Raw genomic sequence first — 121,896 nt, forward strand, 5'->3', positions numbered from 1 at the left:
CCATAGATGTCGTGCTACTGGAGAGCAGGCGAATTCGATTGCTGGTTTTGCCATTGCTTTTTTTTTTTTTTTAGACATTGTCTTAGTAGTTCTTGTAAATTTGGAGATTTTCCTAAAAAGCAAGCCGGGAAGAATATTTAGTTTAGTTAGGAAGCTGAAAATAATGATTTAGTACCCCTTTGTCACTAAAATAGATACTGTGTGCCGCTGTTAGTGTCAAGCCGAGATCCACGCTTTTTTGGCATTTTGCTCAGAGTGGTACCCATTCTTATTCGTTAGCCTCTTGGTGTGCCAACTAAACTCTTTGTATACAGACACCTGCCCTCTGCTGGTACACTCTACCCTCATGTTCAGCGAGTGTATGAACCGGAGTTGTATCCACAGTCGACACTCGCTGAGCACGAGGGTAGGAAAATCTTTCCATTGCAGCAGAGCCATATATGGGGAGAGTCTGGCAGTCTATGATTTCGCTGCCGTAACGTCTCCCTTCCGAGTGAGCTGATCAGCCCGCGGCACAGAGCAAGAGGCGTGAGCGCATGCGCGTGAACTCTAGGCTGCTCCCAGCTGAGCGGGGAGGGCCGCCATTTTCATTCATTCGCCCGGCATGGGATCGATATTCAAATTTCGGTTCTTTCCTTTTATTTGGCAGGCTCTGGCAATAAAATGATATAGTGTTATTCCTCGGTGGCTTAAAAACCTAAAGAAAGAAGTTCCTCCATGTTTGAACGCACTTTTATTTAGGCAAAAAAAATAAATAAGCCCGTAGCAGACGACACGTAGCCTCAACAGTGCTCCGTGCAGACAGCTTTGCGTCAAAATGGTGGTCATCTCCTCTTTGTTTCTCTGCTGCCTTCTCTCTCCCTCCTTCGGCGTTCTCCTCCCTTTCCTCCTCTCCGGCGCCTTCGTTGCCACACCCGCTGGCTAAACTCTCCCACTATACGGCTTTGCATTGCAGTCATCATCATCATCATCATCATAATGCCTTTATTTGTGCCAATTAACAACCAACAAAGGTCTACAATGTGGCACAGTGAAAAAAAAAACAAATTGCACAACTGTAAAACATGCTCAACTGATAAAACTAGCATGCAACAAAACACGACAGTACATTTTTAGCGACGGAAAATAATCTCATCTAATTGTCTACTGAGATTTACGTAGCTATCAAAAATATCAAACTTTTCATGCCCAAGATTGTTTACACTTGTCTGCATACTACAAATAAAACTACAGTAGTAGTTTTATTTGTAGTCTTTACAGTTGAATGTGAAGATTTGACAGAAGTCTCAGGTTGGGGCGAAAGGGGGTTAAATGAATGCATTTGATCATTCACCTAAACTCGGTACCCATCATTTTAACGCCTACGTAGCTTTGTCCTGGGGGGTGACTATGACTAAAATAAGAGGATCTATGTGCTGATCACGAAAGAATATGCTAGCCATTCTAATGTAGCTCTGCCAAGTACTTGATTGTGATTTGTTTTTATTTTCAGCTACTTGGGTGCCTCAAGATCTGGAGATCCTAGTGGCCACAGGCTTGGACTCAATCTTTTTCTGTGGTCTGGGCAGGACCATGGGGGAGGTAATCCCAGCAACAAGAGCATCGCAGTATCTCCCTGGCTGTGACTTTCGGTCTGCGTCACGACAGGGGAGTCCTCGTGCCACCAGGTGTTAGGTATGCCACTTGAAATAAGCATTTTTCTTACCTATTAATAGAACAGCAAAAGCACTACTAAGCCTAAAATGAAAAAAAACATATTCAAATCTTGGGTTGGATGAAATTCCAATTACAAAAAGGAGTCTGCAGACATGATTAACATGTGAACTTAAAGCCCGCGGAGGTAGGTTCGACGGTGTCACAGAAATAACTTCCCGCAGATCTCCTTGCTCGTGCTATACCCAAACAAATTCTTAAAATAATCATTGTGTTTCGTTGGTGTCATCAATCTTATGTCCCTACCACACTCACCAGTCGGGACATGTGAAATATAAAAAAACAGGAACTTGCACATTGTCAGCTCTGCAAAGATTTATATAGTAAACAGAGCATAGCACGTTCAGCTTAAGAAAAAAAATTCAGTGCAGGCCTATATTCATGGTTCACATATGTGTAATTGCTCTTTATAATGAAGTGAAAACTGCTTAAGTTGTGGCCCACTACAGGCTTTCTATTAGTGTTAAAAAGTGCGGTAGAAAATATGATTGCGCTTGGAAGACGGGGACATAGGAAGGACAGACACAACAGAGCGCTAACTTTCAATTGATTTAATTCAAGAACCTCAGCGTAGAAACGGACTGTGTCACCGCACCACATCTCAACCAATCCGTGGCCCTGCCACGGACCGCAAGTATGCCAAATCCTTATCCGCCAAGTCAATTGACGCCACACTGACACAACTTGTGCCGGAACTATTTATAGTGTCAGCCTCCATAATCTCGCTAACAGTCCTATCTTTGTGCCTCTCAAGAACAATAGACGAAACAAATATTGGTTTGCACCCGCAGTCATGACAGTGACACGACAGATCATGACTGCGAGTGCAAACCATTATTTGCTCAGTCTACTGTTCTTGCTAGGCACAAAGATATGACTGTTAGAGAGATTATGGAGGCTGATGCTATAAATAGTTCCGGCACGTGTTGTGTCAGTGTGGCGTCAATTGACTTGGCGGATAAGGAGTTGGCGTACTTGCGGTCCGTGGCAGGGCCACGGATTGGTTGAGATGTGGTGCGGTGACGCAGTGTGTTTCTACGCCGAGGTTCTTGAATTAAATCAGTTGAAAGTTAGCACTCTGTGGTGTCTGTCCTTCCTATGTCCCCGTCTTCAAAGCACAATCATGTTTTCTAACGTACCGTACCAACTTGCCCAACAATCAGCACTTGCTAAAAAGTGCTATTGTGTTTTAAGCAGCTCGCACCAAATATTTTCTTGAAATACATAGGTTCATGGAAATTATTATGTAGATGTTGGCAGACAGTCATGGTGAGGCCAATCTTTAATGCCAAGTGGTCCACTTATTCAGAGTTAATTGAGTTTGTAAATATTGTAGGTCGCAAATTAAATTTTTATGGTACGCAATGGACACAGTCATCCGTAATGACTAGCTCTACCTAGGGGAACTTCATACGTTTACTACGGCAAGATGGTTTCGAAAAACAAAGTATTTAGTTTATTCAACTCCTGCACTAACCTTGTCTTTAGAAACTTTTTATATTCTTTGCGGTGCTGAGATAAGATTCTGGAAATAGTTTTTCTAGAACTACTCTAGATATTTCCAGTTCATCATTTTTCTCGCAAAGCATTCGAGAGAGCCAAACCCTGTAATGTACGGAGGGAACTCACAGAATGATGCGACTGACAGTTTGGAACATTCGGCACTGTAACAGTAATAATGACATGTCACTTATGTAATGTTCATTATCGCAGATCAAACTGCTTTTTCCGTCTACACTCATTTTCAGTAGACTCATTCAGCGAACTCCCACCTGAGACTGCAGCGCTGGGTTCTGCAAAGTAATTTGAATGAATATAGATGCAACAGGTTTCTTTGAGCATGCGTCTAACACATATTCTTCATATTGAATCTGCTAACTGTATTCATGTCCATGTCCATAATTCCACATTCCAGCTTATTTTTATTTTGACATTTGAGTTTTCTTCAGTACTTTTCTCAACATCTGTGCTTGCTGGGCCGTACTCAAGTCCATACATCTTGTCTTTCGCTATTACATTAATATATAAAACTGTTGATGCCGAGTGAGAATTCAAGGTACCGAATCTGTCGTGCGAGCTAAATAAGAACCAATAAAAAGCTCTACGAAGGAAATTTTGTTAAAGGATGCTTTATGGGCATTAGAATAGCACATGCCATGCTAAAAAAAAATACAAATTCTTGTTAGGTATGCGAGGATGACAGTGCTGTGCTGTTTCTGATGTGTCACAAAAAAAAAAAATCAGTGCCATACAGTGTTCCTTATGGAAGTACAAACTGTTGAATTCGAAGCCCAGAAGTTTTATTCAAAAATGTTCCTCAATACAAATGTATTTAGAGATCTGAGCCACTGACTCATACGTGACTATGTGGCAAACATTAATTTTCATGTGGATTATAGTTTACAAGGTCTAGTCTGCATTGATTTATTGCATTCATGCTGAAACTGGGAGGGGTTCTCTGGGTATGAATAAAGAGATAAACATTTCTTGAAATCAAAACATTTGAGAACGGACAAAAGGAAGGATCTGAGAACGGTATCTTAGATTCTCTTCTTTTTCTTACAGTATTTCTAATGTTCACTTTATTTCACCTGATGCATTTAGTTTTTAGCGCAGCTCTTAGCACCCGTTTCCGCGTTTCGCGGCGTCGCTGTCGGCGTAACCACCCAACTAAACTTGGCAGGAAATTGAATTAATGTTGTGGTCATGTGACGTTAATATTTCCGCTAAGTCTAGCTGAGAAACTGAATTTTTTTATGGCTGACGTGACACGGTCGTGCGACGTCATTTTCCCTGCTACTTTTAGCGGAAAAACTGCATTTGTGTTGAGGTCATGTGACATCAATTTCTGCGCTAAATTTAGTGGGAAACTTAACCAGCTAAATTTAGTGGGGAAATTTTCCCGCTAAATTCAGGGAAGTTTCCTGCTAAATGGGAGGGAGCAGAAGAGGAGGAGGGGAGGGGGAGGAGGGGCATACCTTCCCATCCTCCTCTTCAAGATCTGTGCTCTAATTTCACGTTACAGAGAATTGTAAACGTCTCATATTTCATCTCATGTTTATTCAACTTTTATATTGCAGGTGCGCTCGCAGCACAAATCTGGGTTGTGCTGATCCTCTACGCACAAGTTAGGAACTCCTGAGTGGCAAGAGTGGGAGTTTGGTCTGACAGCTCAAGGGACACCATTGTTCAGTATTGAATTTTTAATAATCTTCTTTTAAGCAAAGTTAAGCTTTGCTGCATGCAGTTCTTGTAAAAATAAATACCTGCAACCAAATTTACCAGGTCACGACATTTCGCCTCTGCTCTTAGTGGTCCTGGTGAGCCTCGGATAAGAGCTTACTGGTGTGCAAACACCATGCTTGTTTGAAACCACTCACTGATGTAGAGACTCGCTGACATCCAGCATTCCAATGAAACGCTGGATGTCCACAAGTCTTTCTTGAACAATGCAAGCGGGGAAGGAACCATACAATCGTATCGTATTGGGGGACATTCTACAGAGTTTTTTTTCTATGTTTTACAGATTTTTTAAAAAAAATCCGTAAAAGCTACATTTACGCGGTCTGTGCACGTGAGTTATATGGCCAGGGCGGCATAGTATAAAAGGCTAATTTGTAATGATCCGTCGGCTTATTACAGAGATGTGCCAGACTTCTTTCAGAAAACTAGATGGAGGTTCCTTCTAGCGTAGTTTTATCCCGCGAATCTGAATATCCCGTTCGTTTTCCTCAAAGATATAACTAAACGTGAGAAAACACAAAAAACATCCCACCAACAGTGACATCGTAAGAAGACCTTTCGGCCGCCAAGCGTGTGTCGCTTAAGGACCGCGCGTCCAATCGCAAGTTTTCTAGGTATATTCTCCGGCACTGGCACCAGTCGTGACACATTTTTCTGCCCTTTTAAAAAATAGCATGTGCGTGCATAGCTTTGATAGGCGCTGAAGATGCGTGAACAAAGATTTTGAAAGCTGCTGTTGTGATGTCGCTCTCTAGGGAGGTGCTTTCACAGCGCTTTAAAAATGACTATGCAGCCTTGATTAATTAAATTAGCAAATAATTTTGATATTTGAGATTCTGGAGGTCGAATGAAGGAGATTTAAAAGTGTTTTCTCAAATACAAAACTGCTTCAGCCTTTCTCTAAGTATAGTATGTTCGTGAAATTTTTAATCAGTGAAAATAGACCCATGGTTCCAATTAGAAACCTGCTAAGCATCATCAAAACACACTAAATCAATTTTCTTTGTAAAGATATAAGACGAGTAGCATTTTATGGCGTTATAAAAAAATGGTCAATTTGGACGCATTTCCAGACTTTGGTTTCTTACCAGAGCGCATCTTTGCACCTGCGGTCCAGCTGCCCGGTGACCGCAGTGCGAAGCCGCCCCCTCGCCTCCCTCGTAGGATGAAGGGAAGCAAGGCGCATGTGTGTTGCATGTCTATGCCCCTGGGGAACAGGACCGTGGGCGCAGAGATGAGCTCTGATAAGAAACTGAAACCTAGAAACTCGTCCAAATAAAGCTTTTGACAGAATGCATAAAACGCTACCCCTGAATTATATCCTTCTAAAAAAAACTTGATTTTGTGGTTTTCAATGACTCAGCAAGTTTCTAATTGAAACCATATTTTCATTTTCACTAATTAAAAAGTTGATTAACAAATTGTATTTAATTATCTGACTGATCGTTACGACTAGGTCCCTATACTACGTACGCCTGGCCGTATAACTCGCCTGCACAAACCGCATTAATATAGCTTTCACGACCTTTCTAAACATATATGTAAAGCTTAAAACTAAATCGCCCTGTACAACAGTGAAAAGGCGAAACCAACACGCTGGAGCCATATGGCTCCACCATGCTGGTATCGCCTTTTTGCTGGTATAGGATGTCCCATATTACGTTATGCATGTATGGTTCCGTCCACCTCCATGGTTCCGCTTATATCCACTACGCTGGTATAGGATGTCCCATAATACGACACGCTTGTATGGTTCCGCCCACCTGTATCGTTCCGCCTTATTCCACTGTACTGGAGCCGCCTTTTTCGCTTGTATAGGATGTCCCATATTACGGTTACGCTTGTATGAGCCTTTTCCGTCATCTTTCCATCATCGAGATTTTCCAACAGGGACACCATAGAGATAGGAAGCTTCTGCAGTCGACGTGGTGCCACCAGAGGTGGAGCCGGAAGTGGGGAGGAGCACGGCCCTAATAATGACCAAAACCACAGGTGCTTTGGTCCCTTTCGGGTTTGTGGCGTCATGTTACCTCAAGAAGCTTCCTACCTCCATGGCCCACAGTCTAAAAAAAACTCCAAGAAATCTGGAGCGTCTGCTCTTCCGCAAAGCACTTGGGAGAACCGATTGCTCAATCTGAGGGAATGCGGCGAATGACGAGGCTCACATTACGTTTAAACCTTTGAAAGAAACGGTGTGTGCTGTAGCACTAAGCTTCACTTTTCACAGTGCTCACTCCCACAGCGCAGACCGCTTTTTAGGGTCTAAGCATATTACGCAGCCCTGGCGTTCGCCGAGCGCCCTCCCTAGATTGCACATTTGGCTGTCCCTACGGCTTTGAAAAAGTGCAGAGGCTCTACGTGTTTTAGAGTGTATGGGTTATCTGTATAGGGAGAGAAGGAAGGTGGCATGTCAGAAGAGGAGCCTTCTTTTCTACTGCCGGATGTTTACTGGGAGCTAGTTCAAGACGACTCTTCTATGGGGTGGTCAGCGTGGTGCGATCCAGTGCTTGAACTCGGCGGGCTGCAGCGCATGGAGGGCCTCACACCTCACTGCCATAGCCCGCGTGAAGCAGCTGGAGTTCAGGAAGGGGAGAGCGCCTCCATGACTGGGGTAGTGTCGTTGTCCTGGTAGGGCGCGACGGCATCTTTCGATTTCGCGGATTCTGCCGCAAGGTGTGCGATGCCAGTGCCGTATACACCGGAGTGTCCCGGAATCCAACTTATACTCAACTTTATTTGCGCTTCACTGGGCGGACTTTGAAAAACCAGTTCCTGTAATGTCCCAATAACTGAGCTAACTGCGGGATTTCTAGTACAACTGATTGACAAATCAGCCTACCGAGATCACCAAGGGTGAAGCACGTGCTCCGTAAAGACAAGCAATATATTCATTTACTTTTGCTTGTGACCTACAGATCCTTCCGTTCAGTGTCACTTATAAAATTGGGCCCTAGTTGATACAAGAGAGGAGATTTGGGATTTCACTTTCCCCCACGGGGCATTTAGGTGTTATCAATTGCAATTCTTCTATAGATGCAATAAATACATAAATTAGTGGAGAAAAACAATAGACTTCAAAATGTATATTTTTAATGGCAGTCACACTGTAGTCATTTATTCTTTAATATTTATATTATTATTCATTACGGTTCAAAAGAGCAGCGGCGCTACAAAATGGCGAGTGGTCCATACCTTATTCTGTGAGCGTGACGCGCCGAATCTGAAATGGCCACTTTGCAATCTCCTTGGAAGAAACAGGAAGCGCCTAAATTTCTACTTTATAATTAGTCGGATTCGAAAAGTCCTTTTGTTTGAGTCTACGCCCCGTTTCCACAATCTTTCCCAAAACCAGTTTTCTGATGACATGACTACGTCATTTTCGTGTTTCTGTACTATCTCTGTTGCGTCTGATACGTCGCTAAGGGATGTCTCAAATAAGCATTATAACTAAGCACCTTGGAGACCAATACCGAAAACTCCCGCGGCGCGCGGGTGAAAACTAATCGCAGCGCCCCTGGTGAGCCTGGAGTTTCCACTAGCAGACGAACTCCTCAAAATGCATTGACCTTGCCTATCTCCGCACGAAGCAACCAACGAAAAAGCATCGCGCGGTTATATTTTGATTTGATTGTTAATAACTATTTAGCATTTAATCAATGAAGGATGTGTTATTTCAGTGAAAAAGTGTTTACCTTGACTTTTCGGCCACAATTATGTCTTCTTAGCCCAGAAAACATTGTGATGTTACAGCTTACGGAAGGCATGCGAAACACGAATCTATCTTCCCGCAGTTTCTTGGAATACTTGAATATCTAAAGCTCAAAACTTAGCTACGGCTAAACTCTATAGTGTTTGGCTCAATCATTACGTCTATCCTTTGCTGATCACATTACCGTTTTCATGAATATCTTGCTCATACTCATTTTTTTGAAAAAGACAATCTGGTTAATCCAGCCGACACCATCGCCAATATAAAAAAAAAAAAAAACACTAAAGGTAGCAGAAAACATATAACGATATATTCACTACCGCAATGACAATATGCAGCGTGGAGACTATTGTGCATATAAGATCTGAGATCATTACCGAAGTGAATGTACACGTAAACTTAATTCACAAAAATGGAGTTGTAAGGAATATCTGCCACCTCTCAGACATGCGACAAGAAGAGAGCGTTATAGCGAAAATTAAAACTCTTTTGCAATAATACATTGCTCGCGTTTAGTGCATGCTAACTTTGTTGACAAAAATACTGCAATGAAACAAAACAAAAAAAAAACATTTTAAAGCTAACTTCGGACACGTACTTTATTAAAAATAATTTTGCCACGAGAAAAAAAAAAGAAAAAAAACCTATGCGCAATGTTAGACGCAACTTAGGTGGAGGACATGGCCAGCTCACCGTTCACAAATCAGTAGCCCCGCCCATTACAACTGGACCGACTTGGCCGATCGACGAAACACGCTAACAAGCCTTGGGTCTCCCTCTCGCTACATCCGATGCGTCCAGTCTGGCGTCGGACGCCACCTACTTATCCCGCGAGCAGACGCGCGGCATCCTCCGGCATTGGCTGCTATTCGAGCACTCTCTATCCTCGTCTACAATGCCCAGGCGCGGACATAAAAGCTGCTAGTAGGCGTCCGTTTTCGGCTTCGTCCGTCTGCCATACCTCCCCCCCCCCCCTTCATCTAAAAACGTTTGCAACACTCACAAAACGCGCCCATGAAAGCGGCATTCTAGCCTTCCGTCATGCACAGCCACGGTCAAATACAAGTGTCTGTGAGCACCTGTGGGCCTAAAAAACAACAACAAAAAAAAAAAATACGCAGTTTATCCAGTGTTTCTGTCTTTTCTTTTTCGCATTGAATTCACGAGCAATATGGGTGAATGTCATGACGCACAATTAAAACGCGACGTAAAAAATTTCGCTATGGCATGCTCTGTCCACGTGCACTGCAAAACTTGAGAGCTACTCGCCTTTCGCAGCGAAATGACGGCAACATACCTAAACAAACCTGATGCGAGCCGAACACCCGATTTACTCCCGCCAAATGACTCGCAAATTGTTACATGTGTAAGTATGTTCTCGGTATTGAAACCATGGTCGCAATCATGACAGATGCACTATTCACAGAGCGACGGGACCGCTTTCCCGGAAACCAATATTTTTATTCAGCATGAACACGCGCAAAGAAAGAAATTAAGTCATATTGTCCCGAATGACAATTGATAAGGTGTTGATAACTGAAGAAAACTAAACATTTACTGGGGCGAACTTGTGCCCAAAATAAAGAGAACACAAAGAAGAAGAACAGAGCGTCGCGGGCGTCGAAGTCGGCGTGACAGCAGAGTCGAACGCTGAGGCGAAACTGACTCCGCTCGAATTGCGGAATCCCTTATGTTCCCTCGTAGGTTTCTGGATCGTTCGGCGTAGAAGGTTCGGCGCGTAGAACATTCTAACCTCGAATCAGCCCCCAAGACGGTTCTCGAATTTACCAGAATACTAGTATGCAGGAATAAACAAAAAGATACGCCGCTTCCAGGAATCGAACCCTAGCTTTCCGCGTGGGAGCCAGGTACGATAACCGCTAGGCCCCGCGCGAGCAGCCTACTTGGGCAGCTGTGCGCGCGGCATTACTCCCCCCTTTAAAAAGTGCATCGCCCCGATGCAACGGAAAACAAAACAAAATAAAAAAAGAACGATAAACTAAAGAGTCCTTTGGAGTACATAAAGTCCACAGTCCTACCGAGCGTAGTACGGCTTCAGGCGCACGACGTGAACGACCTCAGGTCGCGGTAAGCGGCGTGACGATGCTCGTGTTCCGTCGGGCATCACCTCGTAGTTCAGCTCGCCGAGGTGACGAAGTACCTTGTATGGTCCAAAGTACCGTTTCAACAGTTTCTCACTGAGGCCGCGGCGACGGATGGGCGTCCACACCCACACCCTGCCTCCGGGCTGGAAGCGAACGTTCCTGCGATGAAGGTTGTAGCGGCCCGCGTCGACGGGTTGCTGGTCTTGAATCCTGAGTCGGGCGAGCTGGCGGACCTCTTCGGCGCGTTGAGCAACCGCCTGGGCGTCGTCGCTCTCATTGTCAGATGGCTCATGGGGCAGCATTGCGTCCAGCATTGTTGTTACCTTCCGACCATGTACCAGTTGGAAAGGGGTAAATCCAGTCGCCTCCTGAACCGCCGTATTGTAGGCGAACGTGACATAGGGCAACGCCTCGTCCCACGTCTTGTGCTCTACGTCGACGCACATAGAGATCATATCGGCGATTGTCTTGTTGAGTCGCTCGGTCAGCCCGTTGGTTCATGCAGTGGTTCGATGATGGTCGATGCCACTGAGACGATGGATCTCTTGCGTCAGCTGGGCCATGAACGAAGATCCACGGTCTGTAATTAGGAGTTCAGTGGCGCCGTGCCGGAGGACAATGCACTCGATGAAAAACTTGGCGACTTCAACAACCGTGCCTGCTGGAAGGGCTTTCGTCTCGGCGTACCGTGTGAGATAATCGGTGGCGACGATAATTCATCAGTTTCCCGACGTTGACGGCTGGAAAGGACCAAGCAAATCCATTCCGATCTGCTGGAACGGCATAGACGGGGGAGAAATCGGATGCAGAAGTCCTGACGGCTTCGCCGGCGGTTCCTTGCGTCGCTGACACTCGTGGCATGATCGAATGTATAGGTGAACGGTCTTCGGTAGCCTCGGCCAGTAGTACTTTTCTCGAATATTGGCGAGCGTCCTGCTGTAGCCAAGGTGTCCAGCCGTTGGTCGTCATGGCATCCTTGGAATATTTCGTCTCGAAGGCGGGCAGGAACAACCAACAGCCATGCTGTGTTGTTGTTGACGAAGTTCTCCTTGTACAGCACCCCTTGCCGCATAGAGAATGTATGCAGGATTCTTAAGAAAGCACGGGGAACCGAACTCGCTTGTCCCACTAAGTGCTCGATGGGCGCTCGCAGTTCTCCGCGTACGTTCTCCAAAGCAGGAGAACGTACGCCGCGGCCCGTGCAACGTCTACTTCCCTGCACGGCATTTGATCCTGCTCCTCACGTAATTGGATCTCGGCGAATAGCGGCACTGCGGCACGTGGGAAATAGACGCGCAACTCTGGCTCCCGTAGGGAGCCTGACAGTAGCTCTAATATTTTTATATAAGTATACGTGTACGAGAAGATATGTGGTTTTCTTAATGCTCTTATGCTGTGCCCGTTGCATATGAACTTACAACCAGAGGTTTCTAAAGGGTGGAGTGAGTTTCGCAAACGCATTTAGAATTAAAGGACCTTTGACGTAAATTTAATGTTTATAAGTTCTGTGGTAGTATGCCACCATCTTCAACACAAATGACATTACATCTCAAACGCGTATTCACGCAATTGCAAAGGTACCTTTAACTAAGGAACCGTAGATAAAAGTACATTTTAATACCACAGGCGAATCAGTTCGCGATGCCCCGCCAGTGTCATGTGCTAACAATCCAAGAGCGCGGGCAGATTCATCTATTGCAAGGGAATTAAATTAAACGCACCTTCAAGGCCGGCTCACATATACGTCGCAGAGCTATATTAGCACCAGGGGGAGCGGTTATTCCGCGCTGTGTAATTGATGAACCAGAGCTACGGTCTTTCAGTTCAATATTACGGCCTCTGCGGCACCACCAACGATGGGCAGCGTTAACGACGCACTTAGTCTTTTGGAACGCAGATGGAGTTTTCCAGACACAATACTAGCATCGAATATTGTAGCAGGGATATTGTTTAACTGTCGGAGCTGCCTTTGTAACTATCCCAGTATGACGCAAGACTCAGTTGCAGAGTTACAGAATCGGTGTAGTGGCAAATCCGGCGCGCTCTCCGCAAGGCTCCCCGTGCCGGTATATGGCGATGACATAGTTACCCCAAACGGGGAGCGGCCAGACAAGATGGGGCGCCAACTGTGTGCTCGCAGTCCTCTCGCGTGAGGTTTTACAGCGACAGCTGTTAGTGAGAACCTCCTCAGGAACGTACATGGTCATCCTTTGCTAAAACTCCGAATGACGTCACGAATCACACGATTGCTGCCAGCCACCGCCACCGCTGGATTTAAAAGTAAACAAAACTGTCAGTCTTTCGACCCAGATTCGAACCGGCGACCTATAAATGACAGCAATCGTTCCTCTATAGCACAGTGTTCACATTCAATTTCTTTCTAACTTCGATTAAGGTTCGGCGCCTCGTGAGCCTCGAGCATGCACGCGACGGCAGAGCGCTGCACAAGGTAGAGCGCATGCTGGAAGCCGGACGTCCGAAAGAGACGCCCTGGCTTTTTCTGTTGGCTCTAGTCAACGTCCCGTTGTACCAGAGCATGCGCACGGTCATCTGAAAAACTAACTTGCACGCCGAGTGTCTAGACTAAAGAAAGTATGTAGCGAATCCGAAGGTTGCGAGTTTCATTTACGGCGCGCTGAAGAAGCTCGTTGCAGACCACTTACAGCTCTGTAGGCGGCCGGGCCGATCCGAAGGCCCGGGTCCGGCCCGGCCCGCGGACCGGGCTTGGGCCGGGTAGCGCGGATTGTTTTCAGGTCCGGGCCGGGACCGGGTTGGGTAGCACGGATTGTTTCCGGGATCGGGCCGGGCAAGGGTGTAGCACACTTTCTGAAACATTGAGAAGAAAGTACTAAGGCATTGTTCGTTTAGATTTGAAAGAAACGAAAGAGCCAAAGTGCGAACTCGCTACGACTCCACTGAAAGAAATATATTAGAAATGAAAAAAAGCTGTTTTGGACTAAGAAATCCACAAGAAGATACGGATAAATAAAAAAAAATGTGATGATCGCCAAAACCGACTTCAGCAATGTAATCTGTTATCTTTCGGCTGCACTCTTAGAAAAAAGAGCATCTATAGTCCTCCCCAAAGAACTATGGATACCCTTTTTTCTAAGAGTGTTCTTAAGAGAGAGAGAGAGAGAACATAAGGATACAAGACCGTTCCTCCCTCCCTAAAGGGAGAAACGGTCTTGTAACCTATGTTCCTACAAAAAGAGAGAAACTTTCGTCCCTAAAAAGCAGGGCAGCGAAAGTTCCTCCGTCGCCAACATCTCAATATGGCGGCCCCGAATCGAACAAATCGAGCTCAATAAGGCCTAACGAAGACACTACGTCTTTTGTACGGGACAAGAGGAGCAGCAAATAAGGGCGTAGAACGAGATTTCCGGGAACTGTGTTTATTTCCGAAGCCAGCTTCCCCCCGCAGGCAAAGATACTTCCGTTTCAAAAGCAGTTACTCAGTCTTCTCGTCGACAGCACCGCGATGTTAAACGGAGACAACCGATACCCAGCTACTTCGCGCACTTTACGTCTTACCTTTGCTATTCCTCGAGTCACAATTCCTTCGTCCACCGCACATTATGGAGGAATGGTAAATCGATTCCCGAAACCAAAAGCCGCTCTCAAAAGAACAAACTCAAATCCGCTGTTGCACGGTAACCAGAAATTATCGCGCCAAACTCGAAGCGGCTGTTGCACGGTAACCAGAAATTATCGCGTAGAGTGAAAGGAGGTTAAATAGCTTGCCACGAGATGGCAGAGTCAAGCAGAGTAATTGCAAGTAGCTAGGCAAGGTGGTGCTAGGTAACGCCCAATTCATGTTCTTCAAAAAATATTTTTATTGGCTTCCGCCACCATTGCGCTTCCGGATCTTCGGGAACGTTTATTATACACACATTTAGACAGAATACGCAAACTAAAGACCATTTTGTTAGACCGCAGCGCGCTCTCCAGACATCCGGGAAGGTCGGCAAGTTCAGCGGGTAAAACGAGAAAAAGGGCACTCGACCGACTCTGCTAGCAGACGACAAACCGGGGGGTTGCCGTTTTCCATCCTTGGGCTGCACCGGCGCTCTGTGACGAACATCAAACTCTTGCTCGTGGCTGTCGTTATGAAGTGGTTCCCGTTCTTAGAATATTTATGGCTACTCCAAAATCAGTCTTTGGCGCTTTGTTGTTTTATTTCAGTAGATGATCAACTAGCGTATCTTCGTTCCGTTACTTCAATAGCGGTGAAGTTAGCCCGCTCCTCAACCACTGCCTCTATTGCGTCAGGAGAATACGTTTTTATTTATTATTCCAGACTTCCACTCATTGTCGCTAAAGGCCTACACCATTACGAACTTCGTATAGTAAAGTGCTACAGCGACCGGATTTACTCTTCGCCGGAGCGACTGGCCACTCTGACACACGCAGGTAACATTGCAATTAGGCTCGGTTAGTCTTTTTATCGAGCATAGCATTACACGATAACTTGCATACCGAAATACGCGCATCTGCGCTTGAAATTTCTGAAATGACACGATTTTAAACCGAGTTTGAACGCCAGCCGGATGCAATGTACCGTCCACTCGGCGGAGGAGACGACACGCGGGGTGAGAGAGGGAGGGCATTTTTTCTCTCTCCGCTCTTCCTATTTGAACGGTCTAAAAGCATCAACTGAACGTATACATTGAGCTTGTACACATACATGGCACATACAAACATCAATGCAATAACACACGAACCCTATCAATACTTCCGCGCTCTGAGTTTCCGTCTTTTATGCAGATCGTTTTGAACGTACGGAATTTCTCGGTGACCGCCTAAGCAATGAAACATTCCCAGCATGTTGATTTTTCTCTATCAATGTCATACCCCTAAGACTATTTTGAACGGCTCAGGGAATGAATCTCTTAGTAAAAAGTAAATGCCAATGCCGCATTTATTTGAAGGCCAATAAATCAAGCCGCTCCAATGCTGTTCGAAGCCATTAGTTTGTTTCCCCGTACAGCACGTGGTAGCCTGCATTTCTATTGTAGCATTTGTTTTTCTATTTGGCTGCAATTTCCGTCTTGAATTAATCTCTGTAGAGCGGATATTCACTCAGCTGGAAGTGATGGTTCACGGGCAGAGAAATCGCTTCTCTATCAACTTGAATGCAGTCAAAGCCGCGACTTGCAGCAGGTGTTACGTGTACGGAGGTACGCCGTGGCGAGCTCGAAAACGTCTAGCACTCATCTCAACGCTCAACTTGGAGGCCAGTTTCTCCGGGAATCGTAGTATATTTAAACAACAAAATAAAAGATAGGTTTTTTTTTTTTTAAATTTGATCTACCATTTTTTTTTGTGCTACATTTCCAAACTGTAAATATAATACTTTCCGTCACATTTTCGTACTGTTCACTCCTTTTCCCAGAGCGCAATCGCCCTCGAGGAGGAGACAACCGACAGTCACATTGGCCACTGTACGATAGGAGCTACGGTTCAGACCAGCGTTCCAACATGACTATCCACACGTCGATCGATTGCACCTAATCCCTCAAGTGGTCTTAAACTCTTTATTGTCAAGGGGAAGTCAACCTGCGACACCCCGCCCCCTCAGATCACGGTCCGACCAGCGGTAGCAATGCCCGACAGTTTACGTCATCTCATTTTGTTGTTACACCACTGATACGCGAACACACAGTCACATTGGCGATAATTCCAGTATTCTGTTCACAACGCGCAATACTGGTATCGCCATGTTGCTGCTATATTGCTGACACGCAGAAATACAGAGCCACGTTGATTGCCGGTTGGCACTCGGCATCGGAAAACAGAACCGAACTCAGCACGGAAGGCACCTAGGCACCCGGCAGCAAAACCTGCCTGTCTTGGACGCAGATTCTGCGATTTTCATAACGTCGAAAACGTCGACACAGTTCCGCATGGTTCCGCGTGGGTCCCGCAATCCGGAGACGGCCATCTTGCCCTGTGTACGTAGTGCTGCTGGCACTTCTCCGGAACTTCGCTGTTTCTAGCGGCTTCGTTTGCTCGTTTGATGAAATTGGTGATAAAAACGTCAATGAAACCGATATGTTCTGCACGTTTGGACTAGGAGACGGAATTACAAATGGCCTTGGCTGCCGCTGAAGATCAATCAACTTAACAACATTTATTAAACAACGTGCGCAACGTGCTTGAAAAACGAAACCGAAAGAAGATGAGTCGGGAGGGCGTAAGCTTTCTCCCGTGCCGTCTTCCTGGAGAACATAGAGATCATACATACTAACTCTAGAGGAAAAGGTCCGCCATTTTCCCATACATTCTGGCTGCCGCAAGCGGCGGATCATGCAGGCAGACCCTCGGGGTCCCAAACACGGTTACATCATCAGAGCAGTTTCGTGAACTTCAACAATCCACGAACTTACCAGTGGAAAGATATTCGCGTTCCTTTGGAAGCTTTCTTTTTGCATAGCGCGCAGATGTACGGCCTCGCGTTAACGCTAAACTAAACCATATACCCGGCTTCGCCGGTGGGGCGCGGGTGGGCACGGTTGAGGAATACGAAACTGCGCAACCACCAGATTTCCGAGATTTCGACAGAAGGGAAGTTAATGCAGCGTAATGACTTTATTGCTTTTTATAAGCGTTAGAATAGTTCAGAATTTAGTTTACAACGTTAAAATATCACTGTTTATATTGCTGAAAGGTTGCACTCTTCGCGTTTACCATGGCAACGTTGCTTTCTTTCTCTCGTGTTCTGTCGCCCTCTTTCGCGATCTTTCACTCGGGACCCCGGGTGTCGGCGCACGGGATTTGCCACTTCTCCTCACCCACCTTTACCCCCCTGCTGGAGAAGGAGAAAAACGTCTCATTCCTCCCTTCACGTCGCTTCTCGTGTCCACTTGGGGGCGCGTCGGTAGAAGGAAGGAAAATTTGCCGTTGCTTCCTTTTTCCTCAATTTTTTCTTAGAGTGTGTCCTAAGGCTCTGACTGAAACTTGGAGCCCAATCAGAAAAAAAAAAAATCTACTTGCTTTCTGTTCAGAAATGTTAGGCATCCAGTTAGACCCCGCCTAGCATAAACTGTCACACCGCTTAGGTTAATTTCAGGAAGGCAATAACAGACCCATTATCGTCGAATTGTTTTCGCTCTGCAATGCATGGTGTATCACATATGATACAAACCAAAAATACGTTCACGTCGCCGGATCTGTTGTTGGACATGACACGAATGGATGGCGTACCAAATCTGATACAGACCGCGGGCTATCTAGTGCAGTTAGGCGCTCCTAGGTGCCGCCACTGGTCTGTTGTTCTGCCTAGGGAGGCTGTATTGAGGGTGGGCGCAACTCAAAACCTGGAGAGCGTTTGCAATTTAATGGCGGCGCCTGAGGGAGAGGATTCGAGAAAGGATATGCGCCAGTGTTGCCTGCACGAGAGCAGGCGCCCGCTCTGTTGCAACTCTGTTGCTCCATGCGCCTTTCCTCTTCTCGCCTCGCATTGCAAGCAACGAGCGCCTTGGCGCAGCCTCTCTCGCTTCCTTCTCGCTCCAAGAATTGCAAACGTCGAGCGGAGAAAGCAAAGTTGCCAGACAAGCAGCAAAGTCCAAGATGGCGGAATTTACCATTTTTCGCGTTAAAAAAAATACTTAACCTATCGCAACAAAACTGGTGGCTATGGAAAAGTAATCATTTATACCTTGTGTAAATTATTCAAGCACCTTAATGAGCTTTTATGACCCGAGTTAGGAAAGAAAACGACCCTTTACCCCATAGACTCCCAGCAAAATGTAGCAATTAAATGGCGTCCATGTCCCGTGATTGCCGATCTAGCAGTTGCACCCACCCTCACTTGAGCCTCCCTAGTTCTGCCGATACTCCAGTTCAGCGTTCGCGCCAATTTGCACGGGAAGTCGTCAACAACGAGAGCGTCTCGGCGCTGCATTCGGTAAGCTTGGCACCTCAAAAAATATATATTTGAGAAGCTTCACTTTTACTTTTCACCGGACAGATGTTTATTTCAGGTTTTGTCGTCAGCAGAGTGTTTTGTACGTGAAACTAGCTTTGTGCCAGATATGATACGTTATGCATTTAGGGAAAGTGTTTTGTACTTTTGCTTTACTGCCTGGCATGGCCCGTTTTATTTTATAACGATGATGTACGCAGCAGTAGCTTGTGCAGCGCTTTGTTTTCGACAGGAAAAACACTCCGGAATGTGGGAATATTTTGCGAGGCAATGAAAATACTCATTTTTGCCTATATCATCGTGGGCACATTGAAGGAGCCGCATGTGTCGCTTTCATAACAGATTCTACGTCGCACAGACCCAGTTGTTTGAACCCTTTGACAATTTCCTTTTCGAAGTCGGAGAAGTCGTCGGACACCGAAAGAGAGCTTCGTCCGATTCCCCGACTTTCCGACTCTCCCATCATCCTTAGTGGTATATGTGCCGAGCGCCGCCATCTTTTCTGAGGGAGGATAAAAAGCCAGGAGGCGGCGTCGCTTCCGAACTCCTATTTTCGGTATTCCAAAAAGAAGGGCCCGTAGTTCGTTCGCAATTGCGTGAAAAGAGATGTTTTGTTAATTGCGGTATTAAATATTATAAAAATGCCGCGTAAAAAGCTTCCAAATTTCAAAATCGACTAAGTCACAAATAAAAAAAAAAAGCGAGGTGGTGAGAGAGATAAACGCCAAAGATAAGAAGCTGCGCGCGCGCGTGGGGAAATTGTTTTTCGCGTTGTGGTATTTTTTGCGTGTATATATAAAACTACAACTCGCATCGTTTTAGAAAAAAAAAATACGACCTTTTGGGTTTCTGCTTCTTGAGGTCCACACACTTCTGAAGCTTCGAGGTAATGTGACCCATTAGGCAACGTCAAAAGGGCAAGTAACTGGGACATTTTTTGTCTATGATTGGTTCAGTGATGATAGAACAGATATAAGAACACGACAAACACCATGACGGCGCGCTTTTGACGATGCCTGATTGGTCCCATGAGCTCTTTGCAGTGGCATAGCCAGGAATGTTTTACGGGGGGAGGGAGAGGCCGAGGGTGGCTGTGATGTCCATGACTTGGGGTGCGGAGAGGGAGTAGGGGGGAGGGGGGTGCGGGGAAAAATAGCCAAGTATAACTCACCTCTCGACATTACTTCCACTCTGAGTTTTACGACCATTCAAGCCTCATCTTTTTTTAATTTCCTATGGTCATTAAACATTCGTCCCCAAAGAAGCTTATATTTCCAAAGAAGTATTTAACAAACGTTTGGCACTCTTGTACTCGTGTAGGAATATTAATTCACTTCTCGGACGATCTATCAAGGATTGAAGCGTTTAGACACAAGACTACTGTTTTATTTTCATTTTTTCTAATGTCTTATTATTTTTTCATAATCAGACATTTTAAAAACGCAAGAAATACGTGTATCCGTATTTTAAACAAAATTATTTGTGCTTTACTTTGTTTTAGGTTTGACATCACTTTGAAGCTTAATATCAGGGGGCAGTTATTGGCTTAGGTTAATATATCAGAACTCAACAAACGCCACCACCGGGAAGGATGTCGTGCATAAAATCTTTCTTCTTTGTGCAACAGTTTTGTCTAAGCTAAAAAGCTTCAATCTTTTAAGCTTTTTAGCTTCAAGGATCAAAGTTCAGAAGAAAGGCTGTCTTTTCAAGTACGAAATGCTACGGAGTTTCATCAGCCAAGATATATAATTTAAAAAACCTTATTTTGTTTAATTTCATTGCGTCGTATCCTTGCTGTCATAATCCGTGTTGTATATGTACAGTCGGGGCGGGATGGGGCGCGGGCGGCCGGTCGACGGCAGTTCTCGAGGCGCCGCCGGCGTTGCGCTGGGGCCTGGAGCCCGCCGGGTTGGGGTCCAACACATTCGAGTTGGATGTGTTCGGCCCTAGCTTGGCAGGTCCCAGGCTTCGGCGTAGCGCTGTTCCGTTCCGTTCCGACTGTGCATAGTGTTATTGTTATTAGTGTTTATTGTTTACCTACCCCCATCCTCCCCACACATTGTTTTTCGGGTGTTGCCAGCCATTTGGTATGGGCCTTCGGCCTATCTGCCGTATCCCCGTCTCTTCTGAGCCACAGTAGATGAAATTAAATAAAATTAAATGAAAGTGTCAAAAGGGATTTTGAATTTAGTTAAAATCGTGTCCTCTACACTGTACATAATAAACACTGAGGAATTTAGTGACTACTATAACATGTCTTAAAGTTTTACGCAATGCTGAGTTAGTCCTTAGTTTCACTGTCATCGCCATAGTAGGCGGCCAAGCATAACCCGTTTTGTTTATCTAAGTCAAGGTCGTTTTTGAGTTCAGTATTGAAACTTATATAAATTGAGTTCTGAATCAAAATGACAAATACAAGTCCTACCTTTTTTAGACACTGGTGTATAATATTTAACCAAACACTTATGCGTATTATTTCGTAGCACGGTTTGGCATCAGGGATTCAAACCGTAACGAGCTGTTCACATATATGCGACCGAGTAAGACCGAGAGAGACAGAACCGGTTTTTAAGCCTCCTGCGACGTCTTAGGATCGGATGCGCTTCAGCGGAGCTGGTTCTAAGACGTCGTATATAAGAGGATTAAAAACCAGTCTGGTCTCTGTTGGTCGTAATCGGTTGCAAGAGTGTGAACAAGCCTTTACCCTAACCTAACTTAACCTAACCTAACCTAACCTAACCTAACCTAACCTAACCTAACCTAACCTTACCTGACCAAATTCGAAAACCGTTTGGGGACGGTTTTTTTTTTTCAGTATCCATAACTGGAACAAAACCGTTATTTCAAAATTATGAAAAACGTAACCGCAACCGTGACAGCAAATTATTTACAGCTAACCTATATTCACCGATATTAAACGAAAAATGAGAATATTAGATTTTCTCAACAGTTACCTCGAGGAGAGAGCTTAAAATGTCCTGGCCATTTGACAGACTTACCGTTAGCGGGTGGTTCATCGGGTAATACATTTCCGTTCAATCTAAATCTAATGTCCGTAAAATGTAGCTCCAACCAGATATCGAAAGGAAACTCGACGTTTTAAAACCGGCATGGTTTCTTCAAGTGTGACTGAAGGCACGCGGAGCAGAAGCACCTTATTTCTAACCTCTTCGTCTTAAAAATATAATAATAAAAAGTGTAAAGGTTTAAAAATAATTTTCTTAGTTTTGGAGACGGTTGTACACAAAGCGCAAGGCACCCAGGAACCGGTTTAGGTTTCTTGGTGTATGGTGGATTTGCCACGGCTCCAAGGAAAGTATTTTTCGAATATTTGGCTTTTTGTCAACCACGTGCGCGTTCAGGAAGTAAATGGGATGGTCTAAGGTATCGCAATGTTTGGCGATGCCGCGCGCTTAGGATCACCACCTTTCTGCTAGCGAAATGCGGGACACACGGGACCGAGGGGGAGGGGGGGGGGGAGGGGAGGAATTTACGAACACACACCACACGAACCGAGGCTCTGTTGACACATTTATTATCTTGTGCTGTTTATGCACCCGCAAATCGCATTGCAATAATTCATCTAAAATGATTTTCACTCTTAGAGATATATCTTTATGTCATTAAATGTGTCTAAGTTGAAAGTATAAAAATCAACTGGAGCAGAACTCATTGCATCATATGAAATTAAGAAGCAGTAAATCTTTTTCGGGTATTCAGCATGGTCCTACGCACATTTTTAACATTATTTGCTTTTTCAACCGCTGTGAGTTGCAGCCTTTTCGCCTTCACTTAAAACACACACACACACACACATTTAGCAACACTTTTGTATTCACACAACGATATAAAAATAATTACCGCACTTCATATTTAAAATGTTGGCTAGAAATTTTTTCTCTCACAATAGTTTGCCACCAAGGGGAGAGGCACAACGGCGCATGCGCGTCGGTTGTCCTGCAAAAACGGCGGGCGCTTCCCGCTATGCTTGGATAGAAATCGGCGTACCATTGCGATTCATACGATTCCCAGTGACCCCCGCGCTTCCCCGTGCCCTGTTATTTGGGCAGCACAATGAGTTGCAGAGCGAATTTTACGACAGTGTGAAATGCGGGACATTTTGAAGATTTGGGAATTTCTCCCGGGACGCGGGACACGACCCCTCAATGCAGGACGGGTGGTCACCCTACGCGCGCTGCGCTTACTGTCCAACATTTGCACGTCGTTCTTGTGTTGGTGAGTTCGCTCGGGAAAGTTCTTCGTCTCACGGATGTATGTTGCGGTGCTCTCTGTGCCTGAAATGGTGTAAACAACGCCTTGAGCTTTTCCTTTTGATAGACGATTTTTGGGTCTTGGCATGAACCTTCCCTGCGTGGACGCGGGCTTGTGGGCCACCAGAATGTTTTTCCCTTTACTTTCCGCAGCGCTTCGCTGGTCCCCTTTACGTAGGAGCGCTGATTCGCGCGACTTGATGAAGCTGTCTTCCTTCTGCTGGCCTCCGGTTTTGTCTGCGGAGAGCTTTCAATGTGCTCAATCCGTTCAATGAAGCTACCAGAGTAGCCAATTTGTTTAAGGTCTGCAATGATGGTATCTCTCTTCTTCTTTTCATCGGTTTATCAACAACTTCTACGGAAACGGTAAAAAAACTAATTCCGAATACAGACACAGATACATACTGAATCACATTTTTTCCCTATTGGCAGAGGGTTGCAACGTGCAGATTGTGACGAATGCAAATGACAGGGATTGTATTCCTCCTCCTGTGTCAGTTTAGGCACTTGTTTCACCCCAGGCTCCTCTACTATTCGGAACCACCATTCCGAATGCCGCTAAAATTATGACCCCCCCTTACCCACAGAAGTAGTTGAGGCCAACGACTGCCTGCCATAATTCATAACAGGCGTCTGCCTAAAATAACCCTGCTTTGCTGCGAGGGGGCGTCTCAAACCTTCGTTTAAAGGCTTATTCACGCACTTGCGACCACTTACGACCAAGTGGCTTAAAACCTTTTGAGATCTCTTATGGCGAAAGAACACCCCTGCACCGTCTATCCGGTGGCCAGAGGACACTTGGCATCTGAAAATATTTCATTTTTTTAACGGAGTATTTTTTCTTTGTTGACTTAAAACTTTGGCAATGTTATAAACGACCTTGCCTTATAGACAGTTCATAGATTTGGTTTTGCAAATATTGCAAAACATTTGCTGTTGTGAAATGCAGTCCCAGGGACCCCTTATAGATGGCGCCGGCGTACCAGTGTGTTCTTTCGTCGTGCGAGGTCACATGAACCCGGTCGTAAGCAAGCGCAAGCATGTAAACTCACCTTATGTGCTTCTGAGCAACCCAGAGTGCATAGATCGAGGAAAAGAGTGAACCTGTCTGCACTAAGTCACCTTAGTCTGCACGGAACCTGTTCCAACATAAGATGAAAAAGAGCTGTCGCAAGTACGCCACTGTTCCTTACTGGTGGTTTTCTCCTCTCCACTTTAATTTTTTTTTGAATTTTATAAGCTAAAGTGAAAGTAGTGGAGGGCTTTGTGGAAATAACGTATTCTGCTATACTTGCAAGTAAAGATTCTTCGTAGGACTTTATTGTTGCATTTGTTGTTTACACTTAGACCTTCATCTATAGAGGTGAATATGCGACTGGTTTTTACTACAAAGTAGGGTTCTGTTTATTGTAAAAAAGGGACAGTTTTTATTCTATAGCAAACGTAACGAGATGCCTGAGCCTGGCAGAGTATTGCTATAGAATCAAAACATGGTAAATATATTTCATTACACACATAGACATATATTCTTCCAATGTAAATGATACAGATATTCCAACGTATCTCTAAGATACTATAGAATTAGTTTGTATCACGATAATCTCCAGTTCTGTTTCATAGACTGCTTATATAAAATAAACTAGATTTGTGACGCTGCATTCAGCCGGACCAACTTCTAATCCAAGCACGTATCTGCGTGCGCTAATAAATGCTTCGATTGTTTCTTATAAAAATGAAGTCCCGCTAGCAAATCATATTCAGCAATCACTTTCATTTACCATCCCGTCAGTGATAACTTTCTTTGCACAGGCAGCATAAAAATTAGAACAATGCTCGAGAACTCAGTCTTCCTTCTTCAAACTGAATATGCAGGCAAGCTAGTAAAGCACAGACGTTCAAGTCTAAAGAGTGATAACAGACAGGATAAACAAATATAAGAAACTCTAAACATATAAAAATTTTGTTTCTTAAACCACATCTTTGAAGAGGCGCACGTTCGGAACGAAGAACAGCCCGAAAGCTTTGAAAGAAAGCGTTTTCTTCGGTGATCAAGAAAACAGGGCTGAGCAGGAACCCTTCCAAACAAAGGCGCCTATAACTTCAAAGAGAGAAAGTCCAGGCCAGGGCGACAAGATAGCAAGGCGGGTTAACCTGAAAAATCAATAGGGGAGCAGTTTGAACCACAATTTTTTACGAAGCCAATAAGACAAAAACGAAACAAATTAACCGCTTTCAACAAACACCGTCCAGAACTATATATTTCTGGCCATTTGCTTTATATGTCATGCATTATTTAATAAATTCGCTTTTTTCTCACTTCCAGGGGTGTTGCCTGCGTTTTATTATATATGGCAACCTTTCGTACCAACGCTTTAATCCACGATTTTGATGGAGAGTGCAAAAGGTTTGGTCCTCGATTCGCTGCGTGGTCTCGGCCTAAACCAGGTCAGTATTCTCCATGGCGTTTTCGAGCGCTATTCAGATGTAAATAAATTCGTATAAATAGACCAATGAACGAAGTGTCTTGAAACTTCTGACAAATTTGTCTTTTTGTGGTGCAGTATCACACTCAAAGTTTATAGGTAGAACCATGTATCAGTACAAATTTTAAATCTATTTGCTTAAAAAGACCAATTTTAAATATTTTTTGTATTTTTTTTTTGTATGAAGAGCTGTACATTTGAAAATATGATATATTTTAAGTTCCACTTTAGGATGCAAAGCTAGGCCGTAGTCATTTGTTTCTGCCAGATTGTTAATCATTTGTTGGCATTTACTCAGTGTTCGTTTTATCATACACACGTCCAGATGGCTTATTTTGAGAAATTTAAGAAATCGCAAGTAAGAAAAAACATTTCCCTGAATTGAGTCAGGAAAATCAGCAATTTCTAGATATTACATCTAAAGTTTTATGTAGAAAAACTACAGCACTCGGCCCCCAAAAAAATTATTTCTGCTGGAACCTTGAGAGATTACTTCGAAAATTCGCCATTTTCCAACTGCCGCTTCGCCAGGCATAGGGTTACTATATAGAAGTTTGGCTCATTTAACCCTTTTTATCTTCGCTTTTCCTTCTCGAGAAAAAAAGAACAAAGAAAAGCTTGTATAGATCATGGGAAAGTATTGTGTTCCCCAAATCAACTGAGATGATCTGTCGTAGTTTTTGTGATATTGCTGGACCTGCCGCTCTGACTACGTGATGTCGTTTTATCCCCGATCACAACCTAGCATGGTGAATACATTCCACGTGCAGCGACTAATTTAGCTTGGAAAAGCTGGAAATGTATCAATTTTTTAGTAACCGAGTGGCGGCGCTAAGTTTGAAGAGCACTGTATATACATTTACATAAAATATCTGATAACGAAAGTTGACAAGAGCGCTTATTGTAATACCAAAGCGATTTTAAAACGGGTTGAAGGTTCACTATTAAGGCTTAGCAAATCATTTTAACATAAATTTAAGGACCATTATTATCTAGACAAATATTGCTTTAGGTTTGAGCGGGATTATTACGATAAAATTAGCTCAAGCAGTTACTCGTTTTACATTTTAATTTATTATTTCAATGACTTTTTATCGATATAGAATGCACTTTCATGTGGCGCCAACTTACCAGTTACAGTTGCTGGCAATACTAAATTGCGATAAAAGATAAATTTCGTATCCTGTTTAACTGCTTCATTCGGGATATATGGGCACGCAGCCTTTTATGCCCAAACTTCAATCATTAACTTCTTCCCTGCGTTCCCGTCTTTTTTGTTTTTGTTTCAGGATGGCTCTCTATGTTCAACCCTCTTCCTCCTGTCGGGCATAGTTACATCCTTAAATACGAATACCAAGAGATGTCGGCGAGACAGCCTGCCTGGGTGGAAGAATATTTTGACACAAAAAACCAGCGGGCAAAAATTATAGCTGTATCACTTGGTGTTGAGTTCGCAGACATTTACGACTACAAGTCACAAAGAGTAATGTCCTACAAAGCAAGGAAGCCATGTAAGTCTCAAGGTTATTTATTCAGAATTTGCTTGTTGTCAACAACGGAAAAAAAGTGGAAGTCGTTTACCACTCCCTGTAACGCCGAATTGGAGCGCAGCTCTTGAGGAGGAGGAGGGGAGGGTACTGAGGGCCACGTGTTCTCGGGGGGGGGGGGGTACGTGACCCCCCCCCCCCCCCCGAGGGCACGTGACCTTGGTGGGGTCACGTGGGGGCAAACACGTGCTCCCTCAGAAGTCACGTGGCCTCGGGAGGGGGTCACGTGACTCCCCAGGTCACGTGACCACAATGTTTCCGCTAGATTTAGCGGGGAAATTTTTTCTGCTAGATTTAGCGGGGAAAGATTTCCGCTAGATTTAGCGGGGAAATTTTTTCCGCTAGATTTAGCGGGGAAATTTTTTCCGCTATATTTAGCGGGGAAATTTTTCCGCTAGATTTAGCGGGGAAATTTTTTCCGCTAGATTTAGCGGGGAAAGTTTTTCACTAATTTAGCGGGGAAATTTTTTCCGCTAGATTTAGCGGGGAAATTTTTTCCGCTAGATTTAGCGGGGAAAGTTTTCCGCTAGATTTAGAGGGGAAATTTTTTCCGCTAGATTTAGCGGGGAAATGTTTTCCGCTAGATTTAGCGGGGACATTTTTTCCGCTAGATTTAGCGGGGAAATTTTTTCCGCTAGATTTAGCGGGGAAATTTTTCCGCTAGATTTAGCGGGGAAATTTTTTCCGCTAGATTTAGCGGGGAAAGTTCCGCTAGATTTAGCGGGGAAATTTTTTCCGCTAGATTTGACGGGGAAATTTTTTCCGCTAGATTTAGCGGGGAAATTTTTTCCGCTAGATTTAGCGGGGAAATTTACCCATAATGCACCGCGCGGTTACGCCGACGGCGACGGCGACGGCGACGGCGACGCCGCTCAAGCCGGAAACGGGCGCCTAAGAGCTGCGCTCTAAAAAAATATTCTACAAAACCATATTCAAAATAGCGTTTACCTTCTAATTGACCCGCTAATTTGTCAATGCAGCGTTAGTTGCATTGCCATGCAAGCGTTATGGATCGAGTTCCGTTCTTTGGGTTTTATAATTTGTAATTCAGTTGTTGTTGTAGTTGTTTTGCAACACTTGTTTGGAAGCTTTGTCGTGGGACAGATTAGTATTGTTAATGGCAAGGGCACTAACGCTAAATCCGGATGAAAAAAAACAACAAAAAACGAAAGCCGTTTACAATTCCCTGTAACGCCGGATTAGAACGCAGCTCTTGAGGAGGAGGATGGAAGCGTACTGAGGGATAGGTGACTCCTTGAGGTCACGTGACCTCAGGGGGGTCGTGTGACGTCAGGAGGGTCACGTGACCTTGGGGGGGGGGGGGTTACGTGGCCCCAAGGGGTCACGTGGCCTCAAGGGGTCACGTGACCTCAGGGGGGGTCACGCGACCTGGGGGAGGTCACGTGACCTGGGAAGGTCACGTGACCTGAGGGGGTTACGTGACCTTACGTTTACGCCGACGGCAACAGCGACGCCGCTCAAGCTGGAAACGGGCGCCAAAGAGCTGCGCTCTAAAAATATAAGTTATTACAAGGGCATTCTTTTGTATCTTGCAAACGTTCGCGCTCGAATATTACTTTAATTTTATATTTGAAAAACACGAAAGACTACAAAAGTAATCTGCGAAATGAAAAAAACTACCCCCCCCCCCCTCAAAAAAAAAGAAGAAACTGAGATAAATTTTGAATTTTTCGGCAATAAATAAGCTTCGAAGACACGGAACCTTTTATATACCATGTAATAAATCATTTTCGTCCGCCTACAACGACAATAGAAAAGTAATGTACTTGAGCACAAATAACCGGAGTTTAATAGAGAATGTGAAACGTACAATCAACATGCTTGCTTCAGAAATGAAAGGGTAATTTCTCGAAAACAGCATAAATAAAACCTAATTTTGCAAATGACGAGCATTTTTAACGAGGGTTTGTGAAAGGCTTTATTTTTTAGACTTGACAATATGCTACTGACAATTGAAAAGGTACGACAGACGTGTTATTCGAACTGATCCTGACCCAGAAGTCTGTAAGAATAAGTTGAACGAGTGCAACTGATACGAAACGTATTTACAGCGACGGCGGCACAGAAAAGTATAAGCTTATGCCAAGTGTAAACAGTGGGTTGAATGTAAAATCGCTTGTTGTCGAGGAACCAGTTACAGTGGAGCTGTCACTTCTTCCCTAAAAAGAAAACGAAAGTGGGTGGGAAATCAGCAGTGGATACGAACCATAATAAAGTTGCATCTTCGGCTTCTTAATTGCTAGCTGTACCCCCATGACATATACGATCCAACACAACGTCACTGTAGATGGGCGATATAACAATAATTATTTTAAAAATGTTCATGGCAGTTTGAATCTTCAGACCCATGCTCCCGGAAAAACAACCGGCCGCCGGATGACCAAAAGGCATGCTGTTTGAGCAATGCTCACCAAAATATTAGGCGATAGATAAAATAAGTGAACAGCGTTAAGTACTTGTTCTGTACTTTTTTTTATATGTATTATGCCCACTAAAAAGCAAGGCGAAAGAGTGTAAGCACGCACTAGATCCCGACACACCGCCGTGTCCTTGCGCCCCATATAATCAGCCTGTTTCGGTCACCATCGCAATGGCAACGAAGCATCTGCTGAGTGGACGTATAAGCGAACGCAGAGCCTGAAGCCAGCAACAAGCCCTTTTCTAAATATCGTCTTCTGAACTTTCACGAATAGCAGAGGATTCCAAACAGACCACGACGCGCAGAAACCTCTCGCTTTGCTTTGCCCTATGAAAATAGTTTATAAGGCTGAGGCTCGAGCTCGCGACAAGCCTCATCGGAACCGCCAAGGGTTCGGTTTCCATATCACGGGAAGGTGAAGACAGCACGCCAGAGGTTCGATTTATTACAATCCACCGGCATCAACACCATTTAGTCACTGTTGGCATCGACCGTCCTCACCGTCAGTAAGGAGTTTTCGTGGATCGTTTTCACTTTCCGATCCGTTCCAAGCCCGCCCAACTGTGCGAGCGCAGCCGGCTCCGCTTAAAGGGAATATGCAATGACATTTTCCTTTTGCCAGATAACTTTTACATTAAACCTTCAACGTTCACTGAATGCCGAACAGGCATCCGTTTTCGTCTCGGTTTATTAACTTCTACACAAAAAATTAATGCAATGTCAACTTTTTCTTTCTCTCCAACTGACCTCAAAACAAGCTGCGGCGTAATTTTGACGGTCGTGACGTGCTCTAGGACAGGGAACGGAAGTTCTCTCTGCGTTAGAAGAATTGGAGGGTTAGCGGCGGCCAGTTGGGGGTGCGCCGGTAGCTTTACTGCGCTGAAGGCACCGACGTATTTTTTGAATCGGCGCCTCTCATCGCCGCGATGCCATGGACACATTGCAGCTGAACGAAATTCCACAATATATGTTGCGCTACAGCGACAGCATGGGACTAGTCCCATACACCGGTATGCCTGTTGGAAAGTGCGGCGAGTCTTCCGGTGAAGACTCCAGAACTCAACCCAACTCTTATTGTTGGTAAAAGGCGGCCCGTGTCAGTCGTTTGCAAAGCGACGTAGATGGAATCGAATTGCCGCGGCGTTTTTCGCGGCCCCCGAGATGCAGGAGCAAGCCGGCGTTAAAAAAACATACGTTTGAACTACGACAGTGTCAGCAAGAGCCACGTAAATACCTGTTCACACTCGTAGCGGACGCGCGCGTTTGATGGAAGTGCTGTATTCGCGCTGTTGGTAAGCGTTTCGGGACCGATCTTCTACAATTGCAACTCGATCCTGACGTGACATTTGGCAAAGGAAGGTTGGACCGGCATTGCACGTAGCTCCCATGAACTAGTGACGTGCCGCCGTGTCAGAATCAAAATGGCATACTAATAACAGAGTGTACATACCGTGTTACGAAGGTAATCCATACGGCGTTTATTTGAGCTCTATATCACACAAAACAAGAAGATAGAATCGACGACAGTCCCTTTTCGACAACAGTGTTCGTCAACACTGCCTCGGAAAACAAGGAGATGATAAGGGGAAGAGATTGACCTCACCTGTTAATCTAAAATTGAGGTGAGCGATCAAACTATAATACGGGAAGGGTCCACAAGGATCGCGCGGGCATATTCCATTCAGCACGCCAGCCGGTCGTGGGCAGACTGTCTTGGCCGAGTACCGTCGAAGCAACGCTGCGCCGAGTCGGAGTGCCTGCTAGGCCTATATTCTGCGCAGCTCGCTTGGTCGGAGGATTCGTGACCGTCGTAGCTTTTCTCGGATGTTTGTGGATCCAGCGTACGTTCCTGCTTGTCGCGGTCTGTTTCAAGTGCTTTTTTCTTGCTGCTTGAAGTCGGGACGTGCGAGAAGAACACAAAGAAAAATAAACGTTCGTTGGTCGTCGCTCCTAAGCGACGCTGGCAGCCACTGATCTCTATTTTAGTAGGCTGGATCGCGGATTGGGAGCCCGTCGGTGTCGCCACCGGCGGCCATTGCTTGACACCAGGCAATACACGCAAGTCTATGGCAGAAACGCACAAAAGTAAGCATATTGCAGCATGTAGGCTGTGCTCGGAGGCGAGTATTTTATGATGCGCTGCGATCCTTATGTCGGGTGTTTGGAGATCGAATCGGTATTTGTCAAAACTCCGGTCGCCGAATAAAAAAATCAAACGTACTGGATCACCTACGGCTGAGCCTGGCTGAGCTGGCACGCTTGCTCTCGTAGTGGAGTAAACAAAGGAACTTGCCGTCAATGAGACTGTCCTCGGGGAAGGCCAGAAGTCGATAAATGACAAAGAAGTTCCATCTCGACAGAGGCTTTCCGGGACTGAGCGAATTCCGCGTAGGAAAGCCTTCGAGCTTGTCGTCTGCCAAACCCAACTCAACAAAACCGCCACTGACTCCACGGTAACTCTAGGTAACTCTCGCCTCATTGAGCTGCGCTACAGCGGAGTCACTCTCGACCACAAAATATTTATTTATAAGAACTGCGAGGGCTGTCAATTTTAATGTTTGTACGCAAGCTATTTGACAGACTTATCGAAAAGCATGCAAAAAGTTTCAGTGCCGACAACGGCTTAGAAACAGGGGAAAACGTCACTTTTTCTCGTTCTTCCCATAGAGTCCCATGCATTGGCTGGTGTCAATCAATGGCCGCCAGTAGCGACACTCGGCCCCAGCTGCCGAGGCCGCGGTCCGCGATCCAGCCTACTACAATAAAGATCAGTGCTGGCAGCCATGCTGATTTGATCGTAAAAAGTGCTGAAGACAACTCCGGAGCTGGCTCTCAGCTTCATTTACCACACGATAGATGGCGCTTGGCTCTCAAGCATTATCAAGTTTGGCAATTTTCGCCACGCATCTCTAATTATGCTACAAAATGTGGATCTGAATATTATTTAACAATTTTTTTAGGAAACATTTGCCGGCTATTTATTGTTTATGATCGCGGTGCTGGTGAGGTAGGCGCTTACCCAATAGGCGCCGTGGATCCGGCTGACGTACTGCAGTTCCGCGGATGAATAGCAGTGAATAGGCAGAGAGCTTTCGATGGAAAGAAGGCGCAAAAGAGTCCTGTTTTCTTTTAAAAGTTCTATAGCAGAGACATTTTTTTTGGCTCCCTATTTCTGTGTTTTTGTGTTTATTTTCACACCTTTTACGACGTGTGGTGGATGAAATTCGATTTCAAAATCGTTTCATGGTCCCTTTAAGCTCAGAGCGGCCGCGCATGCGCACTGGCAATTGAGCCGCTTCTTAGAGTTGAGGTGGCGCACGAAAGCGGTCTCCTAAAACTTGCTAATGTTGCGGCCCGTCCGGATTTGACTATCGTTAAGGCGTTGACTTTAGTAGACGTTATTCAAAAAAGCTTCGAGGTACACCTAAGCGCTTCTTATGAGTTTTGAATACGTAGGCATGCACGCCGCTCTTCCGCTCCCTTCTTTCGTCGACGTTCGAGCGCGAGCGCGCTGACCTTGCGCGTGGAACAGTGGAGCCGCTGCCTCGCGGACACGCAGCGCTATGGGGTGGTGGTCGTTGAAACTGACGCGCAGTGGCCAATAGGGATCTCGTCGACGCGCGCCAGCCAATGGGACTGATATCGAATTCCATCACCTTTATTCCGCTCCTTTGGGTTCGGGGAAACTAGGTGCCGTTTTCTAGGCTTTTCGCGTGGTTTGATAGCTGGGAGCTGGCTTCACTCGGAGAAAGGATTTCAGGTGCCGTTTGGCGTGGTTTCAAAGCTGATGACGTCGACTCGCTTTATGGGACAGGCTTTCGCATTAAAAGTCCGTCGGCTGCTGCTGGCATCAGAGTTTTATTTCGTCCATTCCGTATGTGCTTCGTTTCCATGGTGACGGTGATCATAGCAGACAAATTTTATCGTGCAGAAGCACATAGATGCGGCGAGATAACGTGCGTGCTTCAGCTTTTTGACCGTGCCTTTCAATGGGCGGAACGTGAGCAAGAAGTGATCGAAATGAGAACTTTCGGAGATGCCCGATTTCCTCGGCCCCTGATATTTTAACAAGCCTCCCTTAAAAAGCGTAATTTGAGGTCAGATTGAAATCTTGTTATTGTTTTCCGGTAACATGAGGATAAACTACCGTTGCATTCCTTTTATTCCTAGTCGGATACAACCTGTGATCCTTATTCGAAGTCCGATACATCCTGTAGTGATGTATCCTAGTCGGATACAACCTGTGATCCTTATTCGTAGTCGGATACATCCTGTAGTGATGTATCCTAGTCGGATACATCACAACCCGCAAGCAACGAAACGAGACCCGTGAAAACAACTGTTTTTGGGAAAGATCTGCTTAATCAAACGCATATCGCATGTAGCTCAGATGTGAACCCTGGATGCCTCTCCGGAAGACGGAAGCTGCTGGCCGCTGGGTTAACAACGAATCCTGATTCGATAGGTTTACGAGACTTTAGCCGATATTTAACACCGTGAATGCCTTTATAATCTAAGTATTACTTTTGTAAAGGCCCTATGCGTGACAAGTTTGGGGTTTTTTGTGTGGCTATATTTGGTCGACTGGAAGCCAAAAGAAACTTTAAAAACTTCAAGTTCCTATCAAGGAGGGTGAGGCTCGGATTTAGAAGTAATCTCAGAAATATGAACCGAGGTTTTTTGGCAAGAACGTCACTCGTATTGCACAAAGACGTACGGTTCTTGAACGGGCCAATGAATCCATAGGAGGACGCGGTCTTGAAATACGCACGCGCATTATGTCACCGGCAAGTGGATAGCATGTAGGATATCCAACTGTTTAACCTTGCCATTCTTTAGAGCGCTGTGTTCAGCTTTGCTGCTGATGACTGAATATTGGTAGCCGCTGATCTCGCAACCGGCCGACAATCGGATTAATTGGTTACTTTCGCCACTTGAATGACTTGCCCGCATAACCTAGTATGCACGCTACAATGACTTTGTGGCTTTGCCGACAACTATACAGTCTTCAACAATATGAAAACCCATATGACGGTGCAGTTTCAGAAGGCCGTGTAGAATTCGCACTGGACATGTCCGCGTTGCTTGGATCAATGTCTGCTTTCCGCCAATGGACCTTTTATATTGTTTCATATTACGCATCTTGATAACATTTTAGTAAGGTCAAAAATGTTCAATTATTCTCGCAACCGTTTTTGTGGAATTTTATAGACCTTTTTAAAGAAATTACTTTCCAAGCAAACAGACTACTTCAGGAAAAAGCTAATCCACGTTCTAAATTAGATTTTGTTCGATGGCTTTTACGGTGATCGTTTAGTGGTTAGCAATTACGTTCATGTAGTATATATCACAATCTCTATATGTAAGCTAATAAAACATGTGGCTAATTATATCCGAGAGTATAACTTTGTTAACGCCTTTTCGGTACAAAGTTTCAGAGGGGTTTCTTTACCACAATGCAAGCTGTAAAAATAGTTCATGACTCTGCAACCAATTTTGACAAAACCGGATAGGCAGATGTTATTTTCCTTGATTTTTTTAAAGCAATTGGCATGTCTTTATGCGGTAAGCTTGTTTTTTAACTAGGGCGTGTTGGGATTATTTGAGATGGTTAGCTTGACAGGGTCGTCCTTGTACGATCGAAGACAGTTTGCTTATAATTGTGGTCTTGCCACCGCTGCCCTGGGGTTTTCTTCTATTGTTCGCCAGGATGGTATTCTTGGTTCGTTTTTTAGCTTGTATAAATCATATCTAAGTTGTGAGCTCCAGTGTGAATATCCAAGTATTCGCAAACGATTGTACATTGTCTCTGTAGGTAAAAGGGTCAAATATTAGATTATACTTGTTTTTCCAGCATCGACAGCTAGGGAATACTGTGGGAAATGCAGCTAAATTCAGGGAAGACCGATCATTTCCGCCTGAGAAGAAAGTTTTTATTTTAAAGGTAACAATTTTCCACAAAAAAACAACCTGGGAGTGAGTTAAATAATTTGAAGCAACCAAAGTAGAAAGGGAAGTTTGCAGATGATTGTCATCTTGAAAGTTGGTCCGCAAAGACGTACTAGTTTCAAATAGAGCTGAGTTTTTTGGGGTTCTTTTTGTGTGCCTTTTGTGGGCATTTCTTGGTTTAGAATTGAGCACCCAATTTTTAACAAAGGGAGCAAATAGTGTTGATTTGAATCGTTTTAATTGTTTTTTGAGGATGACTGTTGGTTTAAAGAGGAAGACCAGGTCTTTTGTTGAGTGATAGGATGCTGGATTGGAAGAGTACATTTTATATGTGGCAGGTAGTTGGCGAGCTTGATTTTTATGAATTTTTGTGATTTAATTTAGATTGCGCAAAATTGTGTCATGATTTATGAAACTTTCAGCTAATATACATTATTGATGAACTTTTGGCTAGAACGAATTTGAAGACGTATTTTTCGAGTTTTTCATTTTGAAATCTCCTAAGACGGACTTTAAGACTTGAGCAATACTCGAAGGACGCAGAAATTTTGTGATTAATCAGGCTCAGATACATTTTGCATAACAAGGACACCACGTAGATAATGTCTCAAACTGTGTTATAAGAGCCAAAACACCTTCAAATGAGTCATACTGTACAAAGTACAATATCAAAGTGTCTGAATGGGGTTCAGCAGTTTTTTTTAATACTTACAGCTACCAGCGGCTCGGATGTTAAAACTCAGGTGGAGTGCGGCATTTATGACTTGAAGACGTTCAAATCAAAATACCTTCATTTGCGTTTTCCCTGTTCGACAAAATCCTCGACGTCATGCGACATGCCCACTGCCAATGAAGTTCTAAGATATGGCCCATCGCATTCTTACAAACTTAAAAGTGAACTTACTGCATCAGAAACCCGAAATATCAAACACAAACTCTATACTGCTTGTATCGAGGATCCATTTATAAATGGCACATACGAGTCCTACTATTACTGGGGTGAAGGTAAGCTCTTATACAATTTGTAGTCTATTATACTTGCACATATGCGTGTGAAATTTTACCAAACATAACAAACGTTATTTTATTCGGAAGTCCCAAGACTCAAAAAAGCTACTGGCTCGCCGTCACAATATTCATGATAAAAAAATATAACGGTATTTATTCAGAGTATCGGTTAGGAGGGGATACATGTGCACCCGCTACCTTTTCATAATATACATTTTGAGACGAAAGCTACTCCCCAAATTTTATGTACTGTTTAGTAATTTAATAAACTTTAACTATGTTCTTTGTCATTTTTAGAGTTCTCGCAAGATTAAATTTGATATTTTATTAACTTGTGATATACTGATGGATGCTTAAAGTGGTAACGTTTAAAATTTAAAAATAATATGTACGAATTACTCTAGGTTAGAATATAATATTCAAATAACCCAAGCAATATTTCTGTGCGTTTGCTTTCCTGCCGAACATTCTGATTACTGGGGAGCGAGGCAAATGACGGAGCCGAAAATCTTTTAACTAAAATTAAAGTCTACATTATCTCGGTAAGCATGGCGTGTGACATGCCTACTTCGTGCTCAATGCCACTTCGCATACATTAATTTAGAACTACAAATATGGTAAAGTAAGCGAACGAGATTTTTCAGAGTACCAATAAAGGTCTTTGCAAATATTAGTGAACTGTGTATCCATGATATACTCTTCTAGCTGCATTTGCAGGCCTCATTTATTAACATTTGCTCCTTTATTAATGCGCGATAGAAGAATAGCAGATAGTTAGCAATATACTGAAGTGTACCAGGTTACTTAAAAAAGACAATATCTGATAATATTGAGCAACAACTACACTAGTCGGTCCTATTATTACTATTATTATGCCTATTATTGAAATTGTAGACCTCGATCACGGACATCGCATCATATGAACCACTTACACATTTTTGTCGTAAACGTTGTAATTTAATACGACGCTTCAAATATTACTCAATGTATAGGGCATTACAAGGAGCTGCTTCCCATCAATTACCAATTGCTCATGAGTTTAAAATGCCGTCCGGAATTTCGAACTCATGAACAACTCACGAGTTTATAACGTGGAGGCGTTCAAACATAAACATGTTCAGTTTGGAGGTAGATCCCCAACATTCAAAACATTTTTCAGGACCTTTCGATGTTGCATTAGAAATTAACGGTTTATTCACACGCTTTTTCAATTTTTGTACTTTCTGTCCATCCAAAAATAAAAAAGTAACACCCTAAAACAATAATTCCAGATCTTTCTTTTAGATTTCCAAGTGGCGAAGAGAAAATGCCTGTTCATGTCGAGCAACAAGGAGAATACTATGAGAATAAAACAAAGCATGAACACCACATTTTAAAGAATATCCCTTGGTACCAAAAAAATCCGCCATTTTCAGACGATATGTTTCAGGTAAACTGACTGCGACAATACTTTTAAGTTACTTAGTAATATGTTTTTTTTTTTTTGTTCGCCAGCAAAATACTTCCCGACCTCGCGGAAATGAGGAATTTTCTTTAATAAATCTAGCTTCCCTGAAAACGCAATAATTCAATTCAATTTTGTCGTATAAATGTGCTGTAACATAATTTAGAAATATATAGAAGAAAGTGCGCTAGCTATTTGCGTCCGCTGAAATGTGAAACCGAAGTAATTCCGAGCAGCACACATGAATTAATGGCATATATAGTATAGTAGTCGTAAAAGTCATTCCCTTTCACTCACTCCACTAAACAGTGCACTCAAACCAAACTAGTGTTCTCTGCTATGGACAGATAACTTTTAAATGAATATCGTGCACGAAATAATTTTGGCGTAAATTCGGAGTTTATACATCGGTGCTGTAACAAAACATAAGCCAACAGGAAACGCTGCGGCAATCTGCCGCAGCGTTAACCACAGCATCTTAACGAGACTGAACTTCGAGAAACCGAATATTTAATAATTTATTTCTTTCATTGTGTTTTCCACACTTGGGCATGCACACCGGCCCGGGAGTGATAGAAATCATATTTTTCATAAAAGCCATATAGTTATGTCACGGTAAATGATCATAAACCCAACAAATATAGAACATAAAAAGCAAAAATTAAATATACCCTTTTTCACCTCAAGAAAAAAGCAAGTTTTGCGCATTGTTCATATGCCCCACAAAGTAGTTCTTACGCGATTTGGTTGCCGGAGGAGAAAGCGATGCTTTTGACGTTTGGAACGTGTGCGTCTTGATAATATAACATATATATATATATATATAATCTAAAATTCACCTACATATGTCTTAATTATCCTCAAGAAGTGGGAAATTAGTAATGCTCCGCGAGGAGCCGGACTTGATTTACTTCGGTTCTTGAGGTGAAAACAGGCATAGAAAATTATTTTAAGTTCCTAGTACGCTAGCAACGGCCATAAAGAACTAAACAGAAAAGAAGTAAAAATACACCAATAAAAATACGAAACTTATTTTAGAAGAGTATTAGTAAAACTTGACTGAGGTGTCTGAATAATCCGATCTTTGATAAATTTAACAAAAATAATTTTCAACACCAGAACATCATTGATCTTCAATTACATAAGCAATAAATAACTTCATATTCACAGAAGTCGCAATAAAAATTGCGAAGAGTAATCACCTAACTGCGGACAGTGGGATTACCTACGTACTGATGTAATCATTTGTTCTAGAAAAATATGTCTTAAGCCACCCATAAAGATCCGCTGATTGTAAGTCAACAGCAGTGATTCTCAATGTGTACTGAGTGTTAAAGCGAAATACAGTCATGTCTTCTTAATATGAACCCATTTATTATGGATATCCAGCTATATAGACACCATTTTCGAGGTCAAACTGGGAAAAATCATGCATTTTGTCTCGTTAATACGGACAACTCAGATTATGAACGACTTGTTCTTGAAAGTGTGTGTGTGTGTGTGGGGGGGGGGGGGGGGGGGGGCGGAGGTGTCTATGTTAACGAGACATCACTGTATAGGATAATTGGCTTGGTGATTGCCTCACTGTTTGAGGTTTGTACAGGTCTGTCACCTAATAATTTTCTCCATGAACGTTTAAAGCACTGTAGAAAAAAAGCCTAGGGAAATTGTTTTAACTTATAAACAAATAAATAGTTTTGTTGATAAAAGTATGGTGGGATTTACTTTTTATGTACCTAAAATTAAAGGGATACTGAAGCGAAACTTGAAATACACCTATTATGGTCAGAAATAGGTTCAATATGATCAATGATATTCATAAATCATAATCGCGCGTTTGTATTTTGAACGGATGGCTATATTTTTCACCCTGATGGGCCCGATTGGGCGCGCGCTCAAAAATCGGCCATCGGAGAGCGCGATGCGTCTTGGGATATTGGGCGCATTCGTGACGTCACTTGTGCCGGTCGGGAAAGGCTACGGCGTGAATGTTGTGGTTACGAGCGTTGCCACTTGGTGGCGCGTCGACGATTTACGACCTGTGACAACGTCGCCGTTTGAGATGCGCAAGGGCTGCACGCACGCTGCACCACGGCAAGTCGGCAACCACGGCAGCACTGACAAAACCAGCTCTGAGGCCGGATTCTCAAAGCGAATTCACGACGAAAAAAGTGCGTACGACAAATTTGAGAGAAAACCCGTGCTCTCGAAACGAAATTGTCGTAACCTTTGCGCAGGTTACGACAGAATCCTACGACAGCTCCGAAGCTGTCTTACGCACTTTTTACGATCAAATCAACAAGGCCGACAGCGTCGCTCAGTTACTTGGTATCGGCCACCAACGGACATTTATTTTTCTTCGTGCTCTTCTCGTGCGTCCCGACTTCAACCAGCAAGAAAAAAGGAAGGAGTACTTAAAACAGACCACGACGATCAAGAACGCAGGATCCACAAACACACGAGAAGAGCTACAACAGCCACGATTCTGCCGACCGAGCGAGCTCGGCAGAATATAGTAGGCCTAGCAGCAACATTGACTCGGCGCACCGTTGCTCCGGCGGTCCTTGGCCAAGACCGTCTGTCCATGACCGGCTGGCCTGCTGAATGGAATATGCCCGCGCGACCCTTGTGGACCCTTACCGGATGAGTAGTTTGATCCCTGAACTAAATTTCAGAGGTCAATATTTCCCCCTTGTCATCTCGATCTCCTTGTTTTCCGAGACAGCGGTGACGAACGCTGTCGTCGAAAAGGGACTCTCATTGATTCTATCTCCTTGTTTTGTGTGATATAGAACTCAAATAAACGCCATACGGATTACCTTGGCAACTCGGTATGTACACTCTGTTATTAGTATGCCATTTTTATTCTGACTCGACGCTACGTCAGTGTCGAGCTATAGCAGTTCGTGGGAGCTACGCGATGTCGGTCTAACCTTTCTTTGCCGAGTGTCATGTCAGTATCGAGTTGCAATCGTAAAAGATCGGTCCAGAAGCGCTTACCGAAACGCGGTCTAAGAGCGAATCCAGCACTTCGATCAAACGCGCGCGTCCGCTCCGAGTGTGAACAGGTATTTGGCATTTGCGTGGCTCTTGCTGACACCCTCGTAGTTCAAACATATCCTTTTTAACGTCGGCTTGCAGCTCGCGACTCGCAGCAACTAATACCGGCCGTGCCATTAGCATGCTCGGGCCGTTTCCTGCAAAGAGCCGCAACGAGAACGAGCTCACTGTGGCCAACTACGCTTTGGCTTCCTCCGCCAAGGCTTTGCAAACGCGTTCAGGCCTAGGCGAATTCTGCCGGCACGCCGTATTGCCGCAGAACGGCGCTGCTATTTTGGCACAAGTGATGTCACGAGAACTTCCCCCCATCCACCAGATGAGAATTTGAAATCGTTTAATTATGTTTAAAATTAGTTCTCCTGTGTTTTACAGCGCAATATTTATATTTCCGAGGTGGTGCCTGTCCCTAGCCCATATTTATGCAACAAGATCGGCGCTAAAATTTCGTTTCACTACCCCTTTAAAACCCCGTAAAATTGCTAAGCATAATTAGAAATGAGCCACATAAAAGCGACTAGTTTCTTTAAGCTCTATCTTCATTTTAGGTGCCTCAATCCATGTATTGCAAAAACCACACGAACCTTCATACTATTCCTGCCATGCCAAAATCGTTTAGTTTCAGTCAAGAGGAGCTTGCATTCACCTTGAATGCCTCAGGATTTCTGAAAGGAGGTTTCTCGCCGCTATCCTTCAAACAGGTTAGTTGAACAAATTATATTTTCTAAGGAACATCTTTCTTTTCGTGGCTAATTGCGGAATTCATTTTAATCAATTGACTTATAATAATTTGTTTTCTTTTTAGTTACAAAAACTGCATTGCCGCTAGGCATTATTCGAGGGGTGTTTTTAATGAGTTTAACAAACATATTTAATATACAAGAAAGTCGTTATTTGTAAAGACAACAAGTGTCACGTTTCACGACGAAGAAGAAGAGAGAAGCGCGAGCATCCAAGAACGGCAGGCGGCCATTCGGCAGAGGAATTGGATCTTGGCATCGCTCCGAGGCAAGTGCACCAGCGACTGGCGACACTCCATCCTGCCGCCCAGACTGCCGCCGGTGCCATCGCCGTTTGGAGTGCTAGTCCTAGGGATCAAGTTGAAAGAAGCAGACAAGAGGTGGGAGGAAAAAAGAATCATCTGAAGCAGCGGAGCCCAGATTTCGGCGACGACCCGAAGAGTGGCGCAGCTTCTTGATGGTGCCCCGAAGACACTGAAAGGAACCCGGCGACGACCCGGGGATGGCTCGGCGACCACTGAATAAGAGGAAAAGAGACATCGACATTGACGCTACGCTGGCGTGGACTCTCCGCAGCGACCCGAGCAACCACAAGGGTGCCAGTGAACCTACAACTGACAAATTCGATGGTGACCAAAACCAGTGGCAGCGAATCTCGGCAGTGACACGAACAGAGACCACCACCGGGTATTTCAAGAGGCAAACCGACCTGACCGATCTGGGCTGTACCATCAGCACCCCAAAACGAGCACCAGATTGTTGAGTGAATACGAATACGTGAGACTATTGATAACTTTTGTACATTTGTACATTAGGCTCTTAGTGCTCTTCCTTCGTCTTCCTTTGTGTAATATAGCTCCATTCCTTCCATCGTTGTGCACTCATTTTTTCTCCAACGGTTGGACCCTGAACCGTGACAACAAGAATGCTTAATTTTCTTCTTTTTTTTCTTCTTTAGTGCCAAAAACAGCTATGGAGCCTTTTATGTACTGCTTTATATTTCGTGTTTGTAGCAGTAAAGTTTAAAATGTACAGAAGTATGGGAGAAGACTCGAATACAAGTTTGTGAAGCACATACAACTCCTACGCCCTCAGAGAAAATACACTTTTTTAGTATTTTATTTAACAATAAGATAAAATACCTTTGCTAGGCCGGCTTTAATTTAACAAATTCAAGAAAAATATATAATTCGAAATCAAGAAAACGAGCCATTATCCCTAAAGAAACTGGAACGCAAACAGCATTTTGTGTCAATACGACTGGAAGACTGAAATAACTATTAAACAAAATCATGTTTAAGAACTATACCATGACACTTTTGCAAATCTGTCAATAACCCTTCCTTTCGCTGCCTATATTTCACTCATTGATAGTTCTCGGAGGGGGGGGGGGGGGGGGGGGCGACACAGCATAACACTTATATGAGTAGGGTAAAATTTTGTTTAGGGGATCCACTCTTCCTGGCATGTGAAATGGTGCCTATAATGTATCCCTATTCATGAACAGATTATTGTTATATATGTTATATGTAATTTGCATCTAAAATATTTTCTTAATTTTCTAAGTGATGTTCACGCACAATTAGTACTCTCTCCCAAATTGGTAAATATTTAATACTAACCTAACAATCTGGTGTTGAACTTCTTAAAGTTTATATAATAAATAATCATGGCGGGGGTCCCGGACAACCGAAGGCTATTTAATATATAAAAGCATAAATGTAAATTATAAAGTTTTATTTTTTTAGCTTGGCTTGAACCATGTCCAAAATTGCGACATATAAAGTAAAGTACGTGAATAACATTTAAAGCTATCATTTCAACGTGACTCTTCCACATTTTCACTGTATAGCTTAACACTATATCAAATAACTTATTACATTTGAGCTAACCTCACTTGTAGGAAGAAGGAACACTATTTTTTCTCAGTAGTATTCTTGTTTATTCACTTTAACTTTTAAAGGGGCACTGACACCCCAAAGGTTGTATTTTTTATTGTCTAAAAGGATGCCAGTTGCAGTCCGCAAAAGCAAAAAAACGCATCGCGAAAAAAAATTGCCCGCGCGCCCGCGCCTTTTTATTTTTGGCGTTTGATTCTCCCGCTTCTCGCCTTCTCGCTTCTTTTGAGTCGTGACGTCAAGAATCATGAAATTTAGAAGCTTTGTAGGTGACATTTCTGTAACATTTAATTACGGCAATCGTAAAACATGTTTTTTAACGCAATTGCGAGTGCACTACGGCTCTTCTTTTTGAAGTACCAAAAATCCGAGTCTGTTGTGGTGCCGCCTCCTGGATTTGTATCCTCCCACGGAAAACAGGCCACACCGCTCAAAACCGGTCCGCCGGCGCTCACTCCTTTCCTCCTCGTTTTGGGTGGCTATGGCAAGAGGAGGGAGTCGTGAAAGAAAGTGGACTCTTAGGGCTCCGCAATATTTGACGTCAACGCGCAGGCGCGGATCGCGCGGGAACTTCGAATTCGGCATTTGGAAATTGTTTTTTTACTTCAGAAATACTGAATTCCCAAATTTCGAATTTCGAGGGTCATGTCCCGGCATCGTTTTCATCGTTTCGGATAATAAAAAAAAAGAAATTGATGTGTCAGTGCCCCTTTAAGTTTTTGTCCAGTTGTCACGCCATCACGAGATGTTGTCTAGATCACTATGACAAAAGATGATATTGTTAACATCTTCAATGAATCTATAAATTGTGAAGTCATCTGCAGAAAGTCTCATATTCGTTATTATGCCATCAATATTATCGTTTTAGTAAATCAACACAATCAAAAGACCTCAAAACATAGCCCTGGGGAGCACAAAATAACTGTTACATGCATATTTAAGGCTTCTCTCTTTCTAATATAACAGATTGCTTTTGCTCGCTAAGGCAGTCGCTCAGCCATCCCAAAGTACATCAATAGTGACAGATGGGCCAGTTGGTACATGATCTCTTTTGGCAAAATGCGCCGCAAGACACGAACAAAATAAGGGAGACAACACGAAGCGCTACGCTTCGTGTTGTCTCCCTTACTTTATCTCTGTCTTGCGACGCATTTTGTCAAAATACTTTCTAATATGTTATTATCGAATGACAATGAGTCTAATTTAATTAATGTCATGGTTTACAAAGTCAACCTCCTTTATAAAAAAAGCAATTTTAACAGTTACCAGCATCAATTGCCCCAGCAAGAAACTAAGAAAAGTTGACAAATATAGTGCTACCGGATGCTCCAGAATGAAAACTGTGCTGATAACGAATAATTTATGATTGCTAACGAGGGCTTAAGGACGGTAGGGTAAAATTATTTACAGGACTGACTTGGAATGTTCGTAATACCTATATACGATACGACCTTTATATTTCCCCAGAAATATAAGTGAATCGGAGGTCGAAAAAACCCCGGAGAAGTGCACTTTGATGAGGCTCCGGGCCCCCCATTCAACAGCTGCGACAGAGCACATAGTATAGTGTGGTTAAACAAAGAAGAAAATCAAATGAACAGAGCGCTTATTTGGCTGTGGGATAATTTTACAACATGTATATATATATGGGTGGTTTCATCTCAAATCGTGCAGGCAAAAATGGTTGAATTTTTAATTTTAATGAAAAAAATATATGTTATGGCGCCGTTTCTAAAACCGCAGTCGCCTCAAACCGCAAGTTCGTCGGATTTTTTGTTCTCGACTTATGAATTTTTTTAAAAGGCCGCGGCGAAAAGCAGTATTTTTCACACCCGTCGTGGATCAGATGTTTCGCTTGATCTCCCGCCATGGATTTTCAGTCCACATTATATTATCTTTTTTCAAGCACTCTGTGGACACATTTAAAAGGCTCCAATACCATGAGATAATTTTAGGCGTTTTGCTTTTTTTCTGTAAAAATGTCCAAAACGCCTCTTCGGTCAATTGTTGACGGACGTTGACAATTTATTACTGGCGATCTATATGCGTTACATTGATATTTGTTATGTCCACGGAGAGCCCAAAACACGCTCTTTGTATTTATTATAAAATGACTCGGCTGTATAAAATAGCCTTTGCGGTACGTTTACGTTAATATTATGCAAAAACCAAAAAGTACCATTTTTGAAATTGATTTTCTAAAAAAAAACATTTTTTTATTTTTTTCATTTTTTGTTCAAATGTAGATATGATAGTTGTCTACACGAAAATCAGGCCTAGAAAGTGTATATTTTCTTTGTATGTTTTATATTTAGGCCTCAATATCGGAAAAAGACGTCTTTGTTCTACAAGACCTAAGTCAGACATAGCGACCCATGCGTCTCTATGAATTGTGAAAAAGTTTTCTTGAATTTTCTTCTGCATTTTGTAATCAATTATAAACGGATTTTGTTTTATTGAATATTTATGTATGTTTTGAAAAGAGCGGGAACCACGAGATACAGATCTAACCAAATCAGCAGGCCTAGTAGACTTTCAATGACCAAAAGGCACAGACGTTGTATTGTTTCGATTTATAAACCTTTCACAGTAAACTAGCACGACTAGCTATTAGCTGTCATATTACTAAAACAAAGAAAGTCCCCACATCGTCGATATATTATATACAATTCTTTCCGAAACCAAACACTGGGGGTTTGTTTACCGCTCATCGCACAGGTCACCAGGAATGTCCTTTCACTTCCGTAATACACAAAAGTGGTGACACAGAAACGGTCTGAAACACACAGAGAGTGTGTCATGGAGAGGGTAGGAAATGAAAATAAATAAATAGGAATTAAATTGCCCAACACCGATCTTAACGAAAATTGCGTAAAAAAAATAAAGTATTTAGGTTCGAGCGGTGGCAAGGCGATAGGTCTACGCCTGGTGGAGAGTCAGACAAAGAAGTCGACGGCACGTAAAGGTAAAAAAAAAATTTATAATTTAATAAAGACGGGAAAACTCAGCCACATGGCAAGAAAAAAAAACCAACTCCTCCGGGCATTCCCTAAACGGGACGCAACCAAATGCGTGCGAACACGCTCTCTACATAACCGCCAGGCCGCTACGCCATGACGAAATAAACCCTACAACTGAACAGTGCTAACAAACAGTTAGTAAGAAAACATTGGAAAAAAAAAGAAACGTTCTGAAAAAACCGCACCCGAGAAATAAAGTTCAGCATGGCGAAGAAACACACACGAGTCGGTCCCACGACACTGAAGTCTGGCAGGATGACGGCGTCCAGATGATGCTCGAATCTGTTCCTCCCTCTATTACGCACATCCACGACGGCTGTGCGGAACAGTGGCTGTGCGAAAGAAAGTGAAGAATAGTTTCGAGCAGGCAATGCGCGAGACTATGCCTCAAGCTTCATATCGGGAGAGGAGCTTTCGAGGTAGTTTCTGCAGTTACTCAAACTTTCTCTTTCCCCTTCTCTTTTTCAAAAGAACACGTCAGCTGGCGCTAACTTTTCATCTCGGGAGAAGCCCACTCTTCACAAACGGTTCGGTGATTTCAGATAAGATCGACCAAAGGATGGCTAGTCGACATTTTCAAATCAACTGATGTTTTTATATGTTATCGTCTAGTGTCTGGTATGAACGAATCCAAACTTAGTTTTGACTAGAAAAAATACTTGGCGACAGGAAAAATCGTAATGCATGAGGTGGTGGACAGTTGCATTAACGCGCACTGATGGAGGGGGCCCGTTTGAGAGTGAATAACTAAAGCGATAACATTAGGAGAACTCTAATACGTTTTAGGCGCAAACTATGGGTATAGCTTGCTTGTAATATAAAGTAATCATATTTATTTAAAATTTATTTATTTTTCTAAAAATTGACAAACATGCCTCCTCGAACGACAAATGGCAAATTTTGGAGGTCTGTATCTCATGAAATAATTTAACCATTATGATATAATTTGCAGATATTATTCTACTAATATATAGCTAATATTTAAAAAATAACTAAGGTATCTGTGTGATACAATAGTTAGGATATATTTAGTCAAACATGGAAAAAAAATCAAAAAAAGAAAAACTCCGATGCGAATAAAAAAAAAACGCCACCCTCGATTTTTTTTAAATTTAGGTAACCTGTTATACTCTATTTCGGCATTCATTTACATTAAAAACATGTTGCATCATTTTATTGAGAAAGAAGATACAACTCCCCAAAGTAGGGTCCTTTTTCAAAGCCTACACTTAGCAGTGTTTTATACAAGAACTGACTCTGAGTTCCAGTTTCATGAAACCAACACACACCTTTTATATATTTTTATTCAGATGAGGCCAATGATAACTAAAGAAATCGTTCACACACTTAAATTAAGGAGAAACTACTGTGTACAAAGAGGTATCATATTACGGACTAGTGATCCGAGAAAAGATCATGCAGCCATCGGCCACTAGAAACTTTGTTTACTTTATTCTCCTGCGACACTATATGCTATTCCCTCTTCCGCTCTACCTTCATCTCGCTCTCTCTCTCTCTCTCTCTCTCATATATATCCCTGATATATATTCAGAACAAAAACATGTTCAAGCATTCCCTTTCTGCGTAATAGTGTTCTGTGGCTAGCAAAAATCATTCCCTCGCTAAGCTCACGATTATGGCAAAATAGTTGCCGGATACCGCAGACGACACTCGTCGCTAGTTCTGGCAAAACGGCCGATACAATCTTTTCTTCGCATTTCCCCGCTCGCTGTCAAAGACAAGGGGGTTCGCTTCAACCAGCAAAACATGGCCGCCGACGCCTGTTTACTGAGCAGTCATGCCTGTCGCCATCTCACTCGCTGGCGTCACGGGCGATAATATCAGGCACAAAGGGGCACACCAACCGGCAGCATTATCCCCAAATACTCGAGCCTCGCGTAAATACATAGAGTGTAAACGCTGTCGCCATGTTATCGTAGTAAGACCGCCCCCCCCCCCCCTCCCCCAACGGGGGACTGCAGTACGCGACGGCGTACTAACACAACGGCGACGATATCGACATCGCGGGCTCCGAATTTTCCCATAGTTCTACTCCACGGGCATTTCTCGAAACGCTTGATGTTGTGTACGTCCGCCTGGAAGGATTTCAGGCGCGTAGTTAAGATAAGGCGGTTCTCCGCGGCAAAAGAAAGCAATTTAACAAAAGCTTAAAAGCGGCGGCGACGCGTGTGCGGTGAACGCTTGTAGTTTTGGTGTAGACAGGGTGTGTGTGTTCTCGTTGTTGACACCAGCCGGCGATAAGGCACTGCAGGCGGTAGCTCAGTACAGCAAGGGCTAATCCGAGTGACCATCAACGTAACCCCACCGCCAACCCCTCGGGAACCGGTCGCCGACATGGCTCAGGCTGTGTCATGAACCACGTGGTAGAAGCTCGGGTGCTTTCATATCAGCGCGTGGAGGGACGACAGTGCGATTCCGGAAAGTATTTTTCGAAGGCCGCTGACCACAATTTTTTGTCTGGAGACTTTCCCTCTTTCTTCCTTTGACGTGGATCAAGCTTTGCCGACAGCCTCAGTTGTGACCTCTCTTTTCAAATGTACGTTTGCAGTGAGTGAGCTCCTCAGCCTCGGACTTGTCACTTGTGCACCCAGTAGTTCTTTCACTTGGCAATTATATGCCATCAGTTGGGGTTTAATTTCTATTATTTATGTATACATTATGAAGACGTCCTGGAGCTCCGAACGAGTGTTTTGTGCAGATTACTTTTGCAAACACAAAAATACTATACCAAAGCAGCGGAATTTTCGAAGTGTTGGCTAGTTGGACCTCAACTCGTTGAAGCAAATTCTTCCGCCTGACTGTTCCACCAAAGTGAGTGCGACGGACTACCTGTGCTACCATTGCCTCATGCACATCACTAAGGAGATCTCGATGCGAAGCTCAGAGCAGCGCCCTGACATATTTGTGCCAGCTGAAGAAGCAATTGAAGATCTAAATCGCTGCATACTACCCTACAGATGTGTCGCCGCTGAGACAACCAAGCGTCGTAAGAAGTCGGGACAGGCCTGCCTATGTCAAGAGAAAGCAGACAGAACTGGAGCAGGTTGCTGTCAAGAATATACGCTCAAGGCTACGTATTGCGTACGAAAGGGACGCACCATCGGGGTCGTCCGAACCAACATGCTCCACATGCACTGAGTGGGTGGACAACTTTCTGCAGACCTTTGAAACCGCCACCTTTCTCCGGGAACGTTGTCAACTGCTTACACTCCTGCCGTCAACACTGACGAAGAATGAGGTTCAAAAGATGATTCCACAGGCCTCAATGTACCTCATCAGTAAATCCCGAAAACTCAAGGAAAAGCATGGCGTGTGGTATGAGCCGGATCCTTACACGAGGTGCAAGGTGAGCCCTGAGAACCTGTCTGCTGCCCTAGAGTACTTCACGAAAGACGAGCTACAATGTTCGCGCCAAAGTCCCAACCAGAAGGACGTCATCTCTGTCATGCTCAACGGAGAGAAAACGTTCGTGCCAAAGCGCTTCATGACACGCTCAATACGAGAGGCCTTCCGTATATACAAAAACAAGCATCCCGATTCCGGCGTTGGGCTAACGAAATTTTATTCGTTGCGCCCTAGATGGGTCCAATGTATTCCACACCAGGAAGTGTGCGTTTGTGTGCGCTGCGCCAATTATTATCTTTGTATTGCCGCTCTAGAGAACGTTACAGGCTCAACATTCAACACTGGTGAAATGAACTCGGCATTTCTGTGCGACCCAGCAACATAACTGTGCCTTCAAGGAGACTGTGATCACTGCCCAAAAGGCCAGTGTCTTACACTCCAGGAACTTGATATCCCGGAGGATGAAGAGATTGTGCTTGCAACATGGGAGTCTGGCGACCTTGTGAAAAAAACTTTGGAACCTGAGACTTTCCTAAAAGTCATCCAAGTGACGGTTGGTAGTTGGTTACTTCACAACCATATCCGTCAAACGCAAGGTAAAGCGATCTACGATGAAAAACAGTGCATGCAACGCGGGAGCATTGTCTTTCATTTTGACTTTGCTGAAAACTGGACCATCGTGCTTCCTGACGAAGTGCAAGCATATCACTGGAAAAAAAAACAAGTTTCGATATTTACATGTGTAGTGACGACAAGAAAATCTACAAACAGCTTTGCCATCATCAGTGAGGACCTGTGTCACGACGCCGCTCACGCTTGCTTGGCTCTAGAAAAAGTGAAGGAGTGGGTTGAAGACAACGTTGCGGTATACTCGTACGTGACGTACGTAAGTGACGGCGCCGCCAGTCATTTCAAGAATCGCTACCAGCTTCACCAATTTGCAAAGGACGATTGCCCACAAGCCCAGGGGTTAGTTTCTGCATCTGGACATGGGAAAAATGCATGTGACGGAGTTGGCGGACTCGTGAAGCACCAGGCCACGCTGAACAACCTGAGAGAACGTTCAGTAAGCGCAATTCAGACGGCCAGGACAATGGTGAGCGTTCTATCAAAGAAACTGAAAGGCGTGCATCTTGTATATCTGGACGAAAATGAGGTTGTTCGGTATCGTGAACAAAAAAAAGAAGAGTGGCTGACGGTGCGCGCCTTCCCTGGCATTCAGTCTTGGCACGCGTGGCGGCTCAGCAAGTCATCAACAGAAGGGACCTGTGACGTATATGTAGCACGGACAGTCAGATCTGCTTGAAAGCAACTTTATTAAATGGGTACAGCGAGGAAAACCTTAGCGTAAAGTGCCGAATTTGATTTCCCAAGGACTGCCCATTTTGAATGCAGGGACATCTTATTTATCACATTTTTCTTCACGGGGGATTTAACCTACTGTTTTTGTTGGTGGTTACTAATAATTTTTATCTGATCACTATAAAAAAAATCCCAAAATGTTATCCTCCAGCAGGATAAAATATATCGGCTTGCCACGATTCATTCATACACCGAGAGCATCGAAGCTGCTCCAGTTAGGCACTATGGCATCCGTCACCTGAAATTGTTTGTAATCGTAAATACAGAGCCAACCTAAATATCTTACGATTATATCTTTGTTTTTGTGTGTGGAAGTAAAGTTATTTATTTTACTCTAAATGTAAAATATACCGGAAGGTACAACTTCACACTGCATCATCTTTTCTCAAATCATTAGTCTCTAATATGATACCACTTTGTACGCTTATGTAAAATGCTGTATATAGTTTCTCCTCCCTTTTACTGTGTGACCGATCGCTCTTTTTATCAATGACCTCATTTGAATAAATGTATATAAAAGATTTGTGCAAGTTTCATGAAACTGGAACTCAGAGTCACTTCTTGTATAGGACACTGCTAAGTGTAGGCTTTGAAAAAGGACCCTACTTTGGGGAGTTGTTTCTTCTTTCACAGTGCAATGATGCAACATGTTTTTAATAGAAATGAATGCCGAAATAGAGTATAACAGGGTACCCAAATTTTAAAAAAATCGAAGGTGGTGTTTTTTTTTATTCGCATTGGAATATTTCTTTGTTTGATTTTTTTTCCATGTTTGCCTAAATATATTGTAGCTATTGTCTCACTCAGATACCTTATTTATTTTTTCAATAATAGCCATATATTAGTAAAATAATGTCTGCAAGTTATTTAATAATGATTAAATTATTTCATGAGATACAGATTTCCAAAGTTTGCCATTTGTTGTTCGAGCAGGCATGTTTGGCAATTTTTAGAAACCTAAATAAATTTTTAATAAATATTATTACTTTATATTACAAGCAAGTTGTACCCATAGGTTGTTTGTAAAAAGTTTTAAAATTCTCCTAATTTTATTGTTTCAATTATTCACTTTCAAACTTGCCCCCTCCATCAGTGTGCGTTATTGCAACTGTCTACCTGTCCCTGCCTTACGATTTTTCTTGTCTCCAAATTTTTTTTCTGGTCAAAACTAAGTGTGGATTCGTTTATACCAGACACTAGACAATGTCATCTAAAAACATCCGTTGATTTAAAAGTGTCGACCAGCCACCCTTTGGTCGATCTTATCTGAAATCACCCGGTTATAGTTGACAAGGAGGCTGACTTCGACCCAACTAGTCTCCGGGCAGAGTACAAACACAAGTATATTTACCAACACGCTCGTTTTAATGTAAGTCTCCGGGCTTTGCTGTTTCCAAAATAGATAACCCTTTATAAGGACAGAACGAGCGGGTTGGTGGGGATAATTAAACTTAAACAGTCCCTTCTCGTTTTTTTCCTCAAGTTTAATAGATAACCGTTCGGTGCTATAGGATCTCCCCGGAGAGAGAGAGAGAGCACGGCCGTTTCAAGGTAAGGATAGGGCGCTCGAAGCTAGGGCAAACAGGCGGTAACATTTCACGCATACACGGATGGCTGGTTTCAAATTTCCCCACATCCCTAACGAAACCGGCCTATCTTCGTGTGTGCGTCTGCGGGATTTCTGTCCCGCGCCGCCAGTTTTAGCGCGCACGCGGCGTTGTTTTGGCTGGCAGAACAGTTGTTGACCGTCGATATTGTAAGGCCGTGGTGTCCTCATCCTTTCAGGCAACGATTGCTTTGCTTTCCCTTGTGCAATACTCTGAGTGACTCCTTCTGGGTGGCTGTCACTGTTCGCCGCGTCAAAGACACAATCGTACTATTTCATTCCTCGTGACACAGGGTGCGCTGCTCGCTTTACTGTCACGGGTCGTCCTATCTAACACAACGAGCGCGAAAGGTCGTGGTCATCTGCTGGCTCCGAGAGGGCGGGACGTTCATGCAGGCCAATGAGGGCCCCGAATCAATACGACGTCTGCCGACTCCTACACGTTAAAAATTTACGACACCTGCTGGTCTGTTAAGAAGTGTTGCTTTCTCTTTTTGGAACTCCTCCGATGTAGCTTGCCGCCTATAATAAAATTTAAATAATCAATAAATATAACAGGGTGGAAATACTGTATTTCATTTTGATGTGGGAACGTTGAAAAAAGAAAAAAAAAAACTATTTCCAAGCTTCTGAAGACGCGGAATTCGCAAGTCCATTTCGAGCCGTAAAAACACGTTTTTGTACGATATTGATGCTTAAATATAAAACATACAAACAAAATATACACTTTCTCGACTTGATTTTCGCGTAGAAAACTATCACCACTACATTTTAACAAAAAATAAAAAAATATAAAATGGGTTTTTTGAGAAAATCAATTTCAAAAATGGTACTTTTTGGTTTTCACATAACATTAACGTAAACGTACCGCAAAAAATATTTTATACAGCCAGGTCAATTTATAATACATATAAAGAACGTGCTTTGGGCTCTCCGTGGACATAAAACTTATCAATGTAACCCAAGTATATCGCCAGTAATTAATTGTCAAAGTTCTTCAACAATTGACCGAGGGGGTGTTTTTGACATTTTTACAGAAAAAAAGCAAAAGGCCTAAAATTATTTCATGGTATTGGAGCTTTTTAAATGTGTCCACAGAGTGCTTCAAAAAAGATAATATAATGTGGACTGAAAATCCATGGCGGGAGATCAAGCGAAACATCCGACCCACGACGGGTGTGAAAAACACTGCTTTTCGCCGCGGCCTCTTTAAAAATTCATAAGTCGAGAACAAAAACTCCGACGAACTTGCGGTTTGTGGCGACTGCGTTTTTAGAAACGGCGCCATAACATATATTTTTTTTCATCGAAATTAAAAGTTCGACCCTTTTTGCCTGCACGGTTTGAGATGAAACTACCCATGTATATATATCAGACTTGTAAGTAGTTCAACGAATCTACTCAAGCTACTGTAGTTTAACTACTTTTCTTAGTAGTTTAGTAACATTCAATTAGATTTTTTCTTTCGGTTACTAGTAGGTGGTTTTAATTACTTTTTTTAGTAACTACTCAAGTGACAAATTATTTTCGAATTTTAGTGGTTCTCTTTGCTATCAACGAACATTCCTGCACAAAGGAGATAAGGTGTTGGAAGATCAGCTGATATTTGCAAAGAGGGGGAAGCATGTGGCCTAGGAAAAGGGGGGGGGGGGAGAAAAAATAGTTGGGAGAATCCGAAACCCCCCAAAATGTTCAGAAGCCCCCCCCCCCCCCCACCCCCTGCAATATTTATTTACTTATTTATATTACCCTCGGGGCAGACGGCATTACATAGGGGAGTGGGAACAATAGTAAACATAATAAACAATTGGAACAAAATATACAATACTTAAAGAACACGGAACACGAAATCGCCAATAGATGAACAGAAAAGTGCGTGGTCATTAATTGATGGGAGCAATGCAGGTAAGCGATTCCAGTCTTTGGAAGTCCTGGGAAAGAGTCATAATAAACGTTAGAGTGGCGAAATGGGACACCGACTTTGTGACGATGATCAAGGAGTGCTTAAACAAAGTAGGCGGGGGGAGGGGGGTGATTAGTTGTGATTTAAATACTGCTACGAGGCGCAGGGAGCGAACAGACACGACACAAGAGAGGCCGAGTAACTACGCGATTAGCGCCGAACACTGGCGTTTCTCTGAGTCCCGAAGCTCAAGGAGCTTCGGGACTCAGAGAAATACATTCGCGGTTCGTCAATACATTCGCGGTTCGTGAATGTATTGAAAGAAATGGCGAGATTGGCTTCCAGAACGCTAGTGGTGTGTGTACTGATGGGTTTTAGAGCTACTTAAGTTTTATCTGGAGTCAACTTTTATCCAATTTAACGGTAAGCTTTACGTTCAGAAAAAAGGAATTTGTATCGGTTCGTCTGTGGCGCCTGTGCTTTGTGATATTTTTTTAGCCAAGTGCGATAGGGCCATTTCGGAAAAACTGAATGACGAGCGTGTTTGTAAAGTGTTTCATTACGTGGATGACTTTTTGGTTTTGTTTTTTAGGCTGGAGGGCATATGTGAGGCAGATGTCGTGAGGTCTGTTTTAGAAGGTTTCGCACGCCATTCTGAGGGGCTCACTTTCACTCACGAACTTCAGGATGGGGCTTACATGCAATTTTTGGATTTGAGATTAGAATTCATTGCTAAACACGTTTGCTGGACTTATCACCCACGCTCGAAGAAGGGTCTTCTTCCATATGATTCATCGCACTCTAAGCTGGTCAAGAGAAGCATTGCCTCGTCTTGCCTACAAGCTGCACTCGAGAAGTCATGTCATCATGTCGTTAACGATAGTTTCTCCCGGCAGGTTGAGAGACTGACCGTGGCAGGTTTCCCAACTTCGGTTTTATTGAGCGTTGCGGAGGGTTTGTTGAAGAAACTCAAGGGGGAACCCCGTCCCCGGACTGAAGGGCCAAATAAAAGACCGCTCGTTATACCGTATCTCCATAAAATTTCACACAACTTGAAAAAAGTTGCCTCGAGGTACGATGTGCCATTGGTGTTTTCCGCTCCGTGTAAGCTGTCGCAATTATGCGCGAGAGTTGCCGATAAGAAGGACAAAGGCCCCGCCTGCTCGGTGAAGCATGAGCATCAATATGTTATTTGCAAGGTGGGAGTTGTTTACACGATTCCACTAACGTGCGGGAAAGCATACGTCGGGCAGACGGGCAGATGTGTTAATCACAGATTGCGGGAGCATGACTTGTCGTTGCGATCTGTGGTTGGAGCTGTAGGGGGGCATTTGCCATTGCATTGTCATAGTTGTGGGTGCAAACCTATCTTCAGTAAGACTAGTATCATTGGCAAAGGTAGGGAAAGAGTGAATAGAGAAATTTTAGAGGCGCATGCAATCATCAAAGCAGGCGCGAACTGCGTAAGCCAAACGTCACTAGGCCTGAGTAGCAAAGAGATGTTTTTTTTGGACACGTGGTGAATGTGTCATGGGACGTGGGCGGAGTTGCTGTTTTCTTTGTTTTGTTTCCTTGTGATTAAATTTCAGTTGAGAGTCAGCGCTTGTCCTTTCTGCACTTCCTCTAGTCCCCGTTTTCTGCGCGCTGTTTGCCTTTTCGTCAGTATGAACCAACTAACCCACATCGCCACCCTTATTCAGCTCAAGGAGGCTTGACCCATTTAAAGAAAGGGCTGGTCCCCGCTTCTTCCCAATGTAGAAACTCTCGCCCACTACAGGAGGTGCACATACTGCATCCTCACTCAAAGGAGGCAACAAAATGAAGTACCTGCTTTGAAACTCACCTGGTGCTGCCGTAGTTTGTACTGTACTCGAAGAATTGCGTGCTAAAGTGCAGCGCAACGATCACCTTTTTGCCGTTGCCTTTTCTTCCAAAACTCAGAATACGCAGATCTTGAAAGATTCAAAGATCATTCGAGAAACCTGTAGTAATTCCCCCAACTTTTCACATCAAAAATAATAAACACGCAGTTTTAGGACGTACTCTGTGTACATGGTACTTAAAGTACTACTGTTTAGAAAAAGTGTACTTTACTTAAAGTACATTATCTGAACATGTGCTTGTATTTTCCGAGAAAATTAAAACTCCCAACTTCAATGTACATCCCCCGAATTTGAAAACAAACAATGGCGGTATCGTCGTGTGAAAATGCGCTTTTTCGAGACGTCATCTGGTCATTTCTCTGAGTGAAGTAAATAAGTGCCTTTAAGTTGATTGTGTCAAATAGCTCGTCAGCAAGAGTAAAGCAACTACTCTGCGGCGACTTGACCCTATACAATATTTTCTGTCATTTCCGTAAAAAACTGATGCACCTCCGATTACCCTTCGACAATGCATTCCAGTTAAGAAAACAGTAATGGGAATGAAATGTCATCATGAAAGATTGTTTTAAAAGTGCTTGTACTTTGCCTTTAAATATTGCCGCGCGCGCAGCTGGCCAAGTAGGCAGCGCGCGCGTGGCCTAACGATTCTCGCGCTTGCTTTCCACGCTGAAAGCCTGGGTTCGATTCGCGGCCGCGGAGGCGCATTTTTGTTGACTCTCTAAAGTAATGTTCTGGTAAATTCGAGAACCATGCCGGCTTGTTTGAGGTCAGAATGTTCTACACGCCGAACCTTCTACGCCGATCATTCCAGAAGGCCACACGTGTACATAAGGGGCTCCGCGTGGCGATCTGCATTCAGTCTCACCCCAGCGCTCGATCCTGCGGTTTTCGCTGATTTGAACGCCCGCGACGCTCTGTTATTATCCTTTGTACCCCTTTTATCTTTGGCACAAGTTCGCCACAGTAAACGTTAATTTCTTTCTGTTTATTTATTGTTTTTTGGTCACCACCCGTGACATTTTGGTGGAGGTGCTGGGTACCGCATGCCCGTGCAGCGTTCCCCTCCCAGGGCAGGCAGTGCAAGCCCGATTCCAAGCCCGGTGAGAAGAGCCCGGTGAGAAGACCACTCAACGCGGAAAATGAAACTCGGACCAGTCGCCGCACCCAAGGTCTACACCCGGATTACGGACTTCTGCCACCCAAGACCAAGCAGCCAACGAAGCCGACGATGGACGACCAGCAATCGCAGTCCCCGACCGCCGCCGCCGTCGTCTACCTGCCTGTTGCCCAGCGAACCCCGACGACCTTCCATGGCGAGACCCACGAAGACGTAGAAGACTGGCTTCTGCACTACGAACATGTAGCACTCCATAATGGATGGACCACTGAGCAGCGCCTCCAAACCCTCTACTTCTCCTTGGAGGGTACCGCGAGGCAGTGGTTCGAGAACCACGAGGCGTCGCTTACGTCGTGGGACACCTGTATTGCTGGCCTGAAGCAGACATTCACGAACCAGACACGACGACAGCGAGCGGAAGACAAAGTAAAGAAGACGAAGTACAAACTCAAGGGCCCAACGAAACGGTCACCAGATTCGTTGAAGACGTCCTCCGCCTGAGCAGCAGCGCCGACCCTCAGTCCACCGAGGAAAGGAAGCTGCGCGTCCTGGTGAGAGGAGGGAGGAGTGACATTTTCGGTGGCCTTGTTCGCAACCCACCAACTACTGTCGATGAATTCGTCGCCGAGGCAACTATCATCGAGCGGGCCCTGTCAGTCCGAGCCACCCACTACAACCGACTCGCCGGCATGCCTGCTGCTTCGACGCTGACGTCTTCCCGATTCGACGAGAGCGGCATCAGCGCTGACAGTCTTCGTGCAATTGTCCGCGACATCGTCTGGGAAGAACTCAAGAAGCTGCTGCCTACTGCAAACCAGCCGGCTTCGCTGTGGATAGCCGAAGTGGTACGCGAAGAAGTTCAGCGGGCAATTCAACTGGAGACTCCTGCCAGCGTGGCCGCAGCCGATGAGCCGACAGTGACCTACGCCGCAGTGGCCCGACGACCGCCGCCAACTGCTCAACATTGCCCGGTGGCGCCACGACGAGACCCACCAACGCAGGCGTACCCCCGACGCAACGACGAAGTACGTCAGTACGACCGCCGAGAACAGCCGGCGCCAAGGAAAACCGACGTGTGGAGGACAGCGGATCGACGACCCATCTGCTACCACTGCGGGGAGGCCGACCATATCTACCGCCGTTGCCTTTACCGGCAAATGGGCCTGCGTGGGTTCCACCCAAACGACCCACGCCCGAGGTACGGCGAACGCCCTCGCGACATCGAGGAGTACCTCCAACGCTCGCCCTCCCCAGTGTCGTCTCTCCGACGCGAAGCCCGCTCCCCATCGCCACGACGTTCAGCGTCCCCAGTGTCACGACCCCGCCGAGAAAGCGTGTCCCCCCTGCGTCGCCGGGAAAACTAAGTCCGGCAACGCCTGGAGGTGGCGTTGCCGAAGACGACCGTAGTAAAGAGCCTCCAAGAACGACGGAGCGCTCCCACTCTCTCGACGCTACGGACCACAACGACGTCCATGCATCGGTGTCTAAACAACCCAAACGTTATAATCGACGGCCACGACGCATCGGCACTTGTGGACACCGAAGCAGACTACTCAGTCTTGAGTGGGAGGCTCTCTCGCCGACTGCGAAAAGTCATGACGCCGTGGGATGGACCCCAAATACGAACCGCCGGAGGACATCTCATCACGCCAGTCAGGAGATGCACTGCTCGCGTCGAGATCCACGGTGAAACGTGCCCTGTAAAGTTCGTCGTTCTGCAAGACTGTTCGAGGGACGTTATCCTCGGAATAGACTTTCTCTGCGAGTATGGCGCCGTCATCGGCCTCGGGGCACACCAGTTGACGCTGCGAAAACCTGTTTTACCGCCGGTGGAGACCAACACGAAGTCAACCGCGATCCGAGTTATCGCCGACCATGTGAACCTACCACCGAGGTCGAGTGTTTTTGTCACCGTTATAACCGACGCAGCCATGCACGGTGAAGCTCTTCAGGAAGGCAGCGTCCAACTGCTCCTCGAAAAAGGAATTGGTGTTGCAAGAGGCCTAAGGGATCTCCAAGAAAGACGTACAACTGTTCTTGTGACGAACTTTCGAGAGGAGCCGCAGCACCTAACGAAGGGTACCACCGTGGGCCACGTCGAGGAGCTTCAGGCGCCAGCCGTGGTCACCGCAATCTCCGAGGAAACCTCGTCGCCACAGCAGAAGAGCACGACGCCGCCGCCGTTTGACATCGACCCCGAGCTCCCAGCTCCGAAGCGCCAGCAACTGGTTGATCTCCTTGCCGAATACAGTGACTGTTTTGCCACGACATCGAAGATTCGCCAAACACCAATGGTGAAACATCGCATTGTTACCGTCGACGACGCACTTCCTGTCCACCAGACGCCGTATCGAGTCTCCTTAAAGCAAAGGAAAGGGATTCAAGATCAAGTCCAGGAGATGCTCGACGACGACATCATTCAACCCTCAAGAAGCCCATGGGCGTCCCCAGTCGTCATTGTAAAGAAGAAGGACCGAACCCTGCGGTTCTGCGTGGACTATCATCGACTGAACGCTGTGACGAAGAAGGACGTCTATCCGCTCCCCCGAATCGACGATACGTTAGACCGACTGCGTCACTCCCGATGTTTTTCGTCGATGGCCTGAAGAGTGGTTACTGGCAGATTGAAGTCGACAAACGTGACCGGGAAAAAACTGCCTTCGTCACTCCCGACGGACTGTACGAATTCAAAGTGATGCCGTTCGGACTTTGTACAGCACCAGCCACCTTCCAGCGCGTCATGGACACCGTGCTGGCAGGTCTGAAATGGCAGAGCTGTCTCGTCTACCTGGACGATGTCGTGGTATTCTCACGAGATTTAGACGAACACCTCAGACGACTTCGAACCGTGCTTCAAGCCATCAAGACCGCCGGCCTGTCACTCAAGCCAACAAAGTGTTGGTTCGCCTATGGGGAACTAAAGCTCCTTGGCCACGTCGTGAACAACAACTGACCCCGACAATACCCGCGCCGTAGCTGCATTTACGCCGCCGTCTGACAAGGAGGCCGTGAGAAGATTTCTCGGAGTCTGTGCCTACTACAGGCGCTTTGTTCGAGACTTCGCCAAGCTATCCGCACCGCTGACACACCTCACGAAGGACGCCGTAAAGTTCGAGTGGACAGAAGATCACCACAGGTCATTCGACGAGCTGAAACGAAGATTCCAGACGCCCCCGATTCTTGGCCATTTCGACCAGTTTGCTGAAACCGAGATCCACACCGACGCCAGTAACACCGGACTGGGTGCGGTACTAGTCCAAGTGCAGGACGGAGCAGAGCGAGTTATCGCATACGCAAGTCGGACGCTGTATAACGCGGAGAGGAACTATTCAACTACTGAAAAGGAGTGCCTCGCTGTCGTATGGGCAATAACAAAGTTTCGCCCATATTTGTATGGAAGTTCTTTTCGCGTGGTCACAGACCACCACTCGCTCTGCTGGCTGGCGAATCCGAAAGAGCCCTCCGGACGCCTCGCTCGGTGGAGCCTACGACTGCAGGAGTTCGACATCACCGTGGTGTACAAGTCCGGCCGGAAGCACAATGACGCCGACTGCCTGTCAAGGGCCCCAGTCGAAACCGTTCCTGCCTGCACCAAAGAGGACGACGATCAGTGTTTCCTCGACGCTCTGGATGTCAGCGACATGGCAGCGCTCCAACGAGACGACCCTGAGCTGCGAGCACCCATCGAGCACCTAGAGGGATAAGGAAGCGCCGTTCCCCGCGGTTTTGTACGAACACTGCCAACGTTCTCCATCCGACAAGGCGTGCTGTACAACAACACGGCGTGGCTGTTGGTGATCCCTTCCAGTCTTCGAAAAGAAATTTTTCAAGCCTGCCATGATGACCCGACGGCGGGACACCTCGGTTGCAGCAGAACTCTTGCAAGGATACGTGAAGAGTACTACTGGCCCAAGCTTGCGAAGACAGTACACCACTACACCCGATCATGCCACGAGGGTCAACGATGGAAGAGGCCACCGACGAGACCGGCAGGACTTCTTCAACCTATTGCCCCGCCATCTGCCCCATTCCAGCAAATCTGTGTGGATTTACTCGGACCTTTCCCCCCGTCGACGCAAGGAAACCGATGGAAAATCGTCGCAACCGATTATCTCACGCGGTACGCCGAGACAAAAGCCCTTCCATCAGGAACGGCTGTTGAAGTCGCCAAGTTTTTCATCGAGTCCATCGTCCTCCGGCACGGCGCTCCCGAAGTCCTGATCTCAGACCGTGGATCATCATTCATGGCCCAGCTGACGCAAGAAGTCCTTCGTCTCAGCCACACCAGCCATCGTCGCACCACGGCGTACCACCCGCAGACCAACGGGCTGACAGAGAGACTCAACAAAACTTTCGCCGACATTATCTTCATGTACGTCGACGTGGAGCACAAGACATGGGACGAGGTGTTGCCGTACGTCACATTTGCCTGCAACACGGCCGTACAAGAGACCACCGGAGTGACACCCTTTCAACTGGTGCAAGGACGCAAGGTAACGACAATGCTGGACGCTATGTTACCCCACGAACCGGCTGTCGACGCAACCGACGACGCCCAGGTGGTTGCCCAAAGGGCAGAAGAAGTCCGTCAGCTCGCCAGACTCCGTATTAAGGCTTAAGAACGCGTCGACACTGGCCGCTACAACCTTCGTCGTCGGGACGTCCACTTCCAGCCCGGAGACTGGGTGTGGGTGTGGACACCGATTCGCCGCCGCGGTCTCAGCGAGAAACTCCTGAAACGTTACTTTGGACCCTACAAAGTGCTTCGTCGACTCGGGGATCTGAACTACGAGGTGATGCCCGACAGAACACGGACTTCGTCACGCCGCCCTCCACGATCGGAAGTCGTCCACGTCGTGCGACTGAAGCCGTACTACGCTCGATAGGACTGTGGACCTTATGTGTTCCAAACGACTCTTTAGTTTACTGTTCATTTTATTTGTTTTGTTTTGTTTTTTGGGTTGCATCGGGCGATGCACTTTTTAGAGGGGGGAGTAATGCCGCGCGCGCAGCTGGACAAGTAGCCAGCGCGCGCGTGGCCTAACGGTTATCGCGCTTGCTTTCCACGCTGAAAGCCAGGGTTCGATTCCTGGCCGCGGACGCGCATTTTTGTTGACTCTCTAAAGTAATGTTCTGGTAAATTCGAGAACCATGCCGCTTGTTCGAGGTCAGAATGTTCTAAACGCCGATCCTTCTAGAAGCCCACACGTGTACATAAGGGGGTCCGCGTGGCGATCTACATGTTTGACTAAACACTGGTCGCTTTTACAGATAATTAATTGAATTAATATATTTAATACCCTCGACTCAGCGCACCGTGGCGATTTGTGAGCGGAATAGGGACAGTCCCTTTCACATAAGTTTGGGAACCCAATTTTTACCCAGGAATTGATCCAGTCCTGAAAAAAAAAACTATAATTTACGTTGCGAAATACAACCCAGATTCCAAATGCTAACAGCGCAACGTGGCGAGTTGTCAGCAGAATACGAACAATCCCTTTACGATAAGTTTGGGAAACCAATTTTACCCAGGATTGACCCAGTTTCGCAAAAAAACTATAATTCACGAATACGAAATCAAAACCATTAATCTATATAGTACGTTCTTGAAAACCTGAGAAATAGCCGCAATGTGAAGAGCGCACGCTCATTGCTTCTGTGCTTCTGAAAGTCGTCGTCTGCTTCCCCCACAACAAACTACCCACAAAAAAAAGAAAGAAAAAAAAATCGCCGGGGGACCTCTTTGACCGCAACTCCCCTTCTTTTTTTTTCCCAACAAATTTTCCGGGGGCCCCTTCCCAGTTTTCTCCTCACCCCCTTCTCTTCTCTCTCTCTCTATTCCTCCTCCCCTTCCTCCTTCCCTCCTCTCCGATCCTCCTCTACCTCCTTCTTCCCTCCTCCTCCTCGAGCGGAGTGCGACGCCAGAGGAATGAGTACCCTGCATTCAGTCTCGCCCCAGCGCTTGATCCTGCGGTTTCGCCGACTTCGACGCCCGCGACGCTGTTATTATCCTTTGTACCCCTTTTATTTCTTCAACAAGTTCGCCACATTAAACGTTTATTTCTTTCAGTTTATTTATTGTTTTTGGTCACCACCCGTGACAATGTATTGTATTTATATTCGTTACGTGAAGTACATTGCATCCTGTGTACTTACTACTTTGCTTGAAGTACCATGACCTCTCATTTACTTCGTACTTTACTTGAATTACTTTTTTGACGTACTTTAAGCAACACTGTAAACAAGCAAACACTGTCTAAAAAAATCAAGCTAAGACAGTGATAAACTTCAAGATAGAAATGACACATTCGCAGTACATCATTGAACAAACAAACATGAAAGTAAAAAACAATTAGGCACGTAGAAGCAGGACCAGCTATTAGAGCATTCCTGTGAAGAAAACAAACCTATTTGAGTAATTTCTACTCTACTCAAATTACTTTTGACGTCGATACTCAGTACCCTAACTTAATTACTTTTTTGAGTAACTTGCTCATATTTATTTATTTATTTATTTATTTACAATACCCACAGGGCCATAAGGCGTTAGAGAGGGGAGTGGGTGTTAAGTACAATGGCTGATACTGCTTCTCGGAATCTGTTGGCATCCTAAATGGTCACGATGTCTTCGGGAAGGTCATTCCAGTCCACATTTGCATCAGGAAGAGGGGCGTGCTGATGTGCTGTTAAACGCATATATCTGATATATATGCGTTTAACAAAATCGTCGCTCAGTAGGGATGGCAAAGAATAACAATTACTTTTTTGCTTTCCAGTTTGTTCTACATTTTAAAATTTTTAATGCTTCTGATTTCTCGATGAGTAATAATCCCTTTTTACATGAAATTAGCATCCTTAAAAATATACTTGAACGTCCATATGCCGCATATTCATACGCCATAGTTGAACGTTAGTTCTGAACTTGGTGGATATTGATAATCTTGTAGGATCTGAAAAGTGGTTGCATATGATGAATATGGAAGACGTTTCGTATTATTCCAATCATCTTTTCTTGCAATAAGTGCATTGTATGTAACTTTGAAAAATATGTATTACCCCAGATAAGGTTGCAATAACACACATTTAAGTAAAATTTTGAGTTCTATAAGACCATTTTTTACGCTGGTTGGAAGAACTTGCTTGTGCCTATTTATAATTCCTACGGATTTGGCTAAGTTAGATCATAAATACTTCACGTGATTGGTCCAGAGCAAGTTATCAGAAAAATGACTCCAGGGGTTTTAAGGCTATTTACAAATTCATTGTGCGAGGACCTGAAGTTTTGAGGACTGTAAACTCTATTACTCGAGCCACAGGGCAGAAAAGTATTGCTTTTATTTTTTTAGGTATTTATACCGAAACATTTAGACACCGACCATACTTTTAACTTTGAGAGAAACGTGTTCTTATTTATGAAACGCTTTGTGGATGCATCTAAAAAACAAAATGCTCGTGCCACCCGCATATATTATATACTTGCAGCTTGAATCAATGTTACTATACCATTTATGAATAATAGTAAAGAAGGGGCCCTAAAATGCTTCCTTGGGGAACGCCTGATGATACGTTTAAAGAAGTTGATTTCAGATCATTAATTTGTACAAATTGGAAGCGTTGTTCTAAATAGCATTTGATTAGCGCATGTAAAAGAGAGTCTTCCTTTTCATTATATATTCCACATATTTCTGAGAATATTTTCAGGGCTATGTTTAAATAAGGTGGTTAAAAAAAAGCAACTCTTTTTGGGTACAAACTGCAATACACGGCGGACGTCAGCGACTTTAAAAAAAAAACACTAATTGACAAAATAAGCGCAAAACATTTACTACTTAACGATTTAAGTACTTGAAATACATATGTTTTCATTTAGAAACTTGGGCACCGCTAGATGAGTCAATTTTAGGCAGGCTTAAAATGCGTGTGAAGCGCCGTTCATACATTTGCAACCGAGTGGGACGGAGAGAGACACGGCCGATTTGTTAGCCTCTTACAACGTCTTAGGACCAGCTCCACAGCATCGCATCCGGTCCTAAGACATCGCAAGAGGCTTGAAAAACTGTCTTGGTTTTCTTGGTCGTGCTCGGTTACAAGTGTGTGAACGAGCCTTCAAGCGTGAGGGCGAACTTCTAAACAAGCTGCGGATTGACAGGCTCGTAGCTGCCAATGTCCCTTCAACAGAGGCCAACGAGCGAGGCGAAATCGGCGTTCTTGTTGGTTCGTATAACTATTGAAAAATTGTGACAGGTGAAATTCTCTGCGTCGACAAGAAACTTACTGGCGTGAACACCATCTTTGGATGGATGCTGCAAGGCACGCGCACATCATCAATTTCTGAATCTTCGAGGAGGAAAGCGACCTCTTTCTGGCACGTGAAGCGCTTGAGACTCCAAGAACCATTTTGATCCGCCCGGGATGTGGCGCCTTTATTCCATTGGAATCACCAACTCACCGACTGTGCAATGTAAAGAGTTAGACTCTTTTGGAACTTAAGAATATTACCGACGTGAACAATCGTTACGAAGCTCCTCTCATTCTAATCTCACCTGGCCTGGGATTCGACAGCGCTAACCGCACCATGGCGGAATCACGCCTTCAAGGACAGTTACGACGATTCCTCCAAATTTCAAAAAAGGTTCTAGAGTACGACAACGCAATCGGGCAGTATATTTAGGACGGTCAAGCAGAACGTGTTTTCCGATCACACCCGCTGTCATAAAAAGTATATTATCTACCACATCATGCCATTTTCAACCGAATTATTTCTATAGTTATGAGAGGATTTGTGAACTCGTGAAGTTAGACTCGTTGCACAACAAGAGGACAATTCTCGAACTGACATATTTGTATAAGATTGTAAATGGTATATTTGATTCCCCAGAGCTACTTTGTCACATCTATTTCCACGTTCTTCGTCAGTCTTGTAGACTGTATACTTCGTCTTACCCTACCGACTTTTACTATTCTGCACCCATGACACGCCTACAACTGACCTATAACCATTTAGAACAGATTTGTGTGAATGCTAGCCTTGATATTTTTGATGAAAAGCGTAAATTTCGACAGCGTGTTGAGGCTATTGTTTTTTCCTAACGTTTCGCTTTTATCTTGTTTAGCGTTGCATTTCTGAAGGAAAAAGTGCACCAATAAGGAGGCATTAAGCTGTTGGTGGGTCACTCAAAATAGGAATAAATAAATAAATAAATAAATAGTTCGACAAGGAGCAGTTAGCACAAAGGTCCGCGTCGTGTTCGGTGAATCTTCGAATGCCACCAGAAAGATCTCGTTAAGCAGTGTTCTCCCCAAGGGCTCAAGGTCTATACAGATATACTTCGCATGCTTCTAACGTTCCGCAGTGCTCCGGTCATCACCACAGCGGACATACAGGAGATGTACCTCCAAATCAGCATTCGTCAACAACACCGGGACGCGCGTCGTTTCCTGCTGCTAGAGCAGCTTTCAACAGACAGTCAACCAACTCCAGCCTTTGTTGATTGGCGAATGCTCGAGTACCCTTCGGAGCATCTTCAAGCCTATTCTCATTTGCAGCCACGCTGAAACATCACTTTAAATCCCTGGAAGACGACTACCCGAAACTGGCTGTTCGCCCCCAAAGATAATTTAACGTCGATGATATCATTCTTGGGAGCCAGACTGAATCATTCGTATCAGGAAGCAAACGCAATACTGTCAATTGTAGGCGGGCAGCTCCAAAAATGGAGTTCTAATTCAGAATTTCTCAGAGATTATTTCTGGCAAGACAAAATTGATGTCTTACGAAAGTACTGCAGCAAAAACAGCGTGGTGAAGGTAAAAGGTCTCTTATGTGACGCGAAAACAGATTATCTCATTCTGATTATGCAGAACGTTTCTAATTTTTTTGTCAACAACATTACTATGAAACGCTAGGCACTTCAAGCATTTTCGCGATTGCATGATCCCCTCAGGTACTTGACGCCGTTCACACTATGCACAAGAGTATGATTTCAAAATTTGTCAATACAACAACGGCTCTGGGATGAAAACCTCTATGGAAAGGAGAGAACACAGTGGAATGCCTGGTGCACAGAATCATCCCATCACTCATCACTAAGACTTTCTCGATTCCTGCAACCCACGCAATTCCAGGGAAGCCACAGCGGAGAGCTACACGTATTCCGCGATGCAAGTAAAAAAGCATATGACGCAGTAGTATACCTTAAAGTTTTTTCGTCACTGGATTCGTACCAAACGCGCCTTCTAATCGCCAAAAATAGAGTGGTACCAGTAAAAACAGCAACTTTCCCTAGGTTTGAGTTACTCGCATCTCTGATTGGGGCAAGAATTTGCACCTATATTTAAGACATTCAAGGTTTTGATAATCCGCAATACCATTTATGGACAGATTTCAAGACTGCACTGAATTGAACTTGTAGGGACGCAACTAGGTGGCAGCCTTTCATTAGAAACAGAGTTACCGAAATTCAGCAACGCACAAAAGAATGTGCATGGGACAACTGCAGAAGCGAAGACAATCCTGAAGATTTATTGACAAGAGAAGTATCGGCCCCTTTTCTATTGCACAAGAACACGTGGTGAACCGGTACAGAATGGCTCGCACTTAATAATGCAAACTGGCCATCGTGACTCTCAGTTGCCGATGTTGCACACGAAGAAAACACGCCTAAACAAGACAAGTCCATCCTATTGAATCCTGTGACAGCACCACACGCGACACGCATGCCGACGAATTCGTCATTGATGAACTTGGACAACAACAGCAATCTCAACAGGGTTATTTAAATGACCGCATGGCTTCAACGGATTCTAACAGATGCATCATAGCATCAAGGTTGTAAGGCCCGGTCACTAACAGCTGATGACATTTGTAAAGCAGAAACATATTGGATCATAAGGGTGCAAGATGACAGATTTCCAATCGAAGTTGCGGCTCTCAAAGGAGGAAAGCAAGTTTGTAGCATATCAAATGTCAGCCGATTTCATCCATTTCTTTTACCTAATGAGAAGGCGGCCACTTGCAACAGCTCCGTGGATCCTAAGACTTTAAGCATCCTGTTCAGCTTCTAGGACGCTATAGATACACTGACCTGCTCATTTCGTATATGCACACACGGCTTCTGCACGCGGGTATTCACAGTACACTTATCGAATTACGCGAATGGTTATGAATTATTAAAGACGCCAGAATGTCAAACGGGCCATCAACATCTGCATTCCTTCTCGTCGAAGAATGCTAAAGGCTGAAACCGCACCAATGCGCCACAGCCATGAGAACGCATAACGGAAACTGGCCCATTTGACGCTATCGGAGTGGACTTTTTCGTCCCTATCTACATACGAGCGGCATCACAAACAAAAGCCTATGTTGTTGTTGTTTTTTTTCTGCGCACTAACATGTGCGTTTCATTCAGAGCAATAGCTTCAAGCATGTCGAACGCAAAGTTTCTCATGGCATTTCGAGGATTTGTTTCGAGGCGAGTAATACCGTCGATAGTATATTCAGACAACGCCCGCACCTTCCACTATTGCGACGAGCGCCTTCGCATGCTCTCCAGTTTAGAAGTTCAAAACTACTCGAGCGGACTTCAGATTCAAAGGAAATTCAACGTGAAAAACGCCCCCTGTTGGGGCGTATTCCACGTTGCTGGTGGGAATTTTGAGAACAATCAAGCTCGCCCTGAAGAAAACGCTCGGACGCACCAGCCTCACATTTGAAAAACTCACGACTACCTTTTTTGAAGTAGACGCGGCCTTAAACTGTAAGCCTCTTACGTACATTAGCACGGACCCCGATGAGTTGCCCAAGCTCAAACACTATGTCATCTCTAATATGCAGGCGAGCGGTCAGCCTCCCACCGAAGTGTATAGGGTCGGTAATAACATCAACTGCCCCAGAATTGAGACGAAAAGTGCTGTGCCGTCAGTGACTCATAACGCAACCATGGAAGCGGTAGAAACGTGAATATCTTGATAAAAGGGAAACTTGGGTGAGTTGGTGATTCATATCCTAAGGTTAAAGCACAAGATCAATCACACACACCGACGCACAATGGACAAACACAAGCGCTCACTTACAACTCGGTGTTTATTATGTTACGTCTTTGTTCTCGTCATTGGGTTGACTCTCCCAATCTCCATGACCAGCACGATAGCGCGAATACAGCTCCAAATAACCCAGTTCACGTTATAGGGGATGTGTCATTACCCGATGATGTTCAAAAAGTGCTCAGTCTTGGACCAAAGGTTGCTACGGAAGCCAAGAAATCGGCGGCTGAGCTCCTTTCACTTGTAAAGCAAGTGTCGAGATTGGCTCCTGAAGCAGAAAGTGCTCGCTGCGCCTCTGAAGGAGTTGATATCTTAACACGGTATAAACCTCGAGGCACTATATTGCTTGTAAAGATGACTGAGACGTATTTGGTGCGGCAATTCCTATCTTTATTGCCAGCGGAAAAAAAGGTTGTTTTGTTGTAATGCCACGAGATGTGTATAACACCAAGGCCTTGAGAGCCATTGACTCGGTATTTCAACATCACCCAAATGTATCGCTAATAAAAGTCAAAAGTGGGGCCAAATATTATGTAGAGAGCTAGATAAAAAAAAAATAACTGTAGCTCGTCTATCGACCGCAGTAATATCCTTAGGTTAGAGTTATTTTTCAGTGCAAACGCCCATAAGGTAGATTGTTCATTAACAGTAATTGTATCTGAGATTGAATCTGGCAGAAGTCTATTGCTTTGTTCCTACAGGACAAATTAAATCTCTTACCGGTTGATGATCCCTTCATGCTGAGAGACTCAAACGAAGTGATTGATTTTTTGACCAACTGCAATGGTAGGCACTTCAAGGTCTTCTTCGTAGACATCATGAACATCTACTATTCCTTACCTCCGAAACAACTTTTGAAGTGTGTGGAAAACTTCATTGATTCCTTTAGTGTTATTGCTTTTCAGACTGCGTCAGGAATATACCAAAGTGGTTCCCTTGAACTACTCACGGCATATTTAAAATCTACCTTTGCGTGTTAGGAAAAATTTTTTTTCAGAAGCAAGGGTATGCAATGGACCTTGAATTGCGCCAGTTTTTAGTAACCTTCACCTGGCACATCAGGACCGTAACCTTTTACAATGCTTAGATGCTCCTATTGTTGTGAAGGTGTTTCGCTTTGTGGACGATTTCTTGATTATCCTAGAACGCGCAGCTAAAGACTTTCAGCTTATGGTACCTAACGTTCTTTCGTGTTTTAAGAACTGTGTAGATTCACTGGAAGTAACTCATGCACTTTCCTTGCAATTTTTAGACGTTCGGTAATTTTTGGAGGATTATCATGTATGCTGGTCATACGAACCGAAAGAGAACAAACCACTCCTTCCGTTCAGATTGGCACACTCTAAGCTAGTGAAGAGAGGTATTGTTAAGTTATACCTCACGAATGCTCTTAAAAAGACTTCATCTTTTCATAGTAAGCTTATGAAAGATTACAGTCAGTAAGTAAGATTACAGTCAGTGGGGTACCCCATTTCCTTACTGACGGCTGCAGGAGATGTGTTAAAGAAAGTCAGATGGGAAATCAGGTAAAAAGTTCAGTAAGAGATAAAAAGAAAAAGACGGCATTTTTCCATATGTACATAATGTGCCGCACGGAGTAAAGAGGATAGGAAACCGTATCAACATCAACGTAGCCTTTTCTGCACCGAATAAGCTTCTGAGCTTATGCAGGAAGGTCAATGTGTCAACGCACCGTCATGCTGGTTGTACAAAAAACACCGGAAGAGCTCTGTTACTTGCATCGAGGGGGTAGTTTATTCTATACCCCTGTCATGTGGTAGAGAATATAAAGGATAAACCGGCAGGTGTTTATACGATCGCTTAAGAGAGCACATTTATAACACACACAAAGTCGGATCGGGACACCTGGGCATACACAGTAGAAATTGTGGATGCCTTCCGAGTTCTGAAAAATGTTCTGTAATAGGAGGAAGTCGGGAATCGCTGATCAGAGAGATAATGAAAGCTAAAAAAACAGCGCTTCTCACTGACAAGTGTGTTAGTAGTCCGTACTTAACATTGTCTCAAGAAGAGCTCGCATTTTTGTCCCGATAATTGCGGTAAGGAGTGAGAAGCATATTTAGAAGTGCTTCCTATTGTGCTGGTCATGGAGATTGGGAGAGTTAACCCAATGACGAGAACAAAGTAACAAAATACAAAACGAGCTTTTGTGTGTGTGTGTGTGTCTGTGTGTGTGTCGGTGTGTGTGATTGATCTTCCGCTGTTAACCTTAAGAGAGTGAATATCATCTCCATACATCGGCTCACAAAAATTCTTGCAAGTATAAAGCATACAAGGAGGAGACGTCTTCATCGTGGAAGACGACCAGACACCGCCCTTAATTTATAAACTTGGCAGAGTCACCCAGTTGTTTAGAGGCAGAGATGGGATAATAAGAGCCTGCGACATCTTGGCAAACAAGCAGGTCGTTGCCCATTCAACGTCTGTATTTGCTTGAAAGTTAAACGAACTTTGCATCGCCAATTTCTCGTTGTAGGGACGGGAATATGTTGAAAAAAGAAGAGGAAAAAGGGCTTATGCAATCTTGTGCGCAGCAAGGACGAGGACAAAAGTGAGAACTGGAGACAACAAGGCCCCTTGTTGTGTCCAGTTCTCCCTTTTGTCCTCGTCCTTGCTGCGCACAAGATTGCATAAGATGTTAAACCGACTCACCGAACAACCACTTGAAAGGAAAAAGATGCGCCCGTGACACGGGATAATGAAGGCAGGGAAATAAAAGCCAGGAGCGGAACGGTCCCGGTTTTATCTTCAACATGCACGAAACATTCCACTCGAGCGGCAGACGGAAGATTGACGGTGCGAAGACATAACGCGAAAATTATGGGTTAGTTAAAGGTGACAGCTCGGCTGCAAATCCCTCAGAGCCTGTACATTATGGGTGTCGATTTATCAACGTACCGAGCACGTATTGGCCGCTTCGTGAACAAATTTAAAGAAAGGTTACATTACCTACAGCAACATCATCTTAACCTTTTCGGTCTCGGCACTTTCGGTTTTTCAAACTGTTTAGTGTCGCAACTGTTCTGTTGATGCTGCTTTCTATATCTGGGTACGTAGAGACCAACACTAACCCTATGAGAATCGAGCAAAAACTATATAAGCTGCCGCAGGTATCTTAAGGAAATGGACGCGATCATTTGCCGAATTGCTGGCCAGAGGTCACGTACTTGCCACTAAATTACAATCAAAGACCAACGAAATCACCAACGTCAAGGAAACTCCGGCCACTCTTAGCATAACTATTGCTAGTGTACAGCGTGTGTGCGGCTGTGCACTGCCACTTGGCTGTGCTCTTTGAAAGACTAGACGACATGAACAATCGAATGTGAAGAAATAACCTGATAATAAGAGGCTTGCAGGAAGTTGATAACAAAAATTAGGATTATAGAAAGAATATATTTTCAAACTTTAAAAAATATAGAAAAAAAAAGTCACCTAAACTTTTAGTAGTCAGAAGACGGCAGAATCCGCCAGGCCGGTTATTCTCAAATGTTTTAGCACTAACAGCAACTACGAAGCCCTGAAACATGCTTCTAAGCTTAAAAAGTAGGGCTGGTATATCGATCGATTAACCTACCGTTGAATCGCTTAATGAATGAATCGCGATTATTTTTTTAATCGGTTAGTAGGTAAATTTTGACGATCCTCGAGAAAGTAAAAATTAAACGCTTTAACCGCGCAGACGTGGACGAGAACACTTGTATGAAAGGCACAATTTAGGTGAGCTCTTAACGTAAAATAAACTGTAGGGGCAAGATTTATCACTCCAGGAAAGTGCAGAACGTTACGCATATCCCTGCTTTTTAACGCCGCACGAGTGTCCGTTTAGCGCAGCCGAGACTATTGTAAACAATCAAAGTAGGTCGCCCTTGTGGGAGAATATCAACCAACCTCAATGCTTAATGCAGATAAAGTGTGAGTGTTTGCGGCATCTGTGAGTGGGAGTATATTTAAACTGTTCTTAACTACACATCGAGGTTGAATCATAATCAAAATTGTAGATTGCACCGTTTATCACAATTAAGCAAAAATGTAATTTTGATTTCTGTTAAATTGTGCGTAAATATAAACGAGACCGATTAATAGATTACTTAATCGATTAAATGGTGGTGATCAATCGGGTTACAATTTTTAATCTATGCCCAGCCCTACAGTAATCAGCAATGGGAAAAAATGGTTTGTGTTTTGTTTATATATTATGCATGGAAATGAACGAGACCAATTAAACGATTAATTAATCGCTTAAAGGGTGGCGATATATATATATATATATATACTATTAGCCTCCCATAAGACATTAAATCCACCATTTGACTCTTTGCTCACAATTATACACGTACTTTACGGAAAATTTAATCTCCAGCAGATCATGTCATATTTAAAATTTTCTCAATATAATCAGCGAATGGTGTGTTGCGTGGCAAATAAAAAGTAATTCGAGTAAATGCAGCATATTAGCAGTTACATAAAAGAAAAGAACATCACCTTTCCAGTACTTCCTTTTAAACCAATCAATTGAAATTGTAACATCATATAAGTGCATAGGAATCATAATATCACCAGCAATTTGTCCTGGAACGCGCATATAGATAGTATGGTCATGAATGCATCCATCAAACCAGGATTGATGTTTTTAACTCAACATTCATTACGCTTTTTAGAACACTAATTTTTTTTGCTTACAGGTCAATTATATGCATTACAAACCCGAAACAAGAGGTTTTTAATGGAAGTTACTCACCAACTTGCCTGTTTTTTTGCCTTTACTTCACTAAGTCAATTATCCTCCTGAAACTCAAGTATGCCAGCATGAAATGGAACCCTCACCGAAATTGTTTAACCCTACATTTAAATTCTTTACAAAACAAGACCCACTTTCCAACTGCCGCGCATACGCTCACCTAGCAAGTGTCTCAAAATTGAAGGGAAACCTGGAATTTTATCCTCTTTGCAAAATCGACGTGAGAGTTCTCGCTTATGTTTTTTCCGTTAAATTTAATACATCGTATCACTTTTTCGGGGCATCTTATTTTTTGTATCCCTACAAGGTTCTTACCTCCCAGGCGTGATCATTCAAGCAAAGTTGAACCAAATAAATCAAGTACTGACTTGATAATGTTCTCTCTACTACCATTATGTATAAAATATTAGAACAGTCTCCCCGCACGCGTGGTGATTCTACCCTATCGTATTTTATTTAGGCAGAGCTGTGTGGACTTGCTTAGTAAAGTCCTTTTTTATCATAACGTTAATCACAAATGGGACATTTAACTTCAATTCTAGCACTATGTTCGTTATTGTATTGTTGCATCTATGAAATCTCTTCATATTCATTTTGAGTTCGGGTTTTTGTAGTTTGTCATTATTGAAATATTATATGAAGTGTTGGCTCCTGGTTTTTGGTTGTTTTTGTTTTTACATTTGTTACTATCAAGACTATGTTTTCGTCTTTAATATATCCCCCTCATGTAATGTATCGACAGATGCCTTTGAGGTAAAGAAATGAAATGAAATAAAATCCGTGTCTTTGAAAATACTATAAAGCTCCGAAACTCAACAAAAATACCCGATAAAACTACGCCGGCCGAGGGTTAGAGAATCTTCTTGGCCCAGAAGTCTCGACTGCTCCACAGAGTCTGTAGTCTAGTTGGTATATCAGCTTCGTTTTATGTTCTTGTCTTGCTGCTTCCGGTGGGAAAAATCAAAAGATGGTTTAAGATTGCAATACAATACCATGCAATACAATGGCATTATTTCTAATCAATTTATAAAAGGGAGACCTAAAAAAAACTGCTACACAATATGACGAGTTTCGGCCCCTACAGTAACAAGAAAAAAATTGCTAAAAACACATTAATAAATAAATGACCACATCTCCACGTGGTGAATGATGTTAATTAGGGCGAAGCTCTGGTGGTGCTCAGAATACTGATTTTGTTCGTAGGTAGTGCTGATGCAAAGTTTAACGCGATTATATACGCATTTGACCCCAGCGCCCTCTCCTGTAAAGAGGTTGAGCGGCTACATGCAACGTTTCATCCATGACATCCCCAGCTCTTGAATTACTGCCACATCTCAGAGCCCCCTACTTGTCCCGGAGTCGTTTCCGAGTGGCTAAGGCGATGGACTAGAAATTTATTGGGGTCTCCCCGCACAGGTTCGAATCCTGTCGACTGCGCAAACATTTTTTTTTTTTTAAGAAGACAGATGGCATGGCAATCAATGTGAGCACGGACGCCGCACGGAGAAGGCTAGACCCTAAGGAGCTTCGGCCCTAAAAATGTTTTGTTTCCGTGGTATAATGCCGCTCTTGTATAATATAACACTCCTCCCTTACTTTAAATTATTTGTATTTACGAGTCTGCTTTTAATTGATTGGCTTTCTATGTGGTTATGGCCAGATGAAATTATTATTTACGTTTTTATTGGAGTTTTTAAATCTGAATCTGAAGACACCATTTCAAGCAAATGCACAAATGTACAAATGGTATTATAATCCAAAACGATTATAATTAAATAACTATATTGTGGCCCCCTTTAACCAGGGGCGACAATAAACTTAGAAGCTACACAAGTATTTGTTTATGTTTTTCTTTATAACTACAAAAATGAACGTTTTTAATTTGTATATTTGTTTTAGACTTGGCGGTTGCTTTTTTTCAGTTTTGGTATTCGGACAACCTCACGCTTGTGAGAGTTGACATGAGGCCGTCTGAAGAAGACATGAAAGGACCTATCTTGAAGGAGGCTACCGGAATAAATGGCCGTGTCTCAGTCGTCATGGATTTCAATTACGGTAAATAACATTTTGCAATTTTGTTTATTTGATGTGAAAAAAAAATTATTCAAAATTATCTTGTCTGCTACAACTTAGAGGCTATTTTTTTAATTACAGACCCGATTTAAGAAGCGAAAATATTACGAATGCTTCATTAATAATAATAGAACAGAGGCGAGCCGCCATTGAATACTTCAGTTTCGTAGTAATGACAAGTCCTGCAGTACGTAGGGTACGCTCTTTGTCTGCCGACGGATGTGCCTCGCAGGTCAAAGATTAAATGTCAAAGGTCACTTGCGGTTGTGAACGTGTCTTGTCTCGCTACCCTACCATGGGTAGCTGGAAACGCATAGTTCGACCTCAAACTCTATTCTAAATGGAAATATATACAATACATTATATTATGATTAGAGGGGGAGATGTTATTAGACCTCTAGGGGAACGCTGTTTGCGATATCAGCACCATGCACGCCAACGAGCAATGCGTTTGACAGTGCCTTCTCTGCGGGCTCAGCGGATCCCGCCAACACTTTATGCGAAAATAACTGCGATAAATTGTTGTTTACGGAACTAATATTTATTTCATTCGATTTTATGTACAGTACGTTTTTGAGGCTGACACCAGTGTTGTACGGAGAGGCGTTCCAAGGAATGGCGATCCTGGAACGCCTACCATTTCGGAGGAACAAAGGAACGCCGTCGTTGCATTTTGCATTGGTGGAGCTGGAAGGGGAACTCGTTACATTCTTACTGGAACGGAAAAATTAACGGCGTTCGTTTTCTTTCAGTCCAGTGGGGTAATTCTTATTTTATTTCTAAAAGGGGAATTCTAAAAGTATAAAAACAATATATTTACGAAGAGCAGGGTTTCGTTAAATTTTTGGTTACTTAGGGTTTATTTTGTGTGGTCCTCGCCTGGTAAAATTTCAGGTGCAGGAGAGTTAATCGACATCGATTCTTTTTTTTTTTTTTTTTTTTTTTTTACGGTGCCCGAGACTACGGTTCAAAAATCAAAACTTTCAGTCTAAGGAAAATACACTAAAAGAGGGACATTTCAAGGAGCGACTTTTTTTGCTTCCACGAATCCTCATTAACCCAGAAATCTAAGGCAGACTACAGCTATTGCTGAACGTCCACAAAGAGACCTACAGTTAGAACAAAATAACAGGTTACAAGACATCGAACAAAAGCTCGTATGCCGAACATTGGCCACGTAAAATATAAACAAATATTAACCTTTATTCATTCTCTCCTTGTCCCCCACATTCAAACTGAACAGCGAATCCAACCTTCACGAAGAAGGACTTGTAGTTTTTAAGACTGACCTTTGCAAAAGCCCTACCCTCTTCTTCACTTGCTCGTCTTGCAGACAGCAACATCGAGAAGCAACTGGTGTTAATTTCAATCAAGAAACTTTGTTAGATTAAAACGTGTGAGGTTGTAAAATGATCATGCAATGTGGGGTGTCAGTATATTTGACTCGTCTGGATCGCGCACCACAAACATGAATATGGTTAAGAGCTAAGATAATGGAACAGCGCGAATACAGGGACAGAGGAAGGAACTGGACAGGGCGAGCGCTGTCCCTGTAAAATTCGCGCTATTCCATTATGAATACATACCAACTCGACCAGCTATCCTGTTTGCTGAAAGCTAAGAGTTTTAAAGATGAATATATCGACAAATAAACCCTGCTTCCATTTTTTTTCTTCTCCTGGTGCTCTTACATTTCGGCATTTAAATTTGTAGGTTCCCATTTAATGGGATATATTTTTAAAAAATTCTCGATTTAATTAAATATGGTAATCAGCAAAATACAAATGTAACATAGATGTAACAGTAGTACATTTCATTATTTAACTGTAAAGGGAACGAGTGCTTTTTTTACATACGTAACTTGTAACGGGAACATGTCCGAAAAATCAGAAGGAACGAGGAACGATCTTTCGTTCACTTTTTTAGGAACGTGTACAACACTGGTTAACGCTACATTCCTAGCATCGAGCGTCACAATTTGAGACAAGTCTGTCTGCATATGGAAACAATAATGTAAGGAAGACCTCCAACCAACCAAGGACCCAATTTTATTTACTCGTTGGCCACTTGAGCACCATATACACAGCCATGCTCATGTTGCAGTATTTTTTCTAAAGATTGGCTTCTCAAACTGGGTTCCTAGGTAACCAGCTGTTCCCCAGAGCTCCTTTTTGGGTTCTTTAAGCTTGCAAATTTACTCGACCTCCCCTGCCTCCCAGGTTTTCTACAAAAGGAACGCTAAATGTTTTTAGTTATTCATTGTTTTTTTTATTGCCCCAAGGTTTCGCTATTCTTTATGTAAATCCAATATACGAGTACGGCTTGCAAAATTTTCTTCGTTGGGATTACGTTTACCAATCTTAGCATATTTATATAAATTGTTGTTTTGTAACATTCGCGAGTGATTCCAAGAAATAACTAAGAATATTAAAGCTATCGAGCCTAGTAGTTGCAGGCATTAATAATCTTTGCATGATAGATCGTAAAGCATATCATGATATTCTAATCAAACTATCAAAAATCTTGATGTTAAATTTTAATGGCTTGATGTCATTAATTTAAATACCTTTGTCCTTCCTAGATTTTGCATTTCTGGCACATTCTGCGAACGATGAATGCCGCATTTTGAAGGTGGACAAGGATTTTTTTCTTTGCTATAAAGAGGACGAAAAATGTAACAAGATTAATCGAGAAGCTCTCTTTGGAATTTCAGCAAACTTATCATACAAGGGAAAGGTGAAATATTGTCATAAATTTGTATCTCTTATTTAATTTTTTTTAACTTATCTACCTCAAAGGCGTATCCTAAAGACGCATTACATGAGGGGGCTTGTGCAGTAATGTGCATCCATAACAACATAATCACACCGTATGTAATTTACAAAGAAAAAGTTGCGAAATCAGGTTGACACCTTACACAGAACTCATTTTTAGCTGAACACAAAAAGGGAATAAGAAAAATAAAGCATAGATAATTATACTTGTTCTACTTGGGACACAGGCATTTGCGCATTTCTTTTAGATGACTCATGATTTCTGTTAGTAACCATCTGGTATGGCAAGTCATTCCATTCTGTAATCGGCAGTATGAAAAGAGAAAAGAAAAGAAAAAAGATTAGTATGAGAAGGGGATTGCTGAACCTTACATAAATTATCGGTTTAAGGAGAAATGTAATGGACCTAATGGCAACAAGTGTTTCTTATGAGTATAGTTGTAGTAAATCGCATGGAAAAAAACAGATTCGGTTGATTTCGCGTCTGTTATATGATAATGGAAGGCCAAGATTGAATTTTAAAGCGGAGCCACTATTTTCAGGCAGGAAATTGTTCACTATAAACCGGGCAGCCTTCTTTTGGACAGACTAATTTAGAAGTTATGTAATTTTGAAGGGGACGCCACATAATGCTTGCATATTCTAGTCTAAATAGAAATATTGTTTTATGAGACAGTACTTTAGCTTCGGCGGCCAGATATAGCTGTCGTCTTAAAAAACTTTGTGATTTTTGTGAGGTGTTGACTACGATATCGATGTGTTGATTCCATGGTAATGTTTCAGAAAAATGAACACAAAGGTATTTGTATACTGGTACCGATTCTAGTTGCTGCGTAAGTAATAAATATAGGATGAAGAATTTGTTTCGGATCGTGACAGTGTTCATTAGCTTACATTTTGTGGGTTTAAAATTCACTGTCATTGTACGCACCACAAATTTATAGCGTCGATATCATTTTGAATTATGTGCTCTATGGGACTATAGATATTTCAATAAATAACACAGTCGACGGCAAATAATCATAGTTGATTTAATTCAAGATGAAAGATCGTTTAGATATTTTTAAAAAAAGTAGTGGACAGAGAACGCTGCATTGGTGGTCACCTGAAGTTACGGGGACTGATTCATAGTGGTGAAGAATTGTTAACCGAGACCGACTCCTGTCTGTTTGTTAAAAACAACGTTACCCAGCTTATGACTAACGAATCAATGTGAAGAGATAATTTTAAAAGCAGCCTCTGTGAGGAGCGGTGTCGAATAATGCCTTAGAGAAGTCTATAAATGTGACATCTGTGTGTACCGGTGATTGCCAATTGGAATTGGGATCTGTGACAAACTCAAATATTTGGCTGTTGCATGAATTTTTTTTTTCTAAAACTATGCTGGTTGGGGAAAGAAGTTGCATTGACAGAGGTATGAGATAATATTAGTACAGAGAACATGTTCCATGAGCTTATAGGGAACCCGAGTGAGCGAAATAGGTTTGCAGTTAGGTGGATCTGATTTTTTGGATGATTTGAAGATGGGTTTAACTCCTGCGAAGTGCCAATCTGCAGTTATCTCCCAAGAACTCAGACTTGGCAGATAAAGAGCGGCAAGTAGATTTAATCCTGAGTGATTGGTCATTTTTATAAACTTCGCAGATATACCGTTAATTCTGGGGATGCTATTGGACGACAAGCTTTTGATTGCCTTGACGATTCTGTCAGAACTGAATAAAATAGGAGGTATAGGTTTTTCTTGATAAGTCGGAGAGTAGGAGGGGAGTGGAAAGATTTCGTGTGTAAAGACGCTGGAACAGATTGAATTCAATATGTTGGCAGCCTGGTCATCGCCAAGTATTCCTTATTGATAATTTACGAACAGGGGGTAATTTTTGTTTCTTCTGGGCTTACTATATTCCAGAACCTATTGGGATCTTTAGAAAGAAGATTTAGTAAAGTGACGGAAAAATATTAATTTTTCTTTTTCTTTTTACTTCGCATTTGCACAATTTTGAACCGTTCATTTTTAATTGACATGTGTTTTAACTCTTAGTTAACTAGGGAGACGCGCTATCAGACCGAACGGATGTTTTAGGAACAAATATTTCAAGCAATTCCGTAAACGTGTTTTCGATGAGAACCTGGTTTTCACTTCCGGATCGCTCGCCGTGAGATGACATGTAATACATCTTAAAATCCTTTATTGCTGGCGTCATGTGTTCGACGTCTAACATGAAAAGAAAAAATTTGCTCCGAATATTGGTTGAGCGGTTCAGTTTTTGTGACGTTTCGAGATGAATAAGAGCGTGATCGCTTATGCTCTCCATACTACTAACAGACGTCAGACATTCCGGCTTAGTGGTTAAAAATAAATCTACTTTAGCGTCATTACGTATTGCCATGGTGATCATTAAGTGAAAGCCCATACACACTCGCTTTTTAAAAAAACAATAGAAAACTCTGCGCAGTGGCGAGAACTTTTGCGCTCAGGAAAGAGCATTAACGTCGACCAGTTTATTTCGGAGTAAAAATCGCCAGCATAAAAGCATGGATGATTTGGAAGCTTTTTGGTTACGGCTCCAATAAAATTGATAAATCGACATGTTGAATTCGGTGCGATTAACATCGGGTGGAAGATAACAAACACTCACCAAGACACAGCGAAAAGGCAATTTCAGTTGGATCCAAAGCACTTCAAGATGAGATGAACGTTCAATTCGACAGCATGATATGGCTTATTTAACTGTGACGATTACACCTCCACCCCTGACGAATTGTCTGTCGTTCCGGAAAATACTTTATCATCGATTTAAGATTACTACTTCATTTTTGATATCGGGAAGCTAACGAGGTCACAGTACCAAAAATTGCGCCAGGCCCGCTAGAGGACATGATATTTTCAAGTTCAACTTGTTTTGATAAAATACTTCTAAAGTTAGCAACGATGAACGAAAGATTAGCAGTAAAATTGCGCTTAGGGTACTTTCGTTTGACATTGCGTCAGTCATCCTGTTAATTGTCACGGCACGAATGAAGACAAACAACTGTATTACTTGCCGATTCATACATGTATAACTGAGTGCCGAGGTGTAATTTGTTGTAATTAATTTTACATTTGGTCCTGCTTTCTCTAAATTGTCCGGCAAATGCCCTTTTGGCAAATATATTTTGATTCATAAAACCGCAGTCTGTTCCAAATAGGAGTCCTCCATGTAAGAACGACTCCTGCCATTCAGTTCTAAACACGGAGCACTTACTTTTTGGTTAAGTGATCCCTGGCGTTTTCTCATGGCGCCAGGTCACGTACTCACCATAGACCTATATATCCAGTAAACTTTGCCACGTAGTCCACATGTCCACCATTGTCTTCAGTGTTCGAGGCATTTATCACACCACACTCGTGAAAAGTTTATAAAGTGTAACGTAAAAAAATAAATAAAAAAAAATTGCACGGGCCTTTTTCTCTTTAACGCAGCCGAGAAATTTCCCCGTTTAATTTTCCTAACGAATTCTTCCCGTTAAGCTTGGCAAATAAGTAGTGGCAGCTGACTTCAGCGGGAAACGTTTTTCCGCTAAATTTAAATATTGTGACGTTATAGTTTCAGGGTGTCATGTCACATCAGTGTCACGTGAACAGAATAATGTAAGTTGCACTGATACATCACGTGCATTATTCATGGGGTCACATGGCCACTATAAAGCAATTATTTTTCCGATTACCTTGGCTACTTGGTTATGACGGCGATCACGTGCACCAAACTCCACTGAAGTCTGCTACTGCATAACACGGTGATGAATGGAAATTTGTAAAACAAATTTCCAACTTGTGTGGTGACTGCTGTAACCACCATTTGGCAGGGATTCCGCACCTTCCAACATAGAGCAGACTTTCGAAAAGGGTCCATATTGAACTGGGCGCATCTATAAGGCGAATCTCGAGATCATCGGCGTTCAGCGAGGGTGGCTTCATACGCTCTATAGCAACGACCTGTGTTCGGCTGTACAAATGGAGAGTCATGGTTTATGCAGTACGTCATAGAACTTGGAAACTTCATTCGCAAGACGGTTCCATACACTTCATCAAGCCTTTCTTACGCAGGAAAGAATGCGTGCATGCTGTGAGCGCTTGGCTAGCAGAGTCCTTTCGGGAGTTTAACAACCGAGGTGATGTGGTTGCTTCTGATGGTGGATTTGCAGCACGTTTTTGAAGTACATTTTTAATAAAAGACATGCCTATGTCTCGAGTACTTCAAAGCAGTCTCTAGACAAAAGAAAACGGTGTACCATACACTAACTCTGCGGAGGTGCAGTTAGGATCTTGCTCGAACGCGGGCCGAATGCCAAGTAGAGCAAAAGGCAGATGATTAACCCAATGAAGGCGGCCGTCCCCTGCCGTGATCAACCCCTTGGGCTTCAAGTGTGAGCCCACGGTCATGACATTTGCCGATCGACGGGTGGTACGTGGCTGTGTGGACATTGTGAGTTCCGAGCAGCTATAAAATATAAAAAAGTGAATAAACAATTAACGACATTTTTGCCAGTTAGTTTAGCACTCACCACAAAAAGTCAATATAGCTGATATGACAATAGAGTATAAACATAATGGTTTTCCGATAGGCGACGCTTTATAGGGTAACCCGAGTCGTTGAAGAAGTCTTGGATATCGGATACCAAACCGTCTACAATGGTTAGTTTTGTGTTTGTTGTTGTTTATAAAACGAATGATGCATCCTTGATAATATGACCCAACTTTATTTTGCATTTGTATTTTTGTTTTAGTATGCTGAAAGTGGAATCTATGGAGAGACTTGGTCTAAGGTAACAGAGGAGACTAAAGAGGGCGCTTCCCAAACAAAAATTTTAACAAGACACGAGGTCTCCTTTCAAGAAGTAAGCTTCCCAATTCTTTGTTTACACATACATTAGATAATCTGTGCGTTGCAAGTCCATAAAGAGAAGGATTTTAACTTTTGATATGCTTAAAGTGGCTTTGGAAGAATTTTCCAGCATTAGATAACTACACGGAACTATTCGAAACTTTCAATAACAGTTTCATAAGTACCTTACAAGCCCTAAGGCAAAAGATAGCGGTGCATGTAAATGAGGAACCGGGTGACCAAATTGACAGCGTAAATTCAGCACATCTATCAGAAATAAATGAGTACGATCTCATGAACATTATTAATTCAATGTCAATAACGTAAGTGCCTGGAATAGACAAAACTCGTATTAGGGATTTCGCTACAATTTTTCAAGTCTAAAACTGGTCCTCCTCGCGATAGTTAAACGAATGCTGACAACAGCAAAAATACCGGAAGGACTAAAATTGTCAATAGTGAGACCGCTAAACAAAAAGTGCAGTAAGAACGAATTAGGAAACTATAGACTGATATTAATATTAACAACAATTGCTCATTCTCGAAAAATGGGTACAAATATATGTATGAGTGACTTGTGTGAGAGATTTGTGTTATTGAACGACGGGCAGTACGGTTTCAGGCAACAAAGGAACACTATTTCATTACTTGAAGTTTTCTCGGACTCTTTTAATGAAACACTCGAAAATAATAAAGAGCCCTTGCCTTGTTTTTTGGACTTGTCCAAAGCATTTGATACAATTGATTACGCACTCCTCCTATCAAAACTCAATAAGCATGGTTTCAGGGGTCCATTTCAGAGATTCTTCACTGATTACTATACAAACAGGTTCCAGATGGTTAAAATTAGAAGCAGCACTAGTACAAAACTCAGAGTCGATTGCGGCGTGCCACAGGGTAGCACAGTAGGTCCGTTATTGTTTAATATGTATGTGAATGACCTATGGTTATTACAACTACGATCTACAATGTTACAGTACGCGAATGATACTGTTCTATTACTACCGCATGACAACTATAACCAGGAAGATCTGCTGCTTCAAAGCGATATAGATTTATTAGTTAACTGGTTCTCAGGTAATCTCATTTCTGTGAACGTCAATAAAAATAAATTAGTCTGTTTTCGTAATCTCCATAAACAAATTATTCTAGTACCAAACATATATCTTCACCTCCATGATCATGCTCAAAACATTTGAACGTGTAGACCATCACCTTATGACTCCTCGGTTAAATATATGGGGTTAATATTTGAACAACATCTCCTTTGGAACCAACAGATCGAATATATTATTAAGAGAATGCGGGTGGTATCGGTGTATCTTTACAATCTAAGCACTACATGTTCTGTAAACTTGCGGACAACTATTTTCAGATCTTTAGGAGAATCAGTTATCGGACATGGAATTACGATATATGGAAATTGTTCCGAGTACAACAAATAGAAAATTGATAGAATCATAAAATATAGCTTAAACAATATTTCTTACGGGTCAGTGTACGATAAACTAGACCTTGAAGAAAAATGCGCGCGTTAGAAATATTGTTATTTAGTCAGTTTCATAAATATGTGATAATAACAAGTAATTATTATAGTACAACTTTTAAACAAGACGTAAAAAAAGAAAATTATGGCATGCAGATAGGTTCAAGGGCCCTAAGATATAAACAAATTATGGAAAAACGTTAAAGCGACACTATGTCCCATCGATGTCCAAGAGTTTGGAAGTGCCTTTACTGAACTTATCATCCTCTCGTGCGGTAAAACGGGATGTAAGAAAATGGTGCCTCACGCTCGCGCAATACTAATTATATAAATACTTAGTGCGTATTCGTTGCCCACATTCCTACTTTATTGTTTTTTTATTTTATTATTATTATTATTATTATTTTAAAATACATTTTGATCCATCCCTTAAGTTGTAAATAGCATCGATCTCTCAAAAAGACATAATTCAGCAAAGTAATTTTATCCAGCCAAAAATAAAAAAAGCAATATTTTGCAATATGCTGGCATTTTGCATGCCCTGCTGAGAAAATGTAATGTTTTGGTATATGCCCATAAAGGTTACCTGATTTTCTCCACCCTCCATTCCTTGTGGTATTATGCAGCTTGATAGGTAACATATTACTCGACAGGCATCCAAACGCACTTGATTCACTTCTTAAGCCTGTCATCAAATGAAGACAGAATTGGCTGAATATGCTTTGCAACGATGCTTTGTTTCCGCCTGTTACAATGCCTTCATTTACCTTTATTTAATAAAGTAGTGTGTTTTCTTTTTTTTAAAGTCCTTGGCTATTTCCAAGCATCTTATCATAAATAGTCAATCAAAACTACGTTGGCTCATAAGCTTTCTTTGTGGATCCTGCCTGTTTGTTCTATTTCAATCCACACCGCCCATTATAAGCCAATTTAGAAGCGACGAGCGCCGTTATAATAAGCCATGCTCTATCGCTCGTGCATTGTCAGTGAAATGACATACTATTGCGGACAATATTTATTATTATTATTATTATTATTCATTTACATTGTACCTACATAGCCCTGTGGGCATTATTGAAGGGGGTTTTAGAAAACACTATAACAAGTGGAAAAAGAAAACGTCATTGTCATCAATGGACACAATATCTTCCGGGAGCTCGTTCCACTCTCGCGGTTTTGACAAAAAATGAATTCGCAAAACTGTCAGTCCTACAAGTGGGAACAGTAACCTTTTTAGAATTATCATAACGGGTAGAAACGTAGGATGGCTCCATAAAAGGATGGCATAAGATAAGTGGATAAGTGGAAACGCCGGAGCGCGTGGCCTTCGATACATGCAGTGCTACCCCCAGGCTGATAAAACTAGAGCGGAGGGGTGTGTGTGCGCTTACTCCGATCTGTACACCAAATACTTCACTATGTGGAATGCATCTCACTCCGGGGAAGTACAATAGCGTTGACCCTTTAAGGCTTCGTAAAGTGTAAACGGCTACACGCCGCAAAATATGGGATTTGCCCCATTGAATTGCGGGTGGTGGAGAGCGCTATCAATCGTCGTGAAAGTGGCGGGTCAAAGCTCTTGACTAAGAGTTATCCAGTCTCCAGTAGACGTTCCACACTCGGTTTGGTCGAAATGTCGCAGATTTTTTTACAAACAAAAAATAGAACAAAATATGTTTTGACATTAAATTAAAAGAAACGTTTTTTACTCGTCACTTGTAGAATTAACGCGGTCGAAGATAATTGGATACAATCAAAGTGAAAAATGTATGGATAACTAAAGCTTCTAAAAGTAATATAACCAGTACAATCCGACGAGTTATAAAGCTTTGGTACAGTAATATTTCGAAGATGCATTAGTATTTTTACACGCCACCACCACTCACAAAAAAGAACTGAAGTGTTCTATACTCCGTTCCACGATTACTTGGCGAACTGCGGAGGCTACGGTTTCCGCGACCCAAGAAGAACGTCGAAGCGAGGCAAGTGAGAACGCGTAACGGTGGCGTGTGTCACTGCGCCAAAGAACCGGCTGTCATCTGCTGGCCGAGAGTCGTCTGCTTCGAAACCAATTAACTTCTGATGAACGTCCACCACCGTATCATTGCCGTCTGTTAGAGTAAGAAGCTCTTCGGGAATAGTTCATGAGGCAACCGGAGGTGCAATTTACCCGCGAATCTTTGGCGTTTGCTAATGCCCGGGCAATGTTTTGAGTATAAGCAGTTGATTACACGACTGCTATCTCCAACGGCCCCGACTCTACAAGGCAAAAAAAAAAAATCGGGAGCGGTTACGGGTGTGGAGTTACATTTGCAGTTGAAATATAATTGAAATCCATATATTCCTCAATATTTATTTCTTATTTTTAATACATTCTCAATAGGGATGGAATTAGTCGAGTATAATTGTCGTTAAAGGAGAAATTAATCACTACTTTTTGTCGCGGACGGCGCTGTACTTGTCGGTAGGGTAGGCCTCCGTGGCGTCGACCATTGAGTGATATGAGGTGACTTGCTCCCACGCTCTTATTGGGTCGCGGGGGCCGCAGCCTCCGCAGTTCTCCAAATTATCGTGAAACGGACTATGGTCAGCAGTTCACGAGAGAAACATAGGATCAAATTACCCGCGAATCTGTGGCGGATGCGAATTCCAGGGCAATGTTTTCAGCTGAAGTGGTTGATTACACGGTGGGAATGAAACAAAGACAAATGAAGTTTTTTTTTTTTAGATCGTTTTGTAAACACGTAAATATAAATGAAACTCTCCATTTTCAATTCACACCGATCGATTTAGTGGAAAAAGAACATAAAACATTATGATTTATGTCTTCAGAAAACTCAGAATAGGTTAAACACATAAACCAGGTTGTCAATAAATTATGCAGAATTGATGGTGTACTTATTTGTTGCAGAGCTATTCTCGCCCCCCCCCCCCCCCCCAAAAAAAAAAAAAAAAAAAAAAAAAACACAAAATATATCATGAATTATTTAAATCCCAAGTAGCTTATTGTTTTCACGTTTGGGGAAGGACCACAGAAACAAATCTTAATAAAATATTATTACAATATTTTCTTAGCCTACTCAGAAGCTCTATTCTCCCCATACAAAATATAAATATACACCAATTTCATAAGTACCTTTTGACTCGATCATTTCGTTTTACTTGCCCTGAATGTATTAGTTTTCTAAAACAAACATCACGATTGGTCAAAAACATGCCCGCCATAAGCACCCGCTACTCCGAGGAAGGAAAAGTGTTTATGTTTCGTGCGAACTAAAGTTACAAGTTTTTAAAGCATAACCTTCATAGCTCAACAAATATCATGCTGTGGCGTGGACATTCATAATATTAACCCTAAATCATTGCACTGACATTTTGCATAGAATTTTTACAGCGAAGCTGTGATGTGCTAGGATGTGGAAAAAATGAGTCCATAGATGTTAGCGAAAAACTCCCGTTTAAAAGGCGCTCCTGCATTCAATTGGTCGTGGCAAGTATAAATGTAAAGAGGGGGCAACCCACGTTAGTCAACCTTCCTTGGCATTATTAGATAGTGAGGTCCTAACCCCGTGTTATCACGGTCACTGATTTATCTCACATAAGAGTACGCTGTGACGAGACTGAGGGCAGAACGCGCCGATCTAACCTTCTTTTCTTTCGCTTCCGCGATGCTGGTAAAGAGACTTGGGCTCAATCGGAAAACACTGTCCTCGAGGTGTGTCTCGAAACATTGGTTATAGAGCTTACAACATCGTGTATTGAAAGAGCTCTTCGCCTTTATGTATGTATGTGTCTTTATTCAATCAGTATAGCAATTCGCTGAAAAGTCGCAGTAAAACCGAAAATAGCTACCAATCAAGGGCTGTGTACCTTTGTCTCTTGACGTAGCCATTTCGTAGCGATGTTATCAGTTACCCGTTGGACTCGCCATGGGTAGGCCGCGTGTTGTTCACTCGAAAGAGGAAGAACGCGCCTACAAGGATCGTCGGCGCGCTCAACACCGCGAATATTTACGAAAGCGTCGAGAAGCCTAACGCGCAGCAGCCCAACGTGTTGCGGCCGATGGTGTGGGTCCATTGGCTTCGATTGTTCCTCCACTCACCGACGAAGAACGTGACCGTCTAGAGCGTCAGCGGCAACAAAAGCGGAAGTATGAACGTCGTCGCTGGGCGAAAATGATCGACGAAGATCGGGCCGCCGATGTCAAGCGGAAACTAGTCGCCTTTGTCGTAAAGATAACCACTTCGCTGGTCCTCCATCTTCACGTGAAGTGGGTGGGCTCTACAATTTTTTTTTATGTAAACCCGTGAAACCTAGTTGTTTTATGTATGTATTTCACTTGTTGCCCGTTGCAATAATCTCGGCAGTTATTTTTGTATCCCCGTAGCTGTCTGCCAAAGTGCACAAGGCCCGGACCTCGTCAAGCCGACATCCGTTGACTTTTTGTCCTTGGCTGCGGCGTCTCCAACCGGTACAAATGCAGAGATAAAAATTATTTTTCTTCTTCTTCTTCTTCTTCTTCTTCTTCTTCCTCCTCTTCTTCTTCTCCTTCTTCCTCTTCTTCTTCTTCTTCTTCTTCTTCTTCTTCTTCTTCTTATTAATATTATTATGATTATTATTATTATTATTATTATTATTATTATTATTATTATAGAACAGAAGAAGAAGTCACAGTGTTCGGACATTTACTTCCTTCGTGCTGAGATTTTATCTCACTTTTTATGCTTAAATTAAGTGGTGGTCTTCGCCGAGTTCGTTCCATCCGCTCAAGGTAAAGAGGTCATCTGGGCTGATCGCTCGATCATCTATTTCGGCACCAGATTTCATCTCTGCGAGCCTAGCTTCCCCGAGCGACGAAGACTCGTGACCACCGCATACTGGCACTCCATACTTCTCTGACGACCCTCCCTTTCCACGCTTTTTGTCCGCCACCACTGCTCCGGTTTTCGATGCTGCGTCTTCTGACCAACACAGTAAGCCCGACAGCCGCCTTGCTCAACAAGCCCTTGACCCGGGTCTTCTGGCCATCGCAGTGAGCTCAACATCTGCCTACCGCAACAAACCCTTTTACCCAGATTACTTTGGGACACACCGGTCTCGTTGGGTCTTGGCGGTTGGTCGCGTGTTAAGCTTTAGCTGTGTTTCACTTTTGCGGGTGAGCCTGGAACTGTTTATTTTTCTCGCATTCTGTTTGGTTCTAATTTATCATTTATACCGTCAACTTCTTCTTTGTCGTGAACTGCGTACTATGCCTACACAGGAGCCCTGTGCTGTCTGTTCTGGCTCTCTGCCAACTGACGGTCGTTTTATGAAATGTGTTGACTGTTCAAAAAGCCTACCACTTGGGTAAGAAGTGTTCGGGAGTGTCTGATGGTACATTCAAAGGGATGAGCGCTTCTAAACTAGAGAAATGGCGCTGTCTCGCCTGTCGTGGAGGGCTGCCCAGGTCCGACAATGAAGTCGAGCTTTCACCTTCTCAAGACGACTCCAGTTCTTTTGTTTCGCAACTCTCGAGTGTGAATCAAAAGCTCGATCTTCTTCTTTCGTGGAAAGATACCGTCGGTGCTCTGCACGAACTGCTTCTAAAGATAGATGCGCTATTAACGCTGAAGCAGACAGTGGACTCCATGCGAGTTACCATCAATGAAATGCAAACATTATGAATTTTTCCTCCACCCAGTACGACTCACTAGTGTTGACAACGAAGTCTCAAGACAAAACTATCAAAGATCTTCAAAGTGAAACGAACGCTTTGCGCTCGATTGTAGCCGAGCAGACAAACGAGATCCGTCAGCTCAGAACAAACCATAATGATTCAGATCAAACAAACCGCCTCCCTAACTTAGAGATTCACGGTATACCAGTTTCGCCTCAAGAAAACATCGGGAATACCATGACAAACCTAGCAGATCAACTTGGTGTGGAGGGTTTTGAACCCGCGCATGTCGTGGTAGCACATCGCTTGCCGGCTAAACCGGGAACAGTCCCTCATATCCTGGTCCGGTTCTCTACAGCCTCTCAAAAAGAACGTTGGATGGCTTGTCGTGGACGCCTCGGCTCCATACGTCAGGACGAATCTCATCCTAGGATATACTTTAATGATAACCTAACCGAAGCGAACAGGAAGCTGTTTTGGTTGGCACGAACTAGAGGCAAAGAAAAGGGTTACAAATTTGTAGGGGTGCGCCACGGAAAAATCTTCGCAAAGCAAAACTAGAATTCTCCACTCCTTCGCATTCCCAACACTGATGCATTGGAACAATTGGTTTAGGCGTCTAAAAGAGTATTGTTAGATAAAAGCCCTAGAATTATGTCTAGGAACAGTTTTTTTCCAGATAAAGAACCTAGACTCATGTAAAGAAATATTTAAGACAAGGGCAGGCAGTATTTTTACTTTGTTTCATGTCAATATACGAAGCATTCGAAAGCACTGGTGCGAATTTCAGTTAGCCATTGACTCTGTGCGTTTTATTGCCGATGTGTTTGTTTTGACTGAAATTAATATTCATGATGAGGATGTAGGTCAATTTTTGTTGCCAGGGTTTAATAGCACGTTCTATACTCGTGACAAAAAGCGTGGCGGTGGTATCGCGGAATTTTTGAAGGACGATTTGTTTTTTTTCAGAGGTTAAGTTTTCAATCCGATCATGTGAGAACATTTCACTTCGTATTCTTCCTTCTGTCTATAATATATACCTGCTAGCCTGCTATAGGCCACCCTCTGGAAACGTATCTGAATTCCTCTCTGACCTGGGAGACTGTTTACAAACTTTGCCTAATAATGCGTCCCTCTGTCTTGTAGGGGATTTCAACATTGATGTATTGAAGTTTCGAGAGCACTGGTTTGCGAGTATCTAACTCTTTTGGCAGATAACGGCGTAGAGCCTGCGATTCAGGCCCCCACAAGGGAAGAACTCCTCGGAGACAAAATTGTGATATCATCTATTGATCATATCAATTTAAGATCTTCAACATCAACAACAAAGGCAGCAGTCATTTCATACAAATTATCGGACCACTATTTTATAGGATGTCAGTTGGAATTCCCAGGAGATGCGTTGGTGACAGGTATCAACAGTAAGCACCGCGTTGAGATTGTTGATCGCCATTGTCTTGACAAGTGTATTTCTACTTATGACTGGCTTACATTTCAGCATTCCGTGTCACGCCGTGACATTTATCTTACTTTTGTTCAACTGTTTAGACAGTTTACTGAAGCGTCAAAAAAGATTTTTGTTGTAAAACAAAGAAAAGACAACATACGCTGGCTAAATAAAGACATATTGTCTGTTATAAAACTCAAAGAAATAGCCTGGAAGCGATGCCGCCGGTCTCCACATAATTCCATCCTTAAAGCAGAATTCAGAACTATCCGGAACAGAGTCAGCGCGTTAATTCGCTCAGCTAAGCGGCTGTACTTTCAAAAGCAGTTCTCTGATTCTAGACTCAACTCGGCTAAAACGGGGTCGTTAATCAACGAGTTACGTGGTGTTACATCTCCTCGCATTCAAAATTTTGACGGTACCTTTGGGCTTAATTCACTGGCTACGGCAAATACCTTCAACAATTTTTTTGCTTCCTTCTCGGGCAGTGCCCGGCTATCGGCCACAGCGGCTTTTTCTAGTCCCTCCCTGAACTCGGCTTCCGCATTTCTTCCTGAAATGACATCGGAGGATCTCGAGTCAATAATCTTCGGGCTCAAGCCAAATAAATTAGCAGGTTATGATGGAATATGTCTTAGCGATCTCCGTAGAAATTTTAGGTACTTAAAAGATACTCTTCTACTTATGCTCAACACAATGATCGAGACAGGTTCCATTCCCATCGAATTGAACACTGCTATTGTTAAACCTCTTTTTAAAGGAGGTCAGCGTGACCAGGTTCAAAACTATCGGCCAATTTCTATTCTACCATGTATAGCTAAAATATTGGAAAAATTTATTTATATCACTATGTCTTCTTTCGTAGAGAAGAGTAACATAATGTCTTCTAACCAATACGGTTTCGTGCCTGGTCGTGGGACTCAACCCCTTCTCGAAGCGCTATCTGATGAGATAAATTTGGGTTTTCAGAACAACCTGTTTATTTGCGCTTGCTTTCTTGATGTAAGAAAGGCGTTCGACACAGTGAGTCACTCTATTTTATTGCAAAAACTTTCAGCTGTTGGTTTCCGGGGTCCTTTTTTGTCCTTACTAACTAATTTCCTGCAAGATCGTTCCCAGCTGGTTTCAATCAAAGGCATACACAGCGTCAAAGTCTCTTTAAAATCTGGTGTCCCACAGGGCTCTGTACTTTCGCCTTTACTCTTCAATATCTTTGTAAATGATATGTCTACCTCTGTTTCGAACTGCTCCCTTTATCAATACGCGGACGACACTCTTTTGTTAACAAGTCATCTTACTTATTCAAGGGCTATGGAGATGCTCCAGGAATGTTCTTTAGGACTAATGAACTGGTTCGCCCATAATCTTACAGATATCAATGTCTCAAAAACTAAGTTAGTATGTTTTCACAATCCCCTTAAGTTAGTTGATCTAAATACTCCACTGTTCCTCCACACGTCGCACTGTGTCAACTGCCAGTGCACTCCCATCGCTTTCTCAGACACTGTGAAGTATTTAGGAATTATTTTTGATTCTGATCTTTCTTGGAATTCACACCTCACAAGACTGTGTTCTAAGTTAAGGAGCGTTTCTTGCTTAATGTACAATATCAAGGCTTTTCTACCACTTAATCTCAGGAAACTCATAGTTCACTCGTTAGCATATGGCTCCCTCCGCTACGGAATCACCATTTTTGGAAATTGCTCTGGATTATGGCAGGCAAAAATCAATAATATTCTAAAAGGAATGCTGCGTAATGTTAACTACAGGCCTACTACTTCCTCTCAGAATATGTTTCAAATATTATCTATGCCCAACTTTCAATCTCTGTTTGTGGAAACGGTAGTCCTTAGTCATTACTGGAATTCTGACTTCAAAACACCTCGTCCGAATATCCGGCAACTACGAACGGTTCCACGATTTGTTATCACCAAATGTTACACTCGATATGGCAAGAACTTGCGGTCCTTCTACGTTCCTCGGATTTTTAATTCTTTACCTGCTAATTTCCCTGATTTCACTTCCAGAAAAAAGCTTAGAAAATCGCTTCGCCTTCTCCTGTCTTCCGATGAGTCGATCTAAAAATGTATAACATTTTTGTGTGTGTTCTTTTTTGCGTTTTGTATTTTTTTCTTAAACGCCCTTCTTTTGATTTGTGCATCTTGCGTATAGTCCAAAGGTGATTGATTAAAATAGTGCTTTTATTTATGGTTACTATTAATGACACAAATATGGTGCTGTCCTCAGTCTGGTGTATTTGTGATATAACTCAATTTTGCTTGTGTCAAATTCTGCGTCATATTTTTTGTTTTCTTTCGTTTTCATGACTCGTTTTGTGACTGTTCTCATCCACTGAGAATCTCAATCTTCACCTGGACGTACCCGTCATCGTGCAACTCTTCAAGGAACGATTCTGTGGTTTTTTTCTAGTGACATAACCTGACTTTCTTTTTATTTTTATTGAATTTTATATTTTCTTGTGGTACGGAAACCTCAGCTTCAACTGGAATTATAGCTAATTCTGGTCCAGTTCACAATTTTCTTTTTATATTTTTCCTTTTTCTTTCTTCTTTTGTGATAATTATTTTGATATCTCTGCAACCTCGGTTTAATCACACAAGCCCATGAAGGCTTTGACGAACCTGCGTTGTTTTGTGGATATGCCCCTTCATCACAAATAAATTATGAATTATGAATTATGAATTATTAATATTATTATTAATATTATTATTATGTATGCTCTATCTCGAGCAACTCTTTTCTGGCATTCAAATAACATTATATTGTTTAAAAACAATATAGCTACAGTTGCGGCCAGGCCGACCCAGCCTAATGCCTCGTTCACACTTGCGAACCGGCGGCCGGATTCGCGAGAATCCTGACACCAGGCGACGAAAGCAGGCAGAATTTCCGGCGGAGAGCAAGATCGCTCTGGGAACCAAATTTGAACGCCGGAAAAAAAAAAAAAACTTTCGCTCGCCGCAAGCCAATCGGAACGCGCGGGGGAAGTGGCGCTTGCAGACGTCAGATACCCGCTGACGAGCTGGCGACGATGACGACGAGACGCGCGCGGGCAGGGAGGAGGTTTGGGAGCCCTCGCCAACTCTCGAATATTGAGGAAACTGCGAGACGCTGGAGCCGCGCACTCCGCAGGCGGCGACAAATGTGAACGGCCCGATCTTTTTTTTCGGCGAGCGATTTCAGCCGGCGGCCAGTGCGTATTTCACAAGCGTGAACGAGCCATAAGAGCCGCAAAACAAAGAACACGACTAAACTTCCAAGAGCCGCGGGGGGCGGGAAGGGGGTTACTTTGTTTAGAGAAATTAACTCAACTCCAGCCACTTCCAATCTATCTGAGTCAAAAGCTGTCCAGCTGTACGTAAGATAGCAGTAGCACAAGACTACCGAACCGCAGCCTGTCTTTCGATTTCAAACGCGTTCCACTTCTTTTTTGGGGGAATTGGGGGAAGTCCTCGTGTTACCAGAAGAAAAAGCAAAAGATATATATATATATATATATATTTTTTTTTTTTTCTTTTTTGGGGGGGGGGGGGTGTGCGTGTGTTTGTGTGTGTGTGTGGGGGGGGGGGTGTAGTCGCATTTTAACACGCGAGGAGCCGCAGCTTCGCCACCCCTGCTATAGTATATAGGTTGCAGAAGTCGCTTTCGCAAAAGTGGTCAAACCAGCACGTTTTGACCTGCAGCGAACTACCCATTTCCTGCAGCTGGAATTATATATCTCATCATTTATTTGAAAGTCATCCAGTCAGAACAAAAACAGGATTTCATAAAAGCTGAAACTTACGTACTTGTTTCCCGAGGGAAACGAAAGGAGGGCAGGTCTTTTCCTTGCTAAATGAGGTGCTTGCAGCCGGTAACGTAGCACTGCCATCTCCATTACCGAATTTCCGCACCGTCTGCTTTTTTAACCCTTCTACAATCGTTGCGAGAACACCGCATGGCAACCAAAAAAATATAACGCCGTCAAGCCTGCGTTTGTCGGGCCTAACCGGACGAGGGAGGAAGCCGATCCCGACAGCGCGTTGGCGCCGACTGCGTAAGCCTTGGCGGACGCAGACATAGGATCATACCGCAAGGGGAGGATATGGCGCAGCGCGCTGCAGCTCTAATGCAAATGGACAGAGTGGACTGTATCTCCCTAGTAAAATATTTGTGCACACCCTCACGCTGTTTTATCAGCCTCCAGGTAGCACTACATGAATCGAAGGGCACGCGATCCGGGGTTCCCGATCATACTGTTCAAGATAATGCAATACGGCACGTATTAAGATCACTGAGCCCTTCACCAATAACTCGATACGTTTTACACTTTTGCAAGGTTGTCTATGTAAAACAGGGTTAGACCAAGGGAGCGGTTGGATGAAGCTTTCATTAAAGCACATCAAAGAAATTTTATCAAAATCAGTTAGTGCATCTGGTTTCCTCTTGGCGCACATGAGCCAGTACCAGCGGCCGAAGAAACAAATTTGGCTACCAGTAATTTTTTATTAAAATTTGTGGTCCGTGCTTCAAGAATGAGCATAGTTATCTCAATAAAAGGTCAAATTAAAAAAAAACACATGCATAAATTTGGAGTGAAAACCTCGTTCATACCTTGAAAAACGCTCTTCTTCACCCGCAACTTGCAGTGATTGTTTTTAGAAGTCGTTACGATAAATTAATAATAAAAGCATATTTAAACAAATTGAATATCATAACAATATAATTCTTGAATTCAGCAGTGCTTATCTTCGTCTTCGGTTAGGATCATGTGTATATTTAGAGCGCACGTTTTGTGAAGCGCTCAAAAAGTGGATTCGCACTTTACAGAGAGAGAATTTTCACGTCGCGGATTTCCAGCGAAACTCTACCAGGGCCTGCCACGATACGTAGCTTATTCCAACCGATTTGCCGTCGCCCTTCCCTACCAAACTGACGCGCTGACTTCTGTGATATATACAACCGTAGTCGAAGGTATGAGATGGCTGGGTGTTGGAGCCGGGCCGATGTGAACCCTGCAGACCTGAACGCAGCTTTAGTGCCAAAGAGTTCCGAATTCCAATGAAGAAGATGCTGCAAATGTGAAAGCATGCGTCAGACGATGCATTTAACAGTGTTTGGCTAGCGTGAAACCCCGCTTAATTTTTCAAAAAGTTTTTTTTTTTTTTTCTGTAATGTGTCGTTATCATGACTATATCAAAACCAAAATTTTTTTTAACTAAAGAAACGCTCGGAAATATTGTATTTCAGGCTTCGATGGCATTTTCTTCCGCCTAGAAAAATGGCCGGCCTTTGTTCAACGACAGCATCTGCTCTATAGTCGCTAGAACGAGGGGAATATATGCTCTCATGTCGCGTCCGTTCGGTTAACACAAATATTATTAGAAAACGTGATTTTAATATTTTAAGGTATGTAGCAGTTTTATTTCGAGAAAACAAATAAGAAACTGAAAGCATATCTTGTGATTGGTGAAATAAATGTAGCACAATGTGTGACCTAGATACGTGTTCACTAATGATATTACATCATTGCTGCAAGCTGGATAATGCGTCAGACTCGCGCTTTATTTCGTCAATTCGTATCTCACAAATAATAAAAAAGATGTTTAATATTACAAAATATGCTTATACTTAGAAATAAGGCTGTCTAAGAACGTTTATTTGCGTTTTATAGAAAAAAAAAGAATAACAGAAGCCTGTGTTATTTTGAAGAAAAAGTGAAGTGCATTATTCGCTTGAGACGTTACTAAGGATGTCTGCCACAAAATAAAAGAAAACAAAAGCTGGTAAAAAAACAGACATTATGTAGCAACAAATAATGTTGGACATGTAACCCTGGAGCTAGGAAACAAAAAGGGACGGACACTCACGATACCAGCTCCCCTGCCTACTTGCTTTAACTTCAAATAATGTTCAGCCGTCCCTCCTGGGCCCTCTGGATATCCCATGAACAATAATACTAAGCACTTAATGTTAGCTCCTGATAGTTATGTGCAGACATTTAAGTAAACAAGTGTTCTTCAGCGAAGTAAATTTGTTGCAGTCCTACGATTTGTATAGCTACTCTAATCGGCATTCGATTTCTCCCTTAGACTGAAGTCAAAGAAAAGACAAGTGGCAATAAAAAGTTATTTACGCCTATTCAAGTGGTAGACTACAAGGAAGAAATCACCACGCAAGAGGTGCGCATGAACTTCTTTTCAATGTCTTGTATGTGCGAAGCTCCATACAAGGTGATGTTCATTATTGTATTAATAAGTAAATTATTTTTAATGACCAATCAATAATTCCCTTTCCACGTCAAAACGTTTCGTGTTTCTTTTTTTCTTGCGCTGTGTGTGAATGGAACTCATTTCTCCTAGTGCTGCTTATAGTTATCTTCTATTAGAGTATCGGATATTACCGGTCACAACCACCCCTAGAAGATTGATTATTATTGTACCATGAATTTAATTCTGGGATTGAATAATGCAGTACGTCGCATACTTTATAACTAGGATTCAGGGCTTCCCGTATGTAGGTGTGGAGAAACTCGGTGGGTGTTTATCAGAGTGTCGCAAATTTGGTTTTCATTGCAGCTCACCTCTAATATTCTAGTCTCCGGACGCTTGCGTTTCTCAGTGTTTTAACAGTATTCTTAAAATTCTCCGAACTTGCGAATAATAAATAAATAATATCCACAACAAGGCGTGTAACAAGACACGGGTATGTATTTTAAGAAGGCGAAATATTATAAGTGTGCAGGTTACTGTTTCCACAACCCCCCCCCCCCCCCCCCCCCCCGATATGAAGCGCACACCGTATTATGTAAACTCAAAGCAGGAACTAGGATTAAGTAAGTAGCCCACTCAGATACACAGATTGCGCTACATTGACCTTGTACTGGACATACGTCAGGGGCTACATGGAGCGTGGCACATGCGCATTAAAGTCGCTACCCGTGATACTCATAGTCGAACAAATGTGGAGCTGCGAACAAACATTTGACACTGCTAAAGAGTAATCGCGTAGTGTAGGACTATCTCTCAATGGCTAGTAAGCGCTATGACCTCTTATGTTTTTCGCAAGTCCGATTCTTGGTAACAACAATGTTTGTTTTTCTCGCGCCAGTTATGTGTGACTCTCATTGCATCAGTTCCCGTCTGACCTATCTGTAACAATAGAATAAAAAAAATCAAGGACTTTTTATAAATAAGGAATACAACAAATGAAAAAGATGAAAATGTTTTTAAAGTCGTTTTTTATATTATTTTCTGCGCATGCGTCTAACAAGTAGTCGTTCGGTTGTGACTTTTCTACGAATTAAACCAAGACACCGAGACCCGTACCATTGCTCCGAGGACTGCTGTCGTGCTCTCAGAGTCCATTGTTTTCTCTGCTAATTTCTGCATTTCCCCTTTTTTTTTCTTTTTTTTTTTTGTAACTTCTAATTTTATTAGAAAAATTCAACTGCCATGCTTTAATGAACTTGACACGACGCTCTCTGCGAATTGAGGGAAGTCGTACGCGATATGGTTTCGGGTTTTGCGCTAAGACAGTGGTGAGAGGCCGTCGCAAACATTCAGAAAATGAGAAGTGAAGCCTCAAGAATTAAACTCTTATTTTCTTTAAACGCTTATTAAAAATTGGCATTCCTTGAAACGATATATAACTTTTAAAACGCAGCTCTTAGGCGTCTGTTTCCGGGTTGTGCGGCGTCGGCGTGGGCGCCGCCACCGGTGTAACCGCGCTAAATTTAATGGGAAAATATACGTCACGTGAGCTCAACACCAATTCAATTCCCGCTATATCTAGCGTGAAAATGATGTCACATTACTTGGTGTCACGTCACCTATGAACAAATTCAGCTTCTCCGACAGATTTAGCGGGAAAATTGACGTCACGTGACCTCAACAGCAATTCAATTCCCCGCTAAATTTAGCGGGAAAATTGACGTCACATGAACTCAGCACCAATTCAGTTTTTCCGCTAAATTTAGAGGGCGAAAATGACGTCACGTGACTTGGTGTCACGTCACCCATGAACAAATTCAGTTTCTCCGCTAGATTTAGCGGGAAAATTGAATTCACGTGACCTCAACAGCAGTTCAATTTTCTGCTAAATTTAGCGGGAAAATTGAGGTCACATTACTTCGTATCACCTCACCCATGAAAAAAATTCAGTTTTTTCGATAGATTTAGCGGGAAAATTGACGTTACATGAACTCAGCACCAATTCAGTTTTAATGCTAAACTTAAAAAATTAAATGACGTCACATGGTTTGGTGTCACGTCAGCTAAGTACAAATTCAGTTTGTCCGCTAGATTTAGCGGGAAAATTGAAATCGCGTGACCGCAACAGCAATTCAATTCCCCGCTAAATTTAGCGGGAAAATCGACGTCACATTACTTCGTATCACCTCACCCCTGAAGAAATTCAGTTTCTTCGATAGATTTAGCGTGAAAATTTACGTCACGCGACCTCAACAGCAATTCAATTCCCCGCTAAATTCAGCGGGAAATTCGACGTCAATGAATTCAGTACCAATTCAGTTTTTTGCTAAATTTAGACGGTGAAAGGACGTCACATGGTTTGGTGTCGCGTCAGCTAAGAACAAATTCAGTTTGTCCGCTAGATTTAGCGGGAAAATTTAAATCACGCGACCTCACCAGCATTTCAATTCCCCGCTAAATTTAGCGGGGAATCCAATTGTTGTTAAGGTCGCGCGGCGTCAATTTTTCAGCTAAATTTAGAGGGGAACCTGTGGGAGGAGGGGAGGGTATGGAGCAGCAGGATAGGAGGGTACGCAGGAGAAAAGGGGAAAATACGGAGGAGGAGGAGGGGTGGGGTGGAGGAAGAGGACAAGGATGAAAGGAGGAGAAGGTGAGAGGAGTAGGAGGAGGAGAAGAGACAAAGGGGAGGAGGAAAGAAGGGGAGGACGAGAGGCAGAGGAGGAGGGGAGGAGGAGATGGTACAGAGAAGAGGAGGGTATACCCTCTCTTTCGTACCTTCTCCTCCTCCTTAAGAGCTGCGCTCTAATTTCGCGTTACAGATATTTGTAAACGCCTTTAATTTTTTTTATTGAATGTACTCAACCCAACAATGTTAGCGGAAACACAATATTAGCATTTATTTGCTAATATTGTAGTGGCAGACTAAAATTTAACCATCTGGTTGTTTCCGAGAGGAACAAACAGAGCCACAAAATCCGTTTTAAAAACTCCAGCTTTTGTATGTAAACATAAAAAACTCTCACTTGTTCTCTTTTAACTGTATGGCGAGTGTAAATGATTTGATCGAATAATTCATTGCAGAACAAGGATGACTCAAACTTCAAGCAAGACGTCCGCCTTAAAAACTACTACGAGGTCGATTTCTCCCAACCAGGATTAGAAGTTTACGAAAAGCACCCCTGCCTTCAACGCCACAATTCAAAGTTATATACTCTTGCATTTGAAGGTATTACCGTAAACAGTAATATATTATATTTGAAACTATTTTTCTTGACGTCATAAATGAATAGAAAACAACCTTGCAATTTAGGAAAGTTGAGACCGGAAACTCCAAGAGGAGCTTATTTTGGTTGGTCATCGGGGTAATACAGGTTTCAAAGTTGATCGGCAGGCCTGTGTGTTTAACCTGCGACAGGTATTACCATTTTATTGCCAAATTACAGCTTTCAAGCCCACCTTTTAATTATTTATGTATATTTTTATATCTCTATATACCTATTCATCAATCGATCAATACAGTTCGCTTCTCTTGATGGCGATTGCAGGAGAGATTGATCGATACTTATACGTATGCACAAATCCTGTAAGGAACACAATATACTTAGAACTTTGCCGAAGCTATCATTTCTACAAAGCCCTGATTATCCAATATTTTTCCAAATTTGAGTAACAGATAATCTAATAATAATATGACTAACACAATGCGCCTATTCTGTTAAGCTTTTTTTCTTTCTGATAAAGTAAGTTGTAAACGAACTTGACTATAGATACCTGGGTCTAAATACAATTTCGAGGTCTAAACTAGAAAAAAATCGTGATTTAACAACTTAAAAGGCGAATAGATAGTATCACAATATTTACAGCTTTAATTTTTAATTTGCTCTGTACAAAACGTGGTTCCCGGTTTTGGAACGTCCAAACATCCGTAAATTAAACATTTTAATGTTTAATTTACAATTTTTTTATTTTACAAATTTTCATTTACATTTTTTTACATTTTTTTGTAAATGTAATAAATGTAAATGTAAATTTACATTAAATTTACAAATTTACATTTACAATCTACAAAAAACGGCTAACGAACTGGTCGGTCGGCTAACGAACTAAACATTTTAGTTTGATAATTCGAAATAGTTGTCTTTGCTGCCCTAACTGGTCGACACAAAATATCCTGCCTCAAAATCTGTCAAACCATTAGAGAGACTCGTACAACGTAAAGCGTTACTTGTGTCTAGGTACACTTCACCGGAAACACAGTTACGACGTAGTTGATTTTAAATCTAAAAGCGAGTAACGTTTTTTTTTGTTTTTTTTTTAAATATGTATAATTTTTTTTACGAAGCAATGAGTAATGTCATTTAGTTACTTTTGAAGGGGAAGGTGTAGAGCCAAGTTACCCAATTTAGCTTTCGCCCCAGCTTGAACCTCTGACAACTACACAAAGATTGTCCCCTCTGTCCATGAATTCCTGGATTAAACTGTTATACCATACCAGAATTTTACCCCCACCCTGTCTTTGGCCTACTTTTGACCCATGTAAGTATCGAATTCTCTCCTTAAATGAAGCTAGACATTACTGACACGCGAAAAATGGAAAAAAAAATATCCTAAGAGGTTAACCGAAACAAACTTGTGTTTGCTTGTAGGACTCTTGTTAGGAGGAGGGAACCATTCACCATTCTATATTTTGACGATAACTGTAGTTATAGTCTCGTACTTCGTGCACATACTTTTTCCTATGGCTTTTTCGTCTCGAAATTTAGAGGCGCGTGATCGGAGCAGAACGAGGTTGGCTAATTTGTGTTGTTTACGATCCCCTCCAGGAAGTTTCTAAACGCCGTTACTTGGTACTCCACTCCATAATATAAGGAATTACTCGTTCCCCCTCTTGAAAAGTCGTTAACCTGAAAAGTAACTACATATATGTATCACATTACTCGTAGCAGGTTACGTATAGTCTAAAATCTTAAAATGAGCATGGTGTCATATCAACATCTTTGCTTACGCTCTTGCTAGTTCGTGCTAGGCTTGTCCACTTGAAAGCTCTTTCTTTGACTTTGTAACCTGTCAGTAAACATAGGCTGTGATCTCTCTCGCCCTAGCCTTGAACCACATTTCCAGAACTCCCTCACCCATTCAGTCAGCAATGAAATAAATTACAATCAATTCTGGCTATCCCAGTCACCCCGCGTGTGAATAAGCAGAACTATCTCAAAGGGCGTTCCAGGCTCCTTTCATGATTAGCATATTTAAATCAAATGTAGGGCGCGTTTTAAAGTTGACTTAGATCAGAAAGAATAAAACGAAACTCTCATTCTCTCTTTCGATCTCCCTCTCTTCTTTGTATTTGCCGGGTGCAATTGTAAAGAAGGCTTTTCAGTTAATTCATCTTCTTGCGAGTTTAAAAATATTTCGTAGTCCATTGTCCCGATTTCGTTTTATTCTTCCTGTGCCAAGTTCAACCCAAGTTGTAATACAGGACTTGAGAAAACACCAGTAAAAAAGCGTCTTTAAAGCATATAATGCTTTAAACTAAAGCCTCTACTATGCTTCGTTTCATATTGTGCGGAGCCGCAGGGGAAGGCTAGGGGGCAGTGAGATGGCCCTAGCAAGACACTCTTAATAATCGCAAAGTAGTGCACCAAAGACTTTGATATCACAAGGCACGTAGCCTTTGTTCTTTGCGTAATGTCCGTGTTTTGTACCAGTGATACACAATATATCTAACGAAGCTCTCAAACGTGATATTTAATATTTAAATATGTAGCATGGTTGTAGGATTTAGTCTTCTGGTTGGGCAAGCTTGCCGTTGCCGTGACGTTCGTTTATTCAACATGCATGCACCATCGACGATGTGACGTATTGCAAAGAAAGATTTCTCCCAATGGATATTTTATATTTAGAACGTAGGGATACTTTAAACCTGAGTTAGATATTTATTTGGAAGTAATAATTTAGCTTTAAAATGACATTGCTTTTTGTTTAAAATGTAACCTGACAAATATAACCGCTCTTTCACTTTTGTTAGCCCCATAATGGCCTCGGAATCAGCAGGCGCGTCTCCGTCGGGGCTGTGTTTCCTTCGCCAGCTCGCTTTTAGACAGTTTTTTGCAACAAAAAAAAAAAAAATCGCGTTTGAAAGAAAAGCGCGGTAAATTATGCTCAACGTATACTACAAACTTCGTTCTGAGTCTCCGAGCAAGTCGTACGGAGCGATCGTCCAAAGAAGACCTGAGCTGTGGTGAATGCGGAAGAATAGTCACACTGGCAGCATGCCTGGTATCGCCGGTAAAAATACGTTTATTCGTCAGTGCCGCATACCTTTATGGCGTTGCAAAAAGGGCATAAACAGCTGTGCTCAGCCAAGCGTGCTTTGTCAGTAACTTTCCAACAGGTCTTCGTTGAGTAGTGTTAGTCATCGGTATCTGCACTTTCGAATCCATACGAGCACTGGTCTGCGAGTTCATGCAGGCGAGACATTTCGCGATTTCTCGAGGGTGCTAGGCTGGAATCGACGTTCTCTTCTCGAGAAATAATTTATCCGTTTAGCGACGTAAAAGTCTAATTTTTCCAGTGGCACAAGCAGTGAGGCGCAGAGTTTCTGCGGAGGCTGTTTCCGCTCGACGTGCAAAGCATCTGTGATAGGATGTCATACCGTGCAATCCCACCGATCCCACTCAAAAAATTGAGACCACACAGCTTCGCGTCAACCTCGGCACATCAAGAGGTTCCAGCCATGGTAACCAAAGACACTTAAACTTGTGCAGTAAATCTAGATTATACGAAGTCTAGATCTTCTCGGACACAGCACACAGAAAGTTTCACCCACTCCGCGTCCACGCCGGTTGACCAACCAGCGCCATTTTAACTCGCGCACTGACAAACACTCGACGAACCAGGTGACGTCACTTGAACACTGGCGCTTGATTGGCTGTGGAGTTCTCTAGCCTTCCGCTGCGGTTCAGCACAAGATGAAACGAAGTATACCAGAAATTTGTCCGTTAGTGCGTCTGTCTGTTTTTGCATGTCAGGGCATGTCCGCGCAGCTGGCTAACAGTTCTTCTTGGTGTAACATGCCGTCACGTCACATGGCCACGTCGCGTTGCGTTATGACGCGTGATCTAACTGTCTGCCTTAACGTCATGGTCGCACGTGAGGTGATGTCGTGTGACACCAGAATTCGACGCCGGTAAGTCACGTGACCACCTGGCGTGACGTCATTTCACGGGACGTCACATGTCAGACGTCAAATGTAAACAATCATTTTAAATACTGCATTGTGTAAATTATACGACTTTGGAGATAGATGCCGCTACCGACTTTTTTGTATTTTCCAGGTTATATTTTAGGCGATAGTGCAATTAAGCTTTATTCCAGTCCCAGAAACCCCAATCAACACGCAAGTTAAAAGTTTTAGGCACAGATATAAGTCCTCTGCAGCAAGGAATAACGCGGTTTTGTGAGCAAAGAAAAGTTTTGCAGTTGTGATAAACGTTGTCTTTGATGAATTTAAATCATCGTGATTATGTAGTTATTTAACGTTGCATTCATGCTTTAATATCAACATCGAACAAACTACCAACCAACAAGAAATTGAAAATATTTCAGCCCATATATAGTTTTTCGCCTATATCAGTTTCAGTCGAGCTTGAAGTGCCATTTTCACCGTCTGTTATTTATTTTGAAGTGAATTGAATTGTTGTTTTTGTTGATAATCAACATCCTTGACGATGGAGTAGCATACTTACTCGTTTATATACGTTTCACAAACACCTTTTTTTCAAGCTAATTTCAAGTGCATTTTCCTTTCTATACATGATATCTATATGAAAAATAAAAGTGATATCTGACGTTCTTTTTTTGTTTTATTCTAGGTCCTGGAGTGGTCGATACCAACAAGGCGCGCTTTCTGCCACAGTTAAGGAGAGCTATAAAAAAGATCTGCAATCCCGAAACAATGCTGAGGTTCGAGTTTGTTGACGTAAGCATAATATTTTGCTTCTTAATTGGCTGTGACAATTGATCAGTAATAGAATATTAGGAGAATGCAGCAATGGGGAATTTGAAAGAATTTGCAGCCTGTATTAACGTGAAACGTTCTTCGGCTAGTTGATTCGAATTTAGTGAAGCCGAATTAAACTGAAGTCAGTTTTGAATAAGGTCGTTTTGGATCTTATATTGTTTAAAATCTGTTAGTTCCCACTATACCAAGTCCTCATACTACAAAACCGCCTATTCATCTCAGGGCAATAAAAAAAAAAAGCATGTAGACTTTTTTCTCGTGGACTACATTGCCTGGCCCAATGAAGGCCCTACAACACGCGCAGATTCCGAGTGGTTTTATTATAACTTGTTTTGAAGAGAGTCTGATAGGCACACATTCGGATAAGACTCCTCTTTTTCAGCGCGGGCGAAGCCATCGCTTGCAACTCGCTGACAAGCGCCCTACGTCGACCACTTCACGCGGAAGAAAATTCTTCCCAAATTTGGCGTGTTGAGATCTTCGAACATGTTTTTAAGGTGGAAATAAGCTACGCACGATTGTAATTTCTTGTTTGCTGGGATGCTTAAGGCGTCTAGATTGAGTTATCACCACAAAAGGACGATCTCAGAATCGACTTCAGTGCCCCTTTGGGTGAAGCTGTATTAAGCGAAGCGGGATTAAGTTTCCCCGCTAGATTTAGCGGGAAAATAGACGTCTCGTGACCTCAACACCAGTTCAGTGTCCCCACTAAATTTAGCGAGAAAACTGACGCCACAAGGCTTCGTGTCACGTGTCCTCAACACAAATTCAGGGTCCCCGCTAGATTTAGCGTGAAAATTTACGTTGCACAATTAAATTTTCCCGCTATATTTTACGGTGAAAATGATGCCCCATGACCTCATGTCACGTGGATGTATGGTAGCTTTGGATTTTTTGAAGCCGGGTTAAGTGAAGCCGGACTAAATTTACCCGCTAGATTTAGCGGGAAACGTGACGTCATGTGATGTCAGCACCAATTCAGTTTCCCCGCTAAATTTAGCGGAAAAAACGACGTCACGTGACCTCTACACAAAATCAGTATTCCTGCTAGAATTAGCGGGAAACTTGGCGTCATGTTTCCTCAACGCCAATGAAAATTCGCCGCTAAATATAACGGGGCAATCGATATCACTCACTCTATGTCACGTGGCTAGTTCTTCCGAATTTCGTGAAGCCGGATTAAGTTTCCCCATTAGGTTTAGCGGGTAAATTGTCGTCACATAACCTCAAGACCAATTCAGTTTCTCCACTAAATTTAGCGGGAAAAAGACATCACGACCGTGTCACGCAACCTCTACACAAATTCAGTTCACCCGCTAAATATAGTGAGTGAACTGACGTCACGTGACCTATAAACAAATTCAGTTTCCCCGCTAGATTTAGCGGAAAGATTTAAGTCACGTGACCTCAACGCCGATTCAATTTCGCCGCTAGATTTAGCGGAAAAAGTGACGTCACGTGACCTCCAAACTAATTTAGTTTCCCCCTAAGTCTAGCGGGAAAATTTACGTAACATGGTTTCGTGTCACGTAACCTATACAGAAATTCAGCTTCCCCGCTAAATTTAGCGGGAAATTTGACGTCAGCCGACCCGTACATGAATTCAGCTTCCTCGCTAAATTTATCGGGGAAGTTGACGTCCGTGATACCGATTTTAGATCGGCGGTGCAACCACGAGGTGCAGCCATCCCTAAATGTTTGTGATGATAGAACGTTTCACGTATCAAACAGAATTGCTTAGAAATTCGCCATATTTTTTTTGTTATTGTTTATCTCTGTACAAACGACAGGAAACGCGCCACCTTACGTCGAAGTACTGAAATTTCGCTAATTAATCGTGAAAGAAAAAGTAGATTTTCCCCCAATCTGCAGCTCCACGTGGTGGACACCGGAAGCACGGTGCGACGTCATTCGGAGTACACAAGTGTGCGCGGAGCCATCTAACGGAAGTCAACTGAACCCTCCTCTTCGTCGCTACCCTCCACAACTCTCGCCTTATGAACCGTCTTTTTTCTCGATCGCTCGCCGCGATCCTCAACGATGCTATGAGGGTGAAGTCCTCTATATTGCAGCCGAATCATACATTGAAATGCCGACAATCCCTGAAGGTGGGCTGGGGGGCATATACCCTCAGGGCAATCAAGTTTGGTGTGATACGTTCCACCGTCTAGCAGGCTGGCTCGTGGGGCTGTTCACGCATCAATTTGAAGGTGCTGACTCGTGTGTTTTTGTTTTTTTTATTCTTAGCATTGCTACCGGATGTTGCAGAAGACCAAACGCCGAAGCTGTAGGCACTGTTGCATACCGGACTGTCGCAACCCCGGAAGCTTAGCAGGCGTGAAGCTCCGCAGGGTCCCGTAGAGACCATGGGAAATACAACGCAGTCGGAGAGTGATAAATGCCGTAAAATGTGTAAAATAAGCATTCCATTCACATCCTGACTTGAGATGAATTTCTAATTCCGCTATTTGACCCGATACTTGGAATTAATGCGCTCGAAGCCCCACGTTTTCTTTTGATTCGATGCTGTGACTCTACAGTAAGATCAGTCCCTTTGACATTCCCACTTCTCGCTACTCCCCGGACACATCTTTATCGAACGACATTTTGCGGACGTTTGATTGCAGATACCGAAAACCGAAGTGAGTGCTTTTTCCGCTTCGCCCGTTGCAGAACCGACTGTCGTTTGCGCATTAGCGTGATCGAGCAGCTTTCCAAAATGGCTGCTGTGTTTCGACCCGTGTCTATGCAGTACTAACTTCGTCCCCGCTGCAAAAGAAAAAAAATAAAGTCATACTCAAGAAAAAAAGATCTACTTACCCCACGAGAAAAGGTGATTCATACGTCGTTTATTTGTGGTTTATGTAAAAGTAAAGAGCATATTGAATCGACAAGAACGAGCATGTGCTTGCGACGAGCAACTGCGTACGACACCTTCCAAACTATGCGGAGGGTAAGTTCGTCTGCTCCTTGTGCAGGGGGTAGCGGTGACGTCAGAACGCCGAGCCCTGATTGGCTGATCGCGACCCCCTATCTGAGCGTCGTCTGCTCCTTTGCAACGTCGTCTGCTCGCAACGTCGTCTGCGTCTGTCTTACCTTTCCTTCGACTTTCGGGAACGCAGAGGTCAGATTCACAAAACGATCTTACGCCAAAAATGTGCGTATGACAAAACTTAAGAAATTCGTATTCACGAAACGAAATTTTCGTAAGTTTTGCGCAGGTTACGACGAAATCCTACGACAGCTCCGAAGCTGTCTTAATCAAATCAGCATGGCCGACAGCGTCGCGGTCGCGCCGACCAACGGACGTTTATTTTTCTACGTGCGCTTCTCACGCGTCCCGACTTCAAGCAGCAAGGAAAAAGTAAAAAATACTTGAAACAGATCACGAGGAACAAGAACGCTGGATCCATAAACACCCGAAAAAGCTCCAACGGCCACGATTCTACCGACAACGACCAAGCGAGCACGGCAGATAGGCCTAGCAGGCACTCCGACTCGGCGACCGTCTGCCCACGACCGGCTGGCGTGCTGAATGGAATATGCCCGCGCGACCCTTGTGAACCCTTCCCGTCTTAATACTTTGATCGCTGACCTTAATTTTAGATTAAGAGGTCAATCTCTTCCTCTTGTCATCTCCTTGTTTTCCGAGGAATGGTGACTCTCCCCGGTGAAAAAGCGGTGAATCTCCGACAGACGTAGGAAAGGTAAAGCAGCCATCGCTTTGACTAGCAGACGTAAAGCAGACGACGTTAACTGCGCCGACCCGCCGACGCCGTTAAAGAGTGAGAAGTCTCGCCGCACACGAAAGGAGGGAAAAAGTATTTGGGAGGGAACTTGCGGAGACTAACACGCTCACTCTCGGTTCTTAGCAAACAAACCTTGGCGTCTCGGGACACCTCGCCATTGAGTCCTTTGACTTCCCGCCTTGATGCGCGTCGGCTAGTTGTTAAACAAAAACAACGTACCACTCGAGTTATTTCGTCTGCCCCCTCTGAAAGGCGAAGTCGAGCTCACTCGACTTCCGAAAGTCGCAGGAAAGGTGAGACAGAGGCAGACGACGTTGCGAGCAGACGACGTTGCAAAGGAGCAGACGACGCTCAGATAAGGGGTCGCGATCAGCCAATCAGGGCTCGGCGTTCTGACGTCACCGCTACTTCCTTTCTCATGCGCAGAAGACGAAAATGAGCCCACTTGCGAGGCGTATAGCTAGCTTGCACGAAAAAAAAAAGCATCCAACACCAAAATCGCTTTCAACACGATGGTGAGGGGTCTGGAAACAGAGTGATCATTAAAATGAGGTCATCTATTCATGCGGGAAAAGTTCACTTGGAAAAAAGACACTTAAGATTGCTTACGTGTAGGAACGCGAAAACGTTCTTACACGCAGCGCATTCCAACAAACAGCGCGCCACGCCTTCCTATCGCTCACGGCGCTCCGGCAGTTACATCACGCTTCCCTACTGCGCAGGTGCAGCGAACCCCGTCGACTCCGCCCTTCCGAGACGATGCATCTGCGTTTGCTGCGCTTTCCTTTGTGTTTTATTTCTGAGGCGCGTTCGTTTTGACCTTGAGCGCCTTTCCGACTTCCGTGACGAGGCATTTGCGTGGCTGCGCTTTTGGCCAATGGGAATTTAATTGCCGTTTTGCTGCTACAGACGGTTACAGACAACTATGGCTTCGCTCCATGGGACAGTTGGTGGTTTCACATTAAAAAATGATGGGTAAGGGTGAGAGGCGGAGGGGGAGGGGGTTTGCTTTTAGTTCCGCTATCATGGAGGAGGGAAGCTCGACGAAGTCTCTTCTTTTGTAATTTTGAGGCGTACGTAAACAACGTAAACAAAAGAAAACTGCCCTTGTCTACTGGCTTCCACTTATATTTAGCCGTAATATCAGGACGTTCAATTTTGTTCGGCTAGTTCCCGTTTTGTGTTCTGTCAACCTATCGAGGTAGGTGCCCACTAAAACTCCCTAATGCTAGAACCACACAACCACACACGCATTCACATTAATATATTTCACGTTTGATGCATCTTTAAAACAGTCGGTAGTGTAGCGCGCTAACACAACACTCAGAGTGGATAATGACGTAATATCGCGAGGGTACGCCGGCGGCACTTCCGATTTTAGCCGTCCCAGTGTTGCCTCATTTGGCCGCGGTGGCGCTGATGGTTAACCTACGGTGGCGCTCTCTGGAACCCTGCCCAGCGCCTATTATGAATTTCCTCACGGAGTAAAACTAGGTTGGCTAGAGAGTTGGGTGTGTCGAGCGCGCCGGCTCTCCCATGCATCGCCGCGGCCGTTTTGTAAAATCACCGTCAGGGGCGCTCTAATCAGCCTGTATGCTAGGTGCGCGCAGCTGGCGCACTGATTTCCATGCGGCAATGCGGGTAGCGACGCGTTCACGCCCGCTTTCATCTGTTCGTTAACGCTCGTGTGAATTTATTTCAACCGTTCTTGCATGCCCGTCAGTCAGGTGACACGCGGAGACCACGAACATTGCCCCGTCAACCTCCGGCGTAAAGAAAAAGCAGCGAGCGAAGCACTGCTTCGTTCCAGGATGCACGACAGGCTACAGGTCTGCAAAAGAAAAACACACGTTGTTCACCGTCCCGAAGGGCCCAGTCCTCTTCTCTCAGTGGGACAGGAATATTTCGAGGGGAGACACGCATCTTCAGGAAAACTCTGTGGTGTGCGCACTTCACTTCGACGAGCGGTACATCAAGCGACACTTCTCTAAAGTATCGCTGGATCCGTTCGAAATATCGCTGTATGAGTGATGTCCTGAGGCTCGTAGCGTCCTGCTGAACACGTCTGCGGCAAGCGTTGGGAAGTACTTTAAGTACATTGTACTTGAAGTACACTGCACCTAAGTACATTGCACTTAAATTACTACTTAAATTAGATTTAGGAAACTTGTACTTTACTTGAAGTACATTCTCTGAGTATGTACTGTACTTTTTTTTCTGGTACTTTCCGAGGAAAGTACAATTCCCGACTTCAAAGCACATTCCCCGAATTTAGTTTTATTAAATTTGTATCACGAAATGACGCGTTGTCAACTCCGAAGAAATACTGGGAGGGATATATCCTACTTTCACCAGAAACGTGAGCAGACGACGCATCGCTCCATTTGTTTCGGGGGCGGCATTCCCGTAGCTTTTTAAACTCTCGCTACTTCTCTGTCGGTCAGCGCAAGCAACGAGGTTTAAGATATCAGGAGAGCAAAATTAATCATAATGTAGCAGCTGAGACTGTGGTGCGGAAAAATTAAATTTTCAAGTCGAAGTAAAAGACAATAGAGGAGGACGTCACAATGTTTTAAGACATTCTCTTTTGTCTTTTCCTTCTACTTGAAAGTTCTTTAATTTTTTTCGCACCCAAATCTCAGGTGTCACGTTATGATTAATTATCACCAGCTCGCATGCACACGCATTTTTTTTTTCTTTTTATTAAGGAGAGGACATTTTTCTATGAGAGCTATGGGGCTGACGTCATGCTCCGTCCTATTACATTTAACCCCCTTGGATGCTACAATCCAGTGCAAAGGGTGCCAAATTCAGAAGAGGGTCTTCTGAATTCGACTCCATTCCTGAGAAAAAAAACAAAAAAACTACTCTGTCGCCACTTGACTTTATCAAATATTCGCCGCTGTTTTTGAGGCATTCCACCCTTGATTACCCCTCGGCAATGCATACCAATTAAAAAAAAATCACTGTATAAGGGAATGAATGGGCATCATGAAAGATTGTGTTAAAATACTTGTACTTTACATTGAAAGTACATTGTACTTAAAGTCTTTACTTCAAGTACATTGTTCCCAGTGTATTTCATACCAATTTACTTAAAGTACATCACGTCTCATTTACTTTGTACTTTAATTACCTGAAGTATCTTTTAGATGTATTTTCCCCAACGCTGACCTTTCGCGTCGTAAACAGGAAGTAGCGGGCGTCAGTGACAGACACGAGCCTAGGAATGTATGCATGCATATACAACAATAATCCTGTGTGAAAGAGGTTGCGTAAAAGACGTAAATAAAATTTGGAATGTTTTTCGTCTTCAGCTGTGGTTTGGATTCGCAATCTCCTCCTCCTCCTCTTCCTCCTCCTCCCCCCGCCCCCGATGATCCCCGTTTTTAGCGTCTGCATGAGAGAATTCACTAAAAAGCACCAGTATTGGTGAAATAAATAAACGGCGATAAACTTCCGCTGATTTTTGTTATAAATAAACACCCTATGGTGTATATTATGTTACTTCGCTCACTCTCTTTTAAAATCGATTTTGTATTTCATTGCTAGTTTTCCACGTTGCATAAACATGTAAAGTGCCAAAAATGCGTTGTTTGCTTTGTTTCATGACAACTTTTCGCGTTGTTTCTCGCCAGCCATGTCTGCTCTTGAATCACAGGGAAATTGCTCCAGAAGTATTCAGCGTCCTCACACATATTTTAATGTTAAAAGGCCTGAGCCGTTTAGCGTCGATTCATTTGATAGACGTAACATAACGGCTTGAAACGCGAAATTTCGTCACGGCTGCTGATACCTCTGCGGGCGTTTCACGTATTTTGAAAACATAGTACACGAGAGAAAATAATAATAACAATAAAAAATTGCCCCATTTTTTTATATTACCCCCAGAGCGTTGCGGTGAGAAGAGAACGACTTCAAGTGCGGATTTACCTTCGTCGACGCTCCAAAATCGGGTCGACTATCGAATCCAGGTTTATAACACTTTCATTATGCCACACCAATTAATTTTGTAAAAAAAACACAGCCGACAAGTGGCCGGGAAAAGGTCCGCACGCAGCGCATTTCGGCCCCAGCGCAGCCAAAATGCCGCTGACGCCGCGGTCGGATAGCATACAGGGCTTCCGAGGCGCCTTCTGGCGACAGATTTCCTTTTGGTGCCGCGCGCCGGCCGCCGCTCGACACACCCAACTCTCTCGTAAAACCCTGGGGCGAATCCGGAGCCATGATTGGCCTATTCGAACACCCCGCTCTTCGGGAAGCAGCAGACGGTTGTTACTTTTCGCGCTCGTCGTTTGATATAACACGGTAACACGGCTCGTGGCAGTAAACAGAGCAGTGAATTTTGGGTCCAGAGAAGTAGTAGCCGAATGGGCGAATGTAGCGTTGACGTGACTTACCATGATGACCACCCAGGACGGCGGCGACACAATGGCTGGCTATAGCGGCGATGATAAACAGCTGTTTTTCTCGGCAAAAACAACACCGCGTGCGTGCTAACAGCGTCGGCCCGCGGCAGTCATCGCGCTTAGAAGCACACGCGAGGACGGCCGGTTTTGATTAAAGGGACCATGAAATGATTTTAAAATCGAGTTTCATCCACCGCACGTCGTAAAAGGTGTGAAAAGAAACACAAAAACACAAAAATAGGGAGCCAAAAAAAATTATTTGCTATAGAACTTTTAAAAGAAAACAGGACTCTTTTGCGCCTTCCTTCCTTCGCCTGTTCACTACGATGCATCCGCGGAAATGGAGCACGTCAGCCAAATCCAGGTCGCCTGTTGGGTAAGAGCCTACCTCACCAGCACCGCGATCGTAAACAATAAATAGCCGGCGAATGTTTCCTAAAAGTTCTGTTAAATAATATTCAGATCCACATTTTGTAGCATAATTAGAGATGTGTGGCGAAAATTGCCAAATTTGATAATGCTGAGAGCCAAGCGCCATCTATCGTGTGGTAAACGAAGCAACTACTGCGCGTGCGCAGTAGGGCAGGGCCGACAGTTACTTGGGTGACGGCGACCGACGAACATTTATTTTCTTTGTTTTCCTTCCTCTCAAAACTCTGACTGACTGAACGTTTATTTTTCTACGTGTTTTTCCCGCGCGTGCCGACTTCAAGCAGCAAGAAAACAGTACTTAAAACAGACCACGACGAACAAGAACGCTGGATCCACCGACTCCGACGAAGCGAGCTGCTCTGCATATAGGCCTAGCAGGCATTCCGACTCGGCGCTGCGTTGCTTCGTGGCTTCGTCGCAAGACCGTCTGGCTACGACCGGCTGGCGTGCTAAATGGAATATGCCCGCGCGACCCTTGTGGACCCTTCCCGTATTATAGTTTAATCACTGACCTCAATTCTAGATTAAGAGGTGAGGTCAATCTCTTCCCCTTGTTTTCCGAGGCAGTGTTGACGAACACTCGTCGAAAAGGGACTCTCGTCGATTCTATCTTGTTTCGTGTGATATAGAGCTGAAATAAACGCTAATGGATTACCTTCGTAACACGGTATGTACACTTTGTTATTGGTATGCCATTTTTATTCTGACAGACTGCACGTCACTGTCGAGCTATAACAGTTCGTGGGAGGTATACGTACAACCCCGGTCCAACCTTTCTTTGCCGAGTGTCGCGTCAGTATCGAGTTGCAATCGTAAAAGAACGGTCCCGAAGCGCTTACAAACAGCGCGAATACAGCACTTCCATCAAGCGCGCGCGTCCGCTCCGGGCGTAAACAGGTATTTACGTGGCTCTTGCTGACACTCGTAGTTCAACTTTTTAACGTCGGCTCGCTCCTGCATCTCCGAGGCCGCGAAAAACGCCATCTACGTCGCTTTGCAAACGACTGACACGGGCCGGCCCTTCTGCCAACAATGACAGGGTGGTTGACTTCTGGAGTCTTCACCGGAAGACTCGCTGCACTTCCCAACAGGCATACCGGCGTATGGGACTAGTCCCATGCTGTCGCTGTAGCGCAACATATCTCATTGAATTTCGCTCAGCTGCGATGCGGCGATGAGAGGCGCCGATTCAGGAAATACGTCGGTGACATCAGCGCAGTAAAACCTACCGGCGCACCCCAACTCGTTGCCGCTAACGCTTCCATTCTCCTACTGCCGAGAGAACTTCCGGCTCCGGAAACGGCCTACGTCACGGCTTGTTTTGCGGTCAGTTGGAGAGAATGAAAAAGTCGATATTTCAATACTTTTTTGTGTAGAAGTTAATAAACCGAGACGAAAACGGATGCCTGTTCGGCATTCAGTGAACATTGACGGTTTAATGTAAAAGTTATCTGGAAAAAGTAAAAAGGTCATTTCATGGTCCCTTTAAGCAAAACGGGTAAGGCAAAATGGTTAAGCAAAACGGGTAAGCAAATCTTCGAAGCGACGTCCGTGCACCCGTGAAACAGTGCGGGAAGGGGGTGTGTGGGGGGTGGGAGGCAGGCCTAGGTCTCGCTCTCTCTCTCTCTCCCTCTCTTCATTCCGATTAAACCAAAGGAACATTTGGGGTAAAAAAAAATTAAGTTGCTTTATTGGCTCTCCATTCTGAGCAAGATTCTTTCTAAAACCATACCAATAAATTCACTCATTAAAAGTTATCTAGTCGACAGCAATGCATTAATTAACTATACCGACCGTTATTAATCTCCTCAAATGGACCTTTTGGCAGAGACCAATACAACATTACCCCGTTAGCGTGTAATGTGTGCTCTTCGCAGGAACGATTTGGCTCACGTTTTGTGAAACCCTGTGGAGTATATCGAGCAGTTTAGTTCGTGATTAATTTAGGATTCTTTTAGCAAACGCCTAATGATGTACAGATCCAATTACGCTTTCAAGCATCATAGTGTGTTACAAGACATATCGCATATTTTTTATTTAGTTGTCGTCATTGCGGGGTGCCTTCTTTATTCAAAGCCTGATTGATTAATGAACACGTACTCTTGATGGCTCCTGGTTCTCCTTCATTTTTAGTTGCGCAGTCCCAAGAAGATATCTGAGAAAATAGTATACCTGAGAATCCTTGAACCGTTCGATAGCAACGGGACATCGACTGACGTGTTTGCCACAAAGATCAGAGAGATCGTAAACAAGGAGGAGTTCGTGGTATGCTTCGTGGGTGTCACGATAACTTTAAATGAAAAAGTAAGTATCAGGTTCATGCTTTTCAGTTCTATACGATACTTGATAAAAAAGATCAAAGATTATTTCAGAACCCAAATCATTCAATCCGGAGCGCAAGTTTGTCTGCTTCCTTAGCAAGGGCTGTGGTGACGTTTGAACGCCGAGCTCTGCTTGGCTCTGACGGAAGGATAGTGGGGAGACCTCAGAGCACGCTGTACTGAGGTCTAGCCACTATTGTTCAATCAGAGTCAAGCAGAGCTCGGTGTTCTGATGTCACCACAACTCTTGCAAAAGAAGCAGACGAACTTGCGCTCCCCATAGTTCCAGCAATCACCATTGCTTCATGAATAATATCGATTCTAAAAGACTCAATCTCTGTTTAATTTCTCCAAAAGGGGGTAATTACAACAAATTAATTGATGAAAATTATTCAAATTCTTTTTTTCTCTGCCATTCTTAAGGATGTTCATTTTTGTTTAATTTAGCGGGGAATAGCAAAAATAAAAACAATGTCCTCTCGTTTACTCCATTGGTAATGTGAATATGCCGAATCAATATTTCTTGTTCATCTAGCGCCCACTGGTGCGATCGGCAATCAAATGGTCACGCTTGGCACTGGGTTTGAAATTTAACATGTCTTAGAGATACAGTAACCAAAAGCGGGCCAACAATTCGATTAACTGTGCTCCGGTCATAAGCGGAATGCACTTCCAAGTTCTTCGAAAGCACATTTCGAACGCATTACCGTGCTTTAAAGCGCGTTTAGAAGTTTCTTGTCCGAGATAAAGATAACATGCGAGAAGTCCTAAAAAGAGGGACGTAATGTTTAAAATTTTAATTTCTTGGTGTTTGTCTTTTTGTCGACAGTGTGGACAGAACACTAAGGTCTCGCTGGTTTCGCCCACGAAGAGCTTTATTTTAGTGTTTGCTGCGAGTTTTTCTGGCGCGTGTAGAACTCACAGCTACAGAACATGGTTTCTCTGCATGAGCGCTTGCGCTAGAAAAGCAGGTTTCAAGGGAAGAACTGCGTCCATGTTCTTGCTGGCGTTTGCAATCTTTGTCGACCTAAAACTTAAAGGTAACAGAATATATGCCTACTCAGTCTGCTGCGTATGCTCTACTCAAAACTCTTCATAGGCGGTATTCATTGGACATTATATGTAAGTGCACTGTCCACTGGGCACGCACAGAACGAGCTCGCCCGTATGCGGGCAGAAATTGAAGGAGAGGAGGAGACGAGAGCGCATGGGGATGTCGTAACACCGAGCTCTAGTTGGAACTATTTGTGGGTGGACCAGACGCCTTTGGAATACTGCAATTACATCATGTCCTCTAAAGCCACTAATTCAGAAATTAATTAATATTTTTTAATCAGGGAACTTAGCATGATGACTTTCCCCTCATGTAATGTCCGGCGGGCCTCATAAGTACATGGTAAAAAGAGGGCTCTTCTGACCCTGAACCTTTATTAAACAAATAAACAAAAAAACTTGTTCAAATTAAAGTGACACACCCGGTGTATTCAAGAACTGTAAGAGGGCAGCAGCGTGGCACACATAATTATTGTCGACGTTGGGGAGGTCGGTGACCGAGTGTGTTAAGGCCCCGAAGCTAAGAGCATGTGGAGGTGAAGCTCACACTGCGGAGCATAAGACCTCTGGCCAACCGACCTCTCTTACCTCAGGATAGCTAGGTCTAAGCAGGCGATCACTCGATAAAAATAAATACACGTGCTCGCTCATTCCCTCGATCTAAATGAGCGACTTACCGACGCATGTTCTTGTCCTGGCTGAAGTGTGTGCACGGTAAAGAGCCCACTTACAATCACTGCCAGGTTAAGAATCGCGAGACGTGGCTTACGATGTTCCGGCATCTTGCTTTGTAATTCCTCCTTCGATGTCCTTATCGGCTAACCCAGCAGTCGCATAGCCTAGGGAGCGATAGCGAAAAGTTCGGGACGTGCTAGTCGCATTTCTCTAGCTGAAGTCGCATCCACAGCGTTAAGTAGTGTTGCCACACCTCGAAAGGCAGACCGACCCTGCGATTTAAAAACACAGAAAGTTTCATTTGGTTTGATGTTCGTTGTGTCCTCTGAGACGCGCCCCTCCCTCCTTCCCTCTTTTTTGTTAAGTTGGTAAGGTATTCACAATTTTTTACTTTATAAATATATCGACTAATAGTAACTAAATTGCAATATTCAATACTCAAGTCTGCTTGCAATCTAACCAATTAATATTTAATATTTTTGCAGTTAATGCAATGGATAGCAATAAACGGCACGTTCATCGAAGAAAACCTTCAAACAAGCGCAGCTAATTCAAGCAGCGCGAGTCAAAATAAAAGTGAAATTAAAAAATGCTCTGCATAAAAGTATCTGCAAGTTTGTTTTAAAGAAATAAAAAAAAAAACATTGCCTTAGTCGTTTTTATTCGTGAGTAAATAACAGTATATTTAGATGTTCTTTACACAGACGTAAGGCAATTTTCACACTGAGTAATGACGTAGCTTACTTCAAGAAACGAAGCATACAGGTCTTAGTTTCGAGAATGTGTGGGATGACGACGCACAAAGTAAACCAAAACGAGAAGCCTAGAATACCCTGGCTACCTGTTAAGTATTAGGCCTGAGCGGGACCAATTGGAGCACTTTGATTGCTCAATGGTGACATAGCGGCAAGTATCACGTGATGAGGCGGAGTATTTTCTCCGCTATGCTTTGCTTTGTTTGTGTGTTTTTGGCGCGTACTGTTCGTTAAGTGCATTTTGTTCTTGCAATCACGCAAAACGTGCGTAGGACGAAACCTAAACAAATCCCAATACGCCAAATCGGAAGTTGTGTGTAAATTACGGTGTAATCCTACGATAGCTTCATGGCCGCCAGCACCGCTCGGATACATAGCCGTGGAGACCAACGAGTATATACTTCTACGTGCTGTTCGCGCGCTTTCCGACTTCAAGCAGCAAACGAAAGAAAACACGTACTCAAAACTACAATTCTCCGTGAAGGCCGCTCGATTCACGGATTCCGAAAGCAATGACAACAATCCCAGCGTCTTGAGCGGTCGGTGGAAATGCCTAGCAAGGTGGGCCAGAAAACCTTGCAAGACGCTCGTCACTCGCTGCCTATGACCAGTGGCCTGGTTAAGTGGATATATTCGCCCGACCCTTGTTGGTAAAGTGGACCCATTCCGTACGAATAGTTTGAGCATTGATCTCGATCTCCCGGTTAGAAGATGACTCTTATCTCATAATCGTCCGCATGTACTTTTTGGAGTGTTGTGCGGTGGTTGCGGACCCTCTCGTCGCAGGGACACACTCGTCAATTTTATTCGCTGCTCTCTTTGACGTAAAACTCAAATAAACACGCTCTTGATTATCCTCGCATCGTGTGGTACGTACACATTATTGGTCATGTGTGTGTCTCAAAAACCGCGCAAACGAATTGCAAAAAAAAAGAAAAAAAAAAACTGCGATTGCAATTTGAAGTTTAACGCCTGCTCGGCCATCCTCGCGATTTCTTTTTTTTATACTTGGTCTGTTTGTTTCCGAAAGGCTGGAAAAAAGAAAAAAAAAGAAAACTTGCCCCGGGAACGGTTCCGTTCCATATCTATATAGTGTATGCCTGTTTGGTCGCTTGGCAAGCCTCTGAGGCCACGACGACGACAGATTTGGCCGTGTTTAGTACGATAGCACGAAACTGGGTTAGCTGGTTCACTGGGTCGTGTTTCCTATGCCGAGACACCACTAATGTCGCGCTTCTTTGATTAAATTTGGACGAGGAGTACAACAAAATAATGAGGTCAATTGCAACAGTAAACTTTTCCTTAAATTAAGTGAATTGTAAACAATAACCTTAACCTACATCCTACCAACGTAGCGCAGAAGCGGTCACATCA

At 43.4% G+C, this 121,896-nt stretch overlaps 1 protein-coding gene across 1 annotated transcript; it reads left to right on the top strand.

The window, feature by feature from the left end:
* Window positions 1-24,834: 24,834 nt before the first annotated feature.
* On the top strand, window positions 24,835-120,369 carry LOC120840580. Its single transcript, XM_040211153.1, has 15 exons — window positions 24,835-24,840; window positions 24,955-25,109; window positions 25,292-25,413; window positions 26,741-26,962; window positions 36,102-36,392; window positions 37,667-37,824; window positions 41,445-41,597; window positions 76,518-76,650; window positions 79,250-79,404; window positions 84,207-84,317; window positions 98,986-99,075; window positions 102,187-102,331; window positions 106,980-107,086; window positions 117,852-118,022; window positions 120,253-120,369. The coding sequence occupies exons 1-15, from the start codon at window positions 24,835-24,837 to the stop codon at window positions 120,367-120,369; spliced, it is 2,136 nt and encodes a 711-aa protein (XP_040067087.1).
* The last annotated feature ends 1,527 nt before the right edge of the window (window positions 120,370-121,896 follow it).

The sequence above is a fragment of the Ixodes scapularis genome, unplaced genomic scaffold (genome assembly GCF_016920785.2).
Source record: "Ixodes scapularis isolate PalLabHiFi unplaced genomic scaffold, ASM1692078v2 PGA_scaffold0__279_contigs__length_252992795, whole genome shotgun sequence".
NCBI lineage: Eukaryota > Metazoa > Arthropoda > Arachnida > Ixodida > Ixodidae > Ixodes > Ixodes scapularis.

Excerpts from the sequence above, each read along its gene's own strand:
- LOC120840580 (XM_040211153.1), top strand. Across the intron at positions 79,405-84,206 it reads ACTTATCATACAAGGGAAAG|TATGCTGAAAGTGGAATCTA; the intron begins GTGAAATATTGT and ends TTTTTGTTTTAG. Across the intron at positions 99,076-102,186 it reads AAGAAATCACCACGCAAGAG|AACAAGGATGACTCAAACTT; the intron begins GTGCGCATGAAC and ends AATTCATTGCAG.